At 43.8% G+C, this 144179-nt stretch overlaps 1 protein-coding gene across 2 annotated transcripts; it reads left to right on the top strand.

The window, feature by feature from the left end:
• Positions 1-49630: 49630 nt before the first annotated feature.
• NEDD1 (NEDD1 gamma-tubulin ring complex targeting factor) lies at positions 49631-133484 on the top strand. Of its 2 annotated transcripts, XM_044277272.1 has the most exons (15): positions 49631-49688; positions 71408-71551; positions 87853-87947; positions 94668-94784; positions 95227-95367; positions 95518-95747; positions 99013-99211; positions 101223-101397; positions 103862-103993; positions 105470-105517; positions 108257-108459; positions 108646-108793; positions 109117-109273; positions 128184-128250; positions 131555-133482. In XM_044277272.1, the coding sequence occupies exons 1-15, from the start codon at positions 49652-49654 to the stop codon at positions 131657-131659; spliced, it is 1998 nt and encodes a 665-aa protein (XP_044133207.1). In that variant the 5' UTR covers positions 49631-49651; the 3' UTR covers positions 131660-133482. The 2 variants fall into 2 exon arrangements, with proteins under 2 accessions (XP_044133207.1, XP_044133208.1); XM_044277273.1 differs by lacking the exon at positions 49631-49688 and having other exon boundaries at positions 71414-71551; positions 87848-87947; positions 131555-133484.
• The last annotated feature ends 10695 nt before the right edge of the window (positions 133485-144179 follow it).

Here is a 144179-nt window from a genome sequence, read left to right as displayed (position 1 = left end):
CGGGAAACTCGTGTGGGACCTTATGTACCCACTGCTGGATAATGGTTACCACCTGTGCGTGGATAACTTTTATACCAGCATTCCCTTGTTCAGGTCCCTTGCCGCCAGATCCACGTTCGCTTGTGGGACCGTGCAGAAAAATCAACGCGGCCTCCCTGCCCACCCCCTCCAGGTACCTATCCCCAGGGGTGAGACCCATGCCCTTACCAGTGGAAACCTGTTGCTGGTCAGGTATAAGGACAAGAGGGATGTCCTTATGCTGTCCACAATCCACGGTAACAGCACCACCCCTGTCCCTGTGCGAGGTACCGCGGCAACGGTCCTCAAGCCCGATTTTATAGTCGACTACAATCGGTATATGGGAGGAGTTGATCTCTCTGATCAAGTCCTCAAGCCATATAACCCCATGCGCAAAACCTGGGCATGGTACAAAAAAGTTGCGGTCTACTTGGTACAGGTTGCCATGTACAACTCTTTTGTACTATCCCGAAGCGCTGGCAGCACAGGGACATTCCTCCAGTTCTATGAGGCAGTCCTCAAAGACCTGATCTTTTCAGACCGGGAAAGAGCAGGCTGGAGTACCTCGGGAACTGGAGGCGCCCGGATCGTCCCTGGCCAACACTTTCCAGGTGTGGTCCCCCATACTGGAAAGAAGGGACGAACCCAAAAAAGATGCAGTGTGTTACAAGAGGGGAATACGGAAGGACACCACTACTCAATGTGACACGTGCCCCGATCATCCGGGCCTCTGCGTTATCAATTGCTTCAGGGAGGATCACATTTCCATGGAGTACTAAATTTTTATAATCCCCAACAGTCCACTAGAGAACATAAAACACTATGGCTCTCAGACTTTGGAGACACGGAAACAATTTTTCCCCCCAGAAAAATATTAGTTTTAGAGCATGCATCCTCAAACTGCGGCCCTCCAGATGTTGTAAAACTATAACTCCCAGCATGCCCAGACAACCTACAGCCATTAGTGTCTCCAAAGTCTGAGAGCCATACATATTGGGCATCGTCGCGTGCGTAAGTCGTCGCTATGAAAAAAAACTTTTGACCAAACGCCTCGGATGAACGGTGTTAAAAATATAAAATAAAAATAAAAATAAAAATCCTTTTTGCCGGTAATAAAGCAAGGGTTAACAGCCAAACAAAACTCAATATTTATGGCCCTGATTTTGTAGTTTGCAGAAACACCCCATATGTGGTCGTAAATGGCTATATAGCCGCACGGCAGGGCATAGAACGAAGGGAACTCCATATGGTTTCTGGAAGGCAGATTTTGATGGACAGTTTTTTTTTGGACACCATGTCTCATTAGAAGCCCCCCCTGATGTAGTCTAGACTAGAAACTCCAAAAAAGTGACCCCATCTAAGAAACTACACCCCTCAAGGTATTCAAAAGTTACTTTACAAACTATGTTAACCCTTTAGGTGTTCCGCAAAACTAAATAGCGAATGTAGAAACAATTTTGGAATTTAATTTTTTTAGTACATTGCCTCAAAAAAGAGTAATATAGAGCAACCAAAAATCATATTTACCCCTAAAATAGTCCCAAAACAACAACCACCTTATCCCGTAGTTTCCTAGATGGGGTCACTTTTATGGAGTTTCTACTCTAGGGGTGCATCAGGGGGCTTGAAAGGGTACATGGTGTAAATAAACCAGTACAGCAAAATCTGCCTTCCAAAAACCATATGACGTTCCCCTTCTTCTATGTCCTGCCGTTTAGCCAAATAGTAGTTTACGACCACATATGGGGTGTTTCTGCAAACTACAGAATCAGGGCAACCCATTTTAGGTTTTGTTTGGCAGTTAACCCTTGTTTTACTCCTGGAAAAAATTGATTATATTGGAAAATTTTCCAAAAAATAGAAATTTCTAAATTGTTTCTCCATCTGCCATTAACTCTTGTGGAACACCTAAAGGGTTAACAAAGTTTGTAAACCCAGTTTTGAATACCTTGAGCGGTGTACTTTCTTAGATGGAGTCACTTTTTTGAAATTTCTATTCTAGGGGTGCAACAGGGGGCTTCAAATGGGACATGGTATAAACAAAACCAGTCCTGCAAAATCTGCCTTCCAAAACCCATATGGTGTTCCCCTCCTTCTATGTGCTCCTGTTCGGCCAAACAGTAGTTTACAACCACATATGGGGTGTTTCTGCAAACTACAGAATCAGGGCAACCCATTTTCAGTGTTGTTTGGCAGTTAACCCTTGTTTTACTCCTGGAAAAAATTGATTATATTGGAAAATTTTCAAAAAAATAGAAATTTCGAAATTGTTTCTCAATCTGCCATTAACTCTTGTGGAAGACCTAAAGGGTTAATAAAGTTTGAGAAAACAGTTTTGAATACCTTGAGGGGTGTAGTTTGGGGTCATTTTTGGGATGTTTCTATTATCTAAGCCTCACAATATGACTTCAAACCTGAACTGGTCCATAAAAAGTGGGATTTTGAAGATTTCAGAAAAATTTCTAAATTTGCTTCTAAACTTCTAAGCCTTGTAACATCCCCAAAAAATAAAATATAATTCCCAAAATGCTACAAACATGAAGTAGACATATGAGGAATGTAAAGTCATCATAATTTTTGGGGGTATTACTATGTATTACAGAAGTAGAGAAACTGAAACTTTGAAATTTGCAAATTTTTCAAAATTTTTGGTAAAAATTGTATTTTTTTATGCAAAAATATTAACTTTTTGACCCAATTTTAGCAGTGTCATGAAGTACAATATGTGACGAAAAAACAATCTCAGAACGGCCTGGGTAAGTCAAAGCGTTTTAAAGTTATGAGCACTTAAAGGGACACTGGTCAGATTTGCAAAAAATGGCCAAGTCCTTAAGGTGAAATAGGGCTGAGTCCTTAAGGGGTTAAGGACCAGGCCATTTTTTGCAAATCTGACCAGTGTCACTTTAAGTGGTGATAACTTTAAAACGCTTTGACTTATCCAGACCATTCTAAGATAGTTTATTCGTCACATATTGTACTTCATGACACTGGTAAAATGAAGTAAAAACAATTAATTTTTATTTAAACAAATTACCAAAAATTTGAAAAAATTGCTTGTTTCAATTTCTCTACTTCTATAATACATAGTAATACCTCCAAACATAGTTATTACTTTACATTCCCCATATGTCTACTTCATGTTTGCATCATTTTGGGAATGATATTTTATATTTTGGGGATGTTACAAGGCTTAGAAGTTTGGAAGCAAATCTCGAAATTTTTCAGAAATTTTCAAAAACCCAATTTTTAGGGACCAGTTCAGGTCTGAAGTCACTTTCTGAGGCTTATATAATAGAAACCACCCAAAAATGACCCCATTCTAGAAACTGCACTGCTCAACCCCCCTGGTGCACCCCTGGAGTAGAAACTCCCTAAAAGTGACCCCATCTAAGAAACTACACCCCTCAAGGTATTTAAAACTGATTTTACAAACGTCGTTAACCCTTCAGGTGTTGCACAAGAGTTATTGGCAAATGGGGATGAAATTAGAATTAAATTATTTTAGTTTTTTTGGGTGTCTCAAGTCTGAGAACCAGTTTTTTTATACGATGTCAGTGGCTAAATTGGGATATAAATTTAGTACTCTATGGAAGTGTGATACTCCCTGAAGCAAACGTTAATGCAGAGGCCCGGATGATCGGGGCACGTGATGCACTGAGTAGTGGTGTCCTTCCATATCCCCCTTCTGTGACACACTCTGCACTTTTTTGGGGTTCGTCCCTTTTTTCCAGTATGGGGGACCACACCTGGAAAGTGTTGGCCAGGTACGACCCGGGCGCCTCCAGTTTCCGAGGTACTCCGGCTTGCTCTTTCCCAGTCCGAAAAGATCAGGGCCTTGAGGACTGCCTAATAGAAATGAAGGAAAATGAGTCTCCCCTTGAACGCAATGAGAGACTCATCAACCGCGACCTCCCTTCCAGGTACATAGGCCTGTAAAAATTTGTCCCCAAAATGATCGATGACCGGCCGTATGTTATACAGACGGTCATAGGCAGGATAACCTTGGGGGGGGACATGCTGCATTTTCTGAATAATGCAGACATTTCTGAATAGCCCTCAAACCGGGAATGTGTCATGGCCGTACTGTAAAGTGGGGCCTGATAGAGGATGTCCCCACTCCAGTAATGCCTGACACTAGGTTTCTTGACCAGGCCCATATGCAGCACGAGGCCCCAAAATGTCCTCATCTCGGCTGCACTGACTGGCGTCCAGCCGCCGGGCCTGGCCAAAAAGGAGCCCGGGTGTTGGGCGTACAGGTTCGTCTGCTCCACCATCAGATTTACCAGTGGGTCACTGAAAAAATGACTAAAAAAGTCATATTCAGTGTAGCCCACTGTGGAAATCTGGATTCCTGATTGGCCTACAAAATCAGGAATCACGGGCTCATATCGCTCTGGGGTACACCAGACAGGTTCACCGGCAGGGTGCTCCGGTGGATTTAACTGGTGGGCCGGAAAACTAGTACGAGCCCCAGAGCTGCTCGTACTAGTGTGGGCCATAGGGTCCCTAGCATGGCGGTCCCCTTGCTCCGCCTTGGGGGCTCCTCCTCATTGCTAGATGATGAGGAGGACGCAGATGACAACAGGAAAGTGGGGTCATCCTCATCCTCACTGGGACTCTCTGAGTCGGAGGCAAGCTGGGCGTATGCCTCCTCAGCCGAGAACGTCTGGTGGGCCATAGGGGAGTGTGTGTCTGCGTGTGTATGTGCCCGTGTGTAAATCTTTATTTGGTGTGCGTGTGTGGGGGCACGGGTGTTCGCGGACTTATCCCTAAAACTAACAGAAAAAAAAAGACAAACTAAAAAAAGGGGGAAAAATGTGATAAAAAAGTTTTTAAAAAATTCAAAACCGCCGATCAACTGTCCGAAGTTGATCAGCGGTGGGGTGTGCGATGCGCTAAGAGTAAGCGCTAAGAGTGCCGGCCACAGTCAGTGTATGCACAAAAAAATTAAAAATGCCTGCGCCCCAAAAAAGTTGGGGGGGGGGCAGGGGGGCAAGCAGTAGCACCCCTGGGGGGTCTAGGGTCACACAGCTGTGCTGTGGACCCCAGACACCCTACTTAGGGTGATGCAACCAAACATTTTTTTTACCACTAACTTTCCTTTTTATATCCCTGCCTAGCCCAACCTTTCCCTATACTTTCCCTAATTACCTGGTGATAAAGATGGGGGTGCTGGGGCACAGATCAGACACGTGCAGGCAGCGCTCCTCTCGCCTCGGGCTCCGGACACAAAAGGAGGAGGAGAGGAGCGCTGCTATCATTTAAAACTGGCGCCGGCCCGCCCTCCTACCAATCAGAAGCGATCCTGAGTGGTGATGTCACTATCACCACTCAGGATCGCAGGATGATGATTGCTGGGGTAAAATCACACCACCGATCACCATCCTGTTCCGGGTTATCGGGTCCGCAGAGAAACGAATAACCCGGAAACGCAGAAAACCGCAGGTCTGAATTGACCTGCGGTTCTCTGCGATCGCATACATGGGGGGTCGCAGGACCCCCCGGCGCATTTGCCCCAGGTGCCTGCTCAATGATTTGAGCAGGCCCCGGGTTAAGATCACTGCCCACCGCGCGGCGGTGATCGAAAATACACAGGGCGTGCAGGTGTCCTTAAGTACCAGGACATAAGGGCGTACCTATACGCCCTATGTCCGGAAGAGGTTAAATCAAAGCCCTGGCCCATCTGGGTGCTAACTAAACAGTGGATTTTACAGGAGACAGGTCTACCTGCTTCAAGGCTCTGACCCAGACTGAAACACTGAGGCCTCTATTTATTACCCAGTAATGATACTAGTGACTACAGTCCCTGACAAAAGTCTTGTCGCTTGTGTGCAAATTGACCTGAAGTGCCGCTAAAATATATTTCTCATCAAGATTTTGTTACAAGAAATGGGTCATTTTAATCCCAACAGCTTTTGTAATAATGTTTCAGTGCCAAACTAAACTGCCAAAAAGTATTCTAATATTCACAGCTTGGTAAAGCCCATTGAGTCAATTTTTGCCAACACATAAGTGTTGTCGCCTTGCCATATAAGCTTCACATGTGACTAATAATGGATCAATTAGGTCTCAGGTGTGTATAAAAAGAACCCCAGTGCACTAGACCTTCACATCAGCTGCAACTAGACCTCTGCAAACATGCCTAAGATTCACCCGGAGACTAAAGTGTTGATTATAAAGAGGCTGAAGACCAGATCCACTGCTGATCTGGCAGACACCTTCAATGGGTCTCAGCGTCAAGTTCAGAGGATAAAAAAAGATTTGAAGAGACTGGAGACGTTTTAGACAAGGCCAGGTCAGGCCAACCCCGCAAGACAACTGCTCGAGAGGACCGTTTGTTGGCTCGAAAATCCAAGGCCAGCCCATTTTCCACTGCAGCAGAGCTCCACGAGACCTGGTCACCTGAAGTCCCTGTGTCAACCAGAACAGTTTGTCGGATTCTGTCTCGAAATGGCCTCCGTGGTCGAATCAGTGCCCATAAGCCAGCACTAAACATAAAACAATTGAAAAACCGTGTGGCATTTGCCAAGGGCCACAGCCTGCTAAAAGGATGGACGCTGGAAAAGTGGCAGAAGGTGAATTTTTCAGATGAATCTTCTGTTGAATTACACCACAGTCGCCACAAATATTGCAGGAGACCTACTGGAACCCGCATGGAGCCAAGATTTACTAAGAAAACAGTGAGGTTTGGTGGAGGCAAAATCATGGTTTCGGTTACATCCAGTATGGGGGTGTGTGAGGGATCTGCAGGGTGGAAGGCAACATCAATAGTCTAAAATACCAAGAAATCTTAGCTACCTCTTATATTCCCAACCATAAAAAAGGGCAAATTCTGCAGCAGGATGGTGCTCCATCGCATACTTCCATCTCCACATCAAAGTTCCTTAAGGCGAAGAAGATCAAGATGCTCCAGGATTGGCCAGCCCAGTCACCAGACATGAACATAATTGAGCATATGTGGTGTAGGATGAAAGAGGAAGCATGGAAGACGAAACCAAAGAATATTGATGAACTCTGGGAGGCATGCAAGACTGTTTTCTTTGCTATTCCTGATGACTTCATCAATAAATTGTATGAATCCTTGCCAAACCGCATGGATGCTGTCCTTCAAGCTTATGGAAGTCATACAAGATATTACATTTGGATCTCACAGCACCACTACTTAATTTGCTGACATATTTTGGGATTTGCAGTAAAGTTGTTCAATTTCTGTATAGGCGACAAAACTTTTGTCTTGCCAAAATTTGACCTTTCTGTCTTGATTAAATGATAAATCTTTTTTCAGTGAAACTAATTTATTTCAGTGCATTAAACATCATTTGGGAGGGCTTTAGCTTTTTATATGAGCTATTTCTAAAACCAATTGATTAATTAAAAGTCAGGTTAATAGCAGGAGTTTCTACAAAATAGAGAAGCAACAAGACTTTTGTCAGGGACTGTACACTTTCGAACATCTCAGCTAGGGGAAATAGCTGTACTGTAGTGAATGGTAGGTCCCTCTACCAATCATATCAACTGTGTCAGTGGAGCTGCCAGAGGTCCATTAAAATGGTGCATCTACTGTAACTCAGAGGAAGCTGGGTGAGAACATGAAAGGCTGGAAAAATAGTGTTTTCCCTCTGTCTGCATCAGCAAGGCTGGTAATGAGGATAATTAGGAGCTAGCTGAGGAGCTCATGTAAGTGTGGGCTGAGCTCCTCAATCAGTTCTCCCAGTCTAGGGAAGAAACAGGCTGCGTCAAGGCCTGTGGAAGCCAATAGCCTCTGACCCTGTGTGGGGTGGTGTTTAGGGGAGCTGGGTGGTAGACCTAGATCCCAATAGAGAGGGAAACTACTGTGTGTCCAGATGGCCGAGAATTTGTGTTTATAGTTCATGTTTTTTACTGCTGTAAAAGTGACAATAAAGCTGGTTGCGGACAGTTTGTAGCATTGGAGTGGCTTCTTGAGATTTGCCAACTGTCTAAGCTGAGAAGACAGTGATTCTGGAGTGACCCTGAGTTGTCACACAACCATTCCAAAAACAATCCAGCCCGTAAACAAAGTCTGAATAAACCAGCTCCAGTAAACTATACATTGCTAAAACCATACAGCCTTCTGGATTAATTTTATCTCACCCATCTGAGCAAAATGAGCGATATATAAACCCCCTCTAGTACTTTACCAAAGACCTTGGTACAGATTGTGGAAAAATAGAGTTGGACGTTTGGCACAACTCAAGGAATGTTGTCATATATATATGCACCATATGCCTATTTTAACCACTTCCAGACCGGGCCATTTACCCCCTACCTGACCAGGCCTAATTTTGCTAATCTGACGTGTTACTTTATGTGGTAATAACTTTGGAACGCTTTTACTTATCCAAGCCATTCAGAACTAAACAATGGTTTCTACAAGATTTCATTGAGCGCTGTGTATACAACAATCTAGAAGGCAGGGAAACCCAGGAACGGTCCCTGTCTTCTCTCTGGGGTGCCCTGGTTTCACTGACAGTGGGACCCACCACTAGGCAGATGCACGATTAGCATGCAGCTGCCATCTCTGAAAGGACGTTCCAGAACGTCCATTCAGAGATAAACCCGACCGCCCAGGACATTTATAGTCAAAGGGCAGTCGGAAAGTGGTTAATTATAAATTCCATCACTAGTGGTTGTGTCTACCGGTGACACTTACAATTGGTATTATACCAATATTCAAGTGGCTGTAACAGAATCACCACTGTGTATATCAGAATAAATACACAACACCAAAAATAAATGATATATACACAGTACACAATTTATCTAAATGTATGCTTTATTAATTCATCATAAATAATATTAAAAAGTCAGTAGCAGCAGCATACATATACAATAAAATAGAACCACAGAGGACGTGTAACACTCAAAAAAATCCCTTTAATGAAATAAGCACTGACCAATACTACACTGATCAGAATTAAATATAGATACAAAAGTTGACATCTTCTTAGTGGGGAAAACTGCTGTATCAAGACAGCAGATAATCTTAGCAAAGACTGTAAATAAAGTGGTCCCTTCAGTGAAGTTAGAGTATGCCTTGCAAGCATAGTTCAGATTCAGTGATGAGTAAACTTGTTATGGGAGTATAAATACCGTATATGATCATGTAATTGATCTTACATGGACCATATTGATACTTCCACTGAATCCACAACTAATCGACCAGATTGCAAAATGAAGTAGCATGAGCTTTTATTTTTCTTCCAAGAGGCTTAGTTCTACTCCATATTATTGACTTTGATCTATGAAATACCAAGCCATAATTACTTTTACAATTATTATTTTGGCTTCTGACAACATAGTGTATAAGATGATAGATAGATAGATAGATAGAAAATAAATATTTAGATACATAATAGATGGAGATATTATAGCATTAACATTGTCTCCATTGGAGTGAAAAAGAAACTTGTTGGGTATGATTGTTTTTCAGGTCTATGTCCTACCAAACACGGAGGAAAGACACTGCAGAATCTATTTTCACATAAGTGCAATGTGATTGGAAAGCAGTCCTGCAAATGTGAAATGCAATATCCTGAAAACTATATTTCCCATAAGACACATCTATTTGGATTGATGGCCTGTCCACACTGTGTTCCCATTTTCTACTTCAAACTTGCTTTTCCTCTATGTCCTGAAAATGTCTACACCTTTCTTCTTTTCCTCTGCTATAAATATGATTATTTTTGATTCATAATTAAAGCTCAATTAAGGTATTAATTCGTAATGATCACACAGCTCTGCATTACTACCTTATAACGTTCCTGTACTCGGTTGGGGTGCAAGCAGTTATACAGATACAACATTTATGGCACATCAAATCATTATGCCATAATGGCTTCTGTAGGAGAATATCTCTATACTACAGCATGTAACTTTTTTTCTGTATGACTATAAGAAAAAAAAAACCTGCATGTTATGGACCCATGAATATCTGTGGGTGCCATAGTAAAGGGCCTGTCCAGAATATTAAACCACAACTTCTTTCTTGCAGAGACATCATACCTGTGGATCAGTTGTCTGCTATGTAAATAGCCATGGTTTTCTAATCCTAAACAACCCCTTTAAGGCTCTGTACAACTCAGAACTTGCAGGCAGCTGAAATATGATGATGAACAAGAACGATCTGCACAGTTGTTGGCCCCTTCTTGATGACTTTTATTTTTACCTATAGTTTTCGAACTTCAGAAAATGTACTATACACAATACAAAAAAGATGCAACTTTCACATGTCATATCATCTGCTGAAGGAAGAGTAATCCAACCAAGGTCACCCGTATAAAAAAGTACTGCTTCCCTTAAATATCTTGCTGTGCAATATTTAGCTGCAACGACTGAAACAAAATACCTCTGATAACGCAAAAGAAAAAAAACTGTCTCTTATATAGATGTGATGAATGGTTTGTGTGCTAGCACACTATGTGGGTACTTCTTTGGCGCACAAAAACAACCTCGATTCGGGGACTTTTGGTATAATTGCTATTTATTGTTCAACGGACAACGCATTTTTAGAGTTTATAACTCCTTTTTCAAGTCTAAAAAGATACAACAAGAAGGCCGAAGCCAAATGGATCCCCACACATTCAGAGGGAAATGTATATACATAAAAAAGGAAGACTGTGATACATAGAGGAAAATAAAACACAGATAAAATAAAAAAAATCTATTTAAATAAAATCAATGAATGTTAGATATTACACGTTAAATATTACACGTCATGGGCCACTGGTAAACCTAGTGATAAATTCTCAGCAAGAAAGCATTCTGCTAGCATAAAATTAGCGTACTCCAATATGTCCTAACTGAATAACGTTATCATAAAATATATATATATATATATATATGTATATACAGTGGGATGCGAAAGTTTTGGCAACCTTGTAAATCGTCATGATTTTCCTGTATAAATCGCTGGTTGTTACGATAAAAAATGTCAGTTAAATATATCATATGGGAGACACACACAGTGATATTTGAGAAGTGAAATGAAGTTTATTGGATTTACAGAAAGTGTGCTATAATTGTTTAAACAAAATTAGGCAGGTGCATAAATTTGGGCACTGTTGTCATTTTATTGATTCCAAAACCTTTAGAACTAATTATTGGAACTCAAATTGGCTCGGCAAGCTCAGTGACCCCTGACCTACATACACAGGTGAATCCAATTAGGAGAAAGAGTATTTAAGGGGGTCAATTGTAAGTTTCCCTGCTCTTTTAATTTTCTCTGAAGAGTAGCAACATGGGCGTCTCAAAACAACTCTCTGACCTGAAGACAAAGATTGTTCACCATCATGGTGTAGGGGAAGGATACAGAAAGCTGTCTCAGAGATTTCAGCTGTCTGTTTCCACAGTTAGGAACATATTGAGGAAATGGAAGACCACAGGCTCAGTTCAAGTTAAGGCTCGAAGTGGCAGACCAAGCAAAATCTCGGATAGACAGAAGTGACGAATGGTGAGAACAGTCAGAGTCAACCCACAGACCAGCACCAAAGACCTACAACATCATCTTGCTGCAGATGGAGTCACTGTGCATCGTTTAACCATTCGGCACACTTTACACAAGGAGATGCTGTATGCGAGAGTGATGCAGAAGAACCCTTTTCTCCGCCCACAGCACAAAAAGTGCCGCTTGAGGTGGGCTAAAGCACATTTGGACAAGCCAGCTTCATTTTGGAATAAGGTGCTGTGGACTGGTGAAACTAAAATTGAGTTATTTGGGAATAACAAGGGGCGTTATGCATGGAGGAAAAAGAACACAGCATTCCAAGAAAAACACCTGATACCTACAGTAAAATATGGTGGTGGTTCCATCATGCTGTGGGGCTGTGTGGCCAGTGCAGGGACTGGGAATCTTGTCAAAGTTGAGGGACGCATGGATTCCACTCAGTATCAGCAGATTCTGGAGACCAATGCCCAGGAATCAGTGACAAAGCTGAATCTGCGCAAGCTTTGTCACTGACAATGACCCTAAACACTGCTCAAAATCCACTAAGGCCTCTTTCACACTTGCGTTGTCCGGATCCGGCGTGTACTCCATGTGCCGGAATTACACGCCGGATCCGGAAAAACGCAAGTGTACTGAAAGCATTTGAAGACGGATCCGTCTTCAAAATGCTTTCCGTGTTACTATGGCAGCCAGGACGCTATTAAAGTCCTGGTTGCGGGGAGCGGTATACTTACAGTCCGCACGGCTCCCGGGGCGCTCCAGAGTGACGTCAGAGCGCCCCATGCGCATGGATGACGTGCCATGCGATCACGTCATCCATGCGCCTGGGGTGCCCTGACGTCACTCTGGAGCGCCCCGGGAGCCGCACAGACTGTAAGTATGCTGCTCCCCCGCTCCCCGCTACACTTTACCATGGCTGCCAGGACTTTAGCGTCCCGGCAGCCATGGTAACCACTCTAAAAAAGCTAAACGTCGGATCCGGCAATGCGCCGAAACGACGTTTAGCTTAAGGCCGGATCCGGATCAATGCCTTTCAATGGGAATTAATTCCGGATCCGGCCTTGCGGCAAGTCTTCAGGATTTTTGGCCGGAGCAAAAAGCGCAGCATGCTGTGGTATTTTCTCCGGCCAAAAAACGTTCCGTTCCGGAACTGAAGACATCCTGATGCATCCTGAACGGATTTCACTCCATTCAGAATGCATTAGGATAAAACTGATCAGGATTCTTCCGGCATAGAGCCCCGACGACGGAACTCTATGCCGGAAGACAATAACGCAGGTGTGAAAGAGCCCTAAGGCATTTATGCAGAGGAACAAGTACAATGTTCTGGAATGGCCATCTCAGTCCCCAGACCTGAATATAATTGAAAATCTGTGGTGTGACTTAAAGAGAGCTGTCTATGCTCGGAAGCCATCAAACCTGAATGAACTAAAGATGTTTTGTAAAGAGGAATGGTCCAAAATACCTTCAACCAGAATCCAGACTCTCATTGGAACCTACAGGAAGCGTTTAGAGGCTGTAATTTCTGCAAAAGGAGGATCTACTAAATATTAATTTAATTTCTTTTTTGTGGTGCCCAAATTTATGCACCTGCCTAATTTTGTTTAAACAATTATAGCACACTTTCTGTAAATCCAATAAACTTAATTTCACTTCTCAAATATCACTGTGTGTGTCTCCTATATGATATATTTAACTGATATTTTTTATCGTAACAACCAACGATTTCTACAGGAAAATAATCACGATTATCAAGGTTGCCCAAACTTTCGCATCCCACTGTATAAGTGGCATAAAAGAAGTCCAATTGCTGGGCCGTGATATGTATTAAAATCATCCTGATGTCCCTGATATGGTAGGGCATGGTGCTAATATAGTATAGATCGAGAGATTGGTAGAAGTGTATAGTGGAGAAGCTGAAGATCGACTGCAAATTGGGGTTTAGAAGCAGTTGGTCTCTAGAGATTCATTTAACCGTATGGTTCTATAGTTTGAAGTTTGAATATCCAGTACATCTCTTTTCTCCTTAGTTTCTGGTAACGATTTACATGAGTGGCTGGAATTTCCTCAATGGGTAACAGGGAGAGTTCCCCTGGATCTTTATTGTGTGCCTGAACGAAATGTCGGGAAACCCCATGTTTAAGAAAGACATTCATAATGTTCCAGCGGTGTTTGTTCATCCTCTCTCTTAAGGTGAGGGTGGTACGGCCAATGTATTGCAGTCCACAAGTGCACTCCAATAAGTAAATGACAAATGTTGATGAACAATTTAAAAAGTGTTTTATTTCAAAATTTTCTCCTGTCACGTTACTTGGTAACCCGAGTTGAGATGTTAAGGCAGCACTTACATCGACGATGTCCGCATTAATAACTGCCGAGCAGTTTGGAATGAACCATTGAATGGTTGTGGGTGTAGATGCACTGTGCCAACTAACCAGTTTTGTGCTAAGGGCTCACGTTTTGTGTCTACAAATCACAGGTTTGCAAAACATGGATACTGGCCGAGTGCATACCTCCGTTTTTTTTACTCCTGCAGAAATGTCCTATCCTTGTGTGCAAAACATAAAAGAATAGGATATGGTCTATTTTTTTTGCAGGGCTGCGGAATGGACTTGCAGATGCGGAAAGCACATGGGCATACTGTCTGCATCTTTTGGGGCTCCATTGAGATTAACGGGTCCACATCCGGTGCAGACCAATACTACGGCTGTGTGCATGACTCCTAAACCTAAGGTCGTTGTCCTGGTAGTTCCCTGGTTTTCACGCTTTAACCCCTGTACAGGCATCTGGACTTCACCGCAGGGAACTAACCAGGCTGCTACTTACTGGAGTAGTCCTGGTATAGTTTACTGTTGACCCACGGGGGTCAGAGACAACGGTGTGAAGCACCAAGGACACAGGCAAAAGACGTAGTTTGAATACAAGCTGAGTATGGCCGCATATTAAATAACAATTCCAAGGTCGTGGCAGGCTGAGTACGTGCGTAATACAGATAGCAATTCCAAGTTTGGACAATGAGCAGAATTGATAGGCAAGCTACAGTACACAGCATTCAGACAAGAGAACACACCTTCACTGGTTACTAGACAACCTTAAAGCTCAGGCCAGGAAGTAAATGCTGAGCCCAGCTAAATAGGAAGGTTGACCAGTTCATTAACCCCCTTCAACCACCGCAACATACCAGTATCATGTGGTGGTTGAGGGATTGTATGGAGAGGACTGCTGCAGTGAGCCCGCTCCATACACTGTGAGTGTCGGCTGTATCATACAGCAGGCACTCGGCCACACTGACGGGGAATGGCAATCGCACCACACCCCGTCTTTTAAAGGAGGTCTCCAGGCACTTAATATTGATGACCTATCCCCGGGTCTCGGACCCCCGACAATATGATATTCATGACCTATCCTGAGGAAAAGTCATCAATATTAAAAGCCCGAAGAACCTCTTTAACCCCTTAGATGCCGAGATCAACACTGATTGCGGCATCTGTGAGGCAAAGCAGAGGGATGTGGCTCCCGTTGTGAAATTGCGGGGCTCCGATAAGCTCCCTGCTAATCTTTCCCAATTTTACATATAATAATAAATTAATTAAAATATTTATGAAAAAATCTTGTGCAGTGTACACGTAACGGAAAAAAAAAGTAAAACCACACGATGACAATTTGAACTGAATTACTGACTGAATAACAGTGATCAAAAAGTAATATGCAACACAAAAATGGTACCAACAAAAACTACTAATACAGCTCTCTAGACCGAAATATAAAAAAGTTATACCTGTCAGAAAATGTAGATATTAAAAAAAATATATATTTTTTTAAGTAGTAAAACAAAAACCTATACAAGTTTGTATCGCCGTATTCTTATTGAGCCACAGAATGACATCATGTCATTTTTAGCACACAGTGAACACCATGACCATGGAACTGTGGGTTATTTTTTCAATTTAACCCTGCAAAGAATTTTTTTTTGTTTTCCAATAACAGACATGATAAATTTAATGAAGCTCTTAAAAAATACTACTTATCCCACAAAAATAAGCCCTCATATTGTAGCTAGACAGCTAAGACCTGTCCTAGGTTGCTAACATACCTTATATGTTTATATAGCTAGACCTGCCAATAACCTTAATACAGTTCCTGTGTTTGTGTGTCAAAGACAAAAGCAGAGTTATTTACAGTGACTTCATGTTTTTATGTCATATAACTGTTATACAGTCAGGTCCATAAATATTGGGACATCGACAGAATTCAAACATTTTTGGCTCTATACACCACCACAATGGATTTGAAATGAAACGAACAAGATGTGCTTTAAGTGCAGACTGTCAGCTTTAATTTGAGGGTATTTACATCTAAATTAGGTGAACGGTGTTGGAATTACAACAGTTTGCATAAGTGCCTCCCACTTGTTAAGGGACCAAAAGTAATGGGACTCTTGGATTCTCTGCTGTTCCATGGCCAGGTGTGTGTTATTCCCTTATTATCCCAATTACAATGAGCAGATACAAGGTCCAGAGTTCATTTCAAGTGTGCTATTTGCATTTGGAATCTGTTGCTGTCATCTCTCAAGATAAGATCCAAAGAGCTTTCACTATCAGTAGAGAAAGCCATCACTATGCTGAAAAAACAAAACAAACCCATCAGAGAGATAGAAAAAACATTAGGTGTGGCCAAAACAACTGTTTGGAACATTCTTAAAAAGAATGAACGCACCAATGAGTTCAGCAACACCCAAAGACCCGGAAGACCAAGAAAAACAACTGTGGTGGATGACCGAAGAATTCTTTCCCTGGTGAAGAAAACACCCTTCACAACAGTTGGCCAGATCAAGAACACTCTCCAGAAGGTAGGTATATGTGTGTCGAAGTCAACAATCAAGAGAAGACTTCACCAGAGTGAATACAGAGGGTTCACCACAAGATGTAAACCATTGGTGAGCCTCAAAAACAGGAAGGACAGATTAGAGTTTGACAAACGACATCTAAAAAAGCCTTCACAGTTCTGGAACAGCATCCCATGGGCAAATGAGACCAAGATCAACTTGTACCAGAGTTATGGGAAGAGAAGAGTATGGAGAAGGAAAGGAACTGCTCATGATCCTAAGCATACCACCTCATCAGTGAAGCATGGTGGTGGTAGTGTCATGGCATGGGCATGTATGGCTGCCAATGGAACTGGTTCTCTTGCATTTATTGATGATGTGACTGCTAACAAAAGCAGCAGACTGAATTCTGAAGTCTTTCAGGCAATATTATCTGCTCATATTCAGCCGAATGCTTCAGAACTCATTGAACGGCTCTTCACAGTGCAGATAGACAATGACCCAAAGCATACTGCAAAAGCAACCAAATTGAGAAAGCTTGTTGGAAGAACGAGTGAAACGTTTTCAAGAAATCTACAGTAGGTCCAGTTGCCTTGATTTATTCTTTATAGATATACCATGACCTGGATAAATGAGAACCTTTACAGACAAAGAAGTGGAATGTTATGCAATGGCCAAGTCACTCACCTGTCCTGAATCCGATTGAGCATGCATTTAACTTGCTGAAGACAAAACTGAAGGGAAAATGCCCCAAGAACAAGCAGGAACTGAAGTCAGTTGCAGTAGAGGCCTGGCAGAGAATCAACAGGAATGAAACCCAGCGTCTGGTGATGTTTATGCATTCCAGACTTCAGACTGTAATTGACTGCAAAGGATTTGCAACCAAGTATTAAAAAGTGAAAGTTTGATTTGTGATTATTATTATGTCCCATTACTTTTGGTCCCTTAACAAGTGGGAAGCACATATGCAAACGGTTGTAATTCCTACACCATTCACCTGATTTGGATGTAAATACCCTCAAATTAAAACTGACAGTCTGCAGTTAAAGCAAATTGTGTTTGTTTCATTTCAAATCCATTGTGGTGGTCTATAGAGCCAAAAAAAATTAGAATTGTGTCGATGTCCCAATATTTATGGACCTGACTGTATATATTATGTTCACATAAGCAGAAAATATAATATATAAAAAAGTAGAAGTGGGGCACTCACTTAAAGTATAGGGATCTTGTGTTTATTAAGGTAATAACAATAATAACAATAACAATGACGTAATAAAATATCATATAGCATTCCATTAGGATTACCTTACATGGAACTATCCCTCAGGATTTAATCAGTGAATGTCCCTATGGCTGACATATGAACTCACAATTTTATCTATATTTATCGGGATCCACATTAATTAATATATCTTAGCATTGTATTAACGCTTTTTTCACTGTATTTATTATAGCTATATTTTATTGCTTATTGTCGACAGTACCACATTTTATTTTGCTCCACTTTTATGAATATTCTGATACCTTAATGTAATAGTGCTATATGATATTTTATTACGTCATTGTTATTGTTATTATTGTTATTACCTTAATAAACACAAGATCCCTATACTTTAAGTGAGTGCCCCACTTCTACTTTTTTATCTATTTATCTCTATCAGACTGGGTGCTGTCTGTTAGTGGGTGCACCTCTGCTTGGATCCCCTTCTCATCTTGGTGCGACATTTCCCTTGAATAGAAAATATAATATGCCTTTAAGATTCATTATATGCATGTGAGGTAAGCTCAATGACACAGCAGAAACAACAGAAAGCATAGAGTTAAACTGTTGTTGCTGGGCAGGAGTGTAGACCAATCACAGCCAGCATTACACACAGCAGGAGTCTTGGCCAATCACAGCCAGCCTCACACACAGCCTGTTTGGGAAATTCCCTTGCAGGAGCAGCTAGAAATTATTATTCACCAGAGAGAGAAACTGAACAGACACACAGAGAGGCAAAATTAGGTATATAAAACAGTTATATAATGTTCCTACTGTTAATATAGTGATTAGAACTGTATACTAAACCAGTTATATGTGTGTTTACTTACAGTTCCACCAAATTCAATTGCAAACTACAAAGTTCACAATTCAAATTCCATATTGCAATCTAAATTGCATACAACCATACCAGATCATACTCAACAAATCTGAGAAAAGTTACTGCTAATTGCATATTTCAAATTGCAACTAAATTTAGCAAGTGAACTATTAGTTAGACCCCAGATATACCTCTCAGAGAGATCATAAAGTACTTAAATAACTTAAAGTGAGAGTACAGATACTCAATAGAGAAATATATCCACCATTTTATTTTGAATGACAACATTGAACAGTTGAACCACCATCTTATGCATAGTGCTATTTTGTCATATCTTTTCAACACATGTTATGTACATGGACTATCTGCTGTGGAGGCGGCAGTGTTATATATGATAAAAAGTTGAAGTTAATAAAGAAGTTATTTTAAGCATGTGGTGTGCTCTTTAAACCTACTGTTTCCATAGAACGGCGCTAGAGGAATTACAGAGTAATAGACAGTCTGGTTAGACTAAAAGTCAGAGATACCAAAATTCTTCTAATGCCACAGTGCAAAACGCACTTCATAGTGCTGCGCCTGCCACAGTGGAACTATTGCCCTCAGAGGGCGAAATGATAACGCTCCACAACTTGCACAGTGAAGAGTGCATTAGAGCAGCAGAGCGTCAGCATATACCGCCACACAGCAACTGTTCCTTGAGTGAGCAAACAAAGACACCTCAGCGGAGCAAACAAAGACACCTCAGCTGAGCTATCATAGAGGCCATAGAAAGTGTGCATTAGTTAAACTGCAGCCGACTTAAAGTGGCAGAACGGCAAAGGCAAAATAGTCAGAGAAAGATCGCCAACCCTCCTGCGATCCCTAGAGAGAGAAAGAGACACATGGTGGGAGGCCAGAGTCCAGAGCTATAGTGCCCGCACCGCTATCCTCGGAGGCCACGTACTGCAGCCAGCTAGTTTTCCGCCACTAGGCCCAAAGCCTGCAACAGCGTATCCAAGCCAGCGCATCGCAAGTCTGCACAACAGAGCATCGCAAGTCATCACAGAGCAATCGCAAAGCATCACAAGTCAGCGCAGAGCATCGCATCATCAAGAAAAAACACGTCTCCTTTAAGACTGACATTTGTTCCTGCTCTTCAGAATAAGGTAAGAGCTTTCCTTTTATTACTTATCATTGCACATAGGTTTTGGTATAAAGCAGGGGTGCACAACCTTTTCTGGTTGGGGGCAACATGTTCAGCCTGAACCAATTCCCAGGGCCAAAAATAAAACTTAAAGGGGTATTACCAACTGAAATACTGTATTTATGGCATATTGAACATACAGTAGATATCATTAATATCTAGTTACACTTCCAGGACTCCCATCTAATGGGAGAATACATGAAAGATACATGTGAGCAGCCACAAGACATAGACATACATGTCTTTTACCAGATCATTGAAGGCCGCAGGAATAAAAGACAAAAGACAGTTTGCACTACACGGACTCTGTTACATTTAAAGTGAAAGTCATTTATTTCTGCAATTTGTCAGTAATGCAGTTAAAGTGAAAGTCATTTATTTCTGCATTTGTCAGTATTGGATTTAAAGTGAAAGGTTCTTTAATATTCGTATTGATTGTTATAGCATTTAAAGTAAAATGTCTGAACCTGATATTACTATGCCAATGTTAGAGGATGCAAAGATAGATAGAGTAGAATTTGAAGAGCAAGGAAACCTGTCTGAGGTAGAAGAGTCTGATGCAGCATTAGTCTTGCCTCAAACAAATAAAGCCCAAGCAGATGAACTAAGACGTTCATCACATGCCAGAAAACCGACCCCAAAGAATGTATGATAAGTAGAAATTATACATTAAAGACATTCGTAAAAATCTAAAGCAAGAAAGTATAAAAGGGAACTTGAGTATATGATGTGGTAGAGACAGTAGAAGAATCTGAATCAGAGCTTATGGCAGCATATGTCAACCTGCAGTCGTTTACAACACCTTCCCAGGATATTGTAAGGAACATGGACACATGTACTGCAGTCACTAAAGATTTAGTAAAGCTCATGAGAGAATTTTCATATGCAGCTAATTATGATTAAGTTAAAGCAAGAAGTAGAATGAATTAGCTTTTTATGAGAGACTATGCTAGGTCCTTAGGGGGAACCACAATCTCAAGTGTGACTTCCTTCGCTAGCAGATGTGCCACCCACATAGCAAAGTCCTCAAATAGAGATAGCCTTATGGTTTGCCAGGAGGTCATTTTCGCAGCGAACTTTGCTCGTTCACTATTTACCGAATGGAAGAACATATGGCGATATTCACGCTCACCATATTCTTTTACATTGTGAAGAACTCTGACCAATGACACATCCATCAGGTGGTACAGGACAGCCAATTGAGACGTTTCAGCACATGGAAATATCCCCTTCCTTATAAATAAACCTGATCTGGCTGCCATTTTACATTCAGTCTTTTGCCAGTGTAGGGAGAGGTTGCTGTGTGGAGCAGGGACAGACTGCTAGGGACACAAATCGCTAGCTAATAGGGCCACAGAATTCCTTTTAAGGACTGGTATAAGTGTCCTATCGATAGGTGTGACATACTGAAGTATATTATAGTGCAACTGTATTGTGCAGCAGTTGTGCGAAGTTTTGCTGCGATACTGCAGGCACACAGAGTGCCAAACGCTATTGGAACCAATAATTTCTACTAGTGTGATTTACCAGTTGCCCCCCACAAAAACTGATTGAGGCAGGGGTGTTATATACCAATATTATACATTCTATATAGTGCATTTGGGTAGTGCAGCATTTGTGTGCGGTTTTGCTGCATTATCTCAGCTACACAGAGTGACAAACACTATTGGAACAAATAATTTCTACTGGTGTGATTTACCAGTTGCCCCCCTAAAAAACTGATTGAAGCAGGGATTTTATATACCAATAATATACTTTCTATATAGTGCATTTAGGTAGTGCAGCATTTGTTTGCGGTTTTTCTTCGTTACTGCATCTACATAGAGTGACAACCACTATTGAAACAAATAATTTCTACTGGTGTGATTAACCAGTTGCCCCCCCAAAAAACTGATTGAAGCAGGGGTGTTATATACCAATAATATACTTTCTATATAGTGCATTTGGGTAGTACAGCATTTGTCTGCAGTTTTGCTGCGTTACCGCAGCTGCATAGAGTGACAAACGCTATTAGAACAAATAATTTCTACTGGTGTGATTTACCAGTTGCCCCCCCAAAAAAACTGATTGAAGCAGGGGTGTTATATACCAATAATATACTTTCTATATAGTGCATTTAGGTAGTGCAGCATTTGTTTGCGGTTTTGCTGCGTTACTCATCTACACAGACTGACGAACACTATTGGAATAAATCATTTCTACTGGTGTGATTAACCAGTTGCCCCCCAAAAAATCTGATTGAATCAGGGGTGTTATATACCAATAATATGCTTTCTATATAGTGCATTTAGGTAGTGCAGCATTTGTCTGCGGTTTTGCTGCGTTACCACATCTACGCAGAGTAACAAATGCTATCGGAACCAATAATTTCTACTAGTGTGATTTACCAGTTGCCCCCCCAAAAAACTGATTGAAGCAGGGGTGTTATATACCAATAATATACTTTCTATATAGTGCATTTAGGTGGTGCAGCATTTGTCTGTGGTTTTGCTGCGTTACCCCATCTACACAGAGTGACAAACACTATTGGAACAAATAATTTCTACTGGTGTGATTAACCAGTTGCCCCCCCCCAAAAAACTGATTGAAGCCAGGGTGTTATATACTAATAATATACTTTCTATATAGTGCATTTGTGGTAGTGCAGCATTTGTCTGTGGTTTTGCTGCATTACCGCATCTACAGAGTGACAAACACTATTGGAACAAATAATTTCTACTGGTGTGATTAACCAGTTGCCCCCCCCAAAAAACTGATTGAAGCGGGGGTGTTATCTACCAATAATATACTTTCTATATAGTGCATTTCGGTAGCACAGCATTTGTCTGCGGTTTTGCTGCGTTACATCTGCACAGAGTGAAAAACACTATTGGAACAAATAATTTCTACTCGTTTGATTAACCAGTTGCCCCCCAAAAAAACTGATTGAAGCCGGGTGTTATATACCAATAATATACTTTCTATATAGTGCATTTAGGTAGTGCAGCATTTGACTGCGGTTTTGCTGCGTTACCGCAGCTACACAGAGTGACAAACGCTATTGGAACCAATAATTTCTACTGGTGTGATTTACCAGTTGCCCCCCCAAAAAACTGATTGAAGCAGGGCTGTTATATACCAATAATATACTTTCTATATAGTGCATTTATGTAGTGCAGCATTTGTCTGCGGATTTTCTGCGTTACCGCATCTACACAGAGTGACAACACTATTGGAACAAATAATTTCTACTAGTGTGATTAACCAGTTGCCCCCCCAAAAAACTGATTAAAGCAGGGGTGTTATATACCAATAATATACTTTCTATATAGTGCATTTAGGTGGTGCAGCATTTGTCTGTGGTTTTGCTGCGTTACCCCATCTACACAGAGTGACAAACACTATTGGAACAAATAATTTCTACTGGTGTGATTAACCAGTTGCCCCCCCCCAAAAAACTGATTGAAGCCAGGGTGTTATATACTAATAATATACTTTCTATATAGTGCATTTGTGGTAGTGCAGCATTTGTCTACGGTTTTGCTGCGTTACCGCATCTACAGAGTGACAAACACTATTGGAACCAATAATTTCTAGTGGTGTGATTAACCAGTTGCCCCCCCCAAAAAACTGATTGAAGCCAGGGTGTTATATACTAATAATATACTTTCTATATAGTGCATTTGGGTAGTGAAGCATTTGTCTGTGGTTTTGCTGCGTTACCACAGCTACATAGAGTGAAAACACTATTGGAACAAATAATTTCTACTGGTGTGATTAACCAGTTGCCCCCCCATAAAACTTATTGAAGCAGGGATTTTATATACCAATAATATACTTTCTATATAGTGCATTTAGGTAGTGCAGCATTTGTTTGCGGTTTTGCTGCGTTACCACATCTACACAAAGTAACAAATGCTATTGGATCCAATAATTTCTACTGGTGTGATTTACCAGTTGCCCCCCCAAAAAACTGACTGAAGCGGGGTTGTTATATACCAATAATATACTTTCTATATAGTGCATTTGGGTAGTGCAGCATTTGTCAGCGGTTTTGCTGCGTTACCGCATCTACACAGAGTGACAAATACTATTGGAACCAATAGTATTTATACTGATGTGATTTACCAGTTGCCCCTCCAAAAAACTGATCGAAGCAGGGGTGTTATATACCAATAATATACATTCTATATAGTGCATTTAGGTTGTGCAGCATTTGTCTGTGGTTTTGCTGCGTTACCCCATCTACACAGAGTGACAACACTATTGGAACAAATAATTTCTACTAGTGTGATTAACCAGTTGCCCCCCCCCAAAAAACTGATTGAAGCAGGGGTGTTATATACCAATAATATACTTTCTATATAGTGCATTTAGGTAGTGCAGCATTTGTCTGCGGTTTTGCTGCGTTACCACATCTACACAGAGTGACAAACACTATTGTAACCAATAATTTCTACTGGTGTTATATACCAGTTGCCCCCCAAAAAAACTGATTGAGGTAGGGGTGTGATATACCTATAATATAATTTATATACAGTGCATTTGTATGCGGTTCTGCTGAGATACCGCGGCTATACATAGGGACAAACGCTATTGGAACAACTAATTGCAACTGTTGTTATTTAAAGATAAGCTAATCGAAGCTGACGAAGTCTAATTCATTCCGAATTTCAGGAAAAATTTGATTATGAACGAATGCGAATTTCCTCACACTTCGTGGGGACGAAACGCATTATTAGCAAGAGTTTAAAGTGCCCACATATAGCACATAGTGGGACACTGCATCAAGATGAATCAGGAGTGGATCAGCCAGGATTTCAACACACCAATGCCTGATGCATCAGACAGATCATCCATGGTGCCACACCATTTTGACAAAAGAGATCATTTTCTTCTGGCTACCTGCCTCAGCTACTATTCTGATGCTGTTACCCGCCTGATGCCAAACATCTGATGCGAAGTGCTCTTTCTTTCACCCATTATCTTCAGCGAGTACTAGTATTGCCACTCACCTCCACACTATGTCACCTTGCCACTCTGTGGCCTACTAATGCTGCAATATCCACACTATGTCACTTTGCCACTCTGTTGCCTCCTGGTGCTGCCATGTTCACACTATGTCACAGTGCCACTCTGTTGTATCATGCTGCTGCCATGTCCACACTATGTCACCTTGCCACTCTGGCCTCCTGATGCTGCCATCTCCACACTATGTAACCTGGCCACTTGCTGGCCTTCACATACTGCTGCCAACTACATACTCTGTGATTGTGCCACTCGGTGGCCTCCTCATATTACTACCACCTCCACACTGTCATTGTGCCACTCTGTGGCCTCCTGATGCTGCCGCTACCTCCAGACTTTGTCATTTGGCCACTGTGTGGTCTCCTCATGCTGCTTCCACCTCACCACTCTGTCATAGGGACCCTCTGTGGACTTTGCATGCTGTTCACATCCTCCACACTTCATGACTGGGCCATTATTTTGGCTTTCGGCCTGGCTGACATCATCATGTATTTGACCTTTTTTCTGATCTGTCAGAAAGAAGGAAAAATTAAAAGTACAACAGATCTTGGCTGTCTGTGTAGCAGCTGTAAGGCCTGTATGGTCCCATCAGAATTGGCTTATGATTTGGTAGACAAAAGCAGGAGTGTGTACAAAACACAGAAGACATGCAAATATTCCATTCACGTGTCATCTCTGTTTTAGTTCCACTCCTGTTTTTATTGGCATTAGCAATACTGAGCAAATGCTGAACGGGTGAAGGCGTATGCTCCAAAGACAGGATCAGTTTTTTGTGAGTTCTGATGTCTCAGAGGAAGGGCAAATTAATCAGTGACGTCACCACAAACTTACTGCTGACATCCTCTCCACTCTGTCAGGGGGGCTCTACTTGTATAAGCATGTAATAGAACAGGTTCTGTAGACATCTATGTGGAATCAGCTGACAAGGGTGTAAAAGGAGTGAACTTCTTCTTGACACTAATATCAACCTATAAGGCAGAGTTCATACTTGAGTTATTAGGCCAGTTTTGGCAAATTTAAGTATCCTTTCTTATAATGTTAATCAAGTTTTGGTTTGATAAAATCAATGTTAAAATATTTAATAATAAAAATTAAATGTTGCGGAAGACAGGAGAGAATCAGCCAGTCTTCTGTTTATTTAACGACATGGTGTTGCGATGGAGAAAGCATTCCCCCCAAAAAATTACTGCGGTATTGGCTGCTCATCCAGCAAGATACTTCTGGGGGAACCTGTCTGGCATGCTTAGGCCTCTACTAGCGATAGACAATGAGAAGTAGACAAAGCTTCAAGATTGCTTGGAGCCCGGAAGAGTTGCGAATTTAATCACAATTCAAACCAACCAGGGCCCAGTCTCTTCGTCAGGGGTTCCCAGTCATCATGGAATGGAAAGGAGTGCTATTATATAAAAATATATATATATTTTTCCTAACACAAGAGGAGGAGGACATCCTGTGGTGCACAGAGATGGACTTGATCTTCGGATTCCCACACAGACATCTCAGAAATGAACCGCGGCTCCCAAAAGCAGCTCCTGGGAAGATCATGGAGTGTCCCGATCATTCGCCATCTATTTGCCCCACTTTATTTTGGAAGTGTGTAGAACCTGTGTCGGACCCCCACGCTGCAGATTGATCATAGAGACACCAAATTTTATAATATGGAATAAATGTAATAATAACTTTAAAAAAAATTTCTTAGGAGAGAATTGGTCAGTCTTCAGTTTATTGAATGACGTGGAGGGTGTTGCGATGGAGAAAGCATTCCAAAAAAACAATTGCTCTACACCTGGAGCTGAATCCTGTGAATCTGCCTGGCATGCTTAGGCCTCTACTAGCGACAGACAATGAGAAGAAGACAAAGCTTGTTCTTTTCTGTACATTGAATGAATACTTTTTGGGGCCTGTACTCCACTGGCCTCTAGTAAAATTGATATCTAATGACCGTCTAATATACCTTCAGCCACATAATCATTTGATGTTTTCTGTCCGGTGAATGCCTAATGTTTGGGGCCTGTACTCCTGTGGCCTAAATTTAAACTCTTCTAGGCTCCAGCAGGGCAATTTTTTTGCGTTTCAATTTAAGACGCATAAAAATGCTCCCTTATTAAAATCCATATTTTTTGTGGGAATTTTTGCCATTGATCCCCCTCTGGTATGTCACTGTCCATGTTGTGGGACAATTTGTGCACTTCTTGTAAGTATTTGGTGGCTGCAAATATGAGCTGAAGGTTTTTCAGGTTCGCCTGCCATTAAAGTGAATAGGGCCCGCCGCGAACTTGCAGTTCACGTTTATTTAATCGCGTTCGTGCGATCGCGTTTGTGAAAGGTCCCGGACGATGTTTGTCCATCACTATCCTCAAATAGTTCAGCCAAAAGAAAGGAATTAGTTGAACAGATGAAAAGTCTGGAAAGGCAAAAAGAAGTTAAGATCATAGAAGCCAGACTTAGAGTACACAAAGAGGATATAAATCAGAGTAGTCTTAGGTTCAAATCTGTACTAAGTGAAGAAATGGACTCCTATTTTCCTCCATATGCCGAGGAGAATAGAAGGACACTTAGTGAGGAAATAAGTCATTATCCTTCCATCTCTGCTCAGAAAGACAAAGAAAGACCTAGTCCAGTGTTAGGAAAAAGATGTGTGAACTTACCTTCTATCTCTAATGGAAAAAATGAAGAAGAGGACTCCCCTAATTTAGAACTTAATGAGAAAATAGAACTGGATGATTCTATTTCTAGATGTCACTGCAACAGTCAGGAGAATGTTGCAATCATTGTCCCAGCAAGACCACAGAGAACAGTCCTCACTAGACTTCCCATTCCAGAACCTACTGTATTTTCAGGAAATGTACTGAAGTTCATAGAGTGGAAGGCAATCTTTAAAATTATCATTGAGCATCATTGCTTCAGTCCAGTCGACAAGTTATTCTACCTTCAGAGATATGTTGGTGGAGAAGCCAAGGAAGTTCTTGACGGTAACTTCTATAGAAGAGACAAAGAAGGCTACAAGAAAGCCTAGGAAAAATTGAATGCAAGATATGGTCATCTTTCCTTAGTACAAAGAGCCTTTAGAGAGACACTGAATAACTGGCCTAAAATTGGTCCTAAAGAACACTTCAGACTCCAAAAGTATGGTGACTTCCTGCAAGCATGCAGCAATGCCATTCCACATGTTTAAGGACTGGAAGTACTGAACGACTATCTAGAAAACTGCAGGATGCTAACTAAGCTACCTGAAGAAGTGATTTCTAGATGGAATCACTATGTGACTAAACAGTTAGATCTAGGTAAGAACTTCCCAAGTTTTAAAGAGTTCTCTGAGTTCGTCAATGAGGAAGCACGGATAGCATGTAATCCAGTAACATTATCTTACGTCTTAAAATCCTTAGAAGAAAGGCCTGCAAGAGAGATAAGACGTACCAGAGCAACTAGCTTTGCAACCACTGGGATCAGTAGAGATACAGAACCGACAAATCTTGACTACTTTTAAATGTATGTTCTGTGGAGAGAACCACTCCATATACAAGTGCCAACAATTGAAGAAGTCCCCAGAAGAAAAGAAAACATTTGTACTGGTTAACCAACTATGTGTAGGATGTCTAAGAAAAGGCCATGTTACCAAGGAGTGTAAGAAAAAGGCCACATGCAGCATTTGCAAAGGACGCCATCCTACACCACTACATAAAGAATGTCCAAAGAAAGATAAATCCTCAATACCTAAAGATACTGAGGGAGGAAGGAAAGAAAGTATCTGTATTCTCTTGCAGAGTGAAGGAAGGAGAAAGCAATGGCACATCAATGGTTGTACCAGTGTGCATTTCAAATCCTAAAAGGAGGAACAAGAAGGTATACGCCTATGTGCTCCTGGATGTCCAGAGTGACGTCACCTTCATTGATCAAGAAATCTGCAAGAAATTACAAGTGGCTACAGAACCAGTGAAGCTCAAACTCACCACAATGATGGGCAGAGACACAGTAGTGAACAGTCAAAGATCAAAGAACTGAGAGTTAGAGGACTTCATTCAAACTTCGCAATAGATCTACCTCCACTTTATACAAAAGACAATACACCTCTAGATCGAGATCGCATACCTACCTGTGAAATAGCCAAGAAATCGCAATTTTTTATTGTTTTTGGCCAACAGCCGACTATCTCACTCCTGTTGTCTTCTTCTTCCGGTATCCCTGCTGCAGATGCTACCTCAAGAGAATTCTCAAAAATCTGGGAGGAGACCGGCTCAAAATACCCTCCTACAAATTAGGTCCATTTGAGATTCTCGAACAAATCAATGATGTTTCCTACAAACTTAAAGAGGACCTTTCACTACAATAAAAAATCTAAACTAAGTATGCTGACATGGAGAACGGCGCCCAGGGATCTCCCTGCACTTACTATTATCCCTGGGCGCCACACCATTCTCCCAGTATAGGCTCCGGTATCTTCATATGTTCGGCTCAACTAGGTGGAGCCTGCCGGCGTCTCCTTCTCCCAGGCTGTAGCGCTGGCCAATCGCAGCGCTCAGCTCATAGCCTGAGAGTATTTTTTTTCTCAAGATGGAATTGTTAAATGAAAGAATGAAAGCTGAAGAAACAGTCATAAGACTCATTCAACAGAGATTCTACAGTGAAGAGTTGAGACTTAGTCAAGAAGCTAAAAGGCTTCAAAACAACCACCCATTGTATAAGCCTAATCTTGTTCTGCAGGATGGTATACTGAAGGTGGGAGGGAGACTGGAAAATGTAGCAGAGTGAAGCATCCAGCAATTCTACCCAAAAACTCTACCTTCACAAGCTTGATTATTGATCACTACCACAACAAATCCTTGCATCAAGGAAAAAGCTTTACCCAAAGCTGTTTGAGAGAAGGTGGTTACTGGATTGTGAAAGAAAGCAAAGTTATAGCAAAGTATATAAGTAAATGTGTAGTCTGCAGAAAGGCACTTAGACATACCGAAGAACAAAAAATGGCAGATTCACTGGCAGATCGTGTAAACCCATCACCACCATTTCTTTATAGTGGAATGGATTGTTTTGGCCCATTCATTACCAAACAGAACTGCAAGGAGTACAAGAGATATGGACTAATATTTACATGTCTGAGCTCCAGAGCAATTCACCTTGAAATGTTAGAGGATTTGTCAACTGACGCATTCATCAACACCTTGAGATGTTTCATAGCCATTAGAGGTACTGTCAGAGAGCTTAGATCTGACCAAGGATCTAATTTTGTCGTAGCAAAGAATGAATTGAAGAAAGCTCTAAGAGATTGATAAAGAAAACGTATCTGAGTATTCATTAGAGAAACAATGTGATTTTTATATAAATGCTCCACATGCAAGCCATACTGGAGGAGTTTGGGAAAGACAAATCAGAACTGTAAGAAATGTGTTAAGTTCAGTGTTGAAAAAGAACGCCGGAACAATAGATGATGCTTCACTTAGGACCCTATTTTATGAAGTAATGTCTATTGTTAACAGTCGTTCACTTACAGTTGATAACATCAATAATCCAACAACATTTTATCCTTTAACTCCCAACCATCTACTTCACCTTAAAAGGGTATTCCCATCTTAATGATCACTGTTAAATCTGTTAATGATTTAACAGTGATCATTTTTCTAAATATATTTAATTAACAAATTCCCACCCCTTAGAATTAAATAAACATATACTTACCTGACTGTTGTCTTCCGTCTCCCCTGGTTACGGCCACTGCTCTTCTCAGGAATTGCGGTGGCCGCGCGTGCGCAGACGACTTCTTCTCTTCTCCCGGCCGGCCACGCGCTGTACTTAACGCGCACAGCGAGGCCGCGCATGTGCTATGGTGATTTATTCCTGGCCAGTATAGTATACTTGCCAGGAAGAAGTCACCAGGGCGCGTTCAGTACAGTGCGCGGCCTGGCCGGGAGAAGACTTCAATCAAGATGGAGCCCATTCCCTGCCGAGTGCCGAAACCAGGAAGTGGACAGCGCGCCGGGAGCAGGTAAGTATGAACTAGAGTCTTGAGAATACCCCTTTAAGTCTGATTACATACACTCACCACCTGACAAGTTTACCAAAGAGGATTTATATGCCAAAAGGAGATGGCAAAGAGTTCAATATCTATCAGATCAGTTTTGGAATATATGGAGAAAATAGTACTTAGCCAATCTGATGCTAAGAAGTAAATGGCAAACACCCAGAAGAAATGTCCAAGTTGGTGACATATTGTTAGTAAAAGAAAAAGATTTACCTAAAAGTCAATGGAAATTGGCCAAAGTTCTAGAAGTTCAAAAGGATAAAGACAAACTAGTAAGAAGAGTGTTGTTACAAATAGGAGACTCAAAAACGGAAAATGTCTCACTACTCCACTCAAGTTGGAACGTCCTATACAGATGTTAGTTGTTCTCATTGAGAGTGATAAAAGACACATGAGAATTGAGAACATGATCGAAAAATCCTCAAATTCATGTTTAAGTCTTACTACTGAGAATATAGAATTATAGGTAATTTTGGTGGGAGTGTAGCTGGCCAGCTAAGACCTGTCCTAGGTTACAGTATATGTTCATATAGCTAGACCTGCCAATAACCTTAATACAATTCCTATGTTTGTGTGTCAAAGACAAAAGCACAGTTATTTACAGTGACTTCATGTTTGGATGTCATATAACTGTTATATATATATGTTATGTTCACAGAAGCAGAAAAGATAATATGCCTTTAGGATTCATTATATGGATGTGAGGTAAGCTCAATGACACAGCAGAAACAACAGAAAGCATAGAGTCAAACTGTTGTTGCTGGGCAGTTGAGTCTAGACCAATCACAGCCAGCATCACACACAGCAGGAGTCTTGGCCAATCAAAGCCAGGCTTACACACAGCCTGTGTGGGACATTCCCTAGCAGGAGCTGCTAGAAGTTATTATTCACCAGAGAGAGAAGCTGAACAGACACACACTCCACTAAGAGCTATGTTTTATGGAAGTTATATAATGTTCCTACTGTTAATATAGTGATTAGAACTGTATACTGAACCAGTTATATGTGTGTTTATTTAAAGTTCCACCAAATTTAATTGCAAACTACAAGTTCACAATTCAAATTCCATATTGCAATCCAAATTGCATACAACTATACCAGATCATACTCAACCAATCTGCAAATAGTTACTGCTAACTGCATATTGCAACCAAATTCAGCAAGTGAACTATTAGTTAGACCTCAGATATACCTCTCAGAGAGATCATAAAGTGCTTAAATAACTTAAAGTGATAGTACAGAGAGAAATATATCCACCATTTTATGTTGAATGACAAGATTGAACAGTTGAACCACCATCTTATGCATAGTGCCATTTTGTCATATCTTTTCAACATGTGTTTTGTACATGGACTATCTGCTGCGGAGGCGGCAGTGTTATATATGAAAAGTTGAAGTAAAAAAAAAGTAGTTTGAAGCATTTGGTGTGCTCTTTAAACCTACTGTTTCCATAGAATGGCGCTAGAGGAATTACAGAGTAATAGACAGTCTGGTTAGACTAAAAGTCAGAGATATCAGAATTCTTTTAATGCCACAGCACAAAAGTCACTTCATAGTGCTGCGCCTGCAACACATATGACTATATGAACAGACAATTTAAAACGTTATAGCTATTGGAAAGTTGGGAGGAAAAAAACAAAATGGGCCCGATATTTAAGGGGTTAATTGACAACTGGGCCGGGAGCACTAGGAAAGGATTAACTCTTGCAAGGATGAAAGGAAGTTCACTGAGAACTAGTCTTAATACACACAGGGAGAATACCCTCCACGTCCACGCCTGCCCGAGAAAGCAAGAAAATGGCGGACACAGAACACCGTCGTGACAGTTCTCTTCTCTGTTTACCTGCTCGCCATTGACATTGCAGTGGCAAGCAGTGTAATTACAAATCCGTCATCCCCATTCACTTCAAAGGGACTCTCCGTCCTATTCACTTGAATAGCCTACACCTGGCACCCTCGAACCTCCCCTGAACTGATATTCATCCCCTATCCTAAATCCCCAAAACTCCTTTAAGATGAGACCTGAGCTTGAACAAGTTGTGCAATGAGTATTGAACACAGTACTGAAAGTGTCCTCATAATACAATCTAAGGGCTTGTGTCACTTCAGCAAGTGGCTTTTATCATGTAGAGTTAGTGTCATGGACGTACCGACACATACGGACGTACCGGCGACAGTGAGTGGCAGGAGATCTGTGAGACTGGCAACATGTGGTTTGATCTGACAGGTTTTCCATGTGGATCAATAGGTGTCTGTGTTGTTTCTGGTAATGGCCACACCTCTTGCCTTGTTTATGTGGTCATTTAACCCCTTCCCGACACATGACGTACTAGTATGTCATGAAAGTCGGTGACTTACCGCATCGTGATGTAATAGTACGTCATGGATAACTCCGGTCACCGCGGCGAATCGCGAGGTGACCAGAGTAAGCTGACTGCACTAATTGGCAGTCAGCCATCTTAGATAAGGGTGAGGAGTTTTTCCGCCCCCCTGCAGCCCCGATCGGTGCGATTGGCTGGCTAGTGAAGACCAGCCCATCGCAGCGCCGGTAATGAATGGAGCTGCAGGGGGGCTCGCCTAGAGGTGGGAAGGGGCTGATGACATTAGCCCATGTTTCCTCCTAGGTCAGGGAGGGGACACAGGAGGAGAAGAAGAAGAAGGAGAAGAACAACAACAACATCTGGAACAGCTGTAGTGATATTTTGGCTCATCTGCAGCTGTTTCAGATCCCTATTCCCTGTCCCCCCCTCTCCATCCTATTTTTTTTTTGGGGGGGGGGCATTTTTTAGATTTTTGTTAGCTCTGCACCACTTTTTCAGTGTGCGAGCTGTGACTGGCAAGTGCTGATCAGCACTTGTATTTTTTTGGTGCTATCTAGCTATATATATACACATTCACCTAAAGAATTATTAGGAACACCATACTAATATGGTGTTGGACCCCCTTTTGCCTTCAGAACTGCCTTAATTCTACGTAGCATTGATTCAACAAGGTGCTGATAGCATTCTTTAGAAATGTTGGCCCATATTGATAGGATAGCATCTTGCAGTTGATGGAGATTTGAGGGCTGCACATCCAGGGCACGAAGCTCCCGTTCCACCACATCCCAAAGATGCTCTATTGGGTTGAGATCTGGTGACTATGGGGGCCATTTTAGTACAGTTAACTCATTGTCATGTTCAAGAAACCATTTTTCCAGTCTTCAACAGTCCAATTTTGGTGAGCTTGTGCAAATTGCAGCCTCTTTTTCCTATTTGTAGTGGAGATGAGTGGTACCCGGTGGGGTCTTCTGCTGTTGTAGCCCATCTGCCTCAAGGTTGTGCATGTTGTGGATTCACAAATGCTTTGCTGCATACCTCGGTTGTATCGAGTGGTTATTTCAGTCAACGTTGCTCTTCTATCAGCTTGAATCAGTCGGCCCATTCTCCTCTGACCTCTAGCATCAACAAGGCATTTTCGCCCACAGGACTGCCGCATACTGGATGTTTTTCCCTTTTCACACCATTCTTTGTAAACCCTAGAAATGGTTGTGCGTGAAAATCACAGTAACTGAGCAGATTGTGAAGTACTCAGACCGGCCCGTCTGGCACCAACAACCATGCCACGCTCAAAATTGCTTAAATCACCTTTCTTTCCCATTCTGACATTCAGTTTGGAGTTCAGGAGATTGTCTTGACCAGGACCACAACCCTACATGCATTAAAGCAACTGTCATGTGATTGGTTGACTAGATAATCGCATTAATGAGAAATAGAACAGGTGTTCCTAATAATTCTTTAGGTGAGTGTATATATCACTTTTAGTTAGTATTATTTTAGAATTTTTAACCCACACACGTGCCTGTGTGCGTGGGTCCTGCACCTGCTAAGCACCGGTCAGTACTGTCATTTACTGACTGCGTCTGCTCAGGTTTAGTGCCTTTTTTTGTATATACAGTACAGACCAAAAGTTTGGACACCCCTTCTCATTCAAAGAGTTTTCTTTATTTTCATGACTATGAAAATTGTAGATTCACACTGAAGGCATCAAAACTATGAATTAACACATGTGGAATTATATACATAACAAAAAAGTGTGAAAAAACTGAAAATATGTCATATTCTAGGTTCTTCAAAGTAGCCACCTTTTGCTTTGATTACTGCTTTGCACACTCTTGGCATTCTCTTGATGAGCTTCAAGAGGTAGTCACCTGAAATGGTTTTCACTTCACAGGTGTGCCCTGTCAGGTTTAATAAGTGGGATTTCTTGCCTTATAAATGGGGTTGGGACCATCAGTTGCATTGTGGAGAAGTCAGGTGGATACACAGCTGATAGTCCTACTGAATAGACTGCTAGAATTTGTATTATGGCAAGAAAAAAGCAGCTAAGTAAAGAAAAACGAGTGGCCATCATTACTTTAAGAAATGAAGGTCAATCAGTCCGAAAAATTGGGTACTTTTAAATTGGGTAATAGTACTTAGCCAATCTGATGCTAAGAAGTAAATGGCAAACACCCAGAAGAAATGTCCAAGTTGGTGACATATTGTTAGTAAAAGAAAAAGATTTGCAGTCACAAAAACCATCAAGCGCTACAAAGAAACTGGCTCACATGCGGACCGCCCCAGGAAAGGAAGACCAAGAGTCACCTCTGCTGCGGAGGATAAGTTCATCCCAGTCACCAGCCTCAGAAATCGCAGGTTAACAGCAGCTCAGATTAGAGACCAGGTCAATGCCACACAGAGTTCTAGCAGATACATCTCTAGAACAACTGTTAAGAGGAGAATGTTGAATCAGGCCTTCATGGTAGAATATCTGCTAGGAAACCACTGCTAAGGACAGGCAACAAGCAGAAGAGACTTGTTTGGGCTAAAGAACACAAGGAATGGACATTAGACCAGTGAAAATCTGTGCTTTGGTCTGATGAGTCCAAATTTGAGATCTTTGGTTCCAACCACCGTGTCTTTGTGCGACGCAGAGAAGGTGAACTGATGGACTCTACATGCCTGGTTCCCACCGTGAAGCATGGAGGAGGAGGTGTGATGGTGTGGGGGTGCTTTGCTGGTGACACTGTTGGGGATTTATTCAAAATTGAAGGCATACTGAACCAGCATGGCTACCACAGCATCTTGCAGCGGCATGCTATTCCATCCGGTTTGCGTTTAGTTGGACCATCATTTATTTTTCAACAGGACAATGACCCCAAACACACCTCCAGGCTGTGTAAGGGCTATTTGACCATGAAGGAGAGTGACCAGATGACCTGACCTCCACAGTCACCGGACCTGAACTCAATCGAGATGGTTTGGGGTGAGCTGGACCGCAGAGTGAAGGCAAAAGGGCCAACAAGTGCTAAGCATCTCTGGGAGCTCCTTCAAGACTGTTGGAAGACGATTTCAGGTGACTACCTCTTGAAGCTCATCAAGAGAATGCCAAGAGTGTGCAAAGCAGTAATCAAAGCAAAAGGTGGCTACTTAGAACCTAGAATATGACATATTTTCAGTTGTTTCACACTTTTTTGTTATGTATATAATTCCACATGCGTTAATTCATACTTTTGATGCCTTCAGTGTGAATCTACAATTTTCATAGTCATGAAAATAGAGAAAACTCTTTGAATGAGAAGGTGTGTCCAAACTTTTGGTCTGTACTGTATATATACACACATATAGATATATATAAGTCAATTTTAGTTAGTACTAGTTTAGATTTTTGAACCCACACACGTGCCATCTGCGTGCGTGGGTCCTGCACCGGCTGAGCGCCGGTCAGTATTGTCAATTACTGACTGCGTCTGTTCCGGTTTAGTGCCTTTTTTTTGGGAGCCTTTTTTTCTAAATTTTTATCTAATTCTTTCACTTATCTTTTTCTCTTTATCATAAATTTTATTTTAATTAATTCACTACAAGTCCCCTCACATGTAAAATCACTACACCCCCCTGACACTTTTCACTTTACATACACCAATAAAAATAAAAATGTCCAGAATGTACTCCGCTGAAGAGGCATACGCCATCCTTGCCTCTGAAACTGAGTCTGCAAGTGAGGGAGAAGAGGATGCCACATTCCTCTACTCCTCAACTCCATCATCATAATCATCCGGTGATGAGAACCCTCAAGATAACGCCCCAGAAGAGATGAAGTAGCCCCGCCCCCAGTGATCCCCTATGGTCCACACCACCTGAGGATTATGAGCCCCAAATTCCAGAGTTTGTGGGAAACTCTAGAATCCAGATTGACTGCACGGGCTTTACAGAAATAGATTTTTTTCAATATCTATTTCTCTGACGAATAAATTTGATTGTGACCCAAACAAATTTGTACGCCCAGCAGTTTATTTCTCAAAACCCAACATCCTCATATGCTAGACCCCTAGGTTGGACCCCTGTAAATGCAGCAGACATTATGAAGTTTTGGGGGCTGTTGCTGCATATGGGACTTGTAAAAAAAACTGAAATGAGACAATATTGGAGTTCAGATGTCTTGTACAACACTCCAATTTACAATATGACCATGTCCCCCTCAAGATTTGAATCCATTTTGAAATTCCTACATTACAATGATAATGCACAGTGCCCCCCCCCCCCCTTCCCCATTTTGAAATTCCTACATTACAATGATAATGCACAGTGCCCCCCCCCCCCTTCCCCAAAGACCCAAATTTTGACTGTCTATTCAAAATAAGACCCCTTCTGGAGCACCTCAACTCAAAATTTACAGAGGTGTTTCACCCCAGCAAAAGAAATTAGCATAGATTTGTCCTTTGTACATTTTAAAGGAAGGGTTAAATTTCACCAGTACCTGCCCAGCAAGCGGACACGATACGGAATAAAAATGTACAAGCTGTGCGAGAGTACCTCTGGGTACACCTACAGGTTCCGGGTTTATGAGGGGAAAGATTCCCAGATACAACCCCCTGAATGCCCCCCCCCCCCCCCCCCGTCCTAGAAGTTACTGGCAAGATTGTGTGGGACTTACTGCATCCACTGCTGGATAATGGTTATAACCTCTATGTAGATAACTATTACACCAGCATACCCCTATTCATGTCCCTAAAAGCCCGAGGTACTGTGGTTTGTGGCACAGTGCAAACAAATCAGAGAGGGCTCCCTAGATCCCTGGTAGGGCAACTACTCTGAAAAGGTGACAGTAAGGCTCTCCTCCATGAGAACATGCTGGCGGTTAAGTACAAGGACAAGAGGGATGTCCTTGTACTAACCACCATTCACACAAACACAAGTTCTCCTGCCCAAGTGCGAGGTACCACTACCCAGGTCAACAAGCCTGACTGCATCCTTGATTACAACAGGCACATGGGAGGGGTTGATCTGTCCGATCAAGTTCTGAAGCCCTACAGTGCCATGCGTAAAACTAAGGCGTGGTACAAAAAGCTTGCTGTATACAATTGCATACATTTTACATAGAACTGCAGGCCAGACAGGAACTTTCCTTCAGTTCCAAGAGGCGGTAATCAAGGCCCTAATTTTCCAAAGTCAGGAAGGGGCTCGAGGACTTTAGGAGGTCATGGTGCCCGTGTTGTACCAGGACAACATTTCCCTGGTGAAGTCCCACAAACAGCAAAAAGGGGAAAGACCCAAAAAAGATGTAGGGTTTGTTACAAAAGGGGAATACGAAAGGACACCATTTATCAGTGCGACACCTGCCCTGATAAACCTGGCCTCTGCATGAAAGAATGCTTCCGAACCTACCACTCATCCATGGATTTTGTATTTCATCCTTTATGCTCCCTGTAATATTTCCATATCTCTGATTTAGTCCACCTCACTTGCATACCCACTTAACAACCACTACATAATCTATTCTGTGAGACACCTATTTGGTAAAAAGTACCCTTTCCACCACTTAAAATGTCAGTACGGGGGTGCTCTTTCCAAAATGGGGTCACTTCTTAGGGTTTTTCATTTCTGGGGACCTCTGGAAATTTTTTTAATGTGACATGGCAGCTAAAATCCATGTCTGCCAATTCAAAAAACACATTTTGCACTTTGCGTGTAGCGGCCTGCTGTGTGCCAGTACAGCAGGCTATGAGCACATATGGGGTGTTCGCAAAATGGGGAGAAAATGGGGAACATATACTGGGGTGCATTTTCTCCTTTAACCCCTTGTGAAAATTTAAAATAGGGTCTGCTAGTAATTTTTACAAATGTGTGCTATGAAATGCTTGTCTCAAGTAATTCTGCCTTCTGTGAGATACCTGTTTGGTAAAAAGTACCCTTTCCACTACTTAAAATGTTCATACGGGGGTGCTCTTTCTGAAATGGGGTCACTTTTTGGAATTTTTCATTTCTGGGGACCTCTGGAAATTTTTTAAATGTGACATGGCAGCTAAAATCCATGCCAATTCAGGTCAGCAAAATCCATTTAGCTGTTTGACTCTAGAACCCTGCCATGCACCCATACATCATTTTATGAGCACATATTGGGTGTTGGCGTATTTGGGGGGAAATGGGGAACAAAATGTGGGGTGCATTTTGTCCTGCTACCCCTTGTGAAAGTGAAAAATGTGTAAATCTACTTTATTTTCACAGCCAAGCGTTTCCTAATTCTGTGAAACGCCCGATGGGTCTAAGTGCTCACTACACACATTGAAATATTCCTTGAGGGGTGTAGTTTCCGGAATGGGGTCACTTTTTGGGGGATTTCCACTCTAGGGGTACCTCAGGGTGTCTTTATATGCGACATAGTTCCCAAAAGCCAATCCTGCAAAATCTGTCCTCCAAAAGCCCTATTGTGCTACTTCCCTTTTGGACCCTGACATGCACCCATACATCATTTTATGAGCACATATTGGGTGTTGGCGTATTCGGGGGGAAATGGGGAACAAAATGTGGGGTGCATTTTGTCCTGCTACACCTTGTGAAAGTGAAAAATGTGGGTGTAAAGCAACTTTTTCTGGAATTTTTTTTTAGAATTTTTCATTTTCAAGTGAAATGCCCGATGGGTCAAAGTGCTCACTACACACCTTGAAATATTCCTTGAGGGGTGTAGTTTCCAGAATGGGGTGACATTTTGGGGGTTTCCACTGTAGGGCCACCTCAGAGTGTCTTCACATGTGACATAGGTCCCAATTACCATTCCAGCTAAATCCGCTCTCCAAAAGCCATATGATGCTCCTTCCACTATGAAGCCTGCTGTGCGCACATACATCAGTTTTTGAGCACACATGAGGTATTTCTGTAAACCCCAGATTCAGGGTAATAGATTTTGAGTTTTGTTTGGCTGTTAACCCTTGCTTTGCTACTGGAACAAATGGATTTAAATGAAAAAATCTGGCAAAAAAGTGAAATTCTGAAATTTCATCTCCATTTGCCATTCACTCTTTGCCAACTCTCTAAAGGGTTAACAAAGTTTGTAAAATCAGTTTTGAATACATTGAGGGGTGTAGTTTCTAAAATGGGGTGATTTATGGGTGGTTTCTAATATGTAAGCCCCAGAAAGTGACTTCATAACTGAACTGATCCTGAAAAATTTGGGTTTTGGAAATATTGTTAAAAATGTTAAGATTTGCTTCTATATTTCTTAGCTTTCTAACGTCCCAAAAATATAAAATGTCATTTTCAAAATGATCCAAACATGAAGTAGACATATGGGGAATGTAAAGTAATTACTATTTTTGGAGGTATTACTATCTATTATAAAAGTAGAGAAATAGAAATTTAGAAATTTGCAAATTTTTGGCAAATTTTTTATTTTTTTATAAATAAATTATTATTTTTTTGACTCAATTTCACCAGTGTCATGAAGTACGATATGTGACGAGAAAACAATCTCAGAATGGCCTGTATAAGTAAAAGCGTTTTAAAGTTATTACCACATAAAGTCACACATGTCAGATTTTCAAAAAATGGCCTGGGCAGGAAGGTGTAAACAGGCCCGGGGTTGAAGGGGTTAAAGGGAACCTGTCACCGGGATTTTGTGTATAGAGCTGAGGACATGGGTTGCTAGATGGCCGCTAGCACTTCGGCAATACCCAGTCCCCATAGCTCTGTGTGCTTTTATTGTGTAAAAAAAACAGATTTGATACATATGCAAATTAACCTGAGATGAGTCCTGTGTGTGAGATGAGTCAGGGACAGGACTCATCTCAGGTTAATTTGCATATGTATCAAATCAGTTTTTTTACACAATAAAAGCACAGAGAGCTATGGGGACTGGGTATTGCAGATGTGCTAGCGGCCATCTAGCAACCCATGTCCTCAGCTCTATCCCCAAAATCCCGGTGACAGGTTCCCTTTAAGCTTTCTTATTTATAGTTGCTTCTCCCATTATGCTGTGCAGTTTATAGCTTCTCTGCCTGTGGATTGTTTGTGGTTGGATCTCGGCTGAGTTCCTGGTGCTTCACTAGCCTCTTTGAAGTTAAAGGGGTTATCCGAGTTATATAAATGTATGTTAATAGCTATTATATTAGTATATATGTAAATCACTTACTTTACTTATTTTTTTTTAGCCAATGCCAATTTGGCTTCTGTGACCCCCGATGTCATCAACCCTTCTCTGGCACTGACGTCTCGGTTACAAGCTTCTCGCTGCTTGAGGGAGTGGCCCGGCTCTGTAAACGAGACGTCAGAGCTGTTGGTGCTCGCCCCTCTCTCGCTCTCCTCACACAGCCTCTGCGATTGTCAGAGATCACTCATGCGCGATATTTACCAGAGCGGTGATAGATTTTCTTCAGCAGCAGGGTATGTGTCTGGCTCCTTCCCTCATTTCCAAGGGCCAGTTTACACGTTCTCCTCCAGCGTCTGGGGATCGTTACACTGGTAATACCACCCCCAGGACACAAATAGTAAATAATTTTCCATCATATAGATCTAAGCTATTGCTATAACTAAGCTATAGCTATATAATACAGCTATAGATTAGATACAGATTAAATACAGCTATAGCTTAGATGCAGCTATAGCTTAGATGCAGCTATAGTTTGGATACATTTATAGCTTAGATACATCTATAGCTTAGATACAGCTATAGCTTAGCTAAAGCGTAGATACAGCTATAGCTTAGATACAGCTGTAGCTTTAATACAGCTTAGATACAGCTATAGCTTAGATACAGCTATAGCTTTAATACAGTTTAGATACAGCTATAGTTTAGATACAGCTACAGATTAGATACAGCTATAGCGTTGATACAGATATATGTCCATCTTATACAGTCAGGTCCATAAATATTGGGACATTGACACAATTCTAACATTTTTGCCTCTATACACCACGAACTAGATGTGATTTAACTGCAGACCATCAGCTTCAATTTGAAGGTATTTACATTCAAATCAGGTGAACGGTGTAGGAATTACAGCAGTTTGCATATGTGCCTCCCACTTGTTAAGGGACCAAAAGTAATGGGACAGAATAATAATCATAAATCAAACTTTCACTTTTTAATACTTGGTTTGCCGTCAATTACAGCCTGAAGTCTGGAACGCATAGACATCACCAGACGCTGGGTTTCATCCCAGGTGCCAGGCCTCTACTGCAACTGTCTTCAGTTCCTGCTTGTTCTTGGGGCATTTTCCCTTCAGCAAATAAAATGCATGCTTAATCGGATTCAGGTCAGGTGATTGACTTGGCCATTGCATAACATTCCACTTCTTTCCGTTAAAAAACTCTTTGGTTGCTTTTTTTTGGTTTGCAGTATGCTTTGGATCATTGTCCATCTGCACTGTGAAGCGCCGTCCAATGAGTTCTGAAGCATTTAGCTTAATATGAGCAGATAATATTGCCGAAACACTTCAGAATTCATCCTGCTGCTTTTGTCAGCAGTCACATCATCAATAAATGCAAGAGAACCAGTTCTATTGGCAGCCATACATGCCCATGCCATGACACTACCACCACCATGCTTCACTGATGAGGTGATACGCTTAGGATCATGAGCAGTTCCTTTCCTTCTCCATACTCTTCTCTTCACTGGTACAAGTTAATCTTGGTCTCAACTGTCCATATGATGTTGTTCCAGAACTGTGAAGGCTTTTTTAGATGTCATTTGGCAAACTCTAATCTAGCCTTCCTGTTTTTGAGGCTCATCAATGGTTTACATCTTGTGGTGAACCCTCTGTATTCACTCTGGTGAAGTCTTCTCTTGATTGTTGACTTTAACATACATACACCTACCTCCTGGAGAGTGTTCTTGATCTGGCCAACTGTTGTGAAGGATGTTTTCTTCACCAGGGAAAGAATTCTTTGGTCATCCACCACAGTTGTTTTCCGTGGTCTTCCCGGTCTTTTGGTGTTGCTGAGCTCACCGGTGCGTTCCTTCTTTTTAAGAATGTTTCAAACACTTGTTTTGGCCACGCCTAATTTTTGCTATCTCTCTGATGGGTTTGTTTTGTTATTTCAGCCTTATGATGGCTTGCTTCACTGATAGTGACAGCTCTTTGGATTTCATCTTGAGAGTTGACAGCAACAGATTCCAAATGCAAATAGTACACTTGAAATGAACTCTGGACATTTTATCTGCTTATTGTAATTGGGATAATGAGGGAATAACACACACCTGGCCATGGAACATTGAGAAGCCAATTGTCCCATTACTTTTGGTCACTTAGCAAGTGAGAGGCATGTATGCAAACGGTTGTAATTCCTACACCGTTCACTTGGATGTAAATACCCTCAAATTGAAGCTGACAGTCTGCAGTTAAAGCACATCTTGTTTGTTTAATTTCAAATCTATTGTGGTGGTGTGTAGAGCCAAAAATGTTAGAATTGCGTTGATGTCCCAATATTTATGGACCTGACTGTATATGGCCATGTTCAGCGGCAAGTGACTGTATCTCTGGCACACAGTGTCGGTGCCAAGATACATCTGACCACAGACACGTGGTCTAGCAAACACGGCAGGAAAGGTACATAACTTTTACTGCCCACTGGGTGAACCTTCTGACGGCTGTCAAGCATGCAACCTGTGGCAACCGTGTGGGTTTGGTGTTACCGCCACGGATTGCATGCAGGCCTGCCTCTTCTTCTCCTCCTTTTCCACTGTTACCGCCTCTCCCGCTGCACCCCCCAGAACCTATTCAACATGCCAGGTGAGACGTTGCCATGCTGTGCTGCGGCTGTTGTGCCTGGAAGCCAAGAGCCACACCGGTCCTGCACTGCTTTCAGCTCTGCAATCAAAGGCCGATCAGTGGCTAACCCCGCTGAATTTGACAGTTGGTAAAGTGGTGTGCAACAACGGTGCCAATCTGCTGAGCGCGCTGAAACAGGGCAAAATGACACACAGGCCGTGCATGGCACATGTCCTGAACTTAGTCGTGCAGCGATTCTTTGCCAAATACCCCGGAGTCCAGGGCGTCTTGCGGCAGGCAAGGAAAATCTCTGCCCGTTTTAGAAGATCTTACACGGCCATGGCTCGCCTTGCTGACGTTCAGCGGTGACACCACCTGCCTGTCAGACGTCTGATTTGTGACAGCCCAATGAGCTGGAACTCCACCTTGTATGTGCTTGATAGGCTGCTCCAGCAGCAACGTGCCATTAACAACTACCTGTACGAACTCTGCAGCAGGACAGGTTCTGGGGAGCTTTGTTTATTTTCACAGTGCCAGTGGCTGCTCATGCACGACGCATGCAGACTTCTGCGGCCATTTGATGAGATCACCAAACTGGTCAGTCGCAGACAGGGCACCATCAGTGACATTGTACCTTACGCTTTCTTTCTGGAGCATGCATTGCTTTGTGTCATTGATCAAGCCGTCGAGGAGCCGGAGCTGGAAGATGAGGAAGTAGCAATGCTGAATGAATTTCCAGGGGGGCTACTACATGTGAGACAAGTCAGCAGGAGTCTAAAGAGGAGTCAGAGGAGGATGGTGGCTTGGAGGAGGAGGTGGAGCAAGAAGAGCAGGCTTTAAACTTTTTGGGGATCCCTGGTGTTGTCCGTGGCTGGGGGGAGGAGACCGAGGACGACATTCTCCTGGGCGATGAGCAGGAGCCAGGGCGCTCCACCGCTTCCAATTTAGTGCAAATGGGGGCCTTCATACCCCAGTGTTTGAAGAGGGACCCCCTTATCAAAAGCATAAAGGGCAAGGACCAGTACTGGGTGGCAACGTACTTAGACCCCCGGTACAAGCACAAAATGGCGGACATGTTACCAGCATCACAGAGGTCTATCAGAATGCAGCATTTCCAGGCTTTGCTGCGAGATGCTGCATTCGGCTGTTGCGGGTGCTGGCAGAGGAATTTCCACCCACGGCGAAACAGGTGCGGCTACCAATCCTACCGCGCCTGCAAGAAGAGGGCAGTTTGAAGATGTGTTGGTCACTTCAGATATGAGATCATTCTTGCAGCCAACCCATCGACAGCCGCCCTCCGGATCCAGCCTCAGGGAACGCCTAGACTGACAGATGTCAGACTACATTGGGATAACGGCTGATGTGGATGCTCTGAGAGGCGAGGAACAACTGGGTGTGCAGGCTTGACCTGTGGCCAGAGCTGGCACAATTTGCCATGGAACTGTTGGCTTGCCCCTCGTCGAGTGTCCTGTCCAAAAGGACATTCAGGGGGAATCGTGATGGATAAGCGCACTCGCCTAGCTCACGACAGTGTGGACTACCTCACATTTCTAAAAATGAATGAGGCATGGATCTCGGAGGAATTCAACACCTGTGACGACCACGTTTAATTGAATTTCCTCATGCCAGCCCACATATATCCGCCATCACCCAGAACAAAGAATGGTCCCTGTCTTTTGTAAATACAGCGGCATAAAAGGTCTTTTCTGTCTGTGAATGCCTAATGTTTGGAGCCTGTACTTCACTGGCCTTCAGTAAAATTGTTATCCAATGACCGTCTAATATACCTCCAGCCACATAATCACTTGATCTTTTCTGTACGGTGAATGCATAATTTTTGGGGCCTGTAATCTAACTGGCCAACAGTAAAATTGTTATACAGTAACTGCCTAATGTACCTCCAGCCACATAATCACTTATTCTTTTCCGTACAGTGAATGCCTAATGTTTGGGGCCTGTACTCCACTGGCCTGCAGTAAAATTGTTATCCACTGACCGTCTAATATACCTTCAGCCACATAATCACTTGATCTTTTCTGTCCGGTGAATGCCTAATGTTTGGGGCCTGTACTCCACTGGCCTGCAGGAAAATGTATATCCAATGACTGTCTAATATACCGCCAGCCACATAATCACTTGATCTTTTCTGTACAGTGAATGCATAATGTTTGGGGCCTGTACTCCATTGGCCTGCAGTAAAATTGACATAATAACTTGATCTTTTCTATACAGTGAATGCATAATTTTTGGGGCCTGTAATCTAACTGGCCAACAGTAAAATTGATATACAGTGACCGCCTAATGTACCTCCAGCCACATAATCACTTGTTCTTTTCTGTACAATGAATGCCTAATGATTGGGGCCTGTACTCCATTGGCCTGCAGTAAAATTGATATCCAATGACCGTCTAATATACCTCCAGCCACATAATCACTTGATGTTTTCTGTACGGTGAATGCATAATTTTTGGGGCATGTACTCCACTGGCCTGCAGTAAAATTGTTATCCAATGACCATCTAATATACCTCCAGCCACCTAATCACTTGATCTTTTCTGTACGGTGAATGCCTAATTTTTAGGGCCTGTACTTCCGTGGCCTAAATAAAAAATTTCTAGTCTTCAGCAGGGAATATTTTTGAGAATTTCCCTTTAAGACTCATAAAAATGGATTAAAATACATATTCTTTGTGGGAATTGTTGTCATCGATCCCCCTCTAGTATGTCACTGTCCATGTTGTGGGACTATTTGTGCACGTCTAGTAAGTATTTGGTGGCTGCAAATATGACCTGAAGGTTTTCCAGGTTCGCCTACCATTAAAGTGAATGGGGCTCGCTGCGAACTTGCGGTTCGAAAACCATTTGATCGCATTTGCGAATTGTCCTGGCTGATTTTCGTCCCTCATTACAGATTAGTTAATAGATGGGGAACCAGGGCCGGCACCAGGTTCATGTGGGCCCCCTTGTTGCATTTTGCATAACAAACACAGCAATAAAACTGCATTAATTATAGATGTTACCAAACACAATAGACAGAACACGCTACAGAGCGGATATATGTGAATTAATCCTTATGCCCCTACTTGTTTTTATCGACCCAGTGTTTTAATCCTTCAGGTTTTCCGTTTTTACTGTACACCCTCTAAAGAGAAACAGACAGATGTTGAATATGAAAATAAATATCAATATGAATGCTGATGGCACTATGCTGCTGCCTGCCCCTGTGCCCCCAATGCTCAATAAATATCAATACGATGATATTTTAATTTGAGGCAGCAGCAGCAGATTACTATCAGCAGTCCAGCAGCATCATATTTGCACAGGCAGCGTGCAGCAGAATCAGCATACTTTAGTACCTGCACACACAGCTCCTGCCTGTCATTATTGGTTACCAGAAGACAGTACTAGGAGAGACTATAAGAGCAGAGAACTAAAAGGCTTAGCATGTCCCACCTGTCACTGATTACCAGAGAACAGTACTGGTGGGCAGTATAGCAGAGAACTACCAGGCTCCAGGCTGGACATGCTGATCCCTGTAGTTCTCTGCTATACTATCTACTAGTATTGGCCTCTGGCAATCAGTAATGACAGGCTGGACATACTGAGCCTTGTAGTTCTCTGAGAGAACTAAAAGGCTCAGCATGTCCAGCCAGCCTGTCATTATTGGTTACCAGAGGACAGTACTGGGAAGGAATAAAAGGGCAGAGAACTATAAGGCTGAGTTCACACGGGCGAGATTTCCACACGAGTACAATGTGTGAGGTGAACGCATTGCACCCGCACTGAATCCGGACCCATTCATTTCTATGGGGCTGTGCACATGAGCGATGATTTTCACGCATCAGATGTGCGTTGCGTGAAAATCGCAGCATACTCTATATTGTGCGTTTTACACGCAACGCAGGCCCCATAGAAATGAATGGGGCTGATTGAAAATCGCAAGCATCCGCAAGCAAGTGCGGAGGCAGTGCGATTTTCACGCACAGTTGCTAGGAGACGATCGGGATGGGGACCTGATCATTATTATTTTCCCTTATAACATGGTTATAAGGGAAAATAATAGCATTCTGACTACAGAATGCTTACTAAAATAGGAGTGGATGGGTTAAACAAAAAAATGTAACTCACCTTAATCCACTTGTTCGCGCAGCTGGCATCTCTTCTGTCTTAATCTGTGAGGTAAAGGACCTGTGATGACGTCACTGTGCTCATCACATGATCCATCACCATGGTAAAAGATCATGTGATGGACCATGTGATGAGCGCAGTGACATCATCAACAGGTCCTTTACCTCACAGATGAATACAGAAGAGATGCCGGCTGCGTGAACAAGTGAATTAAGGTGAGTTAAATTATTATAATTTTTTTTTAACCCCTCAAGCCTTATTTTAATAAGCATTCTGTATTCAGAATGCTATTATTTTCCCTTATAACCATGTTATAAGGGAAAATAATAATGATCGGGTCTAGGTACCACATTCATTTTTTTATCACGAGCGTGCAAAACACATTGCACCCGCGCAATAAAAACTGAACAACGGAACGCAATCGCAGTCAAAACTGACTACAATTGGGTACCTACTCGTGCGGGTTTGCCGCAATACACCCGGGACGCATTCTGAACAAATCCGTCACGCCCGTGTGAACCCAGCCTAAGGCTTAGCAAGGAGAGAACTACAAGTCTGTCTGAAACCAGTTGCCCACCACTTCCTTCCCTCACAGCCGAGCTCCGCGACACACGCTGCTAAGCCCCGCCTCCTCATATGACTGGTCACCTGATCATAATAAAACTCCTGGCTTCTTCGGCTGCTTTGCTGTCTCCTGCTGATAAGCTCTGCCTTTGCCATGGTCGGTGCTCGATATGTAATCTGTGACTTGTAAATTACTGCTGATCCCACCCCACCAGTACAGGCTGTACTCACACGCAGACTCTCCACCAGCCTGGACGTCCCTAACAGTGACATCATGCACAGGCAGAGCAGTGGCAGTATGTCAAGGCCGGGTGATGTTTAAAGGCACCACAGCAGCCGGCACTCCGTAGTGCTTCTGTGGTGTCCGATGCCTCTGTTTCGAACCTCAGCTCCGGGTGGCGGACCCATTCAAGTGAACGGGTCCGCATCTGTAATGTGTGGAGCACACGGCCGATGCCCGCGTATTGCCGGCCGTGTGCATGAGGCCTTCACACATGGCAGGTCTACTTATAGAAAATTTTCTGCAGCTGAAAAGCTGTTTCATTCATCTGAATGGGGTTGCTTCGATGGGAAGCACATGGATTTCTGCAACCCCCATTTAGGTGAATAGAACGCCAGTAGTTTTCACTCCAGGTGCACAGACTGACAGAGGATGCACCTAATTTGTAATGAAGCGTGCATAGAAAATGGTCTTACAGAATCTTAACCTATTCAGGTTTTGGGTGTCGTTTTTTAAATCAAAATAGTAACGTATGTCCATACTTGCTAACTCTCCTGGAACGTCTAGGAGACTCCCAGAAACAGGGGAGACCTTCCAGCCGAGTTGGCAAACCTGCAGGAACAAGCATGAAGGCTGCTTCCTCCTGTATAACCGACCTCCATGTACTGTAACTGCATGTGGAGGCAGCATGATGTGTCATTAGATGCCCAAATGCTCTTCCAGGGGGCAGCCTCTGGTGGAGTGCCGCAGGAACCTATGGGAATAAGTAGTGTATCTATTGTCACATTTTCCCCATGGCAGGGAACTGGGTGCAAAAGCTTCAGTCACATACACTGTTGATTAAAATGGCCAACAGTATAACAAACCATACCAAAATCCTGACTGTGTGAACAGGCCACATTAGAGGGTCTTTGCGTACATACAAGTTGTCTTTTCTCTTTTGTATAACATCCCCCCATACAGGTACTACTGGCTGGAATCCAGACCCCTGTCACAGACACCCCACATCCCCACCAGCCATCGGTTAGTGAGTCAGCAGCGCGCGCTCCCGCCCTCTGCCGGAGCGCGCACGCAGCTAGGACTACAGCGCGGGAGGCAGTTGCAGAGTCCGGTGACGTCACTGCGCTCGCCCCGAACCTGGATATGAGTAGGGGAGGCGGGGGACGAGAGCGTCTGAGAGGTGAGGATGTGGGCTATACGGGGCTCGGGGGCAACAGGTTGAGTGTTGTGGCCTTGTTTCTTCACGTCACTGTCGGCTCAGGCAGTGACTGGAGTACGGGCTGTAGGTACGGTTTGGCGGGACGTTTGAAAGTTGCAAGTTTTGTTAAGTGGAAGATGGTGGCGCCAGTCACAGGCACAACAAGCTTAACGGCGGCTGGAGGGACACGTGACCCCCGGAACGGCTTGCTGGGTTTGTTGTGGTGACCGCGCTGCCTGCTCTTCCTCTAGTAACGCCGGGCACTCAGATGGCAGTGCCGCGTCTTTGTATCACAAGAGTAGGTGACGAACTTTAGAAAGGAATGAAGTGCTGTCCTATAGAGAGCGGGAGGGACCTGTCACTTGTCATCAGTATGCTGTCACAGCACCTGACAAGTGCTCATCACTCCTTATGTGGTACAGGAATAGGAATTCATTGATATATATCAGGGATGCGTGACCTTTTTTTGGTCTGAGGGCCACATTGTTACATTGCTCTTATTTTCTGCAGAATACAGAACATGGCCGGAATCCGAGTTTTGCGGATCCTCAATTTGTGGACCGCAAAACATCCAACGGTTGTGTGCATGAGTCCTTATAATTACCTGCTCCTTGCCGTCTCCATCTTCTGGTCCCTGTGTCCACAAGCAGCACGTCTCTGCGGAAGCCAGTCATTGGCTGGAGCGGTGCATGTGACCATGTCCATAGCCAGCCGGTAAACAGCAGGGACTGTGAGATGAGGGCAGAGCGGCGAGGAGCAGGTAAGTATAAGGCTACTTTCACACTAGCGTTCAGAGCGGATCCGTTCTGAACGGATTCGCTCATATAATGCAGACGGTGGCTCCGTTCAGAACGGATCCGTCTGCATTATATTGTATAAAAATGTCTAAGTGTGAAATTAGCCTGAACGCATCCGTCCAGACTTTTACATTGAAAGTCAATGGGGGACGGATCCGTTTGAAGATTGAGCCATATTGTGTCATCTTCAAACGGATCCGTCCCCATTGACTTACATTGTAAGTCTGGACGGATCCGCTTGCCTCCGCACGGCCAGGCGGACACCCGAACGCTGCAAGCAGCGTTCAGGTGTCCGCCTGCTGAGCGGAGCGGAGGACAAACGCCGCCAGACTGATGCATTCTGAGCGGATCCGCGTCCACTCAGAATGCATTAGGGCTGGACGGAAGCGTTCGGGTCCGCTTGTGAGCCCCTTCAAACGGAGCTCACAAGCGGACAGCCGAACGCTAGTGTGAAAGTAGCCTAAATCTTCTATTTCAGGGGCCATGCTGAAGGAACTTGTTAAAATATCATTTTTTACTGGAAAAAAAAACTGAGAAGTGGCTACATTTTCTTCCATCCTGCCTCCTATTCATAAATCAACGCTTTCCTTCACTGCACAGGACGGCACTCACTGTTTATTCCTGTCTCCCCAGTTACAGATGCCGTGGAATAACCAGTATGGGCGGATTCAAATTAGGGTTGTTTCGGGTATCGAATTTTAGATACCCAATTGATCCTTTTGTCTGGTATTGACCTCGATACTGGGATTTGGCTTTTTTTTTTTTATACTAGGCTTGACTATTGCACAGTCCAGTATCGGAGAACAGCACGCTCCGTGTTCTCCTCAGCAGCACAGGGGAGAAGGAAGCAGTCTCTCCCTCCCCCCTGTCCCGCTGCTGCCAATGAAGAGAGTGGGGCGCGCGCACTGCGCCACCAATCAAAGTAAATGTTTAATACAAATCCAGGAGGCGGGTGCTGGCGGGGAGCTGCGATCAGCGGCAGTTAACCCCTCAGGTGCAACACCCGCCTCCTGTATTTAATGTTAATTGTCATTGGTGGTGCAGTGTGCCCTTGCTCAACCCCCTAGTATAAAAATCATTGGTGGCACAGTGTGACCCCCCCCCCCCCCACCCTTCAGTATTAAAATCATTTCTGGCAGTGGCCACAGGGTTCCCTCCCCTCTATGGTGGCAGTGGCAGCTTCTGATCAGATCCCCAGCAGTGTAATCCTGGGGCTCTTAAGCCTGGCTGCCATGGTAACCTCCCTGCTGCTGTGTACATTATGTACAGGGCAGCAGGGAGAGTGTAAAGTCCTATTCACCCTTATAGAGCTCTATTAGGCCTCTTTCACACGGGCGTAATGGATTTGGTCCAGATGTGTTGCGGGTGCTGTCAGTTTTGTATGCGATTGCGTTTTTCCCACATGGGTGACATGTGGATTGCATGTGTTTGTTTTTTTTTGTTTTTTTTTTAAAATCTTTCTTTTTTATTTATACTTAATATTTAGTTACAAAATGTGGAATTAAGGGGTAATTGAATACACAGTGAAAAGTTGAATTAGGGCCACCAAGGAGATATTAATCACCACAATCCAATACTCCCAAAAAATAAAATACGACAGTTATCCTTTAAATGTCTGCCAGTATCACCATCATAATTAAGAAAGTAGTAGTTGGCATCATTATCAATTTCTAACAACTATAATTACATGTGTCATGTCACTAATCTCCATCTGTATTGTCTAGATTATTGTGTGCATAATGGACATTAAAATGTTTAGAAGTTTATTTGGAAGATATGTATAATAAATTGGCAAATGTCGAATAAATTAATTTGCTTAATATAGTTTTAACCTTATATGGACACAGGGTGTACAGGTACACCCTGATGTCCTGGTACTTAAGGACACAGGGTGTACCTGTACGCCCTGTGTATTTCCGATCACCGGCTGGCCGTGATCGGAACTGGGTGCCTGCTGAAATCAATCAGCAGGCACCCTGGGACAATTGTCTCTACCGCCCCCTTCCCCCCCGTATCGGCGATCGCTGCAAACCGCAGGTCAATTCAGACCTGTGGTTTGCAGCGCTTTCGTAAGTTTCTGATCAGAAGGCTAAAGGCAGTAGTGTACTGTACTGTATTATACAGACATCAGACCCACTGGATCTTCAAGAACAAGTGGGGTCTGGGTCCAAAAAAAAAAACAAAACACATTAATCACTGATAAAAAAAATAAATAAAATGCACTACACATATTGGGTATCACCACGTCCGTAGTAATCTGCTCTATATAAATATCACATGACCTAACCCCTCAGGTGAATACCGTAGAAAATATATAAATACTGTAAAAAAAGCTTTCTTTTTTTTTTGTCACCTTACATCACAAAAAGTGTGATAGCAAGCGATCAAAAAATCATTCGCACCCCAAAATAGTGCAAAACAGTCATCTCATTCCGCAAAAATCATACTCTACTCAAGATAATCACCCAAAAACTGAAAAATATTTGGCTCTCGGACTATGGAGACACTAAAACATGATATTTTTTTTTTGTTTAAAAAAAAAATAAACTGCGTAAAACGTACATAAAAAAGTTGACATTAGGTATTGCCGCATCCGTAAAACCCTTCTCTATAAAAATACCACATGATCTAACCTGTCAGATGAATGTTGTAAATAACAAAAAATAAAAACTGTGCCAAAACAGCTATTTTTTTTTGTTACCTTGCCTCACAAAAAGTGTAATAGAGAAACCAAAAATTATATGTACCCTAAAATAGTACCCCAAAACTGCCACCCTATCCCGTAGTTTCCAAAATGGGGTCACTTTTTGGGAGTTTCTACTCTAGGGGTGCATCAGGGGGGCTTCAAATGGGACATGGTGTCCAAAAACCAGTCCAGCAAAATTTGCCTTCCAAAAACCGTATGGCATTCCTTTCCATCTGCGCCCTGCCGTGTGCCTGTATAGTAGTTTAAAACAACATATGGGGTGTTTCTTTAAACTAAAACTTGGCTGTTAACCCTTGCTTTGTTACTGGAAAAAATGGATTAAAATGGAAAATTTGCCAAAAAATCGAAATTCAGAAAATGTTATCTCCATTTGCTATTAACTCTTGTGGAACACCTAAAGGATTAGGAAAGTTTGTAAAATCTGTTTTGAATACCCTAAAAGGGGTGTAGTTTCTAAAATGGGGTCATTTTTGGGTGGTTTCTATTATGTAAGCCTCACAAAGTGACTTCAGACCTGAACTGGTCCTTAACCGCCTCCGGACCGCCTAACGCAGATGTGCGGTCCGGAGGCGGCAGCCCTGCGCACGACGACGCATATACGCGTCATCTCGCGAGGGCCGGGATTTCCTGTGAACGCGCGCACACAGGAACGGAAGGTAAGCGAGTGGATCTCCAGCCTGCCAGCGGCGATCGCTCGCTGGCAGGCTGGAGATCTGATTTTTTTAACCCCTAACAGGTATATTAGACGCTGTTTTGATAACAGCGTCTAATATACCTGCTACCTGGTCCTCTGGTGGTCCCTTTTGTTAGGATCGACCACCAGAGGACACAGGTAGCTCAATAAAGTCTCACCCAAACACTACACTACACTACACCCCCCCCATCACTTATTGACCCTTTATGAACCCCTGATCACCCCATATAAACTCCCTGATCACCCCCCTGTCATTGATCACCCCCCTGTCAGGCTCCGTTCAGACGTCCGTATGATTTTTACGGATCCATGGATACATGGATCGGATCCGCAAAACACATGCGGACGTCTGAATGGAGCCTTACAGGGGGGTGATCAATGACAGGCGGGTGATCACCCATATACACTTCCTGATCACCCCGTCATTGATCACCCCCCTGTAAGGCTCCATTCAGACGTCCGCATGTGTTTTGCGGATCCGATCCATGTATCCATGGATCCGTAAAAATCATACGGACGACTGAATGGAGCCTTACAGGGGGGGTGATCACCCTGATCACCCCCTGTCATTGATAAACCCCCCCCCCCCCCCCCCCCGCCCTGTATGGCTCCATTCAGACGTCCGCATGTGTTTTGCGGATCCGATCCATGGATCCGTAAAAATCATACGGATGTCTGAATGGAGCCTTACAGGGGGGGTGATCAGTGACAGGGGGGTGATCACCCTGATCACCCCCTGTCATTGATAACTCCCCTGTAAGGCTCCATTCAGACGTCCGCATGTGTTTTGCGGATCCGATCCATGGATCCGTAAAAATCATACGGACGTCTGAATGGAGCCTTACAGGGGGGTGATCAGGGTGATCACCCCCCCTGTAAGGCTCCATTCAGACGTCCGTATGATTTTTACGGATCCATGGCTCCGATCCATGGATCCGTAAAAATCATACGGACGTCTGAATGGAGCCTTACAGGGGGGTGATCAGGGTGATCACCCCCCCTGTAAGGCTCCATTCAGACGTCCGTATGATTTTTACGGATCCATGGATCGGATCCGCAAAACACATGCGGACGTCTGAATGGAGCCTTACAGGGGGGTTGTCAATGACAGGGGGGTGATCAGGGAGTCTATATGGGTGATCACCCCCTGTCATTGATCACCCCCCTGTAAGGCTCCATTCAGACGTCCGCATGTGTTTTGCGGATCCGATCCATGGATCCGTAAAAATCATACGGACGTCTGAATGGAGCCTTACCAGGGGGGTGATCAATGATAGGGGGGTGATCCGGGAGTCTATATGGGTGATCACCCCCCTGTCATTGATCACCCCCCCCTGTAAGGCTCCATTCAGACATTTTTTTGGCCCAAGTAAGGCTACTTTCACACTTGCGCTTGATCGGATCCGTTCTGAACGGATCCGATCATATTAATGCAGACGGAGGCTCCGTTCAGTACGGATCCGTCTGCATTAATAACTTAGAAAAAATTCTAAGTGTGAAAGCAGCCTGAGCGGATCCGTTCAGACTTTCAATGTAAAGTCAATGGGGGACGGATCCGCTTGAAGATTGAGCCATAGGGTGACATCTTCAAGCGGATCCGTTCCCATTGACTTACATTGTAAGTCTGAATGGATCCGCTCGCCTCCGCATGGCCAGGCGGACAGCTGAACGCTGCAAGCAGCGTTCAGCTGTCCGCCTGTCCGTGCGGAGGCGAGGCTGAACGCCGCCAGACTGATGCAGTCTGAGCGGATCCGCTCCATTCAGACTGCATCAGGGCTGGACGGAGGCGTTTGGGTCCGCTCGTGAGCTCCTTCATGTTATAAGGGAAAATAATAATGATCGGGTCTCCATCCCGATGGTCTCCTAGCAACCATGCGTGCAAATCGCACGACATCCGTACTTGCTTGCGGATGCCATCCGATTTTCACACACCCCATTCACTTCTATGGGGCCTGCGTCACGTCAAAATCGGAAAATATAGAGCATGCTGCGATTTCAACTGAACGCACAAGTGATGCGTTAAAAACATCGCTCATGTGCACAGCCCCGTAGAAATGAATGGGTCAGGATTTAGTGCGGGTGCCATACGTTCGCCGCACGGATCGCACCCGCACGGAAAACTCGCCCGTGTGAAAGGGGCCTTAGGGTGTCTACTTTCCGAAATGGGGTCATTTGTGGGGTTTTTCTACTGTTTGGGCATTGTAGAACCTCAGGAAACATGACAGGTGCTCAGAAAGTCAGAGCTGCTTCAAAAAGCGGAAATTCACATTTTTGTACCATAGATTGTAAACGCTATAACTTTTACCCAAACCATTTTTTTTGCCCAAACATATTTTTTTTAATCAAAGACATGTAGAACTATAAATTTAGCGAAAAATTTATATATGGATGTCGTTTTTTTTGCAAAATTTTACAGCTGAAAGTGAAAAATGTCATTTTTTTGCAAAAAAATCGTTACATTTCGATTAATAACAAAAAAGTAAAAATGTCAGCAGCAATAAAATACCACCAAATGAAAGCTCTATTAGTGAGAAGAAAAGGAGGTAAAATTCATTTGGGTGGTAAGTTGCATGACCGAGCGATAAACGGTGAAAGTAGTGTAGTGCCGAAGTGTAAAAAGTGCTCTGGTCATGAAGGGGGTTTCAGCTAGCGGGGCTGAAGTGGTTAAAAAGTGGGTTTTTGAAAATTTCTGAAAAATTTCAAGATTTGCTTTTAAACTTCTAAGCATTGTTACATTCCCAAAATGATCCAAACATGAAGTAGACATATGGGGAATGTAAAGTAATAACTATTTTTGTAGGTATTACTATTTATTATAGAAGAAGAGAAATTGAAACTTGAAAATTTTTCACAATTTTTGGTAAAATTTGTATTTGTTTTATAAATAAAAATTATTATTTTTTACTCCATTTTACCAGTGTCATGAAGTACAATATGTGACGAAAAAACAATCTCAGAATGGCCTGGATAAGTAAAAGCGTTTTAAAGTTATTCACACATAAAGTGACACTGGTCAGATTTGCAAAAAATGGCCTGGTCCTTAAAGTGGTATTCCCATCTTCTGTTTTAATACTTGCCTTCGTCCAGCGTGATGTCTACTTCCTAGATTCGGCTGTGCTTAAGTGACATCTTCTCCCGGCTGGGCCGCCCGATTTCCTGCACGCGCCATGGTGACTTATTCCTGGCTTGTAGAGTACAGAGCTAAACCCCTAAACCCCCCCCCCCCCCCCCCAAAAAAAAAAAAAGAAATCCAACTTCTAAACATGAACTCAGTAATGTTGTTTATCACTTCAAAAATTAGTTTCGGCATGCTTGATGCAAGCATTTCCATTGGTGAAGACTGCCGCACGAAGGCCATCTACTGTCTGGAACTGTTGTCCGTTTTTGTAAACTTCCCTTGCCATCCATCCCCAAAGGTTCTCAATTGGATTTAGATCAGGGAAAGCCGCAGGATGGGCCAAAAGAGTGATGTTATTCTCCTGGAAGAAGTCCCTTGTCCTGCAGGCATTGTGTACTCCAGCGTTGTCCTGTGGAAAAACCCAGTCGTTACCGCACAGACGAGGGCCCTCAGTCATAAGGAATGCTCTCTGCAACATCTGGACATAGCCAGCGGTCGTTTGACGCCCCTGCATTTCCTGAAGCTCCATTGTTCCACTGAAGGAAAAAGCACCCAGACCATTATGGCGCCCTCTCCACTGTGGCGCGTAGAAAACATCTCAGGTGGGATCTGCTTGTCATGCCAGTAATGTTGGAAACCATTAGGACCATCAAGGTTACATTTTTTCTCATCAGAGAATAAAACTTTCTTCCACCTTTGAATGTCCCATGTTTGCTGCTCTCTTGCAAAGTCCAAATGAGTAGTTCTGTGGCGTTCAAGGAGACTAGGTCTTTTGAAGAAGTTTTTTGTTTTTGAAGCCCTTCAGTCTCATATGCCGTCTGATGGTTATGGGGCTGCAGTCAGCACCAGTAAGGGCCTTAATTTGGGTCGAGGATTGTCCAATGTCTTGACGGACAGCCAATTGGATCCTCCGGCTCAGTGCTGATGACATTTTTTTGTGTCTTCCACTTGACTTTTTTGTTCCATAACCCTCAGGATCATTTAAGAAATTTCAAATGACCGTCTTACTGCGTCCCACCTCAGCAGCGATGGTGCGCTGTGAGAGACCCTGCTTATGCAGTTCAACAACCCGACCACGTTCAAAAAGGGAGTTTTTTCTTTTTTGCCTTTGCCATTACAACATGTGACTACCTGACAGAAAATGACAATGAATCCACATCTTTGCACAGATTTGGCCTTTGAAAGGCATGTGGTCCTAAAATTTGGATCAGCTGAAAAACTGCCTGTTTCAGTTTAATCGTTATTTTCAATTAATTGAATGCTCAAAAAATGTTTTGTCTCACTCTCGTTTCTTCTTGTTGCATGTTGAAGCTCTACTTGGAACCTTAAAGGGATTCTGTCACCAGTTTTTGACCCCCACATTCAAAAATATGGTTATGTGCATGGTGCCCTTGTGATTCCTAATGTGGTCTTATAAGCTAAATCTGTAGGCTCATTTAGTGTAAAAAACGTTTTATCTAACCTGTCATTCATCAGATTAAGGTGCCCAGGAGGACGCTCATGTCTCCAAGATGCCGCCGCTGCCGTTCGTGCCCAGCTCCTCCTTTGCTTTCATCAGCGATGTGCCCAGCTCCTCCTTTGCAGTCCTGCTCCAACGGTCTTCAATCTGCCCAAGGGGCGGCGTTTCACCTCTCTTGCGCCCAGCCAGCCTCCCCCAACTGCCGCTTTGAAGCGCCGCCCAGCTCCTGAATATTCAGTTTGCTGGGCGGCTTCTGCGGTCCCCGCTCTGAAGCGCTGCGCTTAACAGTGCCCTGCGCATGCGCCGGATCTTGTGAAGTCCGGTACAGTAAGCGCCTCCCAGCTCATCAATATTCACTTCGCTGAGCGGCGCTTACTGTCCCCGACTTCACAAGATCCGGCGCATGCGCAGGGCACTGTTCAGCGCAGCGCTTCAGAAAGCAAAGGAGGAGCTGGGCACGAACGGCAGCGGCATCTTGGAGACATGAGCGTCCTCCTGGGCACCTTAATCTGATGAATGACAGGTTAGATAAAACGTTATTTTTACTCTAAATGAGCCTACAGATTTAGCTTATAAGACCACATTAGGAATCACAAGGGCACCATGCACATAACCATATTTTTGAATGTGGGGGTCAAAAACTGGTGACAGAATCCCTTTAAGATCCAACAATGTAAAATATGATTTATTTATTTTTTGCCATTTTTCAAGTGGTCTTAAACTTTTGATCAGGACTGTGTGTGTGTGTGTGTGTGTGTGTATATATGTATGTATGTGTATTTTTCACCCCGTAAGATGCACCTAGGTTTTTGAGGAGAATATAAATATTTTTAACCAAAAGGTGTGCTTTTGGTGGGTTTTGAACTAATGGTGGTCTGTGGATGACACCGTTATGGGGGGGGGGGGGGGGAATCTGTGGATGACACTGTTATTGGGGGGGGGGGGAATCTGTGGATGACACTGTTATTGGGGGGGGGGAAATCTGTGGATGACACTGTTATTGGGGGGGGGAATCTGTGGATGACACTGTTATTGGGGGGGGAATCTGTGGATGACACTGTTATGGGGGGGGGAAATCTGTGGATGACACTGTTATGGGGGGGAATCTGTGGATGACACTGTTATGGGGGGGGGGGAATCTGGATGACACTGTTATGAGGGGGGGGAATCTGGATGACACTTATGGGGGGGAAATCTGTGGATGACACTGTTATGGGGGGGGGGAATCTGTGGATGACACTGTTATGGGGGGGGGGAATCTGTGGATGACTCTGTTATGGGGGGGAATCTGTGGATGACACTGTTATGGGGGGGGAATCCGTGGATGACACTGTTATGGGGGGGGGGAATCTGGATGACACTGTTATGGGGGGGGGGAATCTGGATGACACTGTTATGAGGGGGGGGAATCTGGATGACACTGTTATGAGGGGGGGGAATCTGGATGACACTTATGGGGGGGAAATCTGTGGATGACACTGTTATGGGGGGGGGGGAAATCTGTGGATGACACTGTTATGGGGGGGGAAATCTGTGGATGACTGTTATGGGGGGGAATCTGTGGATGACACTGTTATGGGGGGGGAAATCTGTGGATGACACTGTTATGGGGGGGGGAAATCTGTGGATGACACTGTTATGGGGGGGGGAATCTGTGGATGACACTGTTATGGGGGGGGGGGAATCTGTGGATGACACTGTTATGGGGGGGGGGAAATCTGTGGATGACACTGTTATGGGGGGGAATCTGTGAATGACACATATGTAGCATAAGATGCTACATATGTGTCATTCACAGATTCCCCCCCATAACAGTAATGGAACAGGCACATGACGTAGTGAGTGACGTTACGCTGTTGCCCGGCCTGCCTGCGGGGCCCGGTGTATTAGAATACAGTGACTGCATCGGGCCCCGCTACCATTTGAATATCAGTTGCCGGCCGCCAGCCCCTCCTCTTTCCCCGCTGATACATCACAGGCCGCGCTGTGCAGCATGCGCCCCATAAGACGCACTGCCACAATATATAATATACACACACACACGGAATGGCCAACCTGCGGCTCTCCAGCTGCTGTAAAACTACAATTCCCACCATGCCCTGCAGTAAGCTGATGTAGCAGAGCTGTGTGTGTACAGGGTGCATGCAGCAGTGTAGCAGAGCAGGAAGCCTGGCAGGGACTCGGTGACACAGTCTCTGACTCATTCGATTCTTTTAACTAATAAACTCTCAGACGATTCTCTGAGTCCCTGCAATAACTATACATTGTAATTACATTACAGTCTGCTCCACTGCATTCACTGCAGCAGAGCTGTTGCCAAGAGCGAGTCCCTCTTGACCTTCGGTTCACTTGAGAGCCGACTCAGCAAGTGAACCGAAGATTCGATTCATGAATCAGTTCTTTTGAATGAACTGATTCGAATGAACAGATTCATGAAAAAGGTCCGAACTTCCCATCTAAATGCCTCTCCAGAGTCCAGACACCCTCTGGCCTCCTCAAACAGAGTTCGCCTGCCAGTAGTTTTAAAAGTTATAGGAACCGACCCTAGTAAGTGTATAAAGCTTAGTTAGAAGATTATAACCAGCCCAAGTGGTTACAGACAGAAATAAATAAAGGTGTTGTGGTCTGTCTTCTATGGCCCTGGTCCTTCCCTTCATGCCTGCAAGCTGCACATTGATCTCTAAAAGCAGGCATTAGGGCAAGAAGAAATATACATTACTGTATGATGGCCACAAGACTATTATACTGAGGAGGGAGGGGCTTCAAAAATTGTTGTCCTGACTCCTTACAGTAGCGTCTCCTTGTGGCCCTCATACAGTATAATGTCTCCTTGTGGCTGCCCCCATACAGTATAACGTCTCCTTGTGGCTGCCCCCCTACAGTATAACGTCTCTTTGTGACTGCCCCCATACAGTCTCCTTGTAGCTGCCCCCATACAGTCTCCTTGTAGCTGCCCCCATACAGTCTCCTTGTGGCTGCCCCCATACAGTGTAACGTCTCCTTGTGGCTGCCCCCATACAGTGTAACGTCTCCTTGTGGCTGCCCCCATACAGTGTAACGTCTCCTTGTGGCTGCCCCCATACAGTGTAACGTCTCCTTGTGGCTGCCCCCATACAGTGTAACGTCTCATTGTGGCTGCCCCCATACAGTGTAACGTCTCCTTGTGGCTGCCCCCATACAGTGTAACGTCTCCTTGTGGCTGCCCCCATACAGTGTAACGTCTCCTTGTGGCTGCCCCCATACAGTGTAACGTCTCCTTGTGGCTGCCCCCATACAGTGTAACGTCTCCTTGTGGCTGCCCCCATACAGTGTAACGTCTCCTTGTGGCTGCCCCCATACAGTGTAACGTCTCCTTGTGGCTGCCCCCATACAGTGTAACGTCTCCTTGTGGCTGCCCCCATACAGTGTAACGTCTCCTTGTGGCTGCCCCATACAGTGTAACGTCTCCTTGTGGCTGCCCCCATACAGTGTAACGTCTCCTTGTGGCTGCCCCCATACAGTGTAACGTCTCCTTGTGGCTGCCCCCATACAGTGTAACGTCTCCTTGTGGCTGCCCCCATACAGTGTAACGTCTCCTTGTGGCTGCCCCCATACAGTATAACGTCTCCTTGCGGCTGCCCCCATACAGTATAACGTCTCCTTGCGGCTGCCCCCATACAGTATAACGTCTCCTTGCGGCTGCCCCCATACAGTATAACGTCTCCTTGCGGCTGCCCCCATACAGTATAACGTCTCCTTGCGGCTGCCCCCATACAGTATAACGTCTCCTTGCGGCTGCCCCCCATACAGTATAACATCTCCTTGGAATGTTATAGTTCTGTGTTTGGGCCTTTTGGTTGGTCAGTGGTCAGAAAATACATGTGTGTGTATTTTATTGTTAAAATTAGTATCGGTAATTGGTATTGGGGAGTACTTAAAGGGGTTGTCCGGGTTCAGAGCTGAACCCGGACATACCCTTATTTTCACCCCGGCAGCCCTCCTGAGCCTGGCATCGGAGCATCTCATGCTCCGATGCGCTCCCGTGCCCTGCGCTAGATCGCGCAGGGCACAGGCTCTTGTGTTTTCAATAACACACTGCCGGGCGGCCCAGCAGTGTGTTCGGTGACGTCACCGGCTCTGAGGGGCGGGCTTTAGCTCTGCCCTAGCCGTTTTACTGGCTAGGGCAGAGCCAAATCCCGCCCATCAGTGCCGGTGACGTCACCGGGCTGCCTGTCAGCCCCATGGAGAGCCCCGGTACGTCACCGGAACTCAGAAAAATGCCTTTGCCCTGCGCGATTTAGCGCAGGGCAAAGGAGAGCATCGGAGCATGAACTGCTCCGATGCTCATGTCAGGGGGGCTGCCGGGGTGAAAATGGAGGGATGTCCAGGTTCAGCTCTGAACCTGGACAACCCCTTTAAATAAAAGTATCGGTACTCATACTCAGTCTTAAAAAAATGGTATCGGGACATCCCTAATTATGAGGCTGCTATTTCTGCAGGGAAAATGTAATCTATGCAGAAATGGCAAATTTTACATTTATCCAACATCATACACTAAACAGAAGCCCAGTGCCGCCATACACAGTGCTTCCATATGCAGTTGCCCCATGTCATGATTTTGTATGTAGATCTACCAGTGCTCACACTGCCAACAGCACCTCTTACAAGAGGCTGCTTACCACACAAGGGGCTTATAGATCTACCAGTGCTCACAATGCCAACAGCACCTGTTGCAAGAGGCTGCTTACCACACCAGGCCACCACTCCACTAGCAGCATTGGGGAAGATGGTGGCCCCACTGTACAAGCATACTTCACAGAGTGGCACAGCAAATGCCAGGCCCACCCAAATTGACAAATCAGCCTCCTTACCAATAACAAAGCTCAACATGTAGCCCTTCTACATATCGAGCATATACAGAGGTCGGCTACAATTTGCCACATGGTGCCCATTGCACACACAGCTTTGCCACATGGTGCCCATTGCACACACAGCTTTGCCACATGGTGCCCATTGCACACACAGCAATCGTGTGTCAGACCGGCAGGCTGCTGATACAGCGCCATGCGGAAAAATACGCATAAGGCCTTTCTTTCCGTGTCCGTTACGTTTTTGTTTGTGGACTGTATACTGAACTATTTATTTCAATGGGTAAAAAAAAAAAAGGAAGGTACTCCATGAGCATTCCATTTCCGTATTTCCGTTCAGCAAAAAAATAGAACATGTCATATTCTTGTCCGCATTACGGACAAGGATACTACTGTTCTATTAGGGGCCAGCTGTTCTGCAAAATACGAAATGCATGTCATCCGTATTTTTTGTGGACCAGAAAATACATACGGTTGTGTGCAAGAGGCCCAAGTCTTTTTTTGAGGGAGTAAATTAGCCTGAACTGACGACCTCTGACCGTATCCATTTCCCCCCCCCCCTTTTTTTTTTTTTTTCCCCCTCACGTGCTACATAATAATAATACTCCCCTCCCCAATAACACATTAAGGGGGTTGTGTCACAAAACATATTCTACAGTTTTCAAACTAGTCCCTGGATCTGAATACTTTTATAATTACATGTAATAAAAAATGTAGCACAGCCACTGAGTTAGGCTACATGCACACGAACGTTGTTTGTTTGCAGGTCCTTTTTGTTTTTTTGTGGATAGGATGTGGACCCATTCATTTCAATGGATCCGCAAAAAATGCAGACAGCACACCGCGTGCTATCCGCAGCAGTATGTCTGTTCCATAGCCCCGCAAACAAAATAGAACATGTCCTATTCTTGTCCGTTTTAGGCATTGTTACAATGGATCTGCAAAAAAACGGCATACAGATGTCATCCGTTTATTTATTTTTTGCGGATCCGCAAAATGCATATGGTTGTGTGCATGTAGCCTTATTCAATAAAATGTATCTTTATAGCTGTCACCTAGGGTTGGACGATATCAAAAATATTCCCACGATAACGATATATATCGCGATAAATGCCCATTTAGAAGAAAAAAACCACTTGGGGCCACAAGGAGACATTATACTGTATGGGAACAGCCACAAGGAGACACTACTGTATGGGGCAGCCACAAGGAGACGTTATACTGTATGGGGCGGCCACAAGGAGACGTTACACTGTATGGGAACAGTCAGGCAGCCACAAGGAGACATTATACTGTATGGGGACAGCCAGGCAGCCACAAAGAGACGTTAATTGTTATACTTTTATATGTCATTTTTCACAATTTCGGGTATCTGTAACTAGTCAATTGGCTTCTAGTAACAACAAAAACATTACAGGGTTAATTCTCTACCAGAATGAGTGGTTTATAGTAGGGATGTCCCGATACCATTTGTTTTTTAGTACGAGTACCGATACTCTTATTTAAGTACTCACTGATACCAATTGTAACAATTAAATAAATAACACATTTATTTTGTGACCACTGACCAACCAAAAGTAAAAAAAACAGCCCCCAGCCTCTGGTCAGCCCCCAGCCTCATGTGCCCCCCCCCCCCCCCAGACTCTGATCAGCCCCCCAGCCTCTCATGTGTCCCCAGCCTCTCCCTCTTATCAACCCCCCCCCCCCCCCCAGTATTAATCATTGGTGGCAGTGGGCAGTGCGCCCCCCCTCCCTCCCCAGCATTAATCATTGGTGGCAGTGGCCACAGGGTCCCCCTCCCATCATTGGTGGCAGTGGGCAGTTTCGATCGGAGTCCCAGCAGTGTAAAGCTACTGAAGTCCTGGCTGCAAAGGTATGTTATTGAGCAGCATTATATTCACGTGCGCCGAGGCCGCCCGGCACTCCTTCTTCTGTCTGTGCGGCGCATTGCTAATGCTTATAGCATTAGAAATGCGCCACACAGACCTATGAGAAGAAGGAGCGCCCAGCGGCCACGACGACCGTGAGTATAATGCTGCTCACTAACATACCATGGCAGCCAGGACTTCAGTAGCGTCCTGGCTGCCATGGTAACCAATTGGAGCCCCAGCATTACACTACTGGGACTCCAATCGGAACTGCCCACTGCCACCAATGATGGGAGGGGGACCCTGTGGCCACTGCCACCCATGATTAATAGGGGAGAGGGGTGGCGCACTGCCACCAATGATGGGGGGGAGGGGGACCCTGTGGCCACTGCCACCAATGATTAATACTGGGGAGGGAGGGGGGGCGCACTGCCACCAATGCAGAGCCTGAAGAACATTCCTGACACCCGACCTCTGACAGGACGCTGTGATCCGCGCAATTAACCCCTCAGATGCATCTCCTGAGGGTTTAATTGCACGGATCACAGCATCCTCTCAGAGGTCGGGTGTCGGGAATGCGAGTCACAGCATTCCTTCCCCCACGCCGAACTGCTAAGAGCGGCCGCCGCAAGTGGCCAGCAGGGATCGGCAGTGGTATCGGGGACATTTGCACGAGTACAAGTACTCTGCAAATGTCCAGTATTGGTTCATGCTGGGGCGGGCGGCTGCGGATGCAGATTTTGAAGCGGTCAGCGCACATGACCGCGTCTATGACATCACAAAATAAATCGTTTATTTATAGTAGAAAACTTGGGCTGAAATGTCCCTGAGTAGTGGTCTCTCAAATGAGCGTTGCTAAGGGACATCAATCTTCTTAAAGGGCTTCTACCACCAGATTTTGACCTATTTAACTGCTGACACTAGCACATCACTAGTGTCAGTCAGTGCCTAACCGTGTTCTTTTATCAACTTTGTCTGCTGCCGTTAACCTTAAAAAGTACTTTTATTGATATGCAAATGAGCCTCTAGGTGCTATGTGGGCGTCTTGTCAGCACCTAGAGGCTCCTTCCACTAACCATTTCTGCCGCCCATCGCGTCTCTCCGCCCCGCCCCGCCTTTGTTGATTGACGTGAAACTTCTAAGTATTTTGTACCGATGCCTGCGCCGTGCGCTTCTGTATTCGGCGCAGTGAGTGAATGCTGCACTCCTGGTGCCGGCTTTCTCACTGCGCCTGCGCCGACTATGTTACAGTGAGGAAGCCGGCACCAGGAGTGCGGCATTCACTCACTGCGCCTGTGCCGAATACAGAAGCGCACGGCGCATGCGCGGGAATCGGTACAAAATACTTAGAAGTTTCACGTCAATCAACAGGAGCGGGGCGGGCCGGAGGGACGCAATGGGCGGCAGAAATGGTTAGTGGAAGGAGCCTCTAGGTGCTGACAAGACGCCCACATAGCACCTAGAGGCTCATTTGCATATCAATAAAAGTACTTTTTAAGGTTAACGGCAGCAGACAAAATTGATAAAAGAACACGGTTAGGTACTGACTGATACTAGCGATTTGCTAGTGTCAGCAGCTAAATAGGTCAAAATCTGGTGGTAGAAGCCCTTTAACTGCACAGTGCTGTGCTGACTGGAAAGCTAGGGAGACAGGCGGGGCGGGATGCTGGTTGGGCGTCTGCCCTCACTGCTCCCTTATATTGTGTATTAAATTAAAAATATTTTTCTATGAGACTTCCAGAGATAGCCATGGTGTACTCTGTTGTCTCCGGAACTCCCATATAGATTAATGGAGTAGCCTTATGCATGTGCGACTGACTGCAGGGGGTACGGGCCCCCGTTCTTATGATTAGTGGGGGTCCCAGCAGTAGGACTCACATCTATCTAATAGTTATCCCCTATTCTGTGGCTAGGGGATAACATCTGACAACCGGAACAGATCACTGGTGGTCTGGATGCTGGGACCCCCACTGGAGGCAGAAGCTCTCAGCTGATCATGGTCTTTCCTCACTAGCTGAAGATGAGCTTTATAGACTTTCTACTGAGTCAGTCTTCAAGAGCGAGAAGGGTGAGCGCTCAGCTGAGCGTTTCTGCCTTGTTTTAGTAATCTGTGAGGGGTCAGCACTGGGACCCCCATTGATCTAAACTTTTGATGTGTCGCTATGAAATGTTTTGTTTTTTGAAATTACACACTTTAACCACTTCAACCCCGCTAGCTGAAACCCCCTTCATGACCAGAGCACTTTTTACACTTCGGCACTACACTACTTTCACCGTTTATCGCTCGGTCATGCAACTTACCACCCAAATGAATTTTACCTCCTTTTCTTCTCACTAATAGAGCTTTCATTTGGTGGTATTTTATTGCTGCTGACATTTTTACTTTTTTTGTTATTAATCAAAATGTAACGATTTTTTTTGCCAAAAAATGACATTTTTCACTTTCAGCTGTAAAATTTTGCAAAAAAAACGACACCCATATATAAATTTTTTGCCAAATTTATTCTTTATTCTTCTCACGGTTTAGGGCCCCTAAAAAGCCAGGGCAGTATAAATACCCCACATGTGACCCCACTTTGGAAAGAAGACACCCCAAGGTATCCAATGAGGGGCCTGGCAAGTTCATAGAATTTTTTTTTTTTCGCATAAGTTAGCGGAAATTGATTTTTATTTTATTTTTTCTCACAAAGTGTCACTTTCCGCTAACTTAGGACAAAAATTTAAATCTTTCATGGACTCAATATGCCCCTCAGCAAATACCTTGGGGTGTCTTCTTTCCAAAATGGGGTCATTTGTGGGGTGTTTGTACTGCCCTGGCATTTGAGGGTCTCCGCAATCATTACATGTATGGCCAGCATTAGGAGTTTCTGCTATTCTCCTTATATTGAGCATACAGGTAATGAGATTTTTTTTTTCCGTTCAGCCTCTGGGCTGAAAGAAAAAAATGAACGGCACAGATTTCTTCATTCGCATTGATCAATGTGGATGAAAAAATCTCTGCCAAAAAAAAAAAAAATGGAGGGGAAAGGCGTCTGCCAGGACATAGGAGCTCCGCCCTACATCCATACCCACTTAGCTCGTATGCCCTGGCAAACCAGATTTCTCCATTCACATCAATCGATGTGGATGAATAAATCATTGCCGGGATTTTTTTTTTTTTTTTTTATATATATATATACAAAGTGTTTGCCAAAGCATAGGAACGCCGCCTCCTCCTCAGCTCTTATGCATCGGCAAACGTATTTGTTACTGCAGAGTAGAAATCTCGTCTTGCAGCGCCGCATACACTGACTTGCGTGTAATCTGACAGCAGAGCAATGCTTCTGTCAGAATGCACATCAGTGCTGCAGCTAATCGATCGGTTGGTCCACCTGGAAGGTAAAAAGACAAAAAAAAGAAAAAACCAGGCCGCAACGCAATAATTTTATTAACTTTGCAACAGAACATATAAACTTTAACTTTTTTAACTGAACATTAACTTTTTTGCTTACTGGTGTTTTTTTTTTTTGTTTTGTTTTTTTTTACCTTTATAGAACAAACCTCTCCTTCCCCATGGGTCAATGTGCAAAGCGCAAATCGCCCAAAGATGTGGCGAAGTGCGTTATGCACTTTGTCCCAGGTGAAAGGAGACGTTTGCAGCAGCTGTGTGAGTGAATGGGCCCTAATAGCCCTGTGTGCCTATCCTGGTGAGATGATCCCTATGCTAATAGTGTACCTGTGAGTGGTACTTCCGGAAACACTCTCCAAAGCATAGGGCAGGGTGGTCAGGACAGTCAGGACAGAAATAGCGGGTGTCACGCCTTATTCCACTCCTGCTACAGACACGACATCTTTTTCGGGGTGACGGTTGGGTTGAGGTACCAGGAACGACATTGGGGAAATGTCGCTCGTGTAGACGGCTAACTACACTGGTGGATGGGGCCACGGAACCTCCTCGGTACAGGAGGTTCTCGATGATCTCTTCCTGAAATTTGAGGAAGGATCCAGTTCTCCCAGCCTTACTGTAGAGAACAAAACTATTGTACAGAGCCAATTGAATTAAATATACAGACACCTTCTTATACCAGCGTCTGGTTCTGCGGGAAACTAAATACGGAGACAACATCTGGTCATTGAAGTCCACCCCTCCCATGTGGAGGTTATAGTCGTGGACTGAGAGGGGCTTTTCAATGACACGGGTTGCTCGCTCAATTTGTATTGTCGTGTCTGCGTGAATGGAGGAGAGCATGTAAACGTCACGCTTGTCTCTCCATTTCACCGCGAGCAGTTCTTCGTTACACAGTGCGGCCCTCTGCCCCCTTGCAAGACGGGTGGTAACGAGCCGTTGGGGGAAGCCCGCGCGACTAGTTCGCGCGGTACCACAGGTGCCAATCCGTTCTAGAAACAAATGCCTAAAGAGGGCCACACTTGTGTAAAAATTGTCCACATAAAGATGGTACCCCTTGCCGAATAAGGGTGACACCAAGTCCCAAACTGTCTTCCCACTGCTCCCCAGGTAGTCAGGGCAACCGACCGGCTCCAGGGTCTGATCTTTTCCCTCATAGACACGAAATTTGTAGGTATAGCCTGTGGCCCTTTCACAGAGCTTATACAATTTGACCCCATACCGGGCGCGCTTGCTTGGGATGTATTGTTTGAAGCCAAGGCGCCCGGTAAAATGTATCAGGGACTCGTCTATGCAGATGTTTTGCTCTGGGGTATAAATATCTGCAAATTTCAGGTTGAAATGGTCTATGAGGGGCCGAATTTTGTGGAGCCGGTCAAAAGCAGGGTGGCCTCTGGGACGGGAGGTGCTGTTATCACTAAAGTGCAGGAGTATGCCTCACCACGTAATCCGAAAGCACCAGCCCCACTCTGCTGCTCTTGAAGCGGATCCTGCGCAACCTGCGGTCTAGCGACACGGGGCCGGGTACACCTGGTGCTATCAGGGACCTCAGCCTCCTCGTCCGAACTTTGGGTCAGAGAGCCACTGCTTTCTACAGGTTCGTATTCTGACCCGCTGGATTCATCAGATGAGGGTTCCCACTTCTGACCGACTGGGTCAGAAGCCTGTAGGCCTCTTCAGAGGAATACCCCCTGTTAGACATGTGGGCAACTAAATTTAGGGGTATTCCCTGAGACTACCCAAGAAAAAAAAGAAAGCCTGTCTTACAAAGGGGAGGCTAGCGAAGTACCTGAGGCCGCTGCGGTTGATAAAAAAAAATCAAAACAGATTTTTTTTATCGCCACAGTGCGTGTAAAGTGAATGTGCAGCGATCAAAAAAAATTATTATTTTTTCACTGCGGTGGGGCGGGCGTGGGTGAACGCACGTGTGGGCGACCGATCAGGCCTGATCGGACAAACACTGCGTTTTGGGTGGAGGGAGAACTAAAGTGACACTTTACAATTATAGATCTGACCGTGATCAGTTTTGATCACTTCCAGATACTATAAAAGTACAAATGCTGATTAGCGATACGCTAATCAGCGAATAACGGACTGCGGTGCGGTGGGCTGGGCGCTAACCGATCCCTAAACTACCTAACCAAGGGGTCTAAACTATACTGAAACCTAACGGTCAATACCAGTGAAAAAAAAAGTGACAGTTTGCACTGATCACTTTTTTCTTTTCACTTGTGATTGAAAGGGGTGATCAAAGGGTTAATTGGGGTTCAGGGGGGTGATCAGGGGCTAAAGTGTAGTGTTTGGTGTACTCACTGTGAAGCCTGCTCCTCTGCTGGATCCAACCGACGAAAAGAACCAGCAGAGGAGCAGGCAGCCATATAACAGATCATATTTACAAATATGATCTGTTATCTGGCTTCTGATTGGATTTTTTAAAAATCAGCAACCTGCCAGCCAATGATCACGGCTGGCAGGTTGCTGACGAAATACTCCTGAACGAAATGCCGGCGCGAACTGCGCATGCGCGGGCGTATATTCGCGTCATCTCGCGTCTCGCGAGATGACGCGTATATGCGTGACTCTGCGCAGCGCTGCCACCTCCGGACCGCACATCTGCGTTAGGCGGTCCGGAGGTGGTTAATAAACTCCTAGCTGAGGCATATTTCTGAATATTAGCATTGAAATTGGATTTATCGTATTTTCCCGTGTGTGAATATAAAACACATTTCTGTATGTATTGTAGTGACCATCCAGTCCTTTAGAAATTTCTTATGTCTAGTGTTGTAAATAGTTAAAGCCATATTGTTTATCCTTTTTTACTTTCAGGCACCACGATGCAGGATGACATCAGATTCGCTTCAGCTGGCGATGATATTAAAATATGGGATTCCTCATCCATGACTGTGGTGGAGCAGTTCAATCCCCATAGTACCACACACCCTGTATCATCCTTGTGTTGGAGCAGTAACAGTATCCTTTGACAGGTGCACGCTACCATCTGCAGCAGACGTGAGCTGGGAGGAGGTATTTTAAGCAGCTTTCCAAATTATTATATGTGGCAGCATTCAAGATGCTGGTTAATTATATTCCTTTACTAACAAATGTCACTTTGCCTTCTTTCACATGATCTTATTTGGTCTGGAAAACCAGCTTCATGTGATGGCTGCATTTCCTGTCCGAACATTGTCCTTCTGAGTCTGACCCGAACTCTCAGCATCATAATGGTTTTCAGAGAAAGAAGCTGCAGCGTTCCCCCTTCCAGCAGCTAATCAGCAGTGGTGCCTGGAGTCAAACTGCCACTGATCCAATATTGACGACCTATCCTAAGTGTAGATCATGAGTATTTGAGTCCTGGATAATCCCTTTAAAGCTTTCTTAAAGGGGTTGTCCAGGTTCAGAGCTCAACCCTGACATACCCAGAATTTCTCCCAGGCAGCCCCCCTGACAAGAGCATCGGCAATGGCATTTTCAGGAGATCCAGTGACATACCGCGCAGGGCAAGGGCTCTTTTATTTACTATACACACTGCTGTGCGGAGGCTTCCGCCCAGCAGTGAGCCTGGTGACGTCACCAGCACTGATGGGTGGGTTTTAGCGCTGCCCTAGCCTGTAAAATGGCTAGGGCAGCGCTAAAGCCGCCCATCAGAGCCGTTGACATCACCGAACACTGCTGAGTGGAAGCCTCCTCCCGGCAGTGTGTTATAGGAAATAAAAGAGCCCTTGCCCTGCGCAATCCGTTGCAAGGCAAGGGAGAGCATCGTAACATGAACTGCTCCGATGCTCTTGTCAGGGGGGCTGCTGGGTGAAATTCTGGGTATGTCTGGGTTCAGCACTGAACCCGGGCAACTCCTTTAAATAGTAGACTGAATTAAAGTGCCCTCAGCAGTAGGGATCGACCGATTATCGGATTTACCGATATTATTGGCCGATATTCAGGATTTTGAACGCTATTGGTATCGGCATTTATTTTGCCGATATTCCTATAGCGTATGGGGAACACAGATCGCGCTGCTGTCAGCGCTCTCAGTGTTCCCTCAGCAGCACAGGGGAGAAGGAAGCAGTGTCTCCTCCCCCTGTGCTGCCGCCAATGAAAGGACAGGGGACAAGAGGAGGGGAGGAGCTATGGCCACTGCGGCACCAATGAAGCTTAATCTCTAATTTATTCATATACAGGAGGCGGGAGCTGCAGAATCACATAGCCGGCTCCCGACCTCTATGAGCTGTAGCTGCGATCTACGGTAGTTAACCCCTCAGGTGCCGCGGATCGCAGCTACAGCTCATAGAGGTCGGGAGCCGGCTATGTCATTCTGCAGCCAGCTCCCGCCTCCTGTATATGAATAAATGAGAGATTAAGCTTCATTGGTGGCGCAGTGCGCCCCCCCAACCCCAGTATTAGACATTGGTGGCGCAGTGCGCCCCTCCCTCCCCCCCAGTATTAAGCATTCCCCCCCACCCCAGTATTAAAAACATTGGTGGCGCAGTGCGCCCCTTCACAGTGTATTGCTGGGGCTCCGATCGGTTGCCATGGCAGCCAGGACGCTATTGAAGCCCTGGCTGTCATAGTAAGCTCCATGCTGCTGTGTGCACAAAGCACAGAGCAGCAGCAGGGACAGTGTGAGCTCCTATTCACCCTGATAGATCTCAATCAGGGTGAATAGGACAAGGGTTCTAGTCCCTAAGGGGGCTAAAAGTTAGTAAAAATAAAAATAAAACACCAAAATATTAAGTATAAATGAAAAAGAAAGATTTACAAAAAAAAATAAAAATACACATTAACAATAAACATTAATTTTCAGCAGATTCGTGGGATTTTTTTTATATTTTTTTTCAAAAATGAAAATTCCCATAATATATGTATAAATTATCGGGTATCAGCCCTAAAAAAATCAATATCGGTCGATCCCTACTCAGCAGTATATGGCACAGTAATTGCCTGCTGCAGTCACATGCGGTATACCTCTGCGTCACCGATGCAGCCTTGTATACAACCATCAGGAGGAGGAGTGGAGAATAGCGGGGGAGGAAAGAAGGTTTGTACACAAACATAGAAGAGGATTCTTTACTGAAAGAGGAGGTGGTGATGGGGAGTACAATAGAGGAATTCAAGAGGGGTCTGGATGTTTTTCTGGAGTGTAATAATATTACAAGCTATAGCTACTAGAGATGGGTTGATGATCCAGGGAGTTATTCTGATTGCCTGGTCGAAGTCGGGAAGGCCTAAAGTGGGGAAAATCGGCTTCTACCTCAGTTTTTTTTTTTTTCTTCCCCTGGATCAACTTGTAGGTCATCAGTATGAAAATCTCTGAAAACCCCTTTTAAGGACCCTAATTAAGGTAGAATAACAAAAGAAGCAATACTTTTGCATGTTTCTCCTCCGCCACTTCCAGCGTTGCACACTGGTCCCAATCACTGGCATCAGCAGTAGAAAGGCCGCTGAGGTCAGTGATTGGCTGCAGTGGTCTGCACAGAACATTCCTTCTGCTGCCAGCAGAACAGCCAGTGGCCGGGAGGACCGGACCACAACGCTGGAAGTGGCAGGGGTAAATATTGCTTCCATTAAAGGGAACCTGTCACCGGGATTTTGTGTACCGAACTGAGGACATGGGTTGCTAGATGGCCGCTAGCACATCCGCAATACCCAGTCCCCATAGCTCTGTGCGCTTTTATTGTGTAAAAAAAACGATTTCATATATATGCAAATTAACCTGAGATGAGTCAGTAACAGGACTCATCTCAGGTTAATTTGCATATGTATCAAATATTATTTTTTTTTTTACACAATAAAGGCACACAGATCTATGGGGACTGGGTATTGCGGATGTGCTACCGGCCATCTAACAACCCATGTCCTCAGTTCGGTACACAAAATCCCGGTGACAGGTTCCCTTTAAGCCACGTACATGAAATCAATATTACAGAACTAGAGATTAGGTGAGGACATGAATATATGTTGAGTAAAATAAGTCCGTATTGGCAGGCTTACTGAGGACTATGGCCAACACCATGTATTTTGTGACAACTTTTATGTATAAACCTGCTTATTTCCAGCTGCTGTGTAGATTGATCTTCGTCTATACATCTGTCTGTCCCTATTATATGAGCAAGGTAGCAGTAAATGGATTCAGCTCACAGTGCAACGTGATCCCTGCATTAATGAGTCATTGATGGAAAAGAAGTCAACATCTATTAGGGCAATAGACCATTTCGCTGTAGAAAACACATTTGTTTCCTTTCTGTGGTCTCTGGTACAGGCTTAGAAACAATTACACCAGAACCTGATGCAATGTTTCCTGCACTATGTAATGAAGACCATCAACTTAGGAAAAGTCATTTTTTGGTTTTACATTGTCATACATATTTGACCGGTTCTGCCTCTGGTTTCTGGTTTTTAAAAGGTTAAAAATGGTTAAATGGAAGGGGTTAAAATAATAAAACAAGTTATACTCCTACTTTAACGCTTTGATCCCAATGCCGCCATGATGTAATCTTTTTGGCTACAGCATTGATGTGCTTGTATAACACGCTTGACAGCTGCTATCTGGCCTCAGCGGTATACGGCACAAGACCACTGAGGACAGTGATTGTCTACGGTGACACGTCACTGCTGCAGTCAGGTAACCAAAGCCTGACTGGTTCTTTTGCCTTTTTCCCTTTATAAAGTGTGGTTCTGTCTGTCCTTCAGTGGCCTTACTGTTATGACCGTAGGGGGGATTTTCAGTTTGGTGATTTCACAGGAGACACATATAATGCAAAATAGGTTTATATGAGATAATTTTTCATGCTGGAGAATTAAAAAGTAGACTGTTTTATTAGAGAAAGCTAACCTAGGTTTGAAGGCATTGTGAGTAGTGCTATATGAGCCCACCCTTCGAGCAGTGTGTCAGACCTGAAGCAGAGAATGTAATCTCTGGTGGTCATTGAAATATTGTTAAGGGTCAATGCTTTGTTTTGCAGCCGGTGGCAATTGAAAATTTAACATGCATTGCTTGAGGGTCATGCTGCAGTTATTATTTTGTGATATTTATCAACCCCTTTTATGCCAGATAACCTCCTTCAAAAGGTCACAGACTTTGGCACATGCTGCTACTTTTTAGGAGTTTTCAGCAACCACAGTGAGAAAATTATTTAGAGACGTGCCCTTCTTAATAGTTGTGGCACATCTGATACCAGCATGGGATAAATTAAGGCCCTTTGGGCACGACTTTATTTTCGGTTTGTGTCTGATCCACATTTTTGCTCATGAGATGTGTCTGGGCCAGTAGAACTCTTATTTCAGACACTTATGACATATTTTGAGGAATAACCAACTGATTGTAAATAGCAGCTGGTTAATATGCAGACAAGCGCAATAAGAAATACACTCATTGACAAAAAAAGCAAAAAAAAAAACTAAACGCACTAAGACTAAAAAAAAAGATAGGAGCCATTGGCTCCTAAACTGAAAAATGTAGTCGCCAAATTTAAAATGCATATAATTATAATAAAAAAAAAGATGAGACGCAGGTCACAGTAGTAAGCCAGCACTACATATAGGAGAATACAGCACCACATACCTCTTGCATCCAGTGACATCTTCTGTCATGTAGACCTTCTCTTTCCTCTTCTCCATTTGACCCAGACCACCATGACAAATTCTTTCAGCCGAATTTCGTCTCTACAGAATTTGTTACACAGACACGATAGATTTCTAAATTTTTCCATCAACCTCCCCATCCTGGTCATCCTGCTTCCACTCCCAATACTGTGACCATTGTGCTCCCCAATGCCCCAGGTACTGTACTGCTGGAAAAAATAGTGACCCCCAGTAGAAAAATGTCCCTATGGTGTCTACAGCTATTATAAATGCCTCCTAGAGTGCCCCCAGTAATAATAAAACCCTAGATTGTGCTCCAGGTAATAATGCCTGTATAGTGTCCCCAGAAATAATGTCCCCTAATATGTCCCTGTAATAGAAATGTCCCTACAGCGCCTCCCCAATAGTAATTTTCCCCCACACTGCCCCCACACAGTAATACCCCCCCCCCCCCACACACACACTGTCCCCACATAGTAATTCCACCCTTCTGGCCAGTAATGTCTTTCAGTTGCACCCTTCTGGCCAAGTAATGTCTTTCAGTTGCACCCTTCTGGCCAAGTAATGTCTTTCAGTTGCACCCTTCTGGCCAGTAATGTCTTTCAGTTGCACCCTTCTGGCCAGTAATGTCTTTCAGTTGCACCCTTCTGGCCAGTAATGTCTTTCAGTTGCACCCTTCTGGCCAGTAATGTCTTTCAGTTGCACCCTTCTGGCCAGTAATGTCCCTCAGTGCCCCCCCTTCTGGCCAGTAATGTCCCTCAGTGCCCCCCCTTCTGGCCAGTAATGTCCCTCAGTTGCACCCTTCTGGCCAGTAATGTCCCTCAGTTGCACCCTTCTGGCCAGTAATGTCCCTCAGTTGCACCCTTCTGGCCAGTAATGTCCCCCAGTGCCCCCCTTATGACCAGTAATGTCCCCCAGTGCCCCCTTCTGGCCAGTAATGTCCCCCCCCCCAGTGCCCCCCTTCTGGCCAGTAATGTCCCCCCCCAGTGCCCCCCTTCTGGCCAGTAATGTCCCCCCCCCCCAGTGCCCCCCTTCTGGCCAGTAATGTCCCCCCCCCCAGTGCCCCCCTTCTGGCCAGTAATGTCTCCCCCCCCCCAGTGCCCCCCTTCTGGCCAGTAATGTCTCCCCCCCCAGTGCCCCCCTTCTGGCCAGTAATGTCTCCCCCCCCAGTGCCCCCCTTCTGGCCAGTAATGTCCCCCCCCAGTGCCCCCCTTCTGGCCAGTAATGTCTCCCCCCCCCAGTGCCCCCCTTCTGGCCAGTAATGTCTCCCCCCCCAGTGCCCCCCTTCTGGCCAGTAATGTCCCCCCCCAGTGCCCCCCTTCTGGCCAGTAATGTCTCCCCCCCCCCCCAGTGCCCCCCTTCTGGCCAGTAATGTCTCCCCCCCCAGTGCCCCCCTTCTCGCCAGTAATGCCCCCCCCCAGTGCCCCCCTTATGGCCAGTAATGTCCCCCCCCCCAGTGCCCCCCTTCTGGCCAGTAATGTCCCCCCCCCCCCCCTTCTGGCCAGTAATGTCCCCCCCCCCCCAGTGCCCCCCTTCTGGCCAGTAATGTCCCCCCCCCCAGTGCCCCCCTTCTGGCCAGTAATGTCCCCCAGTGCCAGCACTTAAAAAAAATAAAAATCTAAAATCTTTGACTCCGCTGTGTCCTTTCGCTGGCACTCACTCGCTGCTGCTATGGCCTGGGATGGTGCTTTTACTACCACATAGGCCTGAAGCCTATGACGGCGTTGGGGCAAGGAATTATGGGCTCCAGTGCTCCGCCGCAATATTCGCAAATGGCGACAAAACTAAAAAGTCTTGTCTCCATCTGCAAATTTTAAGGCGCATTGGCGACTGTTTTGGTCGCCATCTGGAGCTTTGTAAGATAGAAATGTTGGCTTGCTGCAAAACTCTGCATGCAGTTATATCTCAGACGGATATGTAAATTATTACAGAGGTGATCTTATTAGACACTAGGTCTTGGCACAAGAAGTAAAAGTGCTTCCCCTGCTGGTCTTTAAAAAGGCCCTCAGATGCTACTTTTGGCTACCTCTTGGTGAGAGATCATTTACTGCTAGACATGCCTCTACAACATGCTAGAAAATATTTTACCCATTTGACAAACTTTGAGATGACACACATAATTGAGTTGAGAGAAGCCTTTGAAAGCCATTCTGACCTAGCTATTAGAATTTTTGGAGCATTCGTTATGTGAGGGCACATACACATGGCAAAAGGGCTCCAGATGGCCAGATAGACCACTTGCAGAGAAGATTGTTTTATCTGTAGACAAGCACAAGCAGCCCCCACAGTTTCGTTGTCCACTATCCAGACACTGGTGGCACCTTCATTACACATATATGTCTCTCGACCATTTCCAGGCACTTAGCAGAAGAAAACTTGATGTCACAGTGCCCTTTATTTGTCCTTCCATTGACAGCCAGCCACCATTACCTTTCTTGGCAGTGATTGTGAACGAGAACCCTAGACTGGTATGGACTGGAACAGTATCGTGTTTAGAGACAAATCTAGGTTCTCTTTGAGATTTCATGACGCTAGGGTTCCAGTATCGAGGCCTTGTAATGAGAGCTTCAATCCTGCCTTTGCTGTGGAATAACACACTGCCCCAACTGCTGGTGTGACGATCGGAGGAGCCATCACATATGACATTCGGTCACCCTTAGTGGTGATAAGTAGAGTTGAGCGGACACCTGGATGTTCGGGTTCGAGAAGTTCGGCCGAACTTCCCGGAAATGTTCGGGTTCGGGATCCGAACCCGATCCGAACTTCGTCCCGAACCCCATTGAAGTCAATGGGGACCCGAACTTTTTGGCACTAAAAAGGCTGTAAAACAGCCCAGGAAAGGGCTAGAGGGCTGCAAAAGGCAGCAACATGTAGGTAAATCCCCTGCAAACAAATGTGGATAGGGAAATGAATTAAAATACAAATAAAATAAATAAAAATTAACCAATATCAATTGGAGAGAGGTCCCATAGCAGAGAATCTGGCTTCACGTCACCCACCACTGGAACAGTCTATTCTCAGATATTTAGGCCCCGGCACCCAGGCAGAGGAGAGAGGTCCCGTAACAGAGAATCTGGCTTCATGTCAGCAGAGAATCAGTCTGCATGTCATAGCAGAGAATCAGGCTTCACATCATCCACCACTGCAACAGTCCATTGTCATATATTTAGGCCCAGCACCCAGGCAGAGGAGAGAGGTCCCGTAACAGAGAATCTGTCTTCATGTCAGCAGAGAATCCGTCTGCATATCATAGCAGAGAATCAGGCTTCACGTCAGCCACCACTGCAACAGTCCATTGTCATATATTTAGGCCCAGCACCCAGGCAGAGGAGAGAGGTCCCGTAACAGAGAATCTGGCTTCATGTCAGCAGAGAATTAGTCTGCATGTCATAGCAGAGAATCAGGCTTCACGTCACCCAACATTGGAACAGTCTATTGGCATATATTTAGGCCCCGGCACCCAGACAGAGGAGAGGTTCATTCAACTTTGGGTAGCCTCGCAATATAATGGTAAAATGAAAATAAAAATAGGATTGAATGAGGAAGTGCCCTGGAGTACAATAATATATGGTTAAGGGGAGGTAGTTAATGTCTAATCTGCACAAGGGATGGACAGGTCCTGTGGGATCCATGCCTGGTTCATTTTTATTAACGTCAGCTTGTCCACATTGGCTGTAGACAGGCGGCTGCGTTTGTCTGTAATGACGCCCCCTGCCGTGCTGAATACACGTTCAGACAAAACGCTGGCCGTCGGGCAGGCCAGCACCTCCAAGGCATAAAAGGCTAGCTCTGGCCACGTGGACAATTTAGAGACCCAGAAGTTGAATGGGGCCGAACCATCAGTCAGTACGTGGAGCGGTGTGCACACGTATTGTTCCACCATGTTAGTGAAATGTTGCCTCCTGCTAACACGTTGCGTATCAGGTGGTGGTGCAGTTAGCTGTGGCGTGTTGACAAAACTTTTCCACATCTCTGCCATGCTAACCCTGCCCTCAGAGGAGCTGGCCGTGACACAGCTGCCTTGGCGACCTCTTGCTCCTCCTCTGCCTTGGCCTTGGGCTTCCACTTGTTCCCCTGTGACATTTAGGAATGCTCTCAGTAGCGCATCTATCAACGTGCGCTTGTACTCGCGCATCTTCCTATCACGCTCCAGTGCAGGAAGTAAGGTGGGCACATTGTCTTTGTACCGTGGATCCAGCAGGGTGGCAACCCAGTAGTCCGCACACGTTAAAATGTGGGCAACTCTGCTGTCGTTGCGCAGGCACTGCAGCATGTAGTCGCTCATGTGTGCCAGGCTGCCCAGGGGTGAGGACAAGCTGTCCTCTGTGGGAGGCGTATCGTCATCGTCCTGCCTTTCCCCCCAGCCACGCACCAGTGATGGGCCCGAGCTGCGTTGGGTGCCACCCCGCTGTGACCATGCTTCATCCTCCTCCACCTCCTCCTCATCCTCGTCCTCCAGTAGTGGGCCCTGGCTGGCCACATTTGTACCTGGCCTCTGCTGTTGCAAAAAACCTCCCTCTGAGTCACTTCGAAGAGACTGGCCTGAAAGTGCTAAAAATGACCCCTCTTCCTCCTCCTCCTGGGCCACCTCCTCTTCCATCATCGCCCTAAGTGTTTTCTCAAGGAGACATAGAAGTGGTATTGTAACGCTGATAACGGCGTCATCGCCACTGGCCATGTTGGTGGAGTACTCGAAACAGGGCACACAGGTCTCGCATGGAGGCCCAGTCATTGGTGGTGAAGTGGTGCTGTTCCGCAGTGTGACTGACCCGTGCGTGCTGCAGCTGAAACTCCACTATGGCCTGCTGCTGCTCGCACAGTCTGTCCAGCATGTGCAAGGTGGAGTTCCACCTGGTGGGCACGTCGCATATGAGGCGGTGAGCGGGAAGGCCAAAGTTACGCTGTAGCGCAGACAGGCGAGCAGCGGCAGGATGTGAATGCCGGAAGCGCGAACAGACGGCCTGCACTTTATGCAGCAGCTCTGACATGTCGGGGTAGTTGTGAATGAACTTCTGCACCACCAAATTCAGCACATGCGCCAGGCAAGGGATGTGCGTCAAACCGGCTAGTCCCAGAGCTGCAACGAGATTTCGCCCATTATCGCACACCACCAGGCCGGGCTTGAGGCTCACCGGCAGCAACCACTCGTCGGTCTGTTGTTCTATACCACGCCACAACTCCTGTGCGGTGTGGGGCCTGTCCCCCAAACATATGAGTTTCAGAATGGCCTGCTGACATTTACCCCGGGCTGTGCTGAAGTTGGTGGTGAAGGTGTGTGGCTGACTGGATGAGCAGGTGGAAGAAGAGCAGGAGGAAGCCGAGAAGGAGGAGGTGGCAACAGGAGGCAAAGAATGTTGCCCTGCGATCCTTGGCGGCGGAAGGACGTGCGCCAAACAGCTCTCCGCCTGGGGCCAAGCTGCCACTACATTTACCCAGTGTGCAGTTAGGGAGATATAGCGTCCCTGGCCGTACTTACTGGTCCACGTATCTGTGGTTAGGTGGACCTTGCTACATATGGCGTTGCGCAGTGCACACTTGATTTTATCGGATACTTGGTTGTGCAGGGAAGGCACGGCTCTCTTGGAGAAGTAGTGCCGGCTTGGAACAACATACTGTGGGACAGCAAGCGACATGAGCTGTTTGAAGCTGTCTGTGTCCACCAGCCTAAATGACAGCATTTCATAGGCCAGTAGTTTAGAAATGCTGGCATTCAGGGCCAGGGATCGAGGGTGGCTAGGTGGGAATTTACGCTTTTTCTCAAATGTTTGTGAGATGGAGAGCTGAACGCTGCCGTGTGACATGGTTGAGATGCTTGGTGACGGAGGTGGTGGTGTTGGTGGTACATCCCCTGTTTGCTGGGCGGCAGGTGCCAACGTTCCTCCAGAGGCGGAGAAAGGGGCCGAGGCGGCAGCAGCAGAAGAGGTAGCAGGGGGAGCCTGAGTGACTTCCTTGTTTTTAAGGTGTTTACTCCACTGCAGTTCATGCTTTGCATGCAGGTGCCTGGTCATGCAGGTTGTGCTAAGGTTCAGAACGTTAATGCCTCGCTTCAGGCTCTGATGACACAGCGTGCAAACCACTCTGGTCTTGTCGTCAGCACATTGCTTAAAGAAGTGCCATGCCAGGGAACTCCCTGAAGCTGCCTTTGGGGTGCTCGGTCCCAGATGGCGGCGGACAGTAGCAGGCGGAGTCTCTTGGAGGCGGGTGTTCTGCTTTTGCCCACTGCTCCCTCTTTTGCTACGCTGTTGGCTCGGTCTGAGTCAGTGGCACGACCTTCATTCCATGTGGGGTCTAGGACCTCATCGTCCCCTGCATCGTCTTCCACCCAGTCTTCCTCCCTGACCTCCTGTTCAGTCTGCACACTGCAAAAAGACGCAGCAGTTGGCACCTGTGTTTCTTCATCATCAGAGACGTGCTGAGGTGGTATTCCCATGTCCTCATCATCAGGAAACATAAGTGGTTGTGCGTCAGTGCATTCTATGTCTTCCACCGCTGGGGAAGGGCTAGGTGGATGCCCTTGGGAAACCCTGCCAGCGGAGTCTTCAAACAGCATAAGAGACTGCTGCATAACTTGAGGCTCAGACAGTTTCCCTGATATGCATGGGGGTGATGTGACAGACTGATGGGCTTGGTTTTCAGGCGCCATCTGTGCGCTTTCTGCAGAAGACTGGGTGGGAGATAATGTGAACGTGCTGGATCCACTGTCGGCCACCCAATTGACTAATGCCTGTACCTGCTCAGGCCTTACCATCCTTAGAACGGCATTGGGCCCCACCATATATCGCTGTAAATTCTGGCGGCTACTGGGACCTGAGGTAGTTGGTACACTAGGACGTGTGGATGTGGCAGAACGGCCACGTCCTCTCCCAGCACCAGAGGGTCCACTAACACCACCACGACCATGTCCACTTCCGCGTCCCTTACTAGATGTTTTCCTCATTGTTATCGTTCACCACAACAACAAAAATATTATTTGGCCCAATGTATTGAATTCAAATTCAGGCCTTTTTTTACAGACACCTAACACTATCTGGCTATCTATTTAGGTACAGTATTACACTAATACAGGCACAGCAGTAACCACAGATTTAACTGAATATAAATTTGAGGCCTAGTATTTAGGCGCTGGGTGACAGGTATACGTTTACGGACAGAATTCAACTTGGAAATGCACAGTAGCGTGTGTGTGAAGTTATTCAGAATGACCCTATGTGCACCTTGAATCTTATATACCCTTTTAGGGATAGATTTAAAATAGCTCTGATACAGCAGAAACCACTAAATTAGGAAATTGCTAAATTGGGAATTGTATTTCAACCCAGAACAAAAACTGTGCTTTGACTGACACTAAATAACTTGCCCAGCCACAGAAATAACCACAGATTTAGCTGACTATAAATTTGAGGCCTAGTATTTAGGCGCTGGGTGACAGGTATAGGTTTACTGACAGAATTCGACTTGGAAATGCACAGTAGCGTGTGTGTGAAGTTATTCAGAATGACCGTATGTGCACCTTGACTCTTATATACCCTTTTAGGGATAGATTTAAAATAGCTCTGATACAGCAGAAACCACTAAATTAGGAAATTGCTAAATTGGGAATTGTATTTCAACCCAGAACAAAAAATGTGCTTTGACGGACACTAAATAACTTGACCAGCCACAACAGTACAGCAGTAACGACAGATTTAGCTGGATATAAATTTGAGGCCTAGTATTTAGGCGCTGGGTGACAGGTATAGGTTTACTGACAGAATTAGACTGGGATATGGCCCAAAAATAACCACACTATTGATGGTTAAATGCACTTGGTGTGACAGCTTGACCAACCACACTATTGAGGGTTAAATGCACTTGGTGACAGGCTCAGCTTGCCCCTGATGTAGTATATGGCCAAAAAATAACCAGACTATTGCTGGTTAAATGCACTTGGTGTGACAGCTTGACCCTGATGTAGGATTTAGCCAAAAAACAACCACACCATTGAGGGTTAAATGCACTTGGTGACATGCTCAGCTTGCCCCTGATGTAGTATATGGCCAAAAAATAAACAGACTATTGCTGGTTAAATGCACTTGGTGTGACAGCTTCACCCTGATGTAGGATTTAGCCAAAAAACAACCACATCATTGAGGGTTAAATGCACTTGGTGGCAGCTTGTGCTGGCACACCACAAGACACAAAATGGCCGCCGATCACCCCAGAAAAAAGTGACAGAAAAACGCTCTGGGCAGCCTAAAAACAGTGAGCAATTCAATAGCAGCAGTTCAATCATCCACAGCTGCAGATCGATCTCTGAATGAAGTCTTTTGGAGGAGTTAATCACTGCCTAATCTCGCCCTAACGTCGCAGCTGCAACCTCTCCCTATGCTGATCAGAGCAGAGTGACGTGCGGCGCTACGTGACTCCAGCTTAAATAGAGGCTGGGTCACATGGTGCTCTGGCCAATCACAGCCATGCCAATAGTAGGCATGGCTGTGACGGCCTCTTGGGGCAAGTAGTATGACGCTTATTGATTGGCTGCTTTGCAGCCTTTCAAAAAGCGCCAAGAAAGCGACGAACACCGAACCCAGACTTTTACGAAAATGTTCGGGTCCGTGTCACGGACACCCCAAAATTCGGTACGAACCCGAACTATACAGTTCGGGTTCGCTCATCCCTAGTGATAAGGGACAGTAGCAGCAGGACATCTTGCAGCTAGATGTGTTGCCTCTCAGCAGGATAATGCTTTCCCAAACACAACAATCATTTCCCAAGAATGTCTCTGCCAGATTGCAGCACTTCATTGCCCAGATCACCAATTGAGCATTTATGGGACCAGCTGGGACACCAGCTTCAGCATCCTCTGAATAGCAGGATCTACAGACCCCACTGCAACATCTGTGGGCAAATGTGGCACAGGATACCATATGGAACTTGTATGCCTCCATGCCCAAACGTATCTAATCTTGTGTCTAGGATAGAGGCGGCCCAACAGAATACTAGAACCTTCGTCCTTCTTGTAAAATTTTCCCAGTAAACTTATCCTTTTGCTGTAATATTGTAATCCCTTACATATCATCATTACAGTCACCCAAAGATTCACTGTATTCTATATTTCCTATAGACATTCATCACCTATCCACAGTTGGATAGCCTCCATTAAATGTATATGGAGACGATAGCCTAGTACTGCAATCTTCATCTGTCCTATAAACATTGAGTGGAGGAGCAAGGGTGCTTTCTATCCTGTGGATTGTGGGGCAGCCCAGTTAGGCTACTTTCACATTAGAGTTTTCAAATCCACTATTGAGATCCGTCATAGGATCTCAATAGCTGAAGAAAACGCTTCAGTTTTGTCCCCATTCATTGTCAATGGGGGCAAAACTGAACTGAATAAACCTGACTCACCAGAATGCATTCTGTTCCGTTTGGTTGCGTTCCCATCGTGGACAGAATAACGCTGCAAGCAATGTTTTTATGTCCATAATGTAGTACAGAGCAAGACCCAATAGAAAACGCATCCGTCCCTCATTGACTTTCAATGGAGTTCATGACTGATCCGTCTTGGCTATAGAAGACATACTACAACCGGATCCGTACATGACGGATGCATGCGGTTGTATTATTGTAAGGGAAGCGTTTTTGCAGATCCATGATGGATCCGCAAAAAACGCTAGTGTGAAAGTAGCCTTAACTATCTGAAAGGTAACCTCTCATATCTTGCCTAGATATTTCCTAGAGAAGGCTGGTGTATTTCTTGGGATGCATCACTGTGGTAGCCTTTGCTTTGAAATCCTGGCGGGCACCCCGGATACAAACAGTTGTTTTACTCTGAAAAGCTATAGTGTTTGAGTCAGAGAAGCCCTCAGGGTCCATTCACACGTCCGTAGTGTATTGCGGATCCGGCCGGCACCCCTATAGAACTGCCTATTCTTGTCCGCAATTGCGGACAAAAATAGGACATGTTCTATTTTTTTGCGGAGCCGCCTCCTGGAAGTTCGGGGCCGCGCTCCAGAAATGCGGATGCGGAGAGCACATAGTGTGCTCTCCGCATCCCTTCCGGACCCATAGAGAATGAATGGGTCCTCACCCGTTCCCGATATTGCGGAACGGATGCGGACCCATTTGCGGACGTGTGAATGGACCCTTAAAAAAAAAAAAAAAAAAAAAAAAGAGCCAGAAATGAGAAGAAGAGTTAAAAACTCAACTCCGCACCAGCTTATCCTCGGTTGACTTGATTGACAGATTCTCCCTATTTGTGTGTCCCTGTGAAACCTGTCAATAAAGTTGAGTTGATCAAGCTACTATTCTGTGTCTATGCTCTCTTTTAATCACTAAACTATGTTCTCTCTTTATTCTGCATGGTCCAGGTAGCTTGGCGTTCCTGACAGCTTTACTCTAAAGGAAATGTGTCAATTAAATTAGTTTTCTGCAATTTAAAACCAGTTAGCAGCATGTACCTTTTCTTTCTAATCTATTTTTATTTTCTGATTGCAGATTTATTCTATTTTCTGAACATGATTATTGGGGCGTCCATCTTGACTGAACTGTTCTTAACATTTAGAAAGCATGAAGAAAATTGCTTCACGGCAGCTCCATGGGCCATAGAGGCAATGGACAGGAGGGGACCTCATTGAATTCTATGGGAGGGTTTTCTAGACATGCTCTGTGACCTGTGCAAGGGTTATTGTACAAGGAAAGAATAGATAAGCTCTGACAATCGCCTATTGTGAATGGTGGATCATGTCTTATCTATACACATATGTGATATCATTACAGGCAGGATTAGAATGACAGATAAGCAGGTAACTGCAGTAAAGTGATCAGTACAGACCAAGAAGTGGCGCCTATTATTAGCCTTAGTGGCCAGTGTGAAAACTGCAGGATTTTATGGTATTTGTTTAAATATAGAGATTGAGATGGAAAATAAAAAATAACATAATCAAAGATTCTTTAAAAATATTGCAAACATAAAAGCGTGACTTAAACAGTAGGTCAATTTTTTGATGATACATTTCCTTAAAATGTGTGTCTGTCTCCAGCAATAATGTAGGTTTCTGAAGCGTTACATGCGCTGTTCAGCCGATTACGGGGCCAGTTTCATTAAATAGGTTGTCCTTGTGAGACATCCCTTTTTAATGATTAGAAGATGAAGATGATAATTTCAGAACTGTAACAGTCTGACTGCTCTATTAAAGGAGGATTACAGGATCAGCAGTTACGTGAAGTGAAATTTCACTAAGTGAATTTCTTTTGTTTTGTCTTACCACAGTGAAAGAATAGATGTCTCCTGCAGGGAATGGACTTCAAAGTGTACATATATATTTCATGCAGGTGTTTTTTGTTATGGAATGTGGCCCAGTTTATTTCTGATTAAATATACTCTTGAACAATCTAGCCTAGATATTTCCTAGAGAAGGCTGGTGTATTTCTCGGGATGCATCACTGTGGTAGCCTTTGCTTTGAACTTCAATCAAAGTAAAGCTTTAAGATCAAGAGTACTGAGGCAATAGTAAGTTAGCAAATTCTATTTTTTACCACTTCGAGGTCTTGGCCATTTCAGAGATTATCTAGCCTGTCGTCAGCTTTTCATTCTTTGTACTTGAACTTAAAACTGACCTTTGTTGATAGAAATGCAGGTTAATACTAGCATTCCTCTTTTGCACTGTCTGTAACAAATTTCATGGTTTGTATTGTATGGTCCCTAACTAAAAGTTCAGATCTTTTTCTGGTCACTGCTTCTGGCAGTGGTGATAAAATTGTTGTTTCAAGTTGCAAGTCCAAACCTGTTCCTCTTCTGGAGTTAGCAGAGGGGGTAAGTATATTGGAATTTGGCTTTTTGGGGGATGACATTCTCGGCCATTGATTATTTTAGGGGGATCTATGCAGCCGTAGTTTCTGCTTTGTTTTCAGTGAAATGTTTCTTTGCAAAAGTTCATCCATATGTTAGTTCCATGTCAGCACAGACTGTACTGTACTGTTAGTTCCATGTCTGTACCGTCCAGTTTTTTTTGTCAGAAAAACTCTTCCCCCAACACTTCACCATTGGTAGAATGCAGGTGGCAGATATTTCCACAGTCTCCCTCTGTTTGCTTAACCACCTCAGCTCCCCTAGCTTAAACACCCTTAAAGGGGTTGTCCAGGTTCAGAGCTGAACCTGGACAGCCCTCCATTTTCACCCCGGCAGCCCCCCTGACATGAGCATCGGAGCAGTTCATGCTCCGATGCTCTCCTTTGCCCTGCGCTAAATCGCGCAGGGCAAAGGCATTTTTCAGAGTTCAGGTGACGTACCGGGCTCTCCATGGGGCTGACAGGAACCCCGGTGACGTCACCGGCACTGATGGGCGGGATTTGGCTCTGCCCTAGCCAGTAAAACGGCTAGGGCAGAGCTGAAGCCCGCCCCTCAGAGCCGGTGACGTCACCGAACACACTGCTGTGCGGAAGTTACCGCCCGGCAGTGTGTTATTAAAAACAAAAGAGCCTGTGCCCTGCGCGATCTAGCGCAGGGCACTGAAGCGCATTGGAGCATGAGATGCTCCGATGCTAGCCTCAGGGGGGCTGCCGGGGTGAAAATAAGGGTATGTCCGGGTTCAGCTCTGAACCCGGACAACCCCTTTAATGACCAGACCACTTTTTACAAATCTGCACTACACTACTTTCACCTGTTATTGCTCGGTCATACAACTTACCACCCAAATGAATTTTACATCCTTTTCTTCTCACTAATAGAGCTTTCATTTGGTGGTATTTCATTGCTGCTGACATTTTTACTTTTTTTTGTTATTAATCAAAATTTACAGATTTTTTTTGTAAAAAAAATGACATTTCACTTTCAGTTGTAAAATTTTTCAAATGAAACTACATTTCTATATAAAGTTTTATCTAAATTTATTGTTATACATGTCTTTTGATAAAAAAAATGTTTGGGTAAAAAAAAAAATGGTTTAGGTAAAAGTTATAGCGTTTACAAACTATGGTACAAAAATGTGAATTTCTGCATTTTGAAGCAGCTCTGACTTTCTGAGCACCTGTCATGTTTCCTGAGGTTCTACAATGCCCAGACAGTAGAAAACCCCACAAGTTAGCGGAAAATTATGATTTTTCTCATATTCCACTAACTTGTGACAAAAAAAAAAAACTTCCATGAACTCACTATGCCCATCACAAAATACCTTGGGGTGTCTTCTTTCCAAAATTGGGTCACTTGTGGGGTAGTTATACTGCCCTGGCATTTTAGGGGCCCTAATGCGTGAGAAGTAGTTTGAAATCAAAATGTGTGCAAAATGCCCTGTGAAATCCTAAAGGTGCTCTTTGGAATTTGTGCCCCTTTGCCCACCTAGGTTGCAAAAAAGTGTCACACATGTGGTATCGCCGTACTCAGGAGAAGTTGGGCAATGTGTTTTGGGGTGTCTTTTTACATATACCCATGCTGGGTGAGAGAAATATCTCTCTAAAAGACAACTTTTCCCATTTTTTTTTTATACAAAGTTGGCATTTGACAGAGATATTTATCTCACCCAGCATGGGTATATGTAAAAAGACACCCCAAAACACATTGCCCAACTTCTCCTGAGTACGGCGATACCACATGTCTGACACTTTTTTGCAGCCTAGGGGCGCAAAGGGGCACTCATTCCTTTTAGAAGTGCATTTTTAGACATTTGGATTCCAGACTTCTTCTCACGCTTTAGGGCCCCTAAAATGCCAGGGCAGTATAAATACCCCACATGTGATCCCATTTTGGAAAGAAGACACCCAAGGTATTCCATGAGGGGCATGGCAAGTTCATAGAAGATATTTTTTTTTTGGCACAAGTTGGTGGAAATAGATTTTTTATTTAATTTTTTTTCTCACAAAGTCTCCCTTTCCGCTAACTTGGGACAAAAATTTCAATCTTTCATGGACTCAATATGCCCCTCAGCGAATACCTTGAGGTGTCTTCTTTCCAAAATGGGGTCATTTGTGGGGTGTTTGTACTGCCCTGGCATTTGAGGGTCTCCGCAATCATTACATGTATGGCCAGCATTAGGAGTTTCTGCTATTCTCCTTATATTGAGCATACGGGTAATGAGATTTTTTTTCCGTTCAGCCTCTGGGCTGAAAGAAAAAAATAAACGGCACAGATTTCTTCATTCGCATCGATCAATGTGGATGGAAAAAATCTCTGCCAAAAAAAAAAAAAAGGAGGGGAAAGGCATCTGCCAGGACATAGGAGCTCCGCCCAACATCCATACCCACTTAGCTCGTGGGCTGCGCTGCTGGTGTTTGCCTCACCACGTAATCCGCCAGCGCCAGCCCCACTCTGCTGCCCTTTGAAGCGGATCCTGCGCAACCTGTGGTCTAGCAACACGGGGCCGGGTACGCCTGGTGGTATCAGGGACCTCAACCTCCTTGTCCGAACTTTGGGTCAGACTGCCACTGCTTTCTACAGGTTCATATTCTGACCCGCTGGATTTGTCAGATGAGGGTTCCCATTCCTCATCCGACTGGGTCAGAAGCCTGTAGGCCTCTTCAGAAGAATACCCCTTATTTGCCATTTGGACTACTAAATTTAGGGGGTATTCCCTGAGACTACCCAAGAAAAAAAGCAAGCCTGTCTTACAAATGGGAGGCTAGCGAAGTACCGGAGGCCGCTGCGATTGATAAAAAATGGCAAAACTGATTTCTTTATCGCCGCAGTGCGTGTAAAGTGATTGTGCAGTGATCAAAAATAAATAAATTTTTTGTCACTGCGGCGTGGCGGGCGTGGGTGAACGCACGTGTGGACGACCGATCAGGTCTAATCAGGCAAACACTGCGTTTTGGGTGGAGGGCAAGCTAAGGTGACGCTAATACTATTATAGATCTGACTGTGATCAGTTTTGATCACTTACAGATACTAGAACAGTACAAATGCTGATTAGCGATACGCTAATCAGCGAATCAGTGACTGCGGTGGGCTGGGCGCTAAACGATCGCTAACTACCTAACCAAGGGGCCTAAACTATCCTAAAACTATCAGTCAATACCAGTGGAAAAAAAAAAGTGACAGTTTACACTGATCACTTTTTTCCCCTTTCACTAGGTGATTGACAGGGGCGATCAAGGGGTTAATTGGGGTGATGGGGGGTGATCTGGGGCTAAGTGTACTGTTGGTGTGTACTCACTGCGAATTGTGCTCATCTGCTGGAACCAACCGACGAAAAGAACCAGCAGAGGAGCACAGCAGTCATTTAACACATTATATTTATAAATATAATGTGTTAGATGGCTTGTGATAAAAAAATTTGAAAATCATCAGCCTGCCAGCGACGATCATTGGCTGGCAGGCTGATGCCGAAATTGTCCTGAAACTTTTGCCGGCCCGCGATGCGCGGGCCGGCTCTGAGCGTCATCTCGCGTCTCGCGAGATGACGCATAGATGTGTGACTGTGCCTGAGTGAGCCGCCTCCGGAACGCGATCCTGCGTTAGGCGGTCCGGAGGCGGTTAAAGGGGTTGTCCGAGTTATGGAAAAAAAAATATATAGCAATGTAAATGTAATGGGCAGCAATATATAACTAAGCTAAGCAAGTTTTAGGCCAAAAAAAAATAATCTATATTTCCCTGGTTCTCTTCTGGCCCTTTGTTTACCTGCAATAACAACAATCTCTGCCCTTCGCCCTGCTCTGCTAAGGGAGTGAATACAAGTGCTGCCCTGATTGACATGTCTGCTTGCTGGGAGACTCAGCAGCATGTTGTATTTGTAGGACTACAAATCCCAGCTGTACAATGACACTGCTGATACACAAAGGATCTTCCCCCTGCCTGTTCTTGTTCAATGCTCTGCAGAACTCCTCTGTCAGCTCCTGTGCCCAGAATTGGTCTCCTCATAGCCTGCAGCTACTCTGTAAAGCCTTCAGCCCTGAGTCTGTGCTAATGTTTTTACTCAAGAATCCAGGGAGAGAGCAATAAGCAGCAGCTGGCAGTGCAGGGGTGTGTGGCCAGCACAGTGACATCTTGTGTACAGGCACACATCTGCTCTCTCAGGCTTGTGCAGCGAAACATCATCTGAGCAGGGAGAGATGCTGACATCACAGGTCATGTGACCCTCAGTCAAATCTGAGAAAGCAGCAATTGGAAATAAAGTAAGTGAATTTAAAAGTCATTTCATTTGCCTAGTTAAAAACATACAAAGAACAAAATAATAACTCAGACAACCCCTTTAAGGCTACCTTCACATCACTGGTAACCTGTTACGGCAGAAACAGCCTGACGGAGGTCACCAGATCCAGGAAGCAGACTTTTGTCCGGCCGAAACCCGGCACTCATGCTGGAAAGCTGCTGGATCCCATTATAGTCTATGGGGTCCAGCGGTGAATGGCAATATCTGGCAATGCCGGATCGGGTTACTGATGACGTAAACATAGCCTAAACAAACTAGCTGTCACACCAGCTTCAGCGCTCCTGGGACTCAGTTCCACAAGCTCCAGAGTTCAGGAATCCAGCCCTCTGCTAATTGTAGTTTTTTTCCTCGAGGATGAGACAAAACATAGTGCAAACACCACCTGAACGATTTCAGATTTAGGGGGCTTTATTATACTTACAAATTTAAAATGAAAATAAAAGCGGTCATAAAAAATCATATCCAGCAGCACACTAAACCTTTTTGCCCGACCCAGGGTTTCACTTTCTCTGGCTTCTGGGGAATTTAATCGGACTCTCATCCCATTTTTTATTACTGGCATGCAATCAGTTCTTAGAGAAACTGAAAAAGCTTGCATCTGTTTTTTGAAAAAACAAAAAACTGATCCGGTTTTACAATTTTTACCTGGAAAAAGCAAGCGACCTGTCATAGTTTGAATTTTCAGGAAAGGGGTGTGTCAGTGGGAGGACAGTAGGTTTTTTTTCACTTTTTTTTTTTTTTTACGTATCAGTTAAACTGATTGATGGATGCTATTGTATGCGATCAGTACTGATCTTCCTATTAGGGCTCTCATGCACGCGAATGTATTTTCTTTCCGTGTCCGTAACGTTTTTTGTTTTTTTTGCTGACCATATGCGGAACCATTTATTCCAATGGGTCTGCCTAAAAACGGAAGTTATTCCGTGTGCATTCCATTTCTGTATGTCCATATTTCCGTTCTGCAAAAAATAGAACATGTCCTATTATTGTCCATATTACGGACAACGGATAGTACTGTTCTATTAGGGGCCAGCTGTTCCGTTCCGCAAAATACGGAATGCACATGGATGTCATCTGTATTTTTTTGCGGATCCGTTTTTTGCAGACAGCAAAATACATACAGTCGTGTGCATGAAGCCTTACTTTTAGTTGATTTTTTGCAACTGAAAGCATCACATCCAGGAAGAAAAAACTGACAGTAATGCAAAATAGACAAATCCGATGCACTTTTGTAGTCATTTTTTTTTTTCTCTCTAGAAGCTTATCAGTTAAATTGATCATTTTTTAACTGAAACAAAAAGTAAAAGTAGTGTGAAAGAGCCCTAAGGCTCTGCTGACATGCCCTGCAGCAAAATCCAGTAGTCTGTTCCGGCACAGATACAGACTGCGAGAGTTATCATATCCAGTATAGCCGGACACCACCACACACCACCAGAATTAGATTTACTATAATGTGATCTTCCGGCTTTCTGCTAGACAAATACTGCCTCATGTGTGATACACATATGTAGTAAGTGTATTATGCCAATAGGAAACTGACAGGCAGTCTGTTAGGCCATGTCTCTGGCATACACTAAAGGCAGACCTGGGGGCCTTCAATAGAGCCTACTCCCCCTGAAACCACTTAGATGCTGCAGTCACTATTGCCCACAGCAACGACAGGGTTAAAGAAAACTCGGATCCCTGCCTTTAGAGCAGGCACCTTGCTATCACTAGACAGCTGGACACCCGCTCCACCCTGCAGGGACACCTGTGCCACGCTAAACCTTCACAGCTGTAAAAAAGCCATTGTGCAAGTTTAAAACCAGTCAGTGAACGCCATAAAAACACGTATGGGCAGTCACTAATGAGTGACAGAGTTGTCAAATACCCGCAGGTCGTGTGGTATGTGATGTGCAATTCAAGACAGATGTGCTGCCCATGGACAGATGTGCTGCTGCTTTAAGAAGAAAGCGCCCTCACTTTCCTATACTTGGACAATGCCTTTAAGGCTACATGCACACGACCGTTGGCTTGGATGCAGACCCATTCACTTCAATGGGGCCACAAAAGATGCGGTCAGCACTTCTTGTGCTGTCCGCAAAAAATATATAACCTGTCCTATTCTTGTCCGTTTTCCGAACAAGAACAGGCAGTTATATTAATGGCTGTCCGTGCCGTTCCGCAAATTGTGGCGCGGACGCCATCTGTGTTTTGCGGACCACAAAACGCACAAAGGTCATGTGCATGTAGCCTAAGTCTTATTTTGCCGTTGTCCCAAATTTTGGCGGTTTCAGAAAACCTGTTAATGAAATGTGTAGGAAACATAGGTTTTGTGTGTACACTGTGACATTGTGCTGTTATTCATGTTACTGCATGGACGTGCTTAACATTAGTGATCTCTCAATTACTAGAAAAAGCAGACATGTGTGAATCTCAACTCCAGCTCCCAGTATATGGTCAGTGGAGGCCTCGATAACACTGTGAATATCTGGGATTTAAAGTCTAAAAGACTACATCGATCCTTGAAGGTAAGAAGTTTTTCCTTCTTTTTGGTCTGAATTAGGCCGAATGCACACGGCCGTTTTTCACAGCCGTGAACGGTTCGTGGAACCACGGCCTGGATTCCTGCTGAGAGCAGGAGCGCGCGTCGTCATTGGTTGCTATGACGCCGTGCGCTCCCTGCTGCCGGCGCACTACAGTAATACACTGGTATAGATCATACCAGTGTATCACTGTATTGCGGCAGCAGCAGGGAGCGCACGGCGTCATAGCAACCAATGACGACGCGCGCTCCTGCTCTAAGCAGGAATCCAGGCCGTGGTTCCACGGACCGCTCACGGCTGTGTGCATTCGGCCTTACTCAATCTGAACTACAGTCAGTTGAAAAGCCTTCAGCTGTGGTTTAGTGAAAGTAACTATATTTTCTGGTACCTATTCTTGTGACCTGTTTTGTCTTCCTATTTATTTTAGGATCACAAAGATGAGATAACTTCAGTTACGTTTAATGGGAATGACAGCTATATTGCCTCGGGCTCTATGAGTGGTGAAATCGTATTGCATAATGTTACTACCAATTTATCCAGTGCACCATTTGGCCACGGCAGCAATCAGGTATTGGATGTATTGTGACCCTGTTTTTATATAGTTCGATTTTTTTTTTTTGATTTTTTTTTATTATGTCTCAGTTAAAAAAAGTGCCATCATTTATGCTGTAAATGCCATGATCTTCTCTTAATTAAATCCAGTATTTGCTTCTTTTAGCCAATTCGACATCTAAAATACTCCTATATAAAGAAGTTTCTACTTGGTGCAGCATCGGACAGTGGCAGCGTAATGCTATGGGATGCACACAGCCAAAATCCAGTACATATGTTTGACAGTGCTCACAAGGCCCCTGCATCAGGAATCAGCTTCTCTCCCGTAAATGACCTTCTGCTTGTGACCATTGGATTAGATAAAAGAATTATTTGTTATGATGTGTCCAGAAAAATGTAAGCATTTTTTCATGTTTTAGTTCTATCCATAAACTCCAGCATCCTTTCCCTGACTTTTGATAGTCAGAAGCCTCTTCATTCATCAAAAAACTCTAGATGAAAACCAGATAGGCAGGAGGGGAAACTGCAGAAGTGAGAGTGGAGGAAGAAGGGATCTTGTTAAAAGGACACTTTTGTAAAAAATAAATATATATATATTTTTCGCAATCTGCATTCATAGAAAACTTGTTTGGCTGTTCTTCTTTTTCATTTTGACAGTACTACATACTATTAAAAAAACAAAATGCTAATTATTGTCCTTCTATAGCAGTCAACACACTGAGATACAGTTGATACTGCTGCTGTTGAGGGGAAGATGTTATCTGAAGGATAGTCCTTATTATTATTAATAGTAGTTGTCGAATTGGGATAACAGTATGACAGCTGTATTGTTCTCTTGATAGGGCGCTATAAAGATGTCTACAGAAGAGCATTGCACTTATCAGTGTAATGTGTGATGCTGTAATTGAGTCCCTTATCTTTTTTTTCTTTGCAGGCTGCAGTGAATGGACTGACTGAGACAGTCAAGCTGTTTGCCATGCTAAAAGTCCAAATAAAAAAAGAATTCAGGGCAGTAATTAGAGTACATGGAGTTATTTCAACATATATAACTAGAAAACCATCCACCTATATTTCGCCTGTTTTTTTTTTTTGTAAAAAAATAAAATAAATGCATAGAATATTTACCTACAGTTAGGGTCCATTCACACGTCCGTAGTGTGTTGCGGATTCGCAGTACACTGGGCCAGCACCCCTATAGAAATGCCTATTCTTGTCCGCTGTTGCGGACAAGAATAGGACATGTTTTTGGTTTTTTTCGGGAGTACAATGTGTGTGCGGACCCATTCTATGGATGTGTGAATGGACCTTTTAATATGTGATTTTAAAAAAAGCGATGGAAGTGTCCCTTTAAAGATCCCCTTCTTCAGGCGGGCATGAGACAGCAGGAGACATGGAATTAGCTCAGTGTACAACTCTTCTGTCACACCAGGAAGGGCCACCCCCTCTGCAAGGATGGAGAGAGGAATTGTCTAAAATGCATCTACAGCTTCATAAGGAGGGATTGTGATATTTTTTTTTTTTTTATAATGATAAGTACGCTTTAATTTCATGATTAACCTTAACCAACTTTCTGATATAGCTAACATCAGAAAGATCTAGTTCTTGATATAGCGGACATAAGTTTATCTCCTTTCTGATATTATTGTTGGTTGTCATAGGGCAGAAAAATTCTTGTTTGTTCTGGCTAATGAAAATCTGCTGCCTCCACTGTAATATTTAAAGGCTATGGGCTTTGATGGCATTATTTTATTAAAATGGCGACTCACTTTACATAAATCGATATAAGAAACTTTGAAATATTTCTTATAAAAAATAATTCTTTCCTCCCTACCCAACTAACATTCTCCATCTTGAGACTGAGACGGACTGTAAATGTACTCCTCCTACCCCTTTCCTCTCCCTGCCCTTCCATGGGCAGCATGTAATCTGACTGTAGTGAGCTGACAGTCTATCTTATTCTCTCAGGATGGATAATGTTAGTTTGGGAGGGGTGGAAGAAAAGAGCTTGGAAGTGGAGAAAAATGCTTTTTTCTCTGATATGTTTCTTTTATTTGCCTCTATCTTTAATTTATGCACAGTTTGCTAAAATATTCAAAAACATTTTTGCTACAGGGATTTATTGAAAAAATGTGTACTGTTTGGCTTCTGCAGCTTCTATGTATCACTGTACATATCGAGCTACAGAATGACAGATTTCATTGTAAATGGCTGACTGCTCGGTCTCCAGTCCTCCTTTTTGCTCACCCGAACAATCATCTAAGATGATTTATACCCAAATGAAAGATGAACTTGGTATTATATCTTACTTATTAGTAAAGAAAAAAAGGGTCTGCAGAGTGCTGTTGCATTGTATTTTTTACTTATTAGTAGGGTTGTTTCGGGTATCAAATTTTCGATACCCATTCGATATTTTTGTCTGGTATCGACCTCGATACAGGGATTTGAAATTTTTCGATACTAGTATGTGCTACTGCGCAGTCTAGTACTGCAGTGCATAGAGCACGCTGCTATCAGCGAGCGCCATGTTCCCTCAGCAGCACAGGGGAGAAGGAGTCACTCTCTCCCTCCCCCTGTGTCGCCGCTGCCACCAATGAAGGGTGGAGGAGGGGAGGGCGCACTGCACCATCAATGAACGTTAACGTTTAATACAAATAGAGGACGCTGGGTGCAGAATCACATAGCCGTCACCCAGCCTCTATGAAAGGAAGCTGCGATCAGCGGTAGTTAACCCCGGAGGGCTGGGTGACTGCTATGTGATTCTGCTGCCCACACCCAGCCTCCTGTATTAAACGTTATCATTGGTGGCACAGTGCGCCCCCTCCAGTATTAAAATCATTGGTGGCAGTGGCCACAGGGTCCCCTCTCCTCCTCATTGATGGAAGTGGCAGCTTCTGATCGGAGCCCCAGCTGTATAATTGCGGGGCACCGATCGGTTGCCATGGCAGCCAGGATGCTACTGAATCCATGGCTGCCATGGTAATCGCTCTACTGCTGTGTGTACAAAGCCCAGGGCAGCAAGGAAAGTGTGAGATCCTATTTACCCTGATACAGCTCTATTAGGGTGAATAGGACAAGGGATCAAAAGATCCCAGGTTCTAGCCCCTAAGGGGGGAAATAATTATTAAATAAACAGTTAAAAAAACAAAAAAAAACACCACCACCACAATATTAAGTATAAATCACCCCCTTTCCCAATTTTACATATAAAGTATATAAACAATAAATAAATACACATATTACATATCGCCACGTCTGAAAAGTCCAAACTATTAAAATATAAAAAAAAATCTCCTATGCGGTGAACGCCGCAACAGAAAAAAAACTGCATGATTCGCTTTTTTATTTTATTTTATCTTTTTGTCGCCTTGTCCCCTTCCAAAAATAGGATAGGACTGTTTGATTATAGGACGGACGTTATATAAAATGCGCAACACACAAGGCTTTTTTTTGGTTGTTTTTTTAATTTTTTTCCGGGTGGTATCGAATGGTATAGAGTATCGCAATTTTTTTCATGGTATAGAAACAACCCTACCTATTAGTAACTTACATTGCTTTTTTTATCATGTGATAATGAAGCTTTACTTGGACAGTGGTATATTATCAAACAATAGTTTTGTAATTGTTCATCTGGTTAACTTTTTATATATCTTTTTTCCTCTAGTCTTCTGCAGACCGTAGTAACTGATTCACCTCTGACTGCTGTAGACTTCATGCCTGATGGAGCAACACTGGCAGTGGGCACATCACGTGGAAAAATTTACCTTTACGATTTAAGAATGTTAAACTCACCGATCAAATCAGTGAATGCCCATAAAACTTCTGTGCAGTGCATTCAGTTTCAACACAGCAGCACACACAAAGTGAGTTCTGCACTTGATCCTTTGGGCATTAAAGCGAACCTTTCACCTGCATTTCACTTAATAAACTATCAAAAGTACCTTCTAGATCATCCTCATTGTGTTATCATACAGTCTTGTCCCGCTTTTCTGCCATGTATATGCATGACAAAATCGCCTTATAAAGTACTCTTCTCCAGCTCCACAAGTCACGATAGAAGTCAAGGGGGTAACCCTTCCCTCACTCCAGGCTGTAACTCCTCTGCCCTAACCCCGCCTCTATGCAGTCTAATTGACACCCGGCTCAGTCGCCGGGACCGCGCTTGTACAGGCGGCGCATGCGCCGTCGGCCTCAGTAGCAGCGCGATCCCGTCTATCGCGCGGACTCAAGCGCGATCCTATAATTCAGTTATATACACTATTTGGCATTGTAACAACTTATGTATTGCATTTTATAACATCATTTATGATGTCCAACTCGTGGCACCCAGATGGTCCTTTATTGCAGACTGTTTGCAATTCATTCATAAATTTCTAGTAGGAATAATATAGGAATGGCACAACATGCAGTCATAAGAACAGATGCTCCAGAATTGTTAATACGGGGAATAAAAGTACTGACTAAAACAGGAGTGGCGTCCTCTTTAACTTTGTGCACACAATTAATGATGAAAATGTGCCCAGAAACTGGCATACATGCCTTCTAGTATACAGGAGTGATGAGCGGCAGGGTAATATTCGAATTCGCGAATATGTTGTAGAATATTTGTCGAATATTCTTCATATTCCCAAAAATTTTTACTTGAAAAATCGGCAAGGTAATGATCGCGTAATATGCGAATATTACGTGATGAATACAGGCGTGCGTCAAAAACAAATATATAGCACTATAGAATATAGTGCTATATATTTGTTTTTAGAATATTCGTCTTTTTTTTTATTTTTTTTAAATCTGTACAGTTATTCCACTTCGGCATACTCCTCCACGACAAGCGTCCCCGTCACCATGGAAACGCCTGGAGGTTAGATCCATTAGATCGTGAAAACTCAGATCCGATGGTATATTCTAACCTCCAGGCGTTCCCATGGTGACAGGGACGCTTGTCGTGGAGGAGTATGCCGAAGTGAAACGACTGTACAGAGATCGTGAAAACTCAGATCCGATGGTATATTCTAACCTCCAGGCGTTTCCAAGGTGACGGGGACGCTGGTCGGGGAGGAGTATGCCGAAGTGGAACAACTGTACAGTTAAAAAAAAAAAAGATGAATATTCTAAAAAACAAATATATTTGATATCGTGCTATAGATTTGTTTTTTTAAAATCTTCGTCATTTTTCCCATCTAAAGTCATGATTCCTCCCTGCTTAAGTTGCTTGTGGGCCAATGACTCATTGGCCCACAAGCAAGAAGCAGTGAGGAATCATGTGTTCAGATGAGAAAAATGCTGAATATTCTAAAAATGAATTTATAGCACTATATTCTAAATATTCGCTAATTCTCGAAGTTGCTATATTCGAGATACAAATTTGCAATATAGGCTTAGAATAGACCTTCTGACGTTGCACCAAATTTATCATCCAGCATCAGCCACTGTGATAAATCTTGCACATTTTTAAACAGTCTATTTTTAAAGGGGTTGTTTGAGACTTTTTATATTGATTTCCTATGCTCAGAACAGGCCATCAATATCAGATTGGTGGATGTCTGACTCCCACTACCCCCACAATTAACTTGGCACTCCAGTGAGCGCTGCGGTCTGTGACATCACATTCATCAGTCAGATGGCATAGGCACAGCTCCGACCCATTCAAGTGAATGAGTTGCAATACCAAGCACAGCCACTGTCCATTGGAGTTGTACAAGGAAATAGTGTCAGGGAGCAGCAGCGCGTAATCAGCACCTTTCTCTGTATTTGATCTTGCACTTGACTAGTGAATGAGCTGAGAACAGATGTTGGTTCCTCCTAATAATATTTCCTATTTATGTACACTGTGTCCTTATGTAGCTTAATTGTATATTTTTTTTTTCTTTTTAGTCCAGCAAAAGTTCAAATAAACCTTCCTTGGTATCCGCAAATGTTGCAAAGAAAGCGCCGACCAAGTCAACTTATACCGTAAAAGACTTACCGGCCAGTTTAGCAGCACCAGCACTTACACAAGCAGCAGTGACGGTGGACAGTAGGGGTCTTGAAATGAATAATGCCAAACCTGGTATGAATGTGTTTTGTGTTCTATTCATAATTTTGCCTTTTGGCATTCCCCAGTGTTTTTCTGTTGGAGCTACACAGTAATGTAAAGTTGGATTCAACTTTGGTAAACATTCTAAAAAGGTTGCAAAGGATCTGTCTTATGTTTGCATCTGGTTGTCTGGCCCCAGCCTGATTTGGCAAAAGCAACTGCCTTTCATCATGTTGAACTTTTAGTTGGATTTCAACATGTTCGATCCTTTGTTCTCAAGAGAGATAAGTTCAGCCATGCATGGATGTGGAAGATGGGAGAAAGAGGTTGACTGAATGAACAGCTATCTAAAGACTCATCAACACGACCGTAGCTTGTTTAGCTGTCCGCAAAACACGGATAACGGCCATGTGCGTTCCTCATTTTGTGGAACAAACCTCCTGCCCTCTGTAGAACAGTCCTATCCTTGTCCATAATACGGACAATAATAGGACATGTATTTTTTTTTTTTTTTGCAGGTGCAACAGAACGGACATAAGGATGCAGACAACACATGGTGTGCTAACCGCATCTTTTGCAGTCCTATTGAAGTGAATGGGTCCGTATTTGACCCTCACAAAATGCAGATTGGATGCAGAAAAAAAATACTTTAGTGCATGCGTACCTAACGTTGCTATGCTGCCTATTGAGGCACTCCTTTAGTAAGTACGTTCACGCTAGCGGCAGGACGGATCCGACAGGCTGTTCACCCTGTCGGATCGGTCCTGCCGCTATTTCGCCGGACCGCCACTCCGTCCCCATTGACTTTAATGGGGGTGGGAGCGGAGCTCCAGCAAAGCACAGCAAGTTCGCGGTGAGAGGCCGCCGGACGAAAAAGTCGGACATGCAGTACTTTTAGTCCGGCGGCCTTTCTCTGTGCACTGCTGTGCTGTGCCGGAGCTCCGCCCCCATCCCCATTATAGTCAATGAGGACGGAGCGGCGGCACGGCGAAATAGCGGCAGGATGGATCCGACAGTGTGAACGGCCTGACGGATTTGTCCTGCCGCTAGTGTGATAGTAGCCTAATAGAGCTTATTGTCACAGAGAATATGTTCAGAATATGAACTACTGTTTAAAGTGAACCTGTCTCCTCTCCTGACATGTCTGTTTTAGTAACTACCGTATTTGCATCCCCCATGTAATAACAATTCTGGGGCATATATTCCTATGTCTGTATGTTGTGCCATTCCTGTATTATTCCTGCTAGAACTTTACAAATAAATTCACTCTGCACAATCAGTGCTGCTGGTATCAGACTGGGACACCCCTCCAACTGATAACACACACCTGTACCTTTACTGAAAACTGCTGGTAATACATTTATACTTCTGGTAGAAATAGCAAAGGAATGGCTCAACATAGATTCATAAGAATAGACACTTCAGAATTGTTAGTACATGGGAAATGCAAGTAGTTGCTAAAACAGGCTTGTTAAGATTTAATGTTCTAATTATGACATGTCAGCTGCTGAAAAAGCAAAAATTGTGAAATTGGAATTTTTTTTATGTAACTATACATTTAATCATATTTAATAAAAGCCAGATATAATGTGCCATGCTATATAACAGTTAGGGTGTGGCCTATTTTACATTTTTTCATTCCCACCTTCCGAGAGCGCTGTAACGGCCTAAGCCAGCGCTACAGACCGCCCATTTGTGTCGGTGACGTCACGGCACCCTTCTCTAATACAGCCTAGGGCACCACTACAGACCGCTCATTTGCTAATCAGAAGTCTCCGCCTAGCATAGTGAGGAGAAGCCCAGTATGTTACCAGCAGACAAATAGACCTTGCCCTGCGCGATGCAGCGCAAGGCAAGAGGGAGCATCGGAGCAAGGAAACGCCTACGATGCTCCACTCATACGTAAATGAGTAAAGAAGATGCTATATCCGGGTTCAGCTCTGAACCTAGACAACCTAGACCCCTTAAAAGGGATTTTCTGGGTTCATAGCTGATCCCGGACATACCCATATTTTCACCCAGGCAGCCCCCCTGATGTTAGCATTGAAGCTAGATCGCTCAGGGCAAGGGCTCTTTTGTTTACAGTAATACACTGCCGGGCGGAAACTTCCGCCTGACAGTGTGTTCGGTGATGTCACTGTCTCTGATGGCGTGCTTTAGCGCTGCCCTAGCCGTTTTACCGGCTAGGGCATCACTAAGGCCCGCCCAGCAGTGCCGGTGACGTCACCAGGCTTCCTGGCAGCCCTACGGAGAGCCTGGTTCGTCTCCGGAACTCCTGAAAATGCCTTTGTCCTGCGCGATTTAGCAAAGGAGAGTATCGGAGCATGAACTGCTCCGATGCTCAAGTCAGGAGGCTGCCTCTGTGAAAATGGAGGGCAACCCCTTTAATGCTGCACTGCAATTGGTTGTCGACAGCTAAAAGGCTAGTTATGTCATTGGATCATAATATATTTGTGTTTTTTGCCATGCTAATTTATGTTTTCCTTATCCCCCCTAGGTATTCCACATAGCACAAGTCTTGATGTAATACCATCAAAAGAAACCGACATTGCTAAGACATCAGACTTAAAATCAGTAGATTCTTTTGGAAGAAGTAGTCTGGGTGACATATTTTCTCCAGTACGTGAGGGTACGTTTTTTATTATGGTGGTTTCCATTGCTTTTATTTTGATGCCTATCTTCAGGATTGGCCATGTATCTGATAATGGATTGAGCTAGTTAATGCCCAAATTGGAGAGAATGGGAGCAGCACTACAGTAAAAAGCTCTGTCCACTTCACACATTGGACTGAGTTGTGTAGTTCTGGTGCCGATATCTGGTCCTGGAACTACCCCAAAACGGCTGATTGACGAGATGTCAGACCCCTGCCAGTGATGGCCTGTACTAAGAATAGGCCATCAATACTGGACAGCCCCATTAAAAGGGTATTGCCATCTCGGACATATCGCTAAGATATGCTGTCAATGTCAGATAGGAGTGGTCCCTCTGGGACTCGCTCCTATCTCCAGAACAGGCTCCAGGTTCAGCCACCCTTCATTCACTGGTTACCATTCAACACTTTGGGACAAATGAAAACAGCCAGTAACAGTCAATGTAGAATAGTCCACGTATGCACAGTGTGCTTCTCCATTTACTTTGTGGGCCCTGTTCCAGAGATAGGAGTGGTTACCAGAGGTGGAACTCGTTCTCATCTGACATTGAGGGCATATCCTGGTGATATGGCATCAATGTCTGAGATGGGCCAACCCCTGTAAGTACAGTATGTCTAATAAAGAACATTTGTTTTATACAGTGAGTTGAGATGCTGCAGATTTTTCATTTTGTTAGGCAGGCCACTTTCACATTTGCGCTTTGTATTCCTTTTTGTGATCGGCAGAGGATCTCAAAACCGGAACAGAATTCTTTAGTTTGATCTAATATATCAGGATGCATTTGTTCCGTTCGGATGTAGTTGTATTAGATCGAAACTGAACAAACTGGATCTGGCACAAAAAAACTATTTAAGTCAATGGGTGACTGATCCGTTTTTCTTCCGAAATAAACAGATCTGGCACATTGTTTTCAGTGCCGGATGTGGTTTGTTCTATTTCATGGACCGTACACGAAACTGCAGCTTTCAGTGGTTTTTTGTTCAGTCACAAAATGGAACAAACCAGAACAGATTGCATTCTGATGGATCCTGATCTGTTTGTGAAACGTTTTGCTCCGGTTTTGAGATCCTCTGCCGAATCTCAAAACCAGCATATAAAGTGCAGATGTGAAAGTAGCCTTACATAGGAATTTTGCAGCAGTCTCATCATGTTGCATATCTGCAGCATCCCATGGATTTGAAAATCTGTAGCATGCCCTTATATCCAAAGCAAAAATTTGATTTAGAAAATCCCAAAATCAAAAATCTGTTTTTGAAAATTCCATTCACTTGTGTTGTACTGTAATTTACAGTGAATTCTTTGTTGCAAAATTCACAACAAATGTGCCATAATTGATTGTGGCCTTAAGATGCCTTGAAGTTGTTTCTGTTAATTTGGTGTTTTAATGCATGCATATCATGTCTTTATGAAATAAATGGATATGTTTTATATATTTCCCCCCCCCCCCCCTGAAGATGCTTTACACTTGAGAGTAATGGAAGAATTTGCATCTAAAGGAAACGGTATGTGATATCATTTTTGTTGAATAGTGAGACCTTATGTAATGTAGTAGAACACAACTTTATTGGTTAATGAAAAACAGCAACAGTTGTGAGAGGCCCACAATAATAATCTGCTTGTAGTACTGTAATTATGCTTAACCACTTTAGGATTTGGACTACTTTGAGCCTTAAAGGGCTACTAAACCCACATTCCAAACAAAAAATGTATACAACCTGTACCTAACAATCTCCTTATGTGTCTTTATTTGTTCTTGTTTCGTCAGATTATACTCAAAGTTGTCCTGATATTTGTTATTTATGACCTCTATTGCATCTCTGCAGTGATTGTTACCCAGCTTTCCCAGACAGCTGAATTCCAAATTTGCCTGCCTTTATATAGGTAAACCAGGAACTTTTAATAGACTGCAGAATAATAAATCTTCCAAGGCAAATCCCCTCCTCACTCCTAAATAGTGCCATAGCTACACAGATTTGCCTTTCACGATCCCAGGAAAACTATAATGTAAGTGTAACATTATCTGGACAGTGTGTACAGCTCCACGTGACTTTTAATCCCTCCTGTAATACATTCAGGCAACCTGGGAAAGCTGGGTAACACTTTCTGTAGTGTCAATGCACTGGCACTGTATAGTCTACCTGCACAAACAGAAGGGGGGTGATTTGTAAGAGGTTTTGCAGTTTTCTTTTTTCACAGTACTTTGTGTCCATTGAAGTGTATTGAGCTCCATCCCTTTTCCAAGTTTCCTTGTCTGTAAGGTCATGTCAGTGCACATAATTTGTCCCCAGCTGAAGATAAAGGAGCTGGGAGGAAGGGGGCACTTCTCTGACTTCAGGAAATCTGCTAAAACTGATTTTGGTAGCAGTTTTCCTATATGCATGCAGAAAAAGTTATAGGCAAATTTTCCTTAGCAGGTTATGCTTTTTTACTTTTTTTTTTTTTTTTTTAGGGGTTACTGTCCCTTTAAAGTGAATGGAGCAATGAACTAACATATGGGACTAACACTCCATTCTGCAGTTTTACTGCATTTGCTGACTAGGTGACTAGGAGCCCCTGCCAGACTCCAAAGCTCAAAATGAGCAGAGATTTAAAGGCTAAATGTACTAATTTTGATCTAAAAATCATTCTTTCAGTTAGTATTTCTTAAAACTTTTTAACAGCTTTTCCCATACAACTTTCACTTTAAGTGCATTTGCATGCTATCAAGCTCTCTATTTTACATCAACTCCATCAGAGAATTGTTCTGAGGGCTTCATGTGTAGACCTTATCTCTGAACTCCTGACAGCTCATTGAAGCAAAATTCTTATCAACCTGTGAATTGTTTCCCTATAGTGACTACTTATGAGCTGTGAAATCTGTATAAGAAAAACTAGTTTGTTTTGGTACCAAAATTTTGATTCGGTTTCGACACCATAAAAAAAAGTATTGCGATACTCGATACCATTCAAATCCACGTGAAAAAAATAAAACGCCAAAAAAAGCAGTGCACATTCTGCATTTTATGGAACGTCTGGCTCATAATTGAACAGTCCGATCCTATTTTTTGGGGGACAAGGTGACAAAAAAAAATGGCGAATTGTGCAGTTTTTTTTTTATGTTCTGGCGTTCACCGCATAGGAAATATTTTAATAGTTTGAACTTTTCGGACGTGGCAATATGTGATATGTTTATTTCTTGTTTCGATATTCTTTATGTAAAATTGGGAAACTGAGATTTCTACTTAATATTTAGGCTTTTTTTTAACTTTCTTTTTTTTTTTTATATAGTTTATTTATTAACTATCCCCCCCCCCCCCTTTAGGGGCTACAACCTGGGATCTTTTGATCCCTTGTCTTATTCACCCTAATAGAGCTCTATGAGGGTGAATAGGACCTCACACTCTCCCTGCTGCCCTGTGCATAGTACACACAGCAGCAGAGAGGTTACCATGACAGCCAGGACTTCAGTAGCGTCCTGGCTGCCATGGTAACCGATCGGAGCCCCAGAAGCTGCCACTACCACCAATAAGGAGGAGGGGAGAGGACCCTGTGGCCACTGCCACCAATGATTTTAAAACTTTGGAGGGGGAGAGCGCACTGCGCCACCAATGTTGTTTTTGATACTGGGTGGGGGGGGGGGGGGGGCGCATTGCGCCACCAGTGATAATTGACCTTTAATACAGGAGGCGGGTGCTGGCAGCAGAATCACACAGCCGGCACCCTGCGATCAGGGAGCTGTGATCAGCGACAGTTAATTCCCCCCCCCCAATGTGCGGCACCTGAGGGGCTAACTGCGGCCTGTCATAGTGGCAGCGTGCCGGCTATGTGATTCTGCCACCTCTTGTATTTGTATTACAAGTTAACTTTAACTGGTGGTGCAGTGCGCCCGCCCCTCTCTCCTCATTGGCAGCAGCGGCACAGGGGGGAGGGAGAGAGTGCTTCCTTCTCCCCTGTGTTGCTGAGGAGAACACGGAGCGCGCTGACAGCAGCGTGCTCCAAGCTCTGTGATACTAGACAGTGCAGCCCAGTATCGAAAAAATGGAAATCCCTAAGAAAAACAGTTCAAAGTTTTTCAATAAAGATCATTTTAAAAATGATTCTAGACCAAAATGATAGAAAATTGCCCCTGAAGATGTCTGTAGCCTTTAAGTAAATAAGTTACAAGTTTTACTGAATCTTTTCCCACAAAACTATATTTCAATCTGCTCAGCGCCTCCTGCTCGGTTAATACATTATCTTACATGTGTTTGCTTTCATCTTAGACCTTGATTATTTGGCTCAGTTCAGTGCGATACCTTCAAGACGACATCCTGCAGGTTCCAATAATCAAGGGATTCATTCCTCACCTTTACACTTAATTATTGGAAGTCCTATTAAAGAAGAAGATGAGTCACAAGATGCGGAATATAAAAGCAGAAAACCATACATTGTAAAACCGGATTTAAAAGAGAATATTGTTAAACAGGTAATCTGTGTAGTAAACTTACCGTTTTTGTCCTACGTATTATGCGTATGATAAAACCGTTACATTTATGTGATCTTTGTTATCTCTATACATCTGTTTACAGATTATATATGTTGTAGCTTGTAATATCCCGGTGTCACTGATATAAAATGGTAATAATACAGTCATTTTTCTTTCCTGTTCTAGCCATTAAAACCAGCAAGCAGTGAACAAATAGCCATTAATACATCACCTGTTCCCATTTCTCGGACCCCAGATGCAAGTGAAAGAATGGGAAAGCAAGCTCCATCCCAGTTGAAACAAGACTTTTCATTTAATGGCAAAAAAGTATTAAGTAAGTACATGGCTTTTTGGTGTTCACATATACAATTGCTGCACAGTGATGGGCACGAGCTCATCAAAGTGAAGAATTGCTGCACAGTGGTGCCTTCTACTGAAGCTTGCTGGGTGCTAATTGGGGAATCTTTAGCAGTCTCTGCTCTGGGGCCCTTCTCTGTGTAGCTGATTTGCAGAGAGAAAATCTGTCTTGCTTTTTTAACTTGATACCAAAGTAGATGCAGATTACGAAGAGGTCATCTGCTGGGGAAGTTAATGCTCACCAGCTTGTTTCTTTTTCCTGGTGGGAAATCTACTTTAACTTATAACTTTCTCTTGCAGGTCCAAAGATGTCTAACTCTGTGAGTTCTGAAGTTGCCTGTTCCTTATCAGAAAAAATTGCAGATTCATTGGCAAGTGAGAAATCTGGAGCCCCGCTAACATCTGTTCAAATTAATTTCATTAGAAATATGATTGAAGAAACTCTTGATGACTTCAGGTAATTTTACAATGCTGCAGTACAACTTACAAAAAAACAAATTTAAGTTATTCTGCTTGCCATTTTACTAATTGCAAACCATTTTAAAATGATTTGTTGGAAACATAAAAAGTTTGGTGACCATTGCAGGTCTGCAGACTTTCCGTATAGGGAAATCTGCAGTGTGTCTGGCCAAATCCACAACCTCAAAAACTGCCTGAAAGGGGCTGTTTTTTTGCAACTGCTTTGAACTGCAGTGTAAATCTTTGCATTACAAAGGTTTAGGCAGGGTGCTGAATCTTCTTAAATGGGTTGTCTCACGAAAAATATTCTACAGTTTTTAAACCAGCACCTGGATCTGAATACTTTTTGTAAGTGCATGTAATTATACATTTTATATAGCCACAGAGTTATTTAACCCCTTAAGGACACAGGGCGTACCGGTACGCCCTATTTCCCGAGTCCTTAAGGACCAAGGGCGTACCGGTACGTCCTGACTTAAAATCGGCATTCCGGCGCCGCGGGGGTTAATCGGAACGGGATTTCGGCTGAAATCATTCAGCCGGCATCCCGTAACAACGCAGGGGGGGGTCATTTGACCCCCCCGTATCGGCGATCGCAGAAAACCGCAGGTCAATTCAGACCTGCGGTTTTCTGCGTTTCCGGTCCATTCGGGTGTCCGGTGACCCGATGAACCGGAAAAAGACTGCGATCGGTGGCGTAATTATACACCACCAATCGCAGTCCGAGGATTTGAGGAGGCGGTGCTGGCCCTGGTGCTGAACACTGCTGTCCAGGGTGCTGATTGGTGCAGGGGAGAGAGGCGCGAGATTCAAACTTCCTGCGCTCCTCTCTCCCCTCCTCTTCCTGTTCTGCACGAGCACCCGGCAGCATCGTCCAGCACCAGCTCCTGTGTCCCCCTAATCGCCATCCATCACCCTCCTGCACCCATCGCCACCCAGGTAGGTTAGGGTCAGTGAGGGAGAGGCATCGTTAGGCAGGGAAAGAAGGGAAAAGTTAGTTAGGAAAAAAAAAAAAAAAAAAAAAACTTTTAACTTTTACACAAAACTTTTTTTGATCCATCTAACAGACCCCAGACCCCCCCCTGCCACTTGCCCCCCCCTACCAGCCCCCCACCACCACCAGCCCCCCCACCCCCTCCACCCATCCCCCCACCACTCCCCCCAACCCCCCCCCCCCCACCACCACCACTAGCCCCCTCACCACCACTTTTTTTCTGCGTTCGCTGACTGGTCGGCACTTTTTAGCGTCCGTCCACTGTTAGCGCATCGCCTGCCCCACCGCTGATCAGCGTTGTACCGCTAATCAGCAACTTTTTTTTTTTCCTAACACTTGCCCTTTTTTCCTTTTTTTAGTACGCGAACACCCGTTGCCCCCACACACACGCACATATAATAAAGTTTTACACACACGCACACCTACACGCACACACACCCATGGCCCGCCGGGTGTTCTCGGCCGAGGAGGCATATGCCCAGATTGCCTCCGACTCCGAGAGCCCCAGTGAGGATGAGGATGACCCCACATTCCTCTTATCATCAGCATCCTCCTCATCATCATCGGATGACGATGAGCCACCAAGGCGGCGGAGACGCCGCCAGGCGGAGCCAGGGGCCGCACATGCTAGGGATCCTGTGGCCCACCCTAGTACGAGCCGCCCTGGGGTTCGTACTGGTTTCCCGGCCCACCAAATAAGTTCACCGGAGACCCCTGCCGATGAACTTAGCTGGTGTCCCCCAGTGGACTTTGAGCCTGAGATTCCGGATTTCGCTGGCAATCCTGGAATCCAGATTCCCACAGTGGGGTTTACTGAAATTGACTATTTTAGTTTTTTTTTCAGTAACCCACTGGTGAATTTGATGGTGGAGCAGACGAATCTGTACGCCCAACAGTTCGTCGCTCAAAACCCAGGCTCAGTTTTGGCTAGACCCGGTGGCTGGACGCCGGTCAGTGCAGCCGAAATGAGGACATTTTGGGGCCTCGTGCTGCATATGGGTCTAGTCCAAAAACCCAGTGTCAGGCAATACTGGAGTGGGGACGTCCTGTACCAGACCCCACTGTACAGTATGGTCATGACACGCTCCCGGTTTGAGGCCATCCGGAAATGTCTGCATTATTCCGATAATGCAGCATGTCCACCCCGAGGTGATCCTGCCTATGACCGGCTGTATAAGATACGGCCTGTCATCGATCACTTTGGGGCCACATTTCAGCAGGCCTACGTACCTGGAAGGGAGGTCGCGGTTGATGAGTCGCTCATTGCGTTCAAGGGGAGACTCCGCCAATATATTCCCACAAAGCGAGCGAGGTATGGCGTGAAGCTATACAAAATTTGTGAGAGTACCTCAGGGTACACTTACAAATTTCGTGTGTACGAGGGGCGAGATTCCCGTATTCAACCCCCAGAATGTCCCCCCACTCTGGGTGTTAGCGGGAAACTCGTGTGGGACCTTATGTACCCACTGCTGGATAATGGTTACCACTTGTACGTGGATAACTTTTATACCAGCATTCCCTTGTTCAGGTCCCTTGCCGCCAGATCTACGTTCGCTTGTGGGACCGTGCGGAAAAATCAGCGCGGCCTCCCTGCCTACCCCCTCCAGGTACCTATCCCCAGGGGTGAGACCCGTGCACTTACCAGTGGAAACCTGTTGCTGGTCAGGTATAAGGACAAGAGGGATGTCCTTATGCTGTCCACAATCCACGGTAACGGCACCACCCCAGTCCCTGTGCGAGGTACCGCGGCAACGGTCCTCAAGCCCGATTGTATCGTCGACTACAATCGGTATATGGGAGGAGTTGATCTCTCGGATCAAGTCCTCACGCCATATAACGCCATGCGCAAAACCCGGGCATGGTACAAAAAAGTTGCGGTCTACTTGGTGCAGGTTGCCATGTACAACTCTTTTGTACTATCCCGAAGCGCTGGCAGCACAGGGACATTCCTCCAATTCTATGAGGCAGTCCTCAAGGACCTGATCTTTTCGGACCGGGAAAGAGCAGGCCGGAGTACCTCGGGAACTGGAGGCGCCCGGATCGTCCCTGGCCAACACTTTCCAGGTGTGGTCCCCCATACTGGAAAGAAGGGACGAACCCAAAAAAAGTGCAGAGTGTGTCGCAGGAGGGGGATACGGAAGGACACCACCACTCAGTGCGACACGTGCCCCGATCATCCGGGCCTCTGCGTTATCGATTGCTTCAGGGAGTATCACACTTCCATGGAGTACTAAATTTTTATAATCCCCAACAGTTCACTAGAGAACATAAAACACTATGGCTCTCAGACTTTGGAGACACGAAAACTATTTTTCTTTCCTCCAAAAATATTAGTTTTAGTGCAGGCATCCTCAAACTGCGGCCCTCCAGATGTTGTAAAACTATAACTCCCAGCATGCCCAGACAACCTACAGCCATCAGCAGGGCATGGTGGGAATTGTAGTTTTACAACATCTGGAGGGCCGCAGTTTTAGGATGCCTGCTTAGTGTCTCCAAAGTCTGAGAGCGATACATATTGGGCATCGTCGCGTGCGTAAAAGTCGTCGCTATAAAAATAACTTTTGACCAAACGCCTCGGATGAACGGTGTTAAAAATATAAAATAAAAACGGTGCCAAAACACCTATTTTTGGGCAAAATTTCAATTTAAATCCATTTTGCCGGTAATAAAGCAAGGGTTAACAGCCAAACAAAACTAAATATTTATTGCCCCGATTCTGTCGTTTGCAGAAACACCCCATATGTGGTCGTAAATGGCTATATAGCCGCACGGCAGGGCATAGAACGAAGGGAACGCCATACGGTTTCTGGAAGGCAGATTTTGATGGACAGTTTTTTTTTTGACACCATGTCCCATTAGAAGCCCCCCCTGATGTAGCCCAGACTAGAAACTCCAAAAAAGTGACCCCATCTAAGAAACTACACCCCTCAAGGTATTCAAAAGTTACTTTACAAACTATGTTAACCCTTTAGGTGTTCCACAAAACTAAATAGCGAATGTAGAAACAATTTTAGATTTTAATTTTTTTGTTACATTGCCTCAAAAAAGAGTAATATAGAGCAACCAAATATCAAATTTACCCCAAAAATAGTCCCAAAACAACAACCACCTTATCCCGTAGTTTCCTAGATGGGGTCACTTTTATGGAGTTTCTACTCTAGGGGTGCATCAGGGGGCTTGAAAGGGTACATGGTGTAAATAAACCAGTCCAGCAAAATCTGCCTTCCAAAAACCATATGGCGTTCCCCTTCTTCTATGTCCTGCCGTTTAGCCAAATAGTAGTTTACCACCACATATGGGGTGTTTCTGCAAACTACAGAATCAGGGCAACCCATTTTGAGTGTTGTTTGGCAGTTAACCCTTGTTTTACTCCTAGAAAAAATTGATTATATTGGAAAATTTTCCAAAAAATTGAAATTTCATAATTGTTTCTCCATCTGCCATTAACTCTTGTGGAACACCTAAAGGGTTAACAAAGTTTGTAAACCCAGTTTTGAATACCTTGAGGGGTGTACTTTCTTAGATGGAGTCACTTTTTTGAAATTTCTATTCTAGGGGTGCAACAGGGGGCTTCAAATGGGACATGGTATAAACAAAACCAGTCCTGCAAAATCTGCCTTCCAAAACCCATATGGTGTTCCCCTCCTTCTATGTGCTACCGTTCGGCCAAACAGTAGTTTACGACCACATATGGGGTGTTTTTGCAAACTACAGAATCAGGGCAACCCATTTTGAGTGTTGTTTGGCAGTTAACCCTTGTTTTACTCCTAGAAAAAATTGATTATATTGGAAAATTTTCCAAAAAATTTAAATTTCATAATTGTTTCTCCATCTGCCATTAACTCTTGTGGAACACCTAAAGGGTTAACAAAGTTTGTAAACCCAGTTTTGAATACCTTGAGGGGTGTACTTTCTTAGATGGAGTCACTTTTTTGAAATTTCTATTCTAGGGGTGCAACAGGGGGCTTCAAATGGGACATGGTATAAACAAAACCAGTCCTGCAAAATCTGCCTTCCAAAACCCATATGGTGTTCCCCTCCTTCTATGTGCTACCGTTCGGCCAAACAGTAGTTTACGACCACATATGGGGTGTTTTTGCAAACTACAGAATCAGGGCAACCCATTTTGAGTGTTGTTTGGCAGTTAACCCTTGTTTTACTCCTAGAAAAAATTGATTATATTGGAAAATTTTCCAAAAAATTTAAATTTCATAATTGTTTCTCCATCTGCCATTAACTCTTGTGGAACACCTAAAGGGTTAACAAAGTTTGTAAACCCAGTTTTGAATACCTTGAGGGGTGTACTTTCTTAGATGGAGTCACTTTTTTGAAATTTCTATTCTAGGGGTGCAACAGGGGGCTTCAAATGGGACATGGTATAAACAAAACCAGTCCTGCAAAATCTGCCTTCCAAAACCCATATGGTGTTCCCCTCCTTCTATGTCCTCCCGTTCGGCCAAACAGTAGTTTACGACCACATATGGGGTGTTTTTGCAAACTACAGAATCAGGGCAACCCATTTTGAGTGTTGTTTGGCAGTTAACCCTTGTTTTACTCCTGGAAAAAATTGATTATATTGGAAAATTTTCCAAAAAATAGAAATTTCAAAATTGTTTCTCCATCTGCCATTAACTCTTGTGGAACACCTAAAGGGTTAATAAAGTTTGAAAAAACTGTTTTGAATACCTTGAGGGGTGTAGTTTCTAGAATGGGGTCATTTTTGGGAGGTTTCTATTATCTAAGCCTCACAATATGACTTCAAACCTGAACTGGTCCATAAAAAGTGGGATTTTGAAGATTTCTCAAACATTTCAAAATTTGCTTCTAAACTTCTAAGCCTTGTAACATCCCCAAAAAATAAAATATCATTCCCAAAATGCTACAAACATGAAGTAGACATATGGGGAATGTAAAGTCATCACATTTTTTGGGGGTATTACTATGTATTACAGAAGTAGAGAAACTGAAACTTTGAAATTTGCTAATTTTTCAAAATTTTGGGTAAAAAATGTATTTTTTTATGCAAAAAAAATAACTTTTTTGACCCAATTTTAGCAGTGTCATGAAGTACAATATGTGACGAAAAAACAATCTCAGAACGGCCTGGGTAAGTCAAAGCGTTTGAAAGTTATGAGCACTTAAAGTGACACTGGTCAGATTTGCAAAAAATGGCCCGGTCCTTAAGGTGAAAATGAGCCCGGTCCTTAAGGGGTTAATATAATATAGCTGTATGGCGTCACCTGCTGGTTTTTATTTTTTTTAATTCTTTGTCCGGCTCACTATGATGGACGCACATGTTCAGTTTCATCCTTGAACTGCCTCCTGAGCTGTGATAGGGCGAGCATGGACACGCCTCCTGAGCTGTAATAGGGAGAGCATGGACACGCCTCCTGAGCTGTGATAGGGAGAGCAGCAGAAAGGACACATCCCCTTGAGCTTTTGGCTTGATATAAATCTAACAGAGCAATGAATGGGGAGAATCTCCCCATAGTGTGGAGATTTATTAGCAATGCTCCACGGGAAACAGATATTGGTTAGAACCCACAGCATAATTTGACATACATATTGAATAACCACAGAGCAAGTCTGTTTATGATGCATGTTTTCTGTACAGCCTGTGAATGAGATTTCTGAAATCTCTGCTGTGGATTTTTCACATAAAATTTCATGTGTGGCTGTACCCTTAAAGGGGTTATCCAATTTCACAAACAGCCCCCTCATGTGCTTGGGCCCCTCACAGGTAATATACTTACTCCGCTCCCCGCGCTGCTCCTGGTCCCCACACTGCCTCTGCTTCTTCTCCCTGTACACAGATAAAACATTCGGGGGGTGCAACCTATGCCAGACAGGGACGAGCCTCCCTAGCATCACGGTTGACGCTAGGGAGGCTTGTCTCCATCTGCCATTGGCTGATTCCCCCCCATTCCCGTTTTCATCCGTGTACAGAGAGAAGCAGCAATGGCGGTGTGGGGAGCGGGGTAAGTATATTACCTATGAGGGGCCTGGCACATGGGGGGGCTGTTTGAGTAATTGGATAACCCCTTTAACCGCCTCCGGACCGCCTAACGCAGGATCGCGGTCCGGAGGCGGCAGCTCTGCGCAGAGTGAGGCATCGGCGCGTCTTCCTGTGCACACAGGCGCGCGCGTTCACATGAACGGAAGTTAAGAGACAGGATCTCCAGCCTGCCAGCGGCGATCATTCGCTGGCAGGCTGGAGATGCGATTTTTTTTAACCCCTAACAGGTATATTAGACGCTGTTTTGATAACAGCGTCTAATATACCTGGTCCTCTGGTGGTCCCTTTTGTTTGGATCGACCACCAGAGGACACAGGTAGCTGTGTAAAGTAGCACCAACCACCACTACACTACCACCCCCCCCCCACCCCCCCCCATCATTTATTAACCCCTTATGAACCCCTGATCACCCCCCTGTCATTGATCATCCCCCTGTAAGGCTCCATTCAGACGCCCGTATGATTTTTACGGATCCACGGATACATGGATCGGATCCGCAAAACACATATGGACGTCTGAATGGAGCCTTACAGGGGGGTGATCGCCTCATATACACTCCCTGATCACCCCCCTGTCATTGATCACCCCCTGTAAGGCTCCATTCAGACGTCCGTATGATTTTTACGGATCCACGGATACATGGATCGGATCCGCAAAACACATACGGACGCTATAACTTTTACCCAAACCATTTTTTTTTTTTATCAAAGACATGTAAAACAATAAATTTAGGGAAAAATTTATATATAGATGTCATTTTTTTTTAAAAAATTTACAACTGAAAGTGAAAAATGTCATTTTTTTTCAAAAATTTCTTTAAATTTCGATTAATAACAAAAAAAAGTAAAAATGTCAGCAGCAATGAAATACCACCAAATGAAAGCTCTATTAGTGAGAAGAAAAGGAGGTAAAATTCATTTGGGTGGTAAGCTGCATGACCGAGCGATAAACTGTGAAAGTAGTGTAGTGCAGAAGTGTAAAAAGTGGCCTGGTCATTAAGGGGGTTTCAGCTAGCGAGGTTGAAGTAGTTAAATGTATATTTCTGGATTTTGTCAGATATAGATAAATAAATCCTGGAATAGTGCTTTAAAGGAGTTTTCCCACTAGCATTAATATTGTTCAAATCATAGCTGATGACAGAACAAAGTCATTTTGGGAATTGCTTCTGCTTCATAATGGCATATTGTCTATAAATTTCATTGGTTCCCGTCTCAGTGACTGACAACTATCTCTATATGAACAGTTGTACAGGGAAGGTTGTCGGTCACTGATTAGGATTCCCTCCCCCCCCACACACACATGACTTCTCAGCATAAAAAGAGAAGTTTAACTGAAAAAGTAACAAGTTATAATAAATCTTTTCCCACAATACTATATATCAATCTGTTCTGCTCCAACTTCTCTTTAACATGATTCCTGCAGATTGTGCGACAGGTTCTCTTTAACATCAACATTAGCACAAATTACCATTTTTACATTTAAATGTATGGATAATATAAAGATACAGCATTTCAAAAGGTTTCTCAGTCTTCACACTGCGTATCTTTTTAATATTTTTATATATTGGCATTCTGGCATTTTGAGCCCTTTTTGTCAGATTCTATTAAGTCATTTCATACTGTCAGATCCCAGATTAATAGAGATGTGTTTTACAGTTGTAAAATAACATTTCCCAATATGTTCCCTAGAAGTTTAGGGCATTAAATTAGAGGCAACTTGCACAAAGCATTTTTCCTTTTTGCTTTGATTTATGTTGTATGTACAGTAAATGATTGCATTGTTAAACCTCATTTGGTTAGTAAACTCCTTAAAACTTTGTTTCATAAGACACCACATTATGCTGCTCTGACAATGACCTAAAAACTCCCTTCATGGTTTCTCACTATATTAAGACAGTCTACCAGATGGGTTTATGTCGGTTAGTTCTTAAGAAGAAACGCAGCTGACAGCGGGAAGCTCTGACCCTTGTGAACTGTGGTAAGACTCAGGAGGAACTCTTCTGAGCATATAGATTTCTAACCAGCTGTTGGAATTGAAAGCCTGTGAACCACATATGTAGATCTCCTTAGGAGACTGCAAGCTCAGTTGTCAATAATGGAACTTGTATTACAGCATGAATGTGCTGACAACTTTTTTTTTTTTTTTTTTTTTAATGGTTACTTATTTTTTTAGTGAATTATTATTTATCTAATGTATGTAAATAAATCATCCTATTTCTTCTTACATCTACTTTTCATGATGTGAGCCATGGAAGAAATCTGCTTGTGTTAAAGGGCATCTGTCAACAGATTTTTACCTATGAAACTGGCTGACCTGTTACATGTGCGCTTGGAAGCTGAAGGCATCTATATTGGCCCCATGTTCAAATGTGTCTGCATTGCTGAGAAAAATTAAAGGGGTTCTGCACTTTCATTTCACTGATGATCTATCCTCTGGATAGATCATCAGCTTCTGATCGGCGGGGGTCCGACACCCGGGACCCCCGCCGATCAGCTGTTTAAGAAGGCAGCGGCGCTCCAGCAGCGCCGCGGCCTTCTCACTGTTTACCGCCGGGCCGCCCGCCCTCTGACGTCACGACTTGTATCAACTAGAGTGGGCGCGGCTAAGCTCTGTTCACTTGAATGGAGTTTAGCCGCGCCCACTCTAGTTGATACAAGTCGTGACGTCAGTGGGCGGGCGGCCCGGCGGTAAACAGTGAGAAGGCAGCGGCGCTCCTGGAGCGCAGCTGCCTTCTCAAACAGCTGATCGGCGGGGGTCCCGTGTGTCGGACCCCCGCCGATCAGAAGCTGATGATCTATCCAGAGGATAGATCATCAGTGAAATGAAAGTGCAGAACCCCTTTAAGTTTTAATAAATGCAACACCTAGAGGCTCTGCTCTCTGCAACTGCTCCTCTTCACTTCCATTGACGGGCCATTTACTTATTTGCATATATTAACCACTTCCCGTCTGCCCGTTGACTATAAATGTCTGGGAGGTGGATCTCTATCTCTGAATGGACGTTTCTGAACGTCCATTCAGAGATGGCAGCTGCACGCTAATTGTGCAGCTACAGAGTGGGTTGCCCGCTGTCGGTGACAGCAGGGCAACCCAGAGAGAAGGCAGGGGGACAGTTCCCAGGTGCACTGTGTGTACAGATTAGGAAGCGCTATGCAGTCCCGATCCGGCGTTCATGTGACCGCCAGGAGAGTGCAGGAGCTGTCGGGTCTTCTACAGATCTCGATCAGCCCTGCACTGAGGCTGTACAGCGCTGTATTATGCTGCACAGCCTCTCTGGGGGGTGTATTTCCTCTGTAACTGAGGCTGCTATGTCAGCCCCAGTTACAGGAGAAATCAATAGTGGAAAAAAAAAAAAGTGAAGTTAAATATCCCCCAGGGGTCTTGCATGACCTTATGGGGGACGCAAAGTTTAAAATAAAATAATAAAGTGTTAGAATAAAATAAAATAAAATAAGGGTTCAGATGTAAAAAATTAATTAATTCCCCAATTAGGAATTTAAAAAAATGTTAAAAATAGAATTTTTTTTAAATAAAATAGACATATTTTGTATTGCCGCGTCCGTGACTGTCGGCTCTATAAATATATCACATGATCCACCCCGTCCGATAAACACCATAAAAAAAAAAAATTATAAACTGTGTCAAAAAAAGCAATTTTTGTCACCTTACATCACAAAAAGTGCAACACCAAGTGATCAAAAAGGCGTATTTCCCAAAAAACTACCAATAAAACCTCATCCCGCAAAAAATTAGTCCCTACAAGAATTTTGCCCAAAAAAAAACAAAAAAACTATAGCTCTCATAACATGGACACATTAAAACATTATTTTTTTGTTTCAAAAATGCTATTATTGTGTTAAAGATAAATAAATAAATAAAGTATACATATTGGTTATCACCGCGTCCTTAAAGGGAACCTGTCACCGGGATTTTGTGTATAGAGCTGAGGACATGGGTTGCTAGATGGCCGCTAGCACATCTGCAATACCCAGTCCCCATAGCTCTGTGTGCTTTTATTGTGTTAAAAAACCAATTTGATACATATGCAAATTAACCTGAGATGAGTCCTGTCCCTGACTCATCTCCAGAACAGGACTCATCTCAGGTTAATTTGCATATGTATCAAATTGTTTTTTTAACACAATAAAAGCACAGAGAGCTATGGGGACCGGGTATTGCGGATGTGCTGTCGGCCATCTAGCAACCCATGTCCTCAGCTCTATACCCAAAATCCTGGTGACAGGTTCCCTTTAACAACCAGCTCTATAAAAATATCACATGACCTAACCCCTCGGTTGAACACCGTAAAAAAAAAAAAAAAAAACTGTGCCAAAAAAGCTATTTTTGTCACCTAACATCACATAAAGTGCAACACCAAGCGATCAAAAAGGCGTATGCCCCCCAAAATAGTACCAATCAAACAGTCACCTCATCACGCAAAAACTCTAACTAAGACAATCGGTCAAAAAATTTAAAAACTATGGCTCTCAGACCTATGAAGACACTAAAACATCATTTCTTTGGTTTCAAAAATGCTATTATTGTGTAAAACTTAAATAAAAAAGGTATACATATTAGGTATCGCCACGTCCTTAACTTTCTGCTCTATCAAAATTTCACATGACCTCATCCCATGACAACGCTAAAATAAATAAATAAAAACTGCTAAAACAACCAATTGTTTGGTCACCTTGCCCCATAAAGTGTTATAATAAATGATAAAAAATATGGCGATCAGAAAATGGAGGCAGAAATTATTTTCTTTCAAAAATGCTTTATTATGTAAAACTGAAACAAAGAAAGTAGACATATTTGATGATATTGCGTCCGTAACAACAGCCATTTTTTGGTTACATTGCCTCTCAAAAAACGTAGCATAGAGGAATTGAAAATCGTATGTACCCCAAAATAGTACCAATAAAACTTCCACCTTACAGTTTCCAAATTGGGATCACTTTTTGGGAGTTTCTACTGTAAGGGTGCATCAGGGGGGCTTCAAATGGGACATGGCATCTAAAAAACAGTTCAGCAAAATCTGCCTTCCAAAAACCATATGGCGCTATTTTTTTTTTCCGGCCGCCCTGCCGTGTGCCCTTACATAAGTTTACGACCACATGTGGGGTGGTTCTGTAAACCACAGAATCAGGGTAATAATATTGAGTTTTGTTTGGCTGTTAACCCTCGATGTTTTAAAGAAAAAAATGTAATAAAATGGAAAATCTGCCAAAAAAGTGAAATTTTAAAATTTGGTCTCCATTTTCCTTTTAATTCTTGTGGAACACCTAAAGGGTTAACAAAGTTTGTAAAATCTGTTTTAAGTAACTTGAGGGGTATAGTTTCTACAATGGGGTCATTTATGGGGGGTATCCACTATGTAAGCCCCACAAAGTGACTTCAGACCTGAACTGCTTCTAAAATTCTAAGCCTTATAACGTCATAAAATAAAATGACATTTACAAAATGATGCCAACATAAAGGAGACATATGGGGAATGTTAAGTAATAAATATTTTATGAGGTATCACTTTCTGTTTTAAAAGCAGAGAAATTGAAATTTAGAAAATTCAGAGTTTTTCAACATTTTTGGTAAATTTGGGATTTTTTCATAAATAAAGGTGAAATATATTGACTCGTATGACTATCATGAAGTACAATGTGTCACGAGAATGTCACTGAATGGCTTGGATAAATAAAAGTGTTCCAAAGCTTTTACCACATAAATTGCAAAATTAGTCCTGGTCAGGAAAGGGGCAACTGGCCCGGATGTGAAGTGGTTAAAACAAAATTTTTCTCAGCAATGTGGGCACATATGAACATGGGACCAACACAGATGCCTTCAGCTGCTAAGTGCACATGCAACAGGTCAGCCAGTTTCATAGCTACAAATCTGCTGACAGATGCCCTTTAAAGGGGTCTTACAAGAATTATACTTAACCCTTGTGATGTACATGTATGTGATATGTGTTAATAACCGTGGTATTTTGTGATGTCATAGAAGCGGTCATGTGCGCTGACCACTTTCAAAATCTGTGTTCGTGGCTGCCCACCCCGCGACTCCTCCTCGCTCCCATAATGAAGTCTCCGCCCACCAATGTCAGACGTCTGAATCAGATGATGAGCGAGACCACGGAGCAGCGCAGGACAGGAGCGGGTGGCAGGAAAGTCTCAAGTTACTCAGAGACTGAGTCCGACCCCCATAGAGTCCACAACTTTGCCTGCAAATGGAGAGAGAGACCATAATATATATTACAGCTGGCTCGGACCCTAGTGAATAAAGGTGTAATCTTTGCCTATGACGGTGACCATTTTGTCTTCTACTGCGGCCCACTTCTTCCTGCCTGCAAGCTGCACTGTACTACTGCACATTGAAATAGCAGGCATTAGGGAATGAGTCATCATGAGTCACTCCCCCATACATGACATGACCAACAAGAAGACATTACTGTATGGTGGCCACAAGACATTGTTTTATTGAGGGCCACAATATGTCAGTATAATGTCACCTTGTGCCTGCCCCATACAGTAATGTTTCCTTGTGGCTGCCCCCATACAGTAATGTCTCCTTGTGGCCGCCCCAGACAGACTCCTCATGGATGCCCCCATACAGTATAATGACTCTTTGTGGCTGCCCCCATACAGTTTTTCTCCTTGTGGCTGCCCCCATACAAAATAACGTCTACTTGTGGCTGCCCCCATAGAGTATAATGTCTCCTTGTGGTCAAGTTTTTTTTTTTCCTTTTAAATGGGTATTTATCACGATGTATTTCATTATCACGATAAATTTCTTAATATAGTTATTGTGGGAATATTTTTGATATCGCCCAACCCTAACTTGAACTCACCCCATACTTGGCAGATACCAACTGTATAATACAGCTGACATCTGCAGTGATTAGCCATGACTCCGATCCCTGTCATTTAAAACCCACCGATGCCGTGGTCAATAGCAACTGTGGCATTTGTGTGGTTAAACAGAGGAAAGGGGCTCACTGAAATTGTAGGGCTCCTATCGATTGCTGGGGCCTTGTGAAGGTCCCTAGACCTATCATAGAAACTGCTATCAAAGCTGTCTTCGCAGGCGACCTGTCTGAAACCCGTAGACTGCAATACTATTGCAGAAGGTTGCGTGTACAAATTCCCTAAGGGAACTAAAAATGACAGTAAATGTTTTTTAACAAAAATAAAGAAGCACAAAACTATTAAAAATTGTCATACATACCCCAATAGTACCAACAAACTCTCACACAGCTCTGTAGAGGTAAATATAAAAAAGGTATGGCTGTCAGAAAATAAACATGGGACCAACACAGATGTCTTCAGCTGCCAAGCGCACATGCAAAAGGTCAGCCAGTTTCAAAGGTACAAATCTGCTGACAGATGCCCTTTAAAGAGAACCTGTCACCATGGAATACAGTTTAATCTGCAGGCAGCATGTTATAAAGCGGGATGAGCTGAGCAGATTGATATATAGTTTTGTGGGAAAAGATTCATTAAAACGTATAACTTTATTTTTTTAAATCTTTGCTCTGAATTTGAAATGACTACCATGCACAACTATCAATGACTAACAGCCATCACTTCAAAATCTCTCCTGTACATCTGTAGATCTGTGTTTTTAACACAGGTTAAAACAGAAACGTGACCCCTCCTTTCTGTACACCTGCTGCAGCTTCCCCTCCTCCCTCTGTAGTATTTAATGATTCAGTCTACATCAGGGTGCATAGCCTCTACTGGTCAGAGGCCTGAGACCTATCGTCTTATTGAAAACTCTCAAAGGCTGGAAAAAAACGAGGGATATTCCATCGGACACTTTTATGGTGTACCAAAAGCACAGGTTCTTCTTCACGAACTCCCACTTGTTGGGAGAACGGAGGTCCCATTCTCCCCCGATGGCACTCCAGATGGGCGGGGAAGGCACATGTGACTTTGTGTTGAAGATTATGGGTGTTGTGGTAACAGGTTAGCATTTCGATAAACTACAATGGAAGGAGCTACGTGCTTAGACAATCTCTAACTCATATACTGTTTCCTGGACTGCTAAACCAGTCAAGGGACCCCATTCTCCTGATTATGGGAACATAGAGTGCACCATTAGAACTTGCCCATCCTTGCTGCTGTATGCCACCACTCATCTCTCTGACATTTGAACTGCATGTGAGCATTCACTGAAGGACATATATTTGTTAGGGATCGACTGATTAACGGTTTTACCGATACTATCAGCCGATATTGAGGATTTTGACTGTTATCGGTATCGGCATATATTTTGCCAATATTCCAATAACGTATGGGGAACACAGATCGCGCTGCTGTCAGCGCGATCCGTGTTTCCTCAGCAGCACAGGGGAGAAGGAAGCAGTGTCTCCCTCCCCCCTGTGCTGCCGCTGCCACCAATGAGAGGAGGGAGGACAAGAGGAGGGGCGGGGCTATGGCCACTTCGCCACGAATGAAGATAACTGTCTCATTCATTCATATACAGGAGGCGGGAGCTGGCTGCAGAATCACATAGCCGGCTCCCGACCTCTATGAGTGGTAGCTGCAATCTGCGGTAGTTAACCTCTCATGTGCCGCGGATCGCAGCTGACGCTCATGGAGGTCGGGAGCCGGCTATGTGATTCTGCAGCCAGCTCCCGCCTCCTGTATATGAATTCATGAGAGATTTATCTTCATTGGTGGCGCAGTGCGCCCCCCACCCTAGTATTAATCATTGGTGGCGCAGTGCGCCCCCCACCCCAGTATTAAAAACATTGGTGGCGCAGTGCGCCCCCCACCTCAGTATTAAAAACATTGGTGGCAGTGGCCACAGGGTCCCCTCTCCCCTCCGATCAGCAGTGTAATCCTGGGGCTCCGATCGGTTACCATGGCAGCCAGGACGCTATTGAAGCCATGGCTGCCATGGTAAGCTCCATGCTGCTGTGTGCAAGAGCAGCAGGGACAGTGTGAGGTCCTATTCACCCTGATAGATCTCTATCAGGGTGAATAGGACAAGGGTTCTAGTCCCTAAGGGGGCTAAAAGTTATTAAAAAAAAATCTAAACACCAAAATATTAAGTATAAATTAAAAAGAAAGATTTACAAAAAAAAAAAAATACACGTTAACAATTAACATATTCATTTTCAGCAGATTTGTGTAGGAATTTATTTAAAAAAAAATTTCAATGAAAATTCGTAGAATATCGGTATGAATTATCGGCTATCAGCCTGAACGTTCACATATTATCTGTATCGGCCCTAAAAAATCAATATCGGTCGATCCCTAATATTTGTGTCTAGATGCTTGGATGCTACGCAGAATAGCATCTTGGGCTGTAGGTAGGTCTTGCATACATCTGGGGTAAATCAGTGTAACTGTAAAAACAGCAACATGCGAATAAACTTAAAGTCCTGTGTCATAATGTCAAACTAATGTATTTCCTAGAAAAATGTTTTACTGAAGTTCATTTGTATTATGTACTGAGGTCCACCTTGCCATTTCTTACAGTGAGAAATGGTTTTACCGTGGATGCATAAGCCAATAAGTTTACCATCTGCTTTATTTTCTACAGGCCATTTGGGCACCTTTTGTTTGTTCTAGTCCTTCTTCTGTTCAATTTCCTAGTATGAAACTGTTTTGGTGTATGTAGCACATTGAGCAGTATTCTGTATTTGTATTAAGCAAGTACCTAGGTATAATTACAGGTTAACTTAAAGGGAACCTGTCATCAACTTTGTGCTGCCCATACGAACAGCAGAATAAAGTAGAGACAGGTGAGTTGATTTCAGAGGTCTGTCATTTAAAAGTAAGTGGTTGCTGAGAACCAACATTACAATCATTGCAGACTGGGCCTGGAAAAGAGTCCCGGCCACCTGAGAAGAGTCCTGGTTATTCATGAATTTCTGCAATCCCTGCCCACCTGCTGATAACTGGCAGTCTTCTACCTAGTGTTCTCTCTAGTAGAGAACTGCCAACCATCAGCAGATGGATGAGAGAGTGCAGGAGATTAGGAATAACCATGACTCTTCTCAGGTAGATTTGACTCTTTTCAAGGCCTGGGCTGCAATGATTATGAGGCTGGTTCTCAGCAACCACTTACTTTTAGCTCATGAGCGACACACCGCTGAAATCAGTATTTCTGTCACTATTTTATGCTGCCCTCAGTGAGGTTAGCATAAAGTTGATGACAGTTTACCTTTAAGGGTCCATTCACACGTCCGCAAAATGGGTCCGCATCCGTTCCGCAATTTTGCGGAACGGGTGCAGACCCATTCATTTTCAATGTGGTCAGAATGTGCTGTCCGCATCCGCATTTGCGGATCCGCAGTTCCGCATCCGTGCTTCCGTTTCTGCCAAAAAATAGAACATGCCTATTCTTGTCCTCAATTGCGGACAAGATTAGGCATTTTCTATATAGTGCCGGTGATGTGAAGTCTGTAAATTGCCAATGTTGGCGAATACGCAAAAAACTTACGGAAGTGTGAATGAACCCCAAGGAAGTTGTCATTTTTCAAATCAACAGCTGACTCTTTTTTTTTTATGGCATCTCTCAGCAGATATGTAGCTATGGAACTGACTGACCTGTTCCATGTGCACTTGGCAGCTGAAGGCATCTGTGTTGGTGAGAAAAATTATGTTTTAATGTATGCAGATGAGCTCTAGGAGCTATGGGGGCGTTGTCATTACACCTAGAGGCTGAGCTCTCTCTGCAACTTCTGCGCCCTCTGCACTTTGGCAGGGCCTGGTGTGATGACATTTTTACTGGTTGGCCCTGTCAATGAAACTGGAGTGGGCATGGCATTTGCACAGAGCTGAACCTCTAGGAGTAATGGCAACGCCCCTGTTGCTCCTAGAGGCTCATTTGGATATATTACAACATTAATCTTTCTCAGCAATGCAGCAAATACGAACATGAGACCAACAAAGATGCCTTCAGCTGCCAAGAGTACATTTAACAGGTCAGCAAATAGGTACAAATCTGCTGACGGGTACCCTTTAATTGGATGTAATTAAAAATGTGTTATAATCATTGAGTTAGTCAAGCAGAAATGACACATCCCCTTAGCTGTGATCAGAGGAGATCCACAGTAGAAAGGACATGCCCCTTAAGCTGCACAATAAGTCGCACGCCCCTATTGAGTGTGACACAGACACACACACACACCCTGAGCCGTCAGCTTGAAATAAATGTAGCAGATCAATGAATGGGGGGAACTGTGAATCCATGTGAGGTACAGGGCTGGTTCTAGATTTGTTACAAAGACATTGTCGTGTACTATATGATGTCTGATTTTCATTTTTGACTTTAATTATGAAATAACCCCTTGAACTGGCTTAAGAGCAAACGTCAGAACCTTTAAGTCAGCCACCTCTAACGGGAGTTCAACCATGACAAAATGGGTACATGCTCCCCCAAGTGTGCTGCTGACAATTTATTCTGTTCATTGCTCATAAAACAATTCCAAAGTTTTGCGGACGGCACCAACCACATATGCCAACAACAGCAGCACAAGCTTGCAAAGCAGTGCCGGCACTACTTTCCACAAGTAACCTATTACATATTATATCTTCCCTGCATACATTGAACAGGGATTCTCTTTTGGCCAAAATCAAAGATTTGATGTCCTCTGCATCTTCTGTTTTCTCAGCAGTAGTGGTCAGATTGCTTTCATAGGTCAGAGGAATCAAGTAGTGTCAATCACTGCCCAGTGCCAGGCATTTGGCAGCAGGTGTAAGCACTTGGTTACCAATGCACATGGACTTGGCAGTCAGCCAGTCACCAACGAGAATATTTTGTTCAACCTGAAAATATGTCTAGTCCTGACTTTGATGGAGATACAACATAGAAAGTAACTGAAAATTGATTCTGAATCGCCAATTATATTGTCCAAAGTTTTGTAATTTCTTGTCTAACTCTTTCTTTATAGGGAAGCATGTCACCGAGATATTATCAATTTACAAGTAGAGATGATAAAACAGTTTCATATACAGTCGGTATGTATAACCAATATTTGCTTCTGGTTACTATTACGGTGGGAAAAAGAGCCATAAAATGTAAAAGGTTTCAGAAACAATAGTTATTTAACAATTAAATAATTTTAAATTACTATCTAGATTGATGTATCTATTTTGGAATATGGAAATAACAATAACAAGAGGACTTTCTGCATGGCAATTGCGAGACAGATTTTAATATTAAGTGTGTCGGTGGAAGTAACATTGTGCAGACTTGCTGCTTCAGCATTTGTGGAGGAAAAGAATTGTTGTAATAAAACCTAATCAAGAGAGAACTATGGGGAAAAAGCGGTCATTAATAATGTGCATTACACAACCTTAGAAGTTACTGGTAGTCTGTTCACTTAATGTTATTTTAATGCTTTGTACCATTAGAAGGAAGGTTAATTTCCTAGCATGTAATGTGACAGAGGGCACCAGTGAAACCAGAAGTGGGTATGTGGGACTCTCCGGGACTGAACACACAGCAGCTCCATGTAGTGCAAGTAAGGCTACTTTCACACCAGCGTTTTGGCTTTCCGTTTGTGAGATCCGTTCAGGGCTCTCCAAAAGCGGTCCAAAACGGATCAGTTTTTCCCTAATGCATTTTGAATGGCAAAGGATCCGCTCAGATTGCCTCCATTCAGTCACCATTCCACTCTGGAGGTAGACACCAAAACGCTGCGTTTTGCTGTCCGTCTGACAAAGCGGAGCCAAACGGACCCGTCCTGGCACACAATGTAAGTCAATGGGGACGGATCAGTTTTCTCTGGCACAATAGAAATGGATCTGTCTTGAACACCATTGAAAGTCAATGGGGGACGGATCCGTCATGGCTATAGAAGACATAATACAACTGGATCCATTCATGATGGATGCATGTGGTTGTATTATTGTAACGAAAGTGTTTTTGCAGATCCATGACGGATCCACAAAAGACGCTATTGTGAAAGTAGCCTAAACCTGGTGAATGTAATAGAAGATAGAGAATGTATTAGAGTAGTCTGCACTAGGGTTATAACGGGTATCGATACCCAATCTATACTTTTAGACCTGGATCGATACGATACTGGGTCTTACTATTTCACGATACTAGGCTGCGCAGCCTAGTATCAGTTAGAGAACATGGCACGTGCCGCTCTCTGCGCTCCATGTTCTCTTCACTAGCACAGTGGACAAGAAGGGAGTCGAACCGTGGCTTAGCTTATAAAAACATACATGCAGCTATATATACACATATAAAGTTACAAAAAGGCTTCTAAAACAAAGGTTGAAGAGGACAAAACCCCTTGAAATCTACACAAATTTATTGATAATTCATAAAAATGAAGGCCTCCTGGGCCACCCAATGTTCCTTGACTCTCTGCGTCCGATTATTATGGAAATAGAGCGTCTTATTCTTACTCCGCCCCTGCAGTTATCGGGTCATATTTTGCAAAACGGAGGTCACGTGATCACATTTGCGAGTCAAGTGACCGCGATGTGATCACGTGGTACCGCCGGCTCCATGAAACATGACGCTCGAGCACCGGTAGGCTTAGCAAGTCTGGAGCTCAGGTGAAGCCCGTAGCTGATCACGTAGCACCGTCGGCTCCATAGAAACATGACGCTCGGGCGCCGGTAGGCTTAGTAGGTCTGGCGCTCGATTGAAGCCAGTGGCTGAAATTGCTGTAAGGACAGGGCACCAATGAATGTAAAACACATTAATTCAAGTATAGGAGGCAGCGGGTGTCGGCGGTGGTATCGCATACCCGGCCTTAATAACCGGGCATGCGATCCTGCGAACTCTGGCAATTAACCCCTCAGGTGCAACAGGGGTTAATTGCCGTGGATCACATGCCCTGTTATCAAAGCCTGGTATGCGATACCACCGCCGGCACCCGCTGCCTCCTATACTTGAATTAATGTGTTAATTACATTCATTGGTGGCGCAGTGCGAATATGGAATGCAAACGGCTTTTTTGGTGTTTTTTTTTATTTTTTTCACCTGGTATTGAATGATATTGAGTAGCGCAATACATTTTTTTATGGTATCAAAATTAAATCAAAATTTTGGTATCGTGACAACCCTAGTCTAGTTTCATACATTATTTGTAAAAATGTATCGCAGTGATTTTTATGACCTTGTTCAGGAGCTGCTTAAGGAAAAAAAAGTGGTAATCAGCCGAGTTGGATTTAAAAAGACAAAGAAATGTTGCTGCCACATTCTCTCATCCATATGGTTGCAGATGTTGATGTGCACTTTTTATTTTGCTTAGTAAAAATACCCTTGGTATTTCTTTGGCATTGCTTTCAAAACTTGCTGAGTGATCTAATGTTTTCTTTCTGTCTATAAGGGCTCTTTCACACCTGCGTTATTGTCTTCCGGCATAGAGTTCCGTCGTCGGGGCTCTATGCCGGAAGAATACTGATCAGGATTATCCTAATGCATTCTGAATGGAGTGAAATCCGTTCAGGATGCATCAGGATGTCTTCAGTTCCGGAACGGAACGTTTTTTAGCCTGAGAAAATGCCGCAGCATGCTGCGCTTTTTGCTCCGGCCAAAAAAACTGAAGACTTGCCGCAAGGCCGGATCCGGAATGAATGCCCATTGAAAGGCATTGCCGGATATGACGTTTAGCTTTTTTAGAGTGGTTACCATGGCTGCCAGGACGCTAAAGTCCCGGCAGCCATGGTAAAGTGTAGCGGGGAGCAGCATACTTACCATCCGTGCTGCTCCCTGGGCGCTCCAGAGTGACGTCAGGGCGCCCCAGGCGCATGGATGACGTGATCGCATGGCACGTCATCCATGCGCATGGGGCGCTCTGACGTCACTCTGGAGCGCCCCGGGAGCCGAACGGATGGTAAGTATACCGCTCCCCGCTCCTACTATGGCAACCTGGACTTTAATAGCGTCCTGGGTGCCATAGTAACACTGAAAGCATTTTGAAGACTGATCCGTCTTCAAATGCTTTCAGTACACTTGCATTTTTCCAGATCCGGCGTGTAATTCCGGCAAGTGGAGTACACGCTGGATCCGGACAACGCAAGTGTGAAAGAGGCCTAACTCCAGTAAACGAAGTTATATCAGACTTTGTAGCAAACGTACCTGCTGTTTAACAGTCTTTTTCCTGACTGTTTTAACGTGTTTTCTATTCCTGTTAAGAGAAATAGGGTTTTCTTTATGTTAACCGGTTTGCTGGTTTTAGTTACATATAAATGAATTGTGTGCATCACTGTATGAATAATGCATTTGTTTCCTTTCCCGTGTTTGTAAGGTTTTTGCCTTGATATCCATACATTCATACTTTCCTTTCCCTTTTAGAGTGAAATTCAAACGTTAATTGACAGATACTCAGTGAATGAAAACTTAGTCGCCGAGATAGAAAAGCTTCGGGAAGAGAATAAAAGGTTAAAAGCTCACTATTAAGATGATGGACTTTAAGCTGAAACGAGCATTTTAAATGCTTTTTCATCTATCTTTGTCATATTTATAGGATTACTTATTTGGCAATAATGTCATTCAGTGTTTTGTGTGCAACAAGGATTGTCATCTCTCTTTCCCCTATTAAATAGGGGTGTACTGTCACTGGGCAACAAACACTGGACCCACAGAAGCCCTGTAAGAGGGAGCAGATAGTTGGTTTACAGCCAACTCATCCACAGTACCTTCAATTGTAGCAGGTCGGTAACATGAACCTTCTTACAAAGGTTTTGTGGTTTCACAAGTACATTTTTCATTGCACCATACCTATCCCCTTTAAGAAATCAATCAAATAGGCCTGGACAGCAGAGGTGACATCCCTTACCACACATTATAGGGGTTTCTCCAGGAGTAAAATATTGATGGCTAATTCTCAGGACTCCCAGCACACCCACAATCAGCTTTTTGAAGAGGCCAGATGAGTACCGTGACACTAATCGGCGGGGGTAATGGGAGTCGGAAATAAGGATAGGCAATTTGTATTGTGCTTATGGAAAACGCCTTTAAACACTTTGTCTGTGCATGATGTACCACACATGGAAAAGATCTGTGTTAATGGAAGCACAATGTAGAGGAATCTGTCTAGTAATATGGCAAATGTGGAAATGCAGTATTGGATTGTATACCAAACTTGAATTATGCAATAAGCGCTTAACGTGACAACATTATACTGTTTCCCCCCCACCTATATTGTAGCACCTTGGCTGAGCAGAATTGTCATCTAAAGCAATAAAGATCTGAGATTTACAATAATGTTGACATGTGATGTAAATGTTTACTTACATACAGTACCGAAGTGCCTGTTTTTTATATCCACAGTAGGCTCAGTTTAGTGTTTAAAGGACATCTGTCAGCAGATTTGTACCTATGAAGCTGGCAGACCTGTTACATGTGCACTGGTCAGTTGAAGACATCTGTGTTGGTCCCATGTTCATATGAGCCCGCATTGCAGAGAACCTAAATGCTCTGCCCTCTCTACAACTCCCGCACCCTCTCTACTTTGATTGGCAGGGCCAGGCAGTAAAAATGTCCTCACACCTGGCCATGTCAATCAAAGTGGAGAGGGTGCGGCAGTTGCAGAGAGAGCAGAGCCTCCTAGTTTGATGGTGAGGCCTCTGTTTCTCCCAGAGGCTCATTTGTATATATTAAAACATTGTTGTAGCACACGTACAACAGATCAGCCAACTCCATAGGTACCAATCTGCTGACAGATGCTCTTTAAAATGCATACTCTACTGTTGTCATTCTGGTAATTCATGATGATAATATTTCGCAGATTGTTTAATAGAAATGCCTTTTAAACCAGTAACACTTTTGTAAACATCTTGTCTTTATTTTGATAATAAAGTTAAAGCTGTGTGTTATTTGCAGCAGTACAGCATAAATGCTTTTTTTGTACTTTTTGTTTGTAGTTTTACATGTCAGAAGCAACCCCTGGCGCCATGTGTTTTCTTGTTATTTTGGTGTGAAACTGCCTTGTTAGAATTGTTCTAATTAACTTAAACTTTTATTTGGAATCTGATATGGAAAGTAATTTTATTTAAATCATAAATATAAATGCCGTTTTAATCCTCTTCAGCACTACATCAATATTATGTAATAAGAGAAGAAATGGTACTGTGGCTAAGTCTGATTGATGTCTAGTCAAGCATGATAACAAAAATTAAAAGGTGTACCTAGAGAATCGCAGTGCCTTTATACTGATATTAAATCACTGAATGATTTAATGACCTTGAATTTTAATAAATTGCTTTTATATTCAATCACAGTGATTTTGGCGAGTAGAGCCGTTTTTACAGCTATGGTTTGTCATCCACAGATTTTTAAAAAAGTTGTGCTATTTTCCACGATTGCTGTATTGTTCCACTCTTCCAACGCTCATTTTAAGGTTATGTGTAGTACTAAATATTTTGGCTGCAGTAAACTATGTTAGAAATGCTATTTTATCTCTTTATGTGACTTACCAGTATAAAGAAAGAAAAGTATCACTGAAACAAACAAGCAGAGAAATGCCTTAAGGATGCAGTAATCAAACAGCACTGCTGTATCAATAAAAGAAGGCAGTATGTTGAGGCGATTAGCAGATGGTCTTTAGCTTTCAGACAACCCTTTTTCTCAAATCTCCCTTTTAGGGCACATTTAAAGAAGAGAGCTGCTTCCTGTGCAGCCCCAGGCACTGGAAGACCATAGGGACAGTCTGAGCAGCAGCACATGGAATGGGCACTCTTGGTTTACACAGCAAATCATTGTGTCTGCTCCATATAAAACAATTGACCCCTGTAGCTGGCATAGACTTCAGTTTCTAGCACAGCGCACAGGTGTGGGGTCAAAGCATCTCCAAAATGGCAGGTCTTTTGCGTTGTCCATGGTATGTAGTGTTTAATGAACCTCGGGCCCCCTTTTGGAAGGTACTAAAGTGTGCAAGGAACAAAGGCTAGCTCACCTGAGCCGATCCACTGAAGAGCTACTGTAGCATAAATTAATGCTTCTGATAGAATGGTGTCAATACACAAAACTTCCTGCATACTGACCCTTGTGTGTGTGTGTTCTGTTAGGAAACCTTGACTCCTGACATTCATGTACAGATGTAGCAGGGTTAGCACTCAAACTCTTAACTCAGATTTCTTAAATCATCATGTTATCTTGAAACAAAAGCCATTGAAAAGCAATTAAAGGTGTTTGCTTAGTTTAGATAACACATCTCAGAAAGCATGACTGTTAACTCTACTACGTCGGTACATGTTACTTTGACATGTACATGACACATTCTTAAACACTGTGGCAGGCAGAGTCCGCCCCTTCATGGCAATGGTCTTTCCTAATGTCAGTGGCAGCTGAATAATGTACCTTGCCACATGGTGATTGCCATTTCATTTATCCATAAAATGTCTCATGGTATGATCATGCATTGGTACAGCAACATACTATATTCTTCATTAGTATGTCCAAGAATTGAGGGCACCCTGCATTTATCATAAATGATTATCAATTCCCAACTGCCTGATGAAGGGCTGCATATAGCCCAAAACGTTGCCTGAAATTATGTCCGGCTGAATAAAATCATTACTTCACCTTCAACTCTGGAGTGCTGTCAATTTGTATATATAAGGACAAAATAGTTCCCGAGGTGGAATTGGGGACCAATCTAGACAAGCACCCTGTGAAAACCAGTGATAGATGAGTGCTGTGATCATTTGAATCTAAACAATGGTCTTTCTTAATGGCAGTGGCATCCGAATAATGTACCTTGCCACATGGTGAAACATGATGAGTTAAATGAGCTGATTTGGCCTCCAAATTCTCCATCGGATGTAGCAACTGTGGGTGGTGCTGAAAATCCGATCCATGGAGTCCCCGCCTTGTAACTTACTGTTTTAGTGCCAGATACCACAGGACTCCTTCATAAGTATTATGGATTTGTCTCAATTTCTCAGTTGTTTTGGTGGCACAATGACTGAGTGCTACATAGTATTAGGCAGGAGGGTTTAATGAGAATGGCTGTAAAGTGTTAATAAGCAATTATTAAATTAAATAAAAGTTACTGAGAGTAACACTACCTAAAAACACCAGAGCTTGGGTCAGTTAACCTCTGTTGCAAATCTGCTGCATGCGAATGAACTTCACGGCCACTCAAGCATGCACACAGCAGTGTAGTTCATGCAGATTTTGCTGTATTTCTGCACAAAAATCCATGTCGCTTGTGGATTTTGTTGCAGATTAGCCCCAGATCTAACCCTTTGCATTGTAAAGCATGAAATCTTTATTGAAAAAACACACAAGCAGTTGACCTGCTGCTGATTTCAAAATCCGCACCTCAGGTCAATTTCCGCTCTTACAAAAAATGCACCGTGTATATGAGATTTGTAAAATCTTATTAACCATGCAAGTACTGTATGATTTCCTCGCCCTCCACATGTGTCTTGTGGAATACCATTGGTGAAAAATTACAGTTTAAATGGCTTTTATGTGTGGGATCTTTGTATATTGCATAATGAATTTTAAATTGCAGCATAATTGCTTATAATTCAATGTTTCCAACTTGTCTTGTTGGGAAAGGTGAAGGGAACAGTTTGGACTTTAAAGCTGGCCATACTCTTAAGACATTGATCAACTGCTTTGCGTTCTTATGAATGATTCTACCACCAACATGTCAGACTAAATTGGCCCACTAGGGAGTCAGTTTTTAAAAAAAACGGACTCCCTGGTCCTTAAGCACAATGGCAGTTTGACCGATCATGTCATGAGCATGCCGTCTGAAATTTTCCAGCATGGCTGAATAACATTTTAAGAATCCATTCACACATCCATAGAATGGGTCCGGATTTGTTCCGTAAAGTTGTGGAACGAATCCGGACCCATTCATTCTCTATGGGGCCAGAAGAGATGCAGACAGCACACAGTGTGCTGTCCGCATCTGCATTTCCGGAGCGCGGCCCCGATCTATTGATCCGCGGCTCTCTGAAAAAATTTAACAATTGCGGACAAGAATAGGCAGTTCTATGGGGGTGCCGGCTGGGTGTATTGCAGATCCGCAATACACTATGGACGTGTGAATGGACCCTTAGCAAACAAGAGTCTGCCGTTGCAAATGTGCTAGTTTTTCATATGATAGCTCTGCAAGTAGTGGCAACCAGTCCTGCTCACATTCTAGGACAGTTTTCTGGCAGCCTTTTTAATTAATTCCAAGCCAGAGAACCCCTTTAACATATTTAACCTATCTGATCTTCTGTTCAACATTGTAGATTAATGACTTAAGAAAAAGGCTACTCGTGTCCTTGTTTTTGTTATTTTTATTGATAATTGTTCTAGTGCTGGATGCTGTTATTCAGATGCTTGTAAACTGACGAATTAGGCTTAAAGGAGTGAGGTGAAGTGGCATAAAGAAAAGAAAATGTTCCAGAGAACAAATATGCTGTCTGTATAGTTGAGAGTGATAACATAAATGTTATGCTAAGATGTACAACCCCAATTCCAAAAAGGTTTGGAAGCGGTTAAAATGTAAACAGAATGCAATGATTTGAAAATCTCATAGACCAGGGATCAGCAACCTCCAGCTGTTTTGAAACTACAACTCCTGTAATCCTCCATTCACTTCCATTAGCGTTTCAAGAATGACCAAGTAAGTGTGCATTCTGGGAGTTGTAGTTTCACAACAACTGCAGTTCTGAAGATTGCTGATTCCTGTCATATACCCATAAATAAAAAATAAATAAATTGATGACGACAATGCAAAAAAGTTGGAACAGTGCCATGTCTTCCATTATTTTAACAGTCTGAAACATCTGAGAAGTGAGACCAATTTCTGGAGTTTTTAGAGATAAACATCCCATTCTTACTGCTCAACAGTCCTTGGTCTTCTTTGCACGATTTTTCTTTCATGATGCACCAAATGTTTTGTGAGCTTTAGACAGGACTTTACATAAAGGCAAGCCCCTCCCCTGTCTCTAAGAATATGTAAGTGAGGGAAATAAACATCTGGAGTCACTGGAGGTAGAAATGCAAGGCAAAAACAATAATAAAAAACTGATAGTTTTTTTTTTTTTTTTATAAACCACCGCATATAACAGAGCCCCCACAAAAAAATCTACTACTAAGTGAAATAATGAGGTGCCTAACCATAATGAGGTCGTTTTATGGGGGACTACTGAGATATAGACTAGGAAACTGAAACCTATGGGTCTCATAAAGGAAACAGATTTTTGGCAATAACCAAAGACAATTTCCTTTCCCAATTGGTTCAGGATCAAACTAAAGGGATGATCATACTGGATTTAGTCCTAACCAATGACCTGATAGAGCAACAGATGTGCAGGTTGGGGGACACCTAGGAAATGGTGACCATAAAATAATTACCCTCCAATTGTCATTTAAAAGATTTTTTTCAGGGAGCCACAAAAATACTGAACTTCCAAAAACCTAAATTTGACCAGCAGTTAAGAGGACACTAGCCAATGTGCTCAAAAATAAAATTGCAGCCACAAAAAGGGATATTTTTGAAAAGCATCCTAAACTCTAATTGCTAGAGGTACATACCTTATGAGAATATAAGGGTGAGGGACAAGAAAGAATCAATGTGGATAAAAAGAAATGTAAAGGGAGCAATAAATGACAAAAAGAAAGAAAACATTTTAAATCACTAAAACAGGAAAGTGATGAGAAAGCATTGAAAAACTAGAATATGTAAAAGACAGATGAAAGCAGCCCAGCTGGAGAAACATAGACTAATTGCCAAAGGGACTAAAACTAACCCTAAAATGTTTTTCAGTTATATAAAGGGTAAAAAGTTTAAACCTGAAAGTATTAGCCTTTTACAGAGTGGAGTTGGTGAAAGCAAATTTAGCAAATATGTTAATTCTCCACTGTTTTCACTGAGGAAAATGAACTGCTAGCTGAAATGCAGAGTGTAACAGCAAACTACCCCTGTATTGTAAGATAATTAAGTAATGTTATAGACAGACCCTTATTCCTGATATTTAAGGACTCTATAATGGCAGGGAGAATTCCACAGGATTGGCGCTTATGAAATGTGGTGCCAATATTCAAAAAGGGGCTAAAAAAACTGCACGGAAACTATTGGCTAGTAAGTTTAACATCTGTCGTGGGTAAACTGAGGGTTTTGTAAGAGATGCTATGTTGGAGTATCTAAATGAAAATAGGTGTATAAAATCATATAAGCATGGGTTCATGTCAAACTAATTTAATCAGTTTCTATGAGTTCTAGACTTGAGCGGGGTGAATTAATGCATATCATGACTTCTCCAAAGCATTTGATACTGTGCCACATAAAACGTTATTACATTAAATAAGAATGCTCGGACTGGGGGAAATGGTTGTATGTGTGTAAGTAACTGTCTCAGTGATAGAAAACAGAGGGTGGTTATTAACGGTATATACTCAGATTGGGTCACTGTCACTAGTGGGGTACCACAGGGGGTCAGTATTGGGCCCTATTATATCCAATATTTGTATTAATGATCTTGTAGAAGGCTTGCAACAGTTATATATCAATTTTTGCAGATGACACTGAACTGTGTAAAGTAATTAACACAGAAGAGGACAGTATACTACTACAGAGGGACATGGATAGACTGGAGGCTTGGGCAGAGAAGTGGTAGATGAGGTCTAGCATTGACAAATGTAAAGTTATGCACATGGGAAGGAATAATTCCTGATGATAGTTACTCTATAAGTCAGCTACTCACCATGTTATGGAAAGAGAAAATGTCCTTTATCAGGGCACGTTTAATTTGCATCTGTCATTGCAGTTCATGCATGACACGGAGTGGAATATATATATATATATATATATATATATATAAAAAAAAACTTTTAATAAAATTTAGGTATGATCCCTAAATTAAGGACCTCACCTGTTGTCTGTAGCTTCAAATATTGAGATCCCTCTAGGGGTAATAAAATGTGTCATATGTCTTTCCCAGCTGGTACAGACTTTTGGTATATGCACAGCAGGGCTCCAGATGGCGACCAAAATGGTCGCCAATGCGACTTAGAATTTACAAATGGCAACAAGCCTTTTTAGTCTTGTCGCCATTTGCGACTAGACCCTCTGCGGCAGCTCTGCAGTAGAACAGCGGCGGGCACAGGAGCTGATAGTTCGCCGCCGCCGATGTTCTCCTCAGTCTCAGTCAGCTCGGTCACAGCACACAACAGCAGAGACGCTGGCAGCAGGGAGGGGAGGGGCTCGGGAGGAGTGTAATATGATCCTAGAGTGGAAGCTGCTTCTGCCAGCCCCTCCCCTCCCCGCCCACCAACCAGAGCTGAGGCAAGGCGAGCACTAGCAGCTCTGAGTCACTGACAAGTACAGGGAGAAAGAATCAAATGAGTCACCGGTGAAAAGAACTAAAGATCCGACTTAGTGACTCATTCGATTCTTTCTTAGACTCCCTGTACAGTGTGTCCCCCCAACACCCCAGTATCAGAAACATTGGTGGCACAGTGTGCCCCCCCCCCCCCCCCCCCCACACAGTATAAGAAACATTGGTGGCACAGTGGGAAGTGCCAATGAGGGTTAAAGAATAATTTAAAAAAAATTAACTCACCTCCTCCAGTTGATCGAGTAGCTGCCGGTCTCCTGTTCTTGCTTCAGGACCTGTGGTGATGTCACTGAGCTCATCACATGGTCCATTACCATGGTGATGAATCATGTGATGTATCATGTGATGAGCACAGTGATGTCACCACAGGTCCTTTGACAGTTCATGAAGAAAGAACAGGAGACGATCAATTGGAGGAGGTGAGTTAATTTTTATTTTATTTTTTTTAACCCTCATTGGCACTGCCCACTGCGCCACCAATGTTCATTATATTGAAGGGGGGGGGGGGGGGGCGCACTGCGCCACCAATGTTTATTATATTGAGGGGGGGCACACAGCACCACTAATGTTTATTATACTGGGGTGTTGGGGGGGTGCACACTGCGCCACCAATGTTTATTATATTGAGGGGGGCACACTGCGCCCCCCAATGTTTATTATACTGGGGTGTTGGGGGGTGCGCACTGCGCCACCAATGTTTATTATATTGAAGGGGGCACACTGCGCTACCAATGTTTATTATACTGGGGTGTTGGGGGGGGGGGGGGTGCGCACTGCGCCACCAATGTTTATTATATTGAGGGGGGCACACTGCGCCACCAATGTTTATTATACTGGGGTGTTGGGGGGGGGGGGGTGCGCACTGCGCCACCAATGTTTCTTATATTGGGGGGGCGCACTGCGCCACCAATGTTTATCAAACTGGGGTGTGGGGGGGGGGGGGGCGCACTACGCCACCAATGTTTATTATACTGGGGTGTTGGGGGAGCGGCACTGCGCCACCGCGCCACCAATGTTTATCATACTGGGGTGATGGGGGGGCGCACTGCGCCACCAATGTTTATTATATTGATCTTCTACTATGCATTCTGTATTCAGAATGCTATTATTTTCCCTTAGAACCATGTTATAAGGGAAAATAATACAGTGAATAGACTTTCATCCTAGCAACCATGAGTGAAAATCGCACCGCATCCGCACTTGCTTGCGATTTTCACGCAGCCCCATTAGCTTCTATGGGGCCTGCGTTGCGTGAAAAACACACAACATAGAACATGCTGCGATTTTCACGCACCGTACAAGTGATGTGTGAAAATCACCCCTCATGTGCACAGCCCCATAGGAGTGAATGGGTCCGGATTTAGTGCGGGTGCATTCCGGTATTTTGAATGCCAGATCCGGCACTAATACATTCCTATGGGAAAAATGCTGGATCCGGCATTCAGGCAAATCTTCAGGTTTTTTTCGCCGGAGATAAAACCGTAGCATGCTGCAGTTTTCTCTTTTGCCTGATCAGTCAAAATGACTGAACTGAAGACATCCTGATGCATCCTGAACGGATTACTCTCCATTCAGAATGCATTGGGATATGCCTGATCAGTTCTTTTCCGATATTGAGCCCCTAGGACGGAACTCTATGCCGGAAAAGAAAAACACTAGTGTTTAAGTTTAATATTAAGTAAAATATTAAGTTTAAATCCCCCCTTTCCCAATTTTACATATAAAATATATAAAGAATAAATAAACATATTACATAGCGCTGTCCAAACTATTAAATTATTAAAAAATATCTCCTATGCGGTGAGCATTCACCATTTTTTAGTCACCTTGTCACCCCAAAAAATAGGATAGGACTGTTCTATTATGGGCCGAACATTTCATAATATGCAAAATGCACGCGGCTTTTTTTGGTGTTTTTTTTTTGTTTGCGCGGTATTGAGTATCGCAATACTTTATGGTGACGAAAGCGAATCCAAATTTTGGTATCAAAACAACCCTATGCCGATCTGATCGGAGTAGCGTTGTCACGATACCAAAATTTTGATTCGGTTTCGATTTGGCGACTAAAAATTAGATTTGGCTCCTAAATTTTTCAGTTCAGGAGCCAATGGCTACCAGGTATTTTTTTTAGTCTGGAGCACTGCACAGTGAGTCTTCTGAGAGCACCTAGAAGCTTACTTTAGTACAGTGTGAAAAGCCAATACTTAATTTTAGAAGACTATATGAATGCAATGTGTAACAACATAACTATTTCTCTAAATGAGCTCGGAAGCCTTAAGTGAGTGTGTGACATTTAAAAGGTATTCTCTTTACTCCTCTCATATGTTCTACCACAGAGCATCCTGTGTCACAAAACAGATAAGCAAGGAAAAGTAGAATTTACAGTATGTTAAACTGTGTGTAATCGAGATTACTCTTTCAATACTCATATGCATGTTTTTTTTTGTTTTTTTTTATATGGCCGAATATTTAGGCCGATTATCAGAAATGAACATTCCTGTAAAGCTCGTTCCCAACTATTTACCCGTCTAGACATGCAGCTGTTCCCCCGATGAACAAGCAAATGTTTGTTGGTTGGTGCTTACAAGTACATTATCATTTTTGGGCAGCAGTATGTGCTATCTAAACAGCACTCTGCTGCCCAGAAACAATGCAGCTGTATGAGGAAGAGCGATCACAATAGTGATCGCTTATTCTCAAGCTGTGGAGGTGATCGCTGCATGTAAATGCAGCGATCACCTCCACTTACTGAGCAGCCGGCTGTCAGGAAGGAGTGCTCCCTTCCCGACAATTGGCTACTCCTCGTCCTATCTAAATCCATATTTTTTGTTTCTCAGGAGACTCTATCTGTCTATCTGCAACCAGCATATGCTGAGATTTGAATTCCTAAATTAGGCTGCTTTCACACTAGCGTTCATAGGTCCGTTTGAAGGAGCTCACGAGCGGACCCGAACGCAGCCGTCCAGCCCTGATGCAGTCTGAATGGATGCGGATCCGCTCAGACTGCATCAGTCTGGCGGCGTTCAGCCTCCGCTCCGCTCGCCTCCGCACGGACAGGCGGACAGCTGAACGCTGCTTGCAGCGTTCGGGTGTCCGCCTGGCCGTGCGGAGGCGTGCGGATCCGTCCAGACTTTCAATGTAAGTCAATGGGGACGGATCCGTTTGAAGATGCCACAATATGGCTCAATCTTCAGGCGGATCCGTCCCCCATTGACTTTACATTGAAAGTCTGGACGGATCCGTCCGAGGCTATTTTCACACTTAGCTGTTATATGCTAAAATAATGCAGACGGATCCGTCCGAGGCTATTTTCACACTAGCGTTCGTCGGTCCGCTCGTGAGCTCCGTTTGAAGGAGCTCACGAGCGGACCCGAACGCAGCCGTCCAGCCCTGATGCAGTCTGAATGGATGCGGATCCGCTCAGACTGCATCAGTCTGGCGGCGTTCAGCCTCCGCTCCGCTCGCCTCCGCACGGACAGGCGGACAGCTGAACGCTGCTTGCAGCGTTCGGGTGTCCGCCTGGCCGTGCGGAGGCGTGCGGATCCGTCCAGACTTTCAATGTAAGTCAATGGGGACGGATCCGTTTGAAGATGCCACAATATGGCTCAATCTTCAGGCGGATCCGTCCCCCATTGACTTTACATTGAAAGTCTGGACGGATCCGTACTAGGCTATTTTCACACTTAGCTGTTCTATGCTAAAAATAATGCAGACGGATCCGTTCTGAACGGAGCCTCCGTCTGCATTATTATGAGCGGATCCGTTCAGAACGGATCCGCCCGAACGCTAGTGTGAAAGTAGCCTTACAAGTTATGCTGAATATTTTGCCACAAAACTAAGGTTCCCTGTAATATCACCACAGTAACCTTAAGTCAAAATATAAAAAAATATATTATATTTAAGCAATAAAAATATTAATATGAAACTTTTATAAAAAGTTGCAGAATTTAACACATCTTACTGCTTCTGCTTTTTACTTAAGGTTTTAGAAGAAGAAAGAAAAACGCAACTAAATGATTCCTTTCTCTTCTAACCTTTATATGGCGTGGGCTTTATTTTTTTTTCCCTTTTGTTTTTCTATTAGTTTTGACCTCCTGATCTTTTGATGATGATTTGAAACTAATGAAAAGGTTAATGACTCTTTAAATGTTATATACAATAGTTAACATATTCCACTAATTATGTAAATTTCATATGCTATTCTTATCCACATTGACTTTATTGTGTTTGCGCAGGGCTGACATTTTTAAAAGTCCCAATTATATTTAAAGGAACAAAATCTAAACATAAAAAATTATGCACTGTCTTTCGAGGGCCAGTTCATTTTTTACAAGGAGTGTAAGTAAGAATGCTTAAAGGTAATAAGTCACATGCAACATATTGCCCTGTCTACTTGCTGCTACAGTACTAATTGGACACCTATGATAAAAAGTGGTAAAGATTTTATATTTTTTTTATCAGAAGTATGTTTCCATACACTGTTACTATTAACTCTTGGTGCTCATGGAGGACTTGGTACAGTCTTTGTATCCAACAATGAAGATGTGATCCAGGCTTTTCATGGCTGTAATAACACACATCTAATTACATTCCTCTACAACAATGCACCTAGAAGGAATTGTTGAAATTGA

Source organism: Bufo gargarizans, chromosome 2, assembly GCF_014858855.1.
Source record: "Bufo gargarizans isolate SCDJY-AF-19 chromosome 2, ASM1485885v1, whole genome shotgun sequence".
Classification (NCBI taxonomy): domain Eukaryota; kingdom Metazoa; phylum Chordata; class Amphibia; order Anura; family Bufonidae; genus Bufo; species Bufo gargarizans.
Note: the sequence above shows the minus strand (reverse complement) of the source record. Positions and strands in the feature narration are given on the sequence as shown.

Bases quoted from the DNA above. Each gene is read 5' to 3' on its own strand.
- NEDD1 (XM_044277272.1), top strand. From the start codon at position 49,652: ATGAGTAGGGGAGGCGGGGGACGAGAGCGTCTGAGAG. The intron at 99,212-101,222 runs GTGAGTTCTGCA...TTTTCTTTTTAG, and splicing joins AACACAGCAGCACACACAAA to TCCAGCAAAAGTTCAAATAA. The intron at 101,398-103,861 runs GTATGAATGTGT...TATCCCCCCTAG, and splicing joins AATGAATAATGCCAAACCTG to GTATTCCACATAGCACAAGT.